This window comes from Lithobates pipiens, unplaced genomic scaffold, assembly GCF_037356315.1.
Source record: "Lithobates pipiens isolate NorthernLeopardFrog02 unplaced genomic scaffold, aLitPip1_a1.2 Scaffold_8, whole genome shotgun sequence".
NCBI lineage: Eukaryota > Metazoa > Chordata > Amphibia > Anura > Ranidae > Lithobates > Lithobates pipiens.
In genome coordinates, this window is record NW_027507903.1 from 505,015,550 (window position 1) to 505,159,728 (window position 144,179).

Genomic DNA, 144,179 nt, shown 5'->3' on the forward strand with positions numbered 1-144,179 from the left:
TGGCCTATCTCATTTCTTGCGACCCGAACAAGTCAGGAAAGTACAAATAACCCCCAAATGTCCCCTTTTTGAAAAGTAGACATTCCAAGGTATTTAGTAAGAGGCATGGTGAGCTTTTTGATGTTGTCATTTTTTTCCCACAATTCTTTGCAAAATTTAAATTTTTTTCCCACAAAATTGTCATTGTAATAGGTTATTTCTCTCACATGGCATGTGTATACCACAAATGACACCCCAAAATACACTCTGCTACTCCTCCTGAGTATTACGATATCACCAGTGGGACTTTTTCACAGCCTAACCACTTAGAGAGGCCCAACATGCAGGAAGCGCCATCACGTGTTCTAGTAGCATAAATTACACATCTAACTTGTTGATTACCTGTTACACTTTTGAAGGCCCTGGAGCACCAGGACAATGACACGTAACACTGACGTGGCACTGATGACAGATGGCACTGATGACATGTGACACTGACAGGTGACACTAATATGTGGCACTGATGACACGTGGCACTAATACGTGGCACTGATGACAGATGGCACTAATACGTGGCACTGAGACACCTGACACTGATGACAGATGGCACTGATACATGGAAACTGATGACACGAATTACAGCTTCCGAATTCTGAGCGATCTACATATATTCAAATAGAAAAGTGTCTGCTACACAATCCACAACTCAGAGCTTCAATCCCGGTTAAAATATGGTCTTTCCTCAATAACCATGCCACCTCACAGAAAGGAGTAGCTACAATATACCCAATTCTAGGGGAAAAAAACATACCCAGCAAACTACCTTCCTTCCTTAAATGGGAACAAGATTTGGGGCAAGACTTTTCAATTAAACAATGGATGGCTTCCCTACGAAGCATATATAGGGCCACTGCATGTGTTACACTATGGGAACTGGCACAAAAAATTGTTCAAAGACAATACCTGACTCCACATATCCTAGCAAAATTCAAGGGGAACTCGTCACCTAATTGCTGGAGAAATTGTACCCAATTGGGGACCCTATTTCATATTATGTGGGACTGCCCAAGCTTACATAACTACTGGCAGGCAATCTCCCATTTACTCACTTCCGTAACAGGTATTGTCCTTCAACTTTCACCAGAACTAGCCATTCTGAATATGAATTTACATACGATTCCCAAACAATATCGTAAAGTAGTAACACATATACTTTTAGCTGCGAGACTATCCATAACTAGAAAATGGAAAACTGACTCTCTTCCTACTATGACAGAAGTTATAGAATTAACCCAACTCCACCACTCCTATGAATTGTTATTTCCTAATGACAAATCCCTATATATTAAGGAACAACAACTATGGGAACCTTGGAGTACATGGTACAAAAATTATACTTCCACAATTTAGATAATGCTGATTCTTTAATCATATAGAAGAAAGAACTCCTGTGCGTTTTAATATTTTTTTTTTGGATGGCTTTAAAAATAATTTCATAGCAAAGTGACAAATATATCACATATTTGTTTATCTGAATTGAGCTGCGGAGTAAGAATAGATCTTTATTTTCCTTCATAAAAGATAACTACTGTGTTTGAATTTCCTTTAGGATGTTGGCCTAGGTACTCCAAGACACAGATAGATCCCTGTGAGGGGTGTCTTGGGGTCCAGAAGTGGCCATTATCCATATCGCTATTTATAAATCTTACAATAATTATATTACGGACTTTATTATACAAATTCTAAGAGACTTACTCTTGTTCGAGTCCCTTTATGACTATGAATATTAGATACTTAGGAATACTACTTTATTCTTTATTGTGGATTATTTGTTTCTATGCTATATTATGCTGAGAAAACCCTGTCACTACATTATACTGTGTTATGTTACTTTTATTACTATATATAATTTTTTTTTTGTTTTGTAACCCTTGTTGTAACTAACTCTAAAAATCTCAATAAAAACATTTGAAAAGAAAAGAAACTGATGACACGTGACACTGATAACAGATGGCACTGATGACACGTGACACTGATGACAGATGGCATTAATAGGTGGCACTGATGACACGTGACACTGATGTGGCACTGATGACAGATGGCACTAATAGGTGGCACTGTTGACATGTGACACTGATGTGGCACTGATGACAGATAGCACTTATACGTGGCACTGGGAACAGGTGGCACTGGGGACAGATGGCACTGGCAGGTACTGTGGGCACTTTATTTTCCCTTTTCTTTTTTTTTTCCTTACACGCTGCAGCCATTCGCTCTCTCTCCTCACATGCTGTCTCTGTGTGAGGAGGGAAAGCCAGCAATGAGAGATGATCTCATATGTTTACATATGAGATCATCTCTCATTGGACACTCAGATCGAGTGCTAAATGGCCGCTGTGATTGGCCATTTAGCATTATCTGTGATTGGCTGTGTCAAAGGGACACAGCCAACACAGAATTTCCCTGATGTACGCCCGCGGTGGCGTGCACAGGGGCAGAAAACGTCCAGGAACACCCTACCGGCAATTGGAGTACACGCTGTAGCTGTCTTTTGGGTATAGTGCGGATGCCTAGTGGCTAATGGAATCCGAGTCTTATGCCCCGTACACGCGGTCGGATTTTCCAACGGAAAATGTTCGATGGGAGCTTTTTGATGGAAATTCCGACTGTGTGTAGGCTGTCCACAAGGTTTAGAAGTGTCTATGGGAATGTTTGACCATTGTTCCAGAACCGCATTTGTGAGATCAGACACTGATGTTGGACAAGAAGGCCTGGCTGGCAGTCTCCGCTCTAATTCATCCCAAAGGTGCTCTATCGGATTATGGTCAGGACTCTGTGCAGGCCACCCCAAACTTGCTCATCCATGTCTTTATGGACCTTGCTTTGTGCACTGGTGTTTAGTCATGTTGGAACAGGAAGGGGCCATCCCCAAATTTGTTCCCACAAAGTTGAGAGGATGCAGTTGTCCAAAATGTCTTGGTATGCTGATGCCTTAAGATTTCTCTTAGCTGGAACAAAGGGGCCAAGAATAACCCCTGAAAAACAACTCCACACCATTACCCCCCCCCCCCCCCCTCCACCAAATGATTTGGACCAGTGCACAAAGCAAGGTCCATAAAGACATGGATAAGTAGGGATGAGCTCAGGCCTGCTCTCGCAGCGCTGCTCTAATCACAGGCAGTGAGACATTGCCTAATCTCTGCAGCCGCACATCGGGGCAATGTCTCACTGCTTGAACTTGACTGGCCTGCACAGAGCCCTTATCTCTACCCGATAGAACACCATTGGGATGAATTAGAGCAGAGACTGCGAGCCAGGCCTTCTTGTCCACATCAGTGCCTGACCTCACAAATGCGCTTCTGGAAGAATGGTCTAACATTCCTCTAGACACACTCCTAAACCTTGTGGACAGCCTTCCCAGAAGAGTTGAAGCTGTTATAGCGGTAAAGGGTGGGCCAACTCAATATTGAACCCTACAGACTTAAAGATTGGGATGCCATTAAAGTTCATGTGTGTGTAAAGGCAGGTGTCCCAATACTTTGCCAATATAATGTAGATAAATATATATTTATATATATATGTATACACAGGGATGCTGTTAGAAATCATGGGCCTTCATACTGCCTACCTGACTGGGCACAGTACAGTAGGTCTGGCTGTACTGCCTCAGGGGCCTTTTTTTTTTTTATATATATATATCTATATATATCTATAGATCTATCTATCTATATAGATATATATAGATAGAGATATATATATATAATCTGACACTGCTGACCACTCCAATACAAAATACTAGTTTCCTGGCTGTCACTCTCGGCTTCCACCCACCCAGCAGAATTATGGAGATCGGCAGCTGTAACTTCACTTCGTGCAGCTCACACACTGGCATTTCTGAAGCCATACAGGAAACCCCTAGGAATGCCACTCTCTCTGCAGCCTTAGCCAACTCTGCACAGCCTCAAAGGCCACGCCCACGCCGCTGCTCGCCACTGTTCCCGGCATGCCACGCTCGCCGTATCTCAGAGCGGTCATGTGATCCCGGAAGTAGTCTCAGCACTTTGGGCACCAGCTGGTCCAACACTGATGAGCCGGGTGAGAGGAGATCGGCCCGGGGAGACTCCGGTGAGAGAGGGGCTCTGCTAACCGGCACAGGGAGGACAGCCTGTATTCTGCTGTGCTGAGTGGGGTGGAGGGCTGGTCTGCTGTGGGCAGGGAATGAGATATGCTGCCATATGGAGGATGAATAGGGGTCTGCTATTAATCAGAAATACATATAGTTATCGTAAATGTTCCAGATTGAGAGACTTTATTGTATGCATGGAGAAGGTTTATGCTAGACGATAGAAGTTATATGCAACTGTATTAGAGGGATATGCTAGAAAAAAGAGGGTATATGCTAGAAAATTAAAGGGACGTGCCACTGTATTAGAGGGATATGATGTAACATAGAAGGGATATGCTACAAAAGTGAAGGCTATGCTGCCATATGGGAATTCAAAGAATAACTAAAGGCAAAACAGTTTATTTTATTTGAATAGAATACAGTTTTTGTCTTCTGTGTTCCATTGGGGAGATTTTCCTTCACTTCCTGTCCTATAGCCAAACAGGAAGTAAGAAACAATCCCTCCACAGTAATGGATTCCCAGGGTGTGCCTAGGGTCACCAGTAAGGATGAGCTCTGGCATGTTCCCATACTCCACGTGCAGAGCCCGTCAGGAAGTCTACGCAGCGCTGCACTAATCAAAAGGCAGTGAGACAGACATTGCCCCGATATGCAGCTGCAGAGATCGGGCAATGTCTCACTGCCTGTGATTAGCGCTGCGCCAACTTCCTGGCAGGCTCTGCGCATGGAGTATGCAAACACGGCGGAGCTCATCCCTAGTCACCAGAACTAGTGTGCCCAATGGAAGATTTCTACTTTATAGGGCTATGTTCACACTGTTGATTAGGGCCAATGTGAACTGTGGCGGCAAGAATTCTGTGGTGGCCCCCGAGCAATTAGGTGTGGCCTACGGCCCAGTTCATTATGATGACAGGTCGCTGGTGGCTGCAGCTCTTTGCAAAGCCAGAGATTACTTTTGGTGGCTGTGTATCCAGCTATGATCACCATAGGAGGTAATTGCTGGCTGTGCAGACAGCGACCTGTCATCATAGTGAACGGGGCCAGTGGCTGCACCTTACTGCTCAGAGCCACCGCAGGAATCTCTAAAACCTGCCAATACAGTTTGCGTGGGCCCAGATCACTGGTGTGTATGTAGCCTTATCGTTCTCATGTCAACCCAGAATTTTCTTGTACCTTCAGTTTCAACGATAATGGTAAACAGGACAAATAGAGGGTGAATCTCTCTAATAGGGGCACAGACGGCAATAAAAACTGACAGGGGTTCTCATCCATCTCCACTATCCAAAAAAAAAAAATGTTTTACCTTTGTTTACTTTAACAACCCTGTTGAGAGATAGAGGGAAGGGAAGCGCTGTCCTATACTGATGAAGCCTATGACAAACTGATTCTCCCTGCTCCTGGAAGGATATGTATAGGCTTATGGCTTTGCAAAGCTTCATGGTGTCTGTCTTTTGAAAGTGATGTGTACAGCCCTTGCCAATGGAAACACCAGCCATTCACAACAGCTGTGATGATGCCATAGCCATACATTTTGTATGCCTTGAGCCTCCAGAGGTTGGTGCCAGGAGGTCCGTATTCATGGGGTACCAGTAAAAGGTATATATGTAGCAGCCAATGTTGATGACTTGTGGTGCAGGTTCCAGCGCCTTTCTGGCTTTTTTTCTATCTAGCAAATCACTGACCTGAAGCATACACGCTTTCCAGGTCATTCTCATCCTTGGGTAAGGATTACAACCTTGAAATTTGCATCCTAAAAATACTATTGTGGGCTTGAACGTTTGCCCAGACCCCCTCAGTGACCCAACCCTTTTTTCGGGGATGGTTTGGCTGCAATATATTTAAACGCACCACTGTAGTGTATAATCATACACAGCTATTTTGTATAATGTACATTTCTCTTTCTTTTCTGCAGGCCTTTATAAAGGATATCCTTTCCTGTTTGGGGAGAAGTTCAGGCTGATGTGTACATCTGCTTGAGGACCTGCAGACATGGACTTCCCTGGGTCCCCACGCAGGGCACCTCCTCGTCTTAGATTCTTTGCCCAGTACACACACCATCACTTGGTGGTTTTCCTCCTGACATTTTTCAGGTAAGTGAGGGGCCCATTGTTGCAGACCCTCTGTCGTAGCAATTTGGCTGCTATGCTATGCACACAGCCCCACTACCTACTTTGTGCTTCCAATAAGCACCCATTTCCATCTTAATGATATAATGCTTTCAGGTTACCTTCCAACACATTCATCCCAATGAACAGACTCAACCATCCTTCTACGTTCTAAGTTCCATCGTCAGCCAGCCAGAGCGAGCCCTTGACCAAGCTTTTTATTTACTTTTTCCCACCGGAAGCCACGCCCTGGAGGGTTTGCCTCCAACAGCTGAACACCTCCCACAAAGGATGTGACCTCACAGCAGTAACAGGATGTTAATGCCCATATAAGGACAATACAATACAATACCATACAATACCATACCATACAAAACCAATGAACGATGATTATAATTCCGTTGATAGAAATCCTTAATATATACATTGTTCCAGAGAACAATGTATACTTGGATAGTTCTTCATCTCTTGTGAATGGAAAGCTATCTACAGATGTGCACCGCCTATCTCCATGTGCTGATCAGACACAGCCGAGACGATGTGCACACATCCGCACACAACCAATGCCCGCAGTGCAAGCATATGTCCCCAGACGATCGTCTGTACAATGTACAGGGGCCCTTTTGCTGGTGGACATACCCCCACTCCGCAAACACCTTTCTTTCCAACCCCAAGATATTATCCACTACCTAACGGATCTCAACCAGCGTCAGTCTGCCCCAGTCAGCTCTAAAAGAGCGGGCTGGGGGAGAATGAACACAGGAGGACTCTTATGACTATATATATAATAAATACATCTAAAATTTCCACAACACCTCCTTCTGTAGCTGTGCATGGAGTTTGTTCCACTGCATTATTCAGAGTGAAACTATCTTGAAATGCTGTAGCTCATGGCTTGACAAATTAGCTTTGAATCTAGGAGCCAGTTAAAAATGTTAAGAGACAGTTTTTTTTTTTTTGTTTTTTTTTTTTTGAGTGGTATGAATTGTCAGCTCCTGGGGTAAGGCCAGTATTTTTCGCCACCCTAACTCACAATGGAGCACCCAGTCAATAACTCCAATGTAACTCTGTTTACATCAGGGTTATGGGCTGGCCAGAAAGTGTAAGCCTGGCAACAGATGGCACTGGTTGGCTTAGGCAGGTTGCACTGATTGGCACTGGTTTGGAACTGACAGATGGCACTGGCAGGTGGCACTGGTTGGCATGTGGCACTGGTTTGGAACTGACAGTTGGCACTGGCAGGTGGCGCTGGAACGTGGCATTGACTTTCAGTGACAGGTGCCACTGATTGGCAGATGCCACTGGTTTGGCACTGGCAGGTGGCACTGATTGGCGGTGATACTAGCAGGTGGCACTAATTGGCGGCAGGTGGCACTGGTTGTCGCTGGCAGGTGGCACTGAGAGATGGCGCTGATTTGGCATTGGGGATGGCACTGGTAGGTTACACGTAGCGGCCCGCCCCAGATCCCATCCCATTGGCTGGAGTTTGATAGCTGCTGGGACCCGGCTGGGTCCCACCCATCCCCGACATCAAGCTTAATTCTGACAGATCCCTTCACCTCTCTGTTATGTGTCAGTTTCACACACTCAGCAGCTCTGGCAAGAGCCTTGCTGAGTGTGGAGAAAGGAGGAGGAGGAACGGTGGTCAGTGTTAAATATCATAGCACTGCATGTCTGGGGCATTGGGAGTTGCCGTGAGTGGGCTGGTGGCAGCCTAGGCTCCAGGGTGCGGTTTCTGGTCGCCATGGCGCCTGGGGTTTGTCGAGCCCTGCTGTAGCTGCCTGGGCATACTTCCTCTACAGAGACACATTGGGGTTTATTTACTAAAGGCAAATCCACTGTGCACTTGCTGAAAATCTGAGGGGGACATGCAAGGAAAATAGCATTTTTGTTTGTACATGATTAAATGATAGAAATCAGCAGAGCTTCCCCTCATTTTAGATCTTCCCCTCAGATCTACAGCGACTGCACTTCCAATTGCACTTGAATTGCACAGTGGATTTGCCTTTAGTAAATAAACGCCATTGCTTTTGAGGTGTATTTTAATTTTTGCTGCTAAATTTGGGAAACGCTTGCTATGTTTGTGTTCACATTAACACAGCATATATAAGTTAGCAAAAATAGTTAGGACTCTATAGGCCAGGGAAATGCAATTAGCGGACCTCTACCTGTTGCAAAACTACAAGTCCCATCATGCCTCTGGGTGTCATGCTTGTGGCTGTCAAGAGTTTTTCTATGCCTCATGGGACATATAAGAAATGACTTCCTCATCTGGCGGGTGCCATTATTGCAACATTTGTTGCAGAAGGTACAGTGACAGGAGTGGATTTCTCCTGTAGGACTCCACAGGTGCAGGCTAAGGATGGCATGAAGCCACACTTCTTTCATTCCTGGTGTTGCAGAGGGTGTGTTGGGTAGCGTACCACACTGTATGGCTGCTGGGAGCAGGAGAATCAGTTTTAACCCCTTAACGCCGACCATATGCAAATATGCATTCTTGGCTTGCAGCGGTTTATACCGGGGTGATGCCTGCAGCTGCACGCATCCCACCCCCAGTACCGTTTTTTTTTTTTTTTTTAAAGCAAGTGGTTAGCTTTTTAATGATATAACAGCTGATGCGACTAAGCCGCTAGACTGTTATCCTAAGGAGCGGAGGGGATGCTCCCCTCCTCCTGGGATGCGTGAGCGACCAGCTGACACGTCTGCCGGAGTCCTGTCAGAAAGCCACTACCCATCAAAAAATGCAACCTAAGTCACGCTGCGTCGCAGCCATCTTGGTACACCCGCACTCCTCTGCAGTAAGTCTACAGTTACCAAGCAGACATCTTTTTGCACCCACTGGAGTCTTGCATTTCACACTTATTTTTACCAGTAAACTCAGATTACAGTATATAGTGAAATACAGTATTTGGAAGTCTGTGACACTGTTTTGATGTTGAATTTTAAAAGCCTCAGCAAGCCTGGTGATCTCACAGGTTTGCTAATCTGACAAAACACCACTGCATTTAAAATTCAACATCAGAACAGTTTGACGGTTTTCAAAATACTATATTTCACTATATAAGCTGAGTTTACTGGTAAAAATTAGTATGAGATGTCCGCTTGCCGCGGATGAGTGCGGGTGTACCAAAATGACCGCAACGGAATGTCTCTTCAGTTGCGCTTTCTGATAGAACACCGGCTGGCCGAAGACCCAAATGAATCGTGTCTCCTATCTAGTAACCCGAAAGCAATGTCATGACATCACTTGCGGTTTACTCGGCTGCCAGTGGCGCAGATTTAAAAAAAAATAGCCTAGTATTTCAAAACACAGATTTTGGTGTTTTGAATACTTTTAAGTGCAAAGGAGGGATTTGGGGTCTTGTAGACCCCAGATCGCTCCATAAAGAGAACCTGTCACTCCCATATTGCTATCGCAGAGGATGTTTACATTGCTGACCGCCTCACGACGATATACATCGGCAGAAGGGCTTGTACAGGCAAACTAACATACCTGTAAGTTGCCCCTTAAGAGGCGGGCACGCACCGCCCGCGGCAATCGGCGCGAGTCGGGTCCCGCGGACTCGCTGTCCGCGGGGATACCCGCGATCGTCTCACGGGGAGATGCTAATGTAAACAAGCATCTCCCCGTTCTGCCTAGTGACAGTGTCATTGATCTGTGATCGGGAGCACAGATCAATGATGTGCCACACGTAGCCACGCCCCCCCCCCCACAGTTAGAATCACTCCCCAGGACATACTTAACCTCTTCACTGCCGGTATCATTTACATAGGAATCAGTGCATTTGTATAGCATTGATTGCTGTATAAATGACAATGGTCCCAAAAATATATAAAAAATGTCCGATGTGGCCGCCATAACGTCGTTGTCATGATAAAAATCGCTGATCGTCGCCATTACGAGTAAAAAAATAAATAAATATTAATAAAAATGCCATAAAACTATCCCCTATTTTGTTAACGCTATAACTTTTGCACAAAGCAATCAAACGCTTATTGCGTTTTTGGGAAAAAAATAAATATGTAGAAGAATACATATAGGCCTAAACTGAGGGAAAAAGTGTTTTTTATATATAGAAAATTGTAAAAAAAAAAATCTAAATTGTCGTTTATTTTTTTGTTTATAGCGCAAAAAATAAAAAACTTAGGGGTGATCAAATAGCAACAAAAGAAAGCTCTATTTGTGGAGAAAAAAGGATGTCAATTTTGTTTGGGAGCCACGTCGCATGACTGCGCAATTGTCAGTTAAAACGAAGCAGTGCTGAATCGCAAAAAGTGCGCTAGTAAATTCTTCTGGGGCTGAAGTGGTTAAAGACCGTGTGTAAAAAAATTAATAAATATAAATTAAAGCGCCCATTCTAAAGCTTATGCACAGAAGTGAACACGTACGTAAGTCGCATCTGCAAATGTAAACGGTATTCAAACCACATGTGAGGTATCGCCGTGCTCGTTAGAGCGAGTGCAGTGATTCTAGTACTAGATCCCCTCTGTAACTCTAAACTGGTAACCTGTGGAGATTAAGTATCCTAGTTTGTCGTTATTCCACGAATGTGCGCAATTTCAAAGCATGACATGTTTGCTATCATTTACTCGGTGTAACATCATCGTTTACATTATACAAAAAAATTGGGCTAACTTTTTACGTGTTGTGTTTGTTTTTTTTTTTTTAATTATTCATGAAAGTGTCTTTCATGAATACCTTGTGACATAAAATATTTGCAATGATTGGCATTTTATTCTCTAGGGTCTCTGCTAAAATATATAATGTTTGGGAGTTCTAAGTAACTTTATAGCAAAAAATACTGATTTTAACTTGCATGAAAGGGTTAATATACGATTTGCTTGAATTGCACAGGGCTATGTACTCTCCAATGTGACAGTGCGGGATACAATCCCAGTATTGTCACATACCCCTCCATCTCTGGAAGTACCAGGTAATTATTTTGCTCCTGGCAGCAAAACAGCAGCAGGGAAGGAATGATGAGTGTGTGCTTCTGGGAGGGGAATTAAAGTAAACTTGTTGCTTTACCTTTCATGTGCAAAGCACTGTACAGTGCTTTGCCCTGTTGATGTGCTCAGAGCTTACCAAGAGAACTTACCTCCCTGTTCCCATGTAGGAATGCTGGTGACTGGCAATTGATTCCTTCTTTGTTAACTCCATACCCAGAAGTACTGGGTATTTCTGTTCATACCAGACCGCCAAATGGAGCAGTAGGGGCGCTAAGGAAAGGTGGCTTTATATGAGGCATAGAGGGCATTTAAAGAATAAGTGGACTTAAAACAAAGTGCATTTATCTTTTTTTGCCCTTTCGTTCCTTTGACCTAAACCAACCCACCCCACCCTACCCCTCCACAGATGCATGCTAGCTTTGAGCCTATGGCAATAGTTCTGCTGTTCCTTTTTATCCAGAGGTAGGCTTTTTGCCCTGAGCCTCTAGACATTTGGACATGGTCTTTAGGGCTGCAATGCACAGGCATGGCCAGGACAGTGAAGACTTGCAGCCCTGTATGTAAATAAGAAATGAGATCCCGATCATCAGTTTGAAGAAAAGCCAGCCATACATGGATCAAAATTCTTCCGGTTCAACAGGGACGAATTTCAATCCGTGTATGAGCAGGCTGGTTGTATAGAAGTCAACCTCTGTACAAGCAGACCGTTGGAAAATTCCCACACAATCAATGCCGCTGGTTGAACAAAAAAAAAATGGCTGGGCTGCCTAAAGCTGGCCATACACTATACAATTTTTTTTTTTTTTTATTCAATTTCCTTTAGATTTACCTTCAACTGTGTGGTACAAGGGCCTGCCTGATTGCACACAAACTGAAAGTGTTCAGATTTGACCTCCTATTATATGGTTTTGGTAAATCTAAAGGAAATCTATAGAAGAAAATGATATAATGTATGGCCAGCCTAAGTTTCCATCTGTAGAGAGAGCGGGATTCGAAGTACACTCATCCTTTAAGTAAACCTGTAGCTTTGCCCTTCATGGGCAAATGCAGGTTTAAATCTTTATTTTTCTATGATACAAGATCACAGATTCAGGTTATTATAACTGATACAAAGATATAATAAATTAGAAAAGCTAGGCTTGCAACATAAAGCATCATTGAGTGTTCAATCCATAACATGTCCAAACTGGTGTCTTGTCAAATACTGTCCCCCGACACAGTATGGAGAACAATGGGAGGCTGAAAGTTTCCGAAGATGAACGGCGCCTGTGCACTTATAATAGTACCTTCTGCCCTCAGTCCAGGTTCAAGCCCCACCATCCAAGTGGACATAGAGTTAGAATAAAAATTTGCAGAGCGAAGCGAGGCCGTGCCCGAAGCGTGGCGAGCGGCACTGTTACTAAATGCTGTTTTATATCATCTATGTCCACTTGCATGGTGGGGCTTGAACCTGGCCTCAGGGCAGAAGGTACTATTAAGTGCACAGGCGCCGTTCATCTTCAGAGACTTTTGTCGTCTCTTTGTCCTCCGTACTGCGCAAGCGCTGCGCCTGCGCAGTACGTGGCGGACACTTTCCGATGGGGGGGGACACTTCTCGGCAGAACACCGGCATTGCAACAGCTTCTCCATAGAAAATTTTATTGTAGCATTACATCAGTAACATCATCCAAAATGCTGTGTTTCGGCCTAAGCCTTCATCAAAAGCATGAAACAATGACATAAAAAAAAACGTGTGTGTGTGTGTATAGAGAAAAAACCCTCCTGAAATGAGAGGTGCAGTATTAGCTTGATTAAAAAAAATGATCTCATTAATTGGTTACAGATGAGATGATCAAAACCTGGGTCAAACAATCACATGTAACATGGGGTTCAAACAGGAAGCACAACATGTTAACTATTAAAGTCCCACTGATGCAACAGTGGAAAAATTGAAATACAAAATAAATAATATATTTCAAAGACTCCATTTCAAACACAGGCTAACATCCATCCTATTGTTCATAGCCAGCGGCATTCTGGTATTTAACGTGTGTATCCACCACACCTCTCGTTGGAGCAGGGTGCGATGGGTGTCCCCCCCCTCTTGTAGATTGTTTGTTTGATTTGTTCTAGACCAAAGAAAGAAAAAAGGTGTCAAGCTTATCTCCATGCACTGTCTTAAAATATTTTGGTGTTTGGATTGGCAGTGTCATTGTAATGTTCTATAACCCTGACTCGTAAATGACGAATGGTACACCCCACATACTGTATCTGACAGGTACTACATTCCACTATATAGATCACCGATTTGGAACTACAGTTAATAAAATGTTTGAGTATATGTTTTGCCTGTAGAAAAAGAGGTGACAGTTTTAATCGGTGTCTTCTGCACTGTTTCCACATGCTAGTGCCACAAGGGAACCATCCCGTGGTACTTAGCCATGTGTGTGAAGGCTGATGTGAATGAAAAAGGCTAGGAGATGAGATGGATTCCAAGGTGGGGGCCCTTCTACTAGAAAAGCTATACCCCTGCTGCAAAATGTCTTTATAGTGTTTTGTCCACATATAAAATAGGAAGACATTGTTTAACAATTGATACAATTTTTGATTATACTGTCTCGAATAAGTGTTAACAAAGTGTATTTTATTCCTACTGCAGTGGGACTGTCTTTTACTAGGGCTCTGTGCATTTTTTTTAGTATGCTTTCTCTGCCTTGATCCTGCCATTATCGATCAAATGTTTCTTGTATCCTGGCCTCATTAATCTTTCTGAAACCACAGTGCATCCTTTTACAAAATCTTCATGATCAGAGCAATTCCTTTTTGGCTCGCACAAACTCCCCCAATGGTAATGCATGTAACGCATGCATACAAGTTGTAGCAAGCAAAATTGCCGGTGCATTGTTTTCTAAAGGTTTTGTAGTCACTCTGCCACTCTCAATGTGTCGTGTTAGTGTTCAATGCTATCAATGCTATCAGAGTGGAAATTGTGGCTGAACTCTAATTTTAAAATGGTTGTTATTTGAATACTGAATGAAAGAAAGAATCTACCATAGAGAGCGGGCCTGTCCACACCAGAGCCAGGTCATCTATGTAGTGATGGTACCAGTCAATATGCACTCTGAAAGGATTATTATGTGTGAAAAGAAAGACCTCCTCCCCACCACCCCATGTACAAGTTTGCCAATGAGGGAGAAAATGTAGCCCCCATTGAGGCACCTTGGCATTGTATATAATAGGATGAATCAAACATGAAGTAGTTATGTTTCAATAGCCAAAAGTAAAATAACAACTGTATGATGTAAGGTGATATTTGATAGCCTCCAAGGCTAAACAGTAAGTTATACAAGAATATAATGCCTTAAAATCCACAGTGATCCAAATATTGGCTGCTGACCATTTGATTTCATGCGTGTGGGCAAGAAGGTCACCTGTGTCCCTAAAGTATCCTGGTAAACGGGTGACGAGGGGTTGGAGATGTTCATCTACCTACTCGCCAGGCCTCTCCAATAGGGACCCTATGCCTGCAACAATGGGACAGCACTGAACAGGAGTGCGATGTTTTGTGGACTTTTGGAAGATGATGGAATAATGTCTTCTTATTTTATGTGAACACAACACTATACGACATTTTGCAGCAGGTTTATAGCTTTTCTAGTAGAAAGATCCCAAGGTGGGGGGGCCCATCTTGTCTCCTAGCCATTTTTCATTCCCATCAGCCTTCACACACATGGCTAAGTACCACGGGATCATTCCCTTGTGGCACTAGCATGTGTAGAAAATGCAGAAGACACAGACTAAAACTGTCACCTCTTTTTCTACAGGCAAAACATACTCTTAGGCCTCTTTTACACTACCGCTCCATTCAGGTCCGCCTGTCAGTTTTTCAGGCGGACCTGAACGGATGTTCCATAGAGGTCTATGGAGCGGCGGATGTCAGTGGTGACACGTCCGCTGACATCCGAGCCGCTCCGATCCGATAAAGTGTGACGGAGTCAAAAAACTACTTTTCCATCCATCATCGGATCGGGTGATGACGGACTGTGCGGTCCATCGTTATCGGATCCCACAAAGTGCAGAGACAGACCTATCATCTTCCTGCTCAGCGGGGATCGACGGAGCGATCCCCGCTGAGCAAGTGGATATCCACGGGGCGGATCATCACTGATCCGCTCCGTGTGAAAGAGGCCTTAAACGTTTTATTAACTGTCGTTCCAAATGTATGTAGTGGAATGTAATGTCTGTCAGATACAGTATGTGGGTGTACCAATCGTCATTTACGAGGCAGGGTTTCAGAACATTACAATGACACTGCCAATCCAAAAACATTTAAAAATGTATCAAAGCATTTTAAGACCGTTCATGGAGGTAACCTCGACACCTTTTTCTTTCTTGGGTCTAGAACAAATCGAACAGTCTACAGGGGGGGGGGGGGGGGGGGGGGGACGACACCCATCACACCCTGCTCTAATGAGAGGTGTGGTGGATACACATGTTCAATACCAGGATGCTGCTGGGTATGAACAATAGAATGGATGTTAGCAGGTTTTTGAAATAAATTATTTATTGTGTTTTGCAATTTTTCACTGTTGCATCAGTAGGACTTTAATGGTTAACATCTTGTGCTCCCTGTTTGAACCCCCTGTTACATGTCATTTTTTGACCCAGGTTTTGATCATCTCCATCTGTAACCAATTATTGGGATGTTTTTTTAATCAAGCTAATACTGCCCGTCTCATTTCAGGAGAGTTGTTTCTCTATATATATATACCATGTCATATTTTTATGCTTTTGATGAAGGCTTAGGCCGAAACGTGTCCGTATTTTGGATGATGTTACTGCTGTAATGCTACAATAACATTTTCTATGGAGAAGCTGTCGAGTTGCCTGTTTGTACATGTTATGGATTCTCTGTGAGCTCAATTAGCCAGAGCACCAATCACTCTGCACACTAACTACATCATACAGTGGTAGAGCTTGGGTGAGTTTTCGTTTGCATCATTGAGTGTTGTCTGACCCGAATTACAGCTTTCCAAGCCAGGACATCCAGGATGTAAAAGTCATGTGATTTGGAATGCTTTTCACCAGCTGTTATAGATCATGTAGTCAGGAGAGGCTGTGTGAATATTGACGGAACCTCCAGTAACAAGAGGTAATAGTGACGGAGGCAATGACCTTGCGAGATATTATCCTAAAACACTCAGTGCTAGTTCACAGCAGACACAGTTCCGTGCGCTTTTTTTCTGCACAAAATGCATGCACAGTGTTTTCCATGTATTTCAATGGCTCTAGTGCATACCATGCAGTCAGTTTCTGCACCGGAAACTGACTGCATGGTGTGAACTAGAATCATTGGAATACATGAAAAACACTGTGCATGCATTCTTAGTTGCAGACAAAAAGCACACGGAAATGCATCTAGTGTGAACTGGCCCTAACCCAACAATAACTTCTAAGCCTTTTTGTATTTGAAATGAGCAAGTAACCTTGTAATAGAAATGCACTTGTAACATGGGGGTTGATTTACTAAAAGTGGAGAGGGCAAAATCTGGTGCAGCTCTGCATGGCAACCAATCGGATTCCAGTATTTTTGTCAAAGCTAAATTGAACAAGCTGATTGGCTACTATGCAAAACTGCACCAGATTTTGCACTCTCCAGTTTTAGTAAATCGACCCCATTGTGTCCATGTATCTCTCGTTTTCGTGTACCAGGAGACATAAGAAGTTTCAATATTTGCTTCCACGTGTGGTCGCTGTGTCAGAACTGCACAGGCCTGAAACGGTGAAACTCCATTCCCATGATGTCAGACTGCAAGTTTTATCAGCATAAGTTAATGCAGTGGCAGGCAACATTGGTAGTTCAGCTGTGGTGAAACTACAGTACAAATCCCTTCATGCCTCTGGGAGTCATGCCTGTGGGTGTCAGTACTGCAGTGTCTTGTGGAACTACAAGTCCCATAACAGCTTGAGTGTCAAGGTGGCCTACTCCGACATACTGTTAATTATAAGCACAGAAAAAACCTTTTTGGGCTATCAATGAGTGAAACCGTTATTTTATGAAAACCAGTATCAAGAATTTGATACGAATTGCCTTAACATATTAATGGCATAGTCCACCTTTTTAAAAATAAAAAGTCAATGCATTAACATTTGATTTTATGGTCAATGTGCATTTAGTACTTTTGCAATGAGGCCTGCAGAGCATTGCACTTGTGATCAGTGCGTCATGAGTACAATGCACAGGGTCTTAATGTATTTGTATTTCCCCAACCTCAATTCCATATGGAGGAAAAAACGTAAAAAATGCAGCACAACTACAGAGTATAGTATAGTCCCTCTGCTGCAGGGGTAGATGGGACTTGTAGAAAATTCCATGGAGCATTCCTGGAACTTTGATAATGTGGCTGTGAGGGCAGAGCAATGCTAAATTTTTAAAGAATCACAGGATTTCCCTGGTTGATGCACCCAGTAACGCAGGTAAAGGAGTCAGTTGGGGTATAACATGAAACATTGTGGCATACCTCATCCCCAAACTATGAATATAGCATAAAACATGGTTAACATGGGCTTAACATTTAAATTGTATGTTTTGTATTAATTTATATTATGTGTATATTGTAATTAATTTTTATTTACTTATGTGTCTTTTATTCTGCTTCCCCAGTTATTCGCTGCTCCATGCCTCCAGGAAAGCGTTCAGCAATGTGAAAGTCAGTATAAACAACCAGTGGACTCCACCCAGCCTAAACGACTCTATGCCCATCGTTGACCCAAACTCGGTGAGGCTAATCTGTTAGCAGAGCAAAATCAGCAGTGGAAAAGATGTATTATAAGTTAGCACCAATATTGTGTTTTGCATAGTGCATAGAGCATACACAAGTCCTAGGCCTTCAAAGAGATTGCACTGTTATTTCCCCACCACCGGCATACCTATGATTGAGGCAGTTTAGGTGGTTGTCAATCTGCCAGTATTTTTTTGGACTGTAGGAAGAACTTGGATCAACTTTGCAATATAGCTGGAGTGTAGCTGGAAGTGCTCTGGGGTCTCGGCTCACAGTCTACAAAGATAACTATACATTAAAGGAACACAACAGGCAACCACACTAAGGCTTTCCATTAGTATGACTTGTCATGTGCCTTTGGACACAGTCGCATGACAAGTCACAGCCCATTGATTTTCAATGCCACTCATTCACATCTATGCGACTTTGAAAAGGTACCTGCACTACTTTGATGTGACTTTGATCCAGAGAGTGCAAAGTTGTAAAGTAAAGCTGCTCTCAAAGTCATACTCTAAATCGGGCAACTTTGGGGTCAGGATAGTGGAAATGCAACTTGTCATGCGACTGTGTTCAAAGTCACATGACAAGTCACAGCCCATTGATTTTATTGGTACCCATTCCCATCTATGCGACTTTGAAAATCAGCAACTTTGAAAAGCTACCTTTTTTATTTATTTGATTATTTTCATATTTCTTCCCCCATCCCTCCACCATTCACAGCAGCTGGGCATGTGCCACACCATGGACAAAGTGCCATGCAGAAACAACCACGTGGTTCTACACTGTAGAAAATCTGCATCATGTTGCATTGTAATCTATCTTGCAGTTTCTAACAAACATAACATACTTCCAAAGCTATCTATCCATTTGACCAGGATCTGCAAAGGGGGCTTAAAGCCTAGTCTGGGATGAGGGGAAAAGAGACTTTTCACATTACACACAACAATGCGGTGAAGGGACAGGCATCCAATCAGTCTCCAGGTGTCAGTTTATACCAGAAAATACAAAAAAAAGTTGCTATATATGGGCGACATTTCTTACAGTAAACTAACGCAATACAAGACAAAGATATTAGAGGTGCACTGAAAATTCAGGAGGCACTTGGCTGAAAACCAAAAATTACAGTTTTAAAAAAATATATATAATTGTATTTTATTCAACTTTTTAATATCATGAATATGAATTTATTGTCTGCCATTATTGGCATCTTTTTGGTGCAAGGAAAGCTCAAGAAAGTGTATCCCTTTTAAATTCTATGTATGTGTTCACACTAGTCTGTCGTGCTTCAGTTGTGGTGTTAAAATCCTGCTTGTTACCAACTACTGCTCTGTGAGCGCCCTGCTGACCCAGCCCATAACCCACTTCAGTCAGTCCTCAGAGCCCCACTGACAAGACGCCCCTCCCAACACAAAGCAGACCTGCTGACACACCACAGAAGGGTATGGCGGATGTCACTACAAAAACTCGGGATCCCACAGGTCCACTCTCACACCCCTCTCTGGTTCAACACAGACTTACCTGAATTGTTGTCCATTCCAGACCCGGTGGCGTGGATACGCCATGGTATTCTGTACATACACCAGATCATGACCCGTAGGACTTAAAACATTCCAAGCGCTGAACAGCAAATTTTCCCTCCCCATTTGCCTTCTCTTCAGGTAACTACAACTCCGCCACGCTATACAAACCCAGTTTACCGGCACCAACCCATCCCTGGCAGTCCCCTCTACTGTAGACACAGTCACAGGTACTGAACCACCCAAGCTAATTTCTACCCTATACTTCCTAGTACCACAGCAGTGGCCTATACTGCCAAGACTAGATGGGAGGGGGATGTTGGAGTAATTGAGAATGAGGATTGGGATGAAATTTTGGAGGATGTGAAGAGTTTCCCCCAAACTGTCAGACCGCCTCACACAGTTGTATATTATACATAGGATGTATCTGACTCCTCAGAGGATAGCACATTACAAATCCACATACAATCCAGCGACCACACCCCAGGCTCCCTCTATCACCTCATATGGTCCTGTCCAAGTGTACTAGATACAGAGGGTTCATTTCCTGCAGGACCAGATGGACTCTCCTGCTACCCTAGACCCAAAGATCTGCATGCTCGGTCTGCTGCCAGACTTAGTCTCAGATAAACCCCTCCGTACCTTATTACATGAGATGCTATTCATGGCGAGAAAAGTAATGGCTCACAATTGGATGCAGGCCCTGCCCCCTACAATCCAGTGCTGGAAAAAAAAGAAGAGATTAATGACACTCTTCCATATAAGAAGCTGATCTTTTCACAGAGGGTGCCCGCTTAAGTATGAGAAGGTCTGGAGCAGATGGTGAAACGTGTACATGATATGTTCGGCCCTCCTCCCCCTTTTCCTCCCCCCCCCCTTTTTTCCCCCCTCATCTCTCTCCCTTTCTAGAAGTACTGGTTCCACCCCCGATGGATATTTTCGCCTTATATCACACAGATATTTCAATGTGTTTATGTACTATTGTTTTGACCATACTGGCTTATACCGATTTATGTACCATGCATATATTTTTCAATAAAGTTGGTTTTCCAATAAAAAAACAAAAAAAAACAGCCTGCTTGCTGCATTTTTGGTCCGTTAACAAAAAAAAAAATACAACTATCAACAGAAAATGATGGTGTCTCCATTTTGCTGAAAAGAGAAAAAGGTGCCGATAATGACGCCAAAAGCGCACGCTCTTTTTGCTGTGATTTTATCACGATTTTACTGTGCTTATGGTTTTTCATAGGTCATGTGACTCAAAAATCACATCAGAAACAGAACACTGGTGCGTAGTTGTGGTTTTTGAGTCACATGACCTATGAAAAACCATAAGCACAGTAAAATCGTGGTACAATCACGGCAAAATAGTGTGCATTTTTGGCTTCATTATCGGCAAAATGCAGACAACACTGTTTTTCGGACAATATATTTCAGCTGTCAAACTTTCCGTGCATCTATAAAAGATATTCAGAGAGATAAAACAACGTTTATTTGTTGGGCAGGCAGTTATCAAATATTTTTATTACTGATCACCTTTTCACAAAAAAAGTCTAACAAGTTTCTGTTATTGTCATCAGACTTGGAATGGCAATCACCTCTTCCCCAATTCTAATTCTGCTACCATCTTTCTGGGCCTCCTGGACACCATTTTCCTCTTTTCCTATGCAGTGGTAAGTTATTGTAGTCATCAGCTACATTTTCATTTTTTAATTGTAACTACAGACTTTACTGTGTGAGTGCTAGTGAATCCTTATGTTTTGATGCATAGTGCATAGTTAGTAAAAATGGGCATTTAGTGAATGCAATTATTGGTTCAGGTGTTTCCAATGAAGAGAACTGTTAATGCTGCAGCATAGAAAGTCATTATGCCTAGGTTCACACTGGCAGTGGGATTGAAATTGTACTCGCACAATTTCATTCCCGCGTGTCAGCCTGACTTCGGGAGCACAGATGTTTATACAAATCGCACCCCGAAGTGGCCAGAAGTAGTACAGAAACTACTTTTAGGAATCTGCAACGTCGCATTGATTCGGACAGTGCCATTGCCGGCAAAAGATGATTTGGCATGCGATTAGATAGGTGATTGATGGGGAGGGGTATGCCTGTATATCAGGAATGATGTACAAGTGAATCTGAGGGACGATATCACTAATGGAGCAAGGGAGGAGGTGGAATCCTTATGGGTAGAGCTTCAAAGGGAGAAAACCAAGGGGAAAGTAATACTGGGAGAAGGGGGAGGCAGACCTCTCCTATCACAGTTTGGAATAGCTTGTAAGGATGGGAAGTATCATTATAATGGGGAATTTTAATTATCCAGACAGACTGGGCAGAAGGAACCATGCATTTTTCTAAGGCTCGCCATTACCTAAATGTCTTGCAGGACAATTTCATGGGTCAGATGGTAAATGCACCAACGAGAAACAAAGCGTTACTAGACCTACTGATTACTAACAATACAGACCTTTTCGCTGATGTGTAAATACGGGCAATTTAGGAAACCGCGACCAAGGGTCAATTAATTTTGGCATAAATCACAGAAATAGGAAACAAGGGTAATACAAAGACCCTGAAATTCAATAGAGCCATCTTCCCTAAACTTTATATTGGCCCCATAAAGGATGATGAAGGGAATTGTTACAAAAGACAGACAGAGAGATGACGAAGGTTTTGAATTTATTCTTCTCAGTCTTCACAAGGGAAATGGGGGGGATTCGTTAACCAAGACTGTATTGTTTTATCTTCATAAAATGTCACGGCTATGTCATGTGGCTAACAGAGAATAGAATTTGAAATGTACTTGAAACTTAAGGAACTCAGTCAAGTGATAGCCAGCCCATTTTCGATTTTTATGGACATTCTACTGACTGGAATGGTACCAGCTGATTGGAGAAAAGCCACTGTAGCACCAATATTTAAAAAAGGGCCAAGATACATCCCTGGGATCTACAGACCAGTTAGCCTAACATCAATAGCTTGCAAGCTTTTGGAGGGGATAAGGAACTATATACAAGATTTTCATATTTTAGTAATAAAAACGGTATTAACAGTAATCAGCATGGGTTCATGAAGAATCGTTTTTGCCAGACCAATCTATTAACCTTCTATGAGAAAGTGAGCTGCCATGGAGCTAAAGGAAGGCCTGTAGATGTGGTGTATGTGGATTTTGCAAAGGCATTCAAAACAGTTCCCCATATATGTTTACAGTACAAACTAAGGTCTGTTGGCATGGACCAAAGGGTGAGTAAATGGTTTGAAAATTGGCTGAGGGGGGATGTCCAGAGGATGGTGGTGAATGGGGAGTACTCGGAAATGGTCTGGTGTGCAAAGTGGGGGTCCTCCAGGGTTCTGTCCTGGGATCAATCCTATTTAAGCTATTGATAAACGAGCTGGAGGATGGGATAAACAGCCCAATCTCAGTATTTGCGGACGGCACTAAGCTAAGCGGGGCAATAACTTCTACGCAGAACGTAAAACCTTTGCAAGAAGTTCTAAACAAATGAGGGTGGCAACTACATGGCAAATTAGGTTTAACCACTTGTGGACTGCCCATCATTGTCAGCACTTTGAAGAGGAGTATTGTTGTAAATAGCTGCCATAACCCTGGTATCCACTTCAGCAGGCGGTGGATACGCCGCAAGATCACTTTTATCGGGGGGCGGGAGAGGGGCCCCCCCCCTCCTGCCGCTTACCAGAGCTGGCGGCGGAGACAATCGCATCCTCTCCCCTCACAGGCTGGCTGCTGAGTGACGGGAGGAACATGGTCCTCACTCGACCCCATAGCATTGCCTGGCAGAAGCGTTGTCAAGCGGCACTTTCTCCTTTAAGAGCAAAGGGCGGATTTCTTTTTTATTATTGCATTTTAGTGTAAATATGAGATTTTTGACCCCAGATCTCATATTTAGGAGGTCTTGTCATGCTTTTTTTCCTATTATAAAGGATGTTTACTTTCCTTGTAATGGGAATAAAAGTGACCCAAAACTTTTATATATTTTTTAAAAGGACGGTGTCAACATTTTATTTATTTTTTTTAAAGCGTCCCGTCCCGACGAGCTTGCGCGCAGAAGCAAGCGCGTAAGTGAGTAGTGCCCGCATATGAAAACGGTGTTCAAACCACACATGTGAGGTATTGCTGCAATAGAGTGAGATCAATAATTATAGCCCTAGACCTTATCTGTAACTCAAAACTGGTAACCTGTAGAAATTTTTAAACGTCGCCTATGGAGATTTTTAAGGATAAAATTTTGTCATCATTCCAAGAGCGGGCATGTGACATGTGTATCAATTTACTAGGCGTAACATTATCTTTTACAATATAAGAAAACTGAAAACTAATTTTACTGTTGTCTTATTTTTTTAATTCAAAAAAGTGTATTTTTTTCCAAAAAAAGTGCCCTTGTAAGACCGCTGCGCAAGTAGGGTGTGACAAAGTATTGCAACGACCGCCATTTTATTCTCTAGGATGTTAGAAAAAATATGTATATAATGTTTGAGGGTTCTAAGTAATTTTCTAGAAAAAAATACTGTTTTTAACTTGTAAACAACAAATCTCAGAGGCTCGTTCCTCTTAAGTGGTTAAAAGTGTTGAAGTGACACTTCTGTGGAGGAGTTTCATTTTCTGAATGAATATGGCCATGTTTGGTGGAAGAAGTGAAAATGCACATACACAAATGATATTTCCTGGGTTGCTTTTAAATGATTAAAAAATTGTATCTACATTGAAATATGTTTCTTTTGATAACAGGGTCTGTTTATCAGCGGGATTATAGGCGACCGGTTAAACATGCGTTATGTACTCACTTTTGGCATGTGTTCATCGGCTGTAACTGTGAGTACTGATGTTTCACCTAATCTTGTACCCCAGTATGAATTTTTGTGTGTTCAGTTCAAGCAACCTGTCAGATAAACTGGCAGGGCAGAGGTAATAATGTGTGCTATTGGTTGCATCATTTTTTGACTTGGTAATCTCTGACCAAAGAGCAAAGGATCCTTCATATCCCCTAGTCAAGATAACACATTGCTCTCTGCATGTGCACCTTTCTATAAAGTTAACAAATACTCCTTGAAGAAGATAGACTGTGGCCTCAATGGCGGTCATTCTTGAAGAGGAGATTTGCCTTGGGCTGGTGTACATGGAGATATACATTTCCTTAAACCTTTTCCTGCAAGCAAAGTGCCTTTTATCTTGTATAAAGGTGTTTGTGTAGCATCTGGTTATCACAGTTGATCCTCAGATCTGTTAATGCTGAACTTCAAGCAGATAGAAAAAAAGATACAAATTAAATAGCTCTGTAATCCTTAATTTGTGTGTTATAGCTGACTTACCCTGCAAAGCGCCCCATCCAGTGCTGTGACATGCTTAACCACTCCGTCACCGAAGCTGACATCATCTCCCTGTCCTCTACTGGGTACGGTATCTTCAGCCAGCTTGATTGCTGGGATGAATGAAGTTATGTCATCTAAGGCCAGCCAAACAACATGCATTTAGAAAGTAAAAAAAATCCATTGCTGATGAACATGTAAAACATAATAATAATAATAATAATAATAATATTATTTTTTTAAAGTAGGACTTTAGTTTTGCTTTAACCTCACAGTCAACTGTACAGCAGAGCTCAGACTGGGAGAGGGCGAGGCAGCACAAGGTGCCAGTTTGTTGTCCTGCAGTGCTCATGTGTTAACAAGGGACGTGCTAATTGAAGCGGTGTAACCGAATTGAGCTCCTCGGTGTGCTGCTGCTTCTTTCACTGTCCAGCCAGTCTGGGGAGGGATATGACCTGTTACCAAACTACAGCAGAGAACATTCGGGTCTCCTCTCCTGCCAGACAGGGCTGTGCAGTGTACAGTGGCGTCTCCAGTGTTCATATTTAGGGGGGGCACATGGGGGGACAGGGACAAAAGTAGGAGAGGCAACTATAAAAATGTATTATATATATATATATATATATATATATATATATATATATATATATATATATATATATATATATATATATATATATATATATATATATATATATATATATATATATATATATATATATATATATATATATAATCTCACACACACACAAAATGTTCCACATTATGTCATGTTACAATCAAAAATATAAATGTATTTTATTGGGATTTTATGTGATAGACCAACACAAAGTAGCAAATAAATGTGAAGTGGAAGGAAAATGATAAATGTTTTTCAAAACTGGCACCTGGGGCAGATCCTATATCTGGCATCCCTCCCCCCAGGCAGACAGGCAGCACACCGTACGTCAAGTGATGTTAGGGCAGTATACTGGCAGATTGGGGTGATATCGTGCCAGGTTAGGGTGATATACAGTAGTGCCAGGTAGGTGATATACAATAGTACCAGGTTAGATGGTGGTGGTGATAGTGCCAGGTTAGGGTGGTAGTGCCAGGTTGGGTAATAGTGGCAGGTTAGGGTGGTAGTGCCAGAGTAAATACATGACAACATGAATAGAGAAGAGTCCTGGTCCCCTCTTCCTCCATCACCTGCACTAAAAGCATGAATCTATGACTGTCCTTGCTGCTGCAGAACCACCTTCTCCCTCTCCCTGAAGTAAACATAAAGGAAAACAAAACTCACATGGGTGCTGGCAATTGGAGGATTGATTCTCGCTTCTTCTTGGAACTGTAATCAAAATGTGGCGGGCGGGAGGGGAAGAGGGAGGGGCTGCAGCACAGTTAAAGCATGGCCGCCTCACTGTGCCCATCTCGCTGCAGCCTCACTGTGCCCATCTCGCTGATAGCCTTACCATTGTTGCAGCCTTAGCGCTGTGTCACGGAGCTGAGTGTGAAATCATGTTCTGCCACGCTATGACAAAAGTCCCACCCTCCTCCTAGACCAGCTTGTGTGATAGATAGAACAATGCGTCTATCACACAAGCTGGTCTAGGAGGGGGGCGGGACTTTTGTCTTGGCTCGGCAGAACATTTCACAGCTCCGTGACACCGTGGTCTCCCGCTGTGCCTGTGCGTGAGAACGAGGCAGGAGAGCACTGCACTGCAGCCACGCACGGCATAGATCCAAGGCAGCCCTGCCGGGAAATGTCCCAGTATCCCGGTAGGCCAGTCCGGCCCTGTTGGGGGGGCCACATGAGGGGGCCCAGTATGATGTTGGGGGTGTCAGGGCCCCCTGGCTGGTGACGCCAATGGCAGTGTAGTGGAGCAATGGGAATCTCAGGACTGGTTGGAAAGAAATACAAATGCTAGGTGTTTGGCTTTAAATAACAAGTGACAAACCACAGTTGCTGGAGATCTGTCTTTATGTGGAATTACTCTCCAACAGTTAGCCTGAGGTTAACTGTTATCTTTGTGTATAGTTTGCCTAAGTTGTGTAAGATTCAGATAAATAATTGCAAGACTGAGCACTTCTGACCTTGTTGACAGGACTGATTTCTGAAAAGTCACAGCAAGCAGTCATTGCTTTCTATTTTCTCACTGAAAAAAAAAAAGGAACTTGACATCTGGAATCTGACTGCCTGTTATTAACAAGAAGTATAGATAGTTTAATATAAATGTACTGGGGAGGAGTGGGATCCAGTGGTCTCCTGCACAGAGCCTTAACCTCAATAATTTTGAACACCTTTTGGGATTAATTGGCATTCTGATGGTTAGCCACGTCTTCCCATCTCGTATCAGTACCTCACAAATGTGCACAAATTCACACAGATCCTCCAAAATTGTATGGAAAGCCTTCCCAGGAGAGCAAAGGCCTCTTTAGCCACAAAATGGTTCTTTTTCCATATTCATGTCCATGGTTTGGATTGAGATATAAACAAACCCATACATTTGATGGCCACAGACCCTTGGGCATATAGTGTATACCAGTTGCAGCTACTGAGTTCATATAACCATTAATATTGGCAGATATTATATTTTTGACTGTAAGCTTTAAAAAAAAAAACAGGTTAATGTTTACCTGCTCTGTGCAATAAAATTATACAGAGTGCCCCCAAACCTCCTCTTCTCTGGTCCCCTGTCAGCACTTCTGGCTCCTCCTCTCGAGTGCCACTTCCTATGAGGGTACTGGTGCGGGCTCGTCCCCAAGCTGTCTGACTGTGTGTATAGACATAGACATTGGGTCATAACTGGCTTTGATTGACTGCGGCAGAAGCTAATGGCTCCCGCTGTTTCACACAAAGTCTGTGAGAGCAGGAAGTGAGGGGAGAGATGCACTGCAGATGAGGACAATGCTGAATCAAATGACTGGCTCATGCAAGTATAAGGGGGGAGGAGGATGTTATTTACCTAAACATTTTTTACCTTAATGCAAAGAATGCATTAAGATCAAATATGTTTAAGATTTATAACAAAAACCTAAACCCTAATGCAAACTTTTTAATACTAACTTTTTTGTAGAGCTACAAACCTCAGCTGTCTACAGTTTTAGCAGAGGAGAAACTGAGATTTGTGGCTGCCATTCATAGGGTGATCTCTGACTAGAGAGGATTCTGAGGCCTGACTTCAGCTCTTCTATATGGTAAACTTAGTTTAATTTTCTTTAACCGCCTTCCTATATAGGGCCTCCATCCCATCCCAGGCCCCATAGCTATAGCTTTTGTTAGACCCCTGCCTAACCTCTGTCCTTCTAAAGCAGTTATTGGCTTCCCTCATAATGCTGAATCTTCTATTCCTTGCAGATGTTTGTGTTCGGCACGCTGACAGAGTGGCTTCACTTCTATAACAAGGTCTTCTACTGCTTAATCTGGGTGATCAATGGTCTGCTTCAGTCCACAGGCTGGCCCTGTGTGGTCGCTGTTATGGGGAACTGGTTTGGAAAATCTGGGTATGTATGTTTCAGTTACTATTGAAGCTTATTACTTGGTTGAAAACTAGTTTTAATAAATGTGTGTGTGTGTGTGTGTGTGTGTGTGTGTGTGTGTGTGTGTGTGTGTGTGTGTGTATGTATATATGTGTGTATATGTATATATGTATGTATACATACATACATACATACATACACACATACATACATACACTTTGGCTGCCTCTACAAGACAGCTTATTAAACAGTTCTGTATTGTGAGAATCATGGTCTCCTGTTTTGGCTGTGTCCATGAAGTATATTGAAGTATATATATATATATATATATATATATATATATATATATATATATATATATATATATATATATATATATATATATATATATATATATATTTTTTTTTCCTCTCACTTCCTGCCTAATGAAATTGTTATCAGCAGGCCAGGAAGTAAGGGTAAATGTCTCCCTTAATAGCAGTTAAAACAACAGGAATTTTAATCTTTCCCCACAAGATCCAAAACCAAAAAAATTAAAATTTTTAACTTGGTATGCATTTCAAGGAAGGACTGTAGATGGACTGATGATTTTGGAAATCTCTATGAAAATAATTTATCAAACAAAGCAATTGAACAGCAAGTTAAAGGCTCAGTTCACTTTTGAAAAAAAAATGCATGTTTTTGCAGGGGAAAAAAATCTTTTTTTTTTTTTTTTTTTTTTAATTTTTGTTTTACAGGAGCATCCAATGTCAGGCTTCTGCAAACCCTTCCTCCAGCTCTCTGCTCATACTTCTGTAAAGGCTGTTGGTTTGAGAGCTGAAACAAGATTCAATGGACTACAAATGTGCTGATTACCAAACTTGTAGTCTATTGAGAAATACAAGTCTGTCAGCAGAGCCCTGCACAGCTGTGTAGATTTTTATGCATTCTGTCTTAATGCTGTACAAAATGTTTACAAAGAGAATCAAATACAGTAAAACCTTGGCTTGAGAGCATTTTTTTAACTAAATTTTTAACTAAATTTTTACTTGATAAACAAGCGATGTCTTGATATTCAAGTAGCGTCATGTCACAACTGCGTATAAAAGAGAAGAGAGGCGCCTCTTAAGTGTAGCAATATGGTTACATTTAATGAAGGTACAACATTTAGCAACTCACATGGTTGTTGATTAAAAGAGGCACATCTAAGTATGCAGGCATCCGGGCTAAAGCTGTCCACATAGACAATCCCCCGCACTGCCATCAACGTCATCCCTTCCACTCTGCGCTCTACGAGGCTAGTCTTTTGTGGTCATGATTACACACTGACAGCGGTGAGAACTTGCAGTGTGGAGGATGGTCTATGTGGACAGCTTTACCCCGGATGCCTGCATACTTGCATGTGCCTGTTTTAATCATCAACCATGTGAGTTGCTAAATGTTGTATCTTTATTAAATGTACTGTAACCATCTTGCTACACTTTAGAGAAACCTCTCTTCTCTTTTATACCCTGTAGTTCCTGCTGGATTTTTCTTCTAATCCCCTCGTGGACGCTGCCATCACATTGCTATAATATTTTTGTGTGCACTATAAACTGAAAGACTAATGAATAAATGGTTGTGGAAGGAATCGTGTGAGTTTCCATTATTTCTTATGAGGAAATTTGCTTTGATATACACATGCTTTGGATTACAAGCATGTTTCCGTAACGAATTATACTCGCAATCCAAGGATTTACTGTACAATACAATATATGGTACAAAAAAAGCAATCACACTTCTAGTTAGGCATTCCAAGTAGACAGGAGATCAATGTGTGGGGTCCTTGGGGTAAAGGTGGGCATCCAAAGGTGTGTGTGTGTGTGTGTGTGTGTGTGTGTGTGTGTGTATGTGTGTATGAGTACAGTATGTGGAGAACATATTTAACCACTTGCTTACTGGGCACTTAAACCCCCCTCCTGCCCAGACCAATTTTCAGCTTTCAGCGCTGATGCACTTTGAATGACAATTGCGCGGTCATACAACACCGTATCCAAATGACATTTTTATAATTTTTTTCCCACAAATAGAGCTTTCTTTTGGTGGTATTTAATTACAGCTGGGAGTTTTTTATTTTTTGCTAAACAAACAAAAAAAGTTGAAAAAAAAAAATCATGTTTAATAGCTTGTTATAAAATTTTGCAAACAGGTCATTTTTCTCCTTCATTGAAATGCGCTGATGAGGCTGCACTGGTGGGCGCTGATGGGCTGCACTGATAGGCAAGGTTAAGGTGGCACCGATAGGCACAGATAAGGCGGCACTGATGGGCACGGATGGGCACGGATAGGTACCACTGATAGATGGGACTGATGGGCACTGATAGGTGGCACTGATGGGCGGCACTGCTGGGCACTGATGGGCACTGGTAGATGACACTGATGGGCACGGATATGTGGCATATGAGGTGCAGCACTGTTGTTGAGGCAGATTATGGGCACTGATGGGTGGCACTATGGGCACTGATGGGTGGCACTATGGGCACTGATGGGTGGCACATTTACTTTATTTAGGTGGCACTGGCAGGGGGCAGGTGAGCACTGATGACTTGGCCGTGATCGGGACTGAAGTCCCTCTCACGGCTGCCGGTGATCGGCTTTTTTTTTTTTTTTCTCCTCGCGCTGACAGCGCGAGGAGGAAAATAGCCGATTACCGGCTCTGTTGTGATCACATGATCAGCTGTCATTGGCTGACAGCTGATCACGTGGTAAGGGGTTGGGATCGACCCCTTGCTTCGATCCGTGATCAGGCGAGTCTCGTAGACTCGCTGATCACAGAGCGCGCGCAGGCCGCTCATGCACGGGACGACGTCAATAGACGTAGTCACGGCAAAGCAGGTCCACGCTGTAGCCGTCATTCGGCTATAGCGTGGATCCCTAGTGGTTAATTAATTGCATAAGACCATGTACAACATAGACTCCACTGTATTTGACCCGTGCCAGCGTCCCCAGAGCTCAGTTATTGCAGAAGGGCCTACTATGTTTTGAAGAGGAGAAAAAAAAGTGGGTAGGGGTGGAAAAAATAGGGGTAGAAAAAGATTAGAAGGGGGGGGGGGGCGTCCTGTTCTCTACCCTGGCAAGGACCGCGCCCGAGACTCCCCAGCCACATTTGTTTGAGTAATGGATATAACTAATCTGTATGGTGCAGAGCATATCGCTACAGCATAGGTGACAGTTGAGATCTTGAGCAGCTGTGCCAATTTAAATTTTGACAGCAGCTGTGGGGAAAATTAACTCCTGCTCACTGTCACAGAGGGGGCGATTTTAAGTGTGGAGGGGAGGCATTTTACCCTGTTTAAATGATGCATCCTAAATGCAGGTGTGAGATGATGCAAAAGGGGAAGTTAGCCTTTAAAATGTGGTACACGCTACTAGTTGTTGTGTTTTTTTTTTTTTTTTTATACTGCCATTGTATTAAAACATGACAGTGGTTCCAACCCTTCCCTACTTAAAGTAATAGAAACATTTTGGTGTCCCCTTTGGAGAGATTTGCTCTCACTTCTGTCTTAGGTTTCCAAATATATTATTGCAATAAACCTATTTTGCATTGTAAAAAGTTCTAATTTACTGTTTCTAACTTGTACAGACGTGGCCTTGTATTTGGTCTCTGGAGTGCCTGCGCATCTGTTGGGAATATTTTGGGAGCTTTCCTTGCATCATCTGTTCTAAAATATGGCTATGAGGTATGTGCTGACTTTAACAATGATGAGATTAGGACTGAGATGCAATTGAAAGGTGTTTAAATTTCTTCCAGCTTCTTTTCCTATTTTTCTGCGTTAAAACACACCAGGCCAATTTGGAGACAATTTGCACTGCAGACCTCATTATGCTGAAGGTTTGGTTACTTGCTGCCTGCACACACAAAAAAAGTTAACTGTTCACAAAAGACAGCAAAACCATAGTTACTGTGTTATTACACAAAAAGCTTTGTGCTTTTTTTTTTTTTTTTTTTTTTTTTTTTTTTTATAATGACAATTTTTATTGAGTTTTAGCGTTTTCAATACAAAAATATAAAACACAGTTGAGTGAAGAAAAAGAGAAGGGTAGTAGTAGACACAAACATCTCTGGTAGGGGCATACATTTTCTCAATACAACAATTCAAACACAATTTCCAGTGGCATAGTTAGCTAGATCATATCACTGCACAGCCCAAGCTCTGTACTTTTATTAGAGTGTGTGTTTGATTTTAGCAGTAAAACTGTTTGTAAATACAAAAACAAAATATTTAAAGTGGAAGTCCATGCAAAAAAACAAAATCCCTGCATCTTTAGAAACCACGGATCGAACACTAACCTCTCTATCCCTGTAAAGAAAAACTGAGTATACATACCTTTTTGGAAGCCGATCTGACCCGCTCTGACTGGATCCCACGCTGAGCTGTCAGCCGCTGCTTCAATGTAGAGGCGGGTGCAGAGCAGACGACCCAAACCCCATAGAAACTCTATGGGTGACGTCTCTTCCCATTCATTTCACAGCATTGGCAGCCGTGTCCTCCACAGAGCTGGAGATCAGGTTGGAGTGGGTCAGATCGGCTTCCAAAAAGGTATGTATGATCATTTTTTCTTTACAGGGATAGAGAGGTTAGTGTTATATCCGTGGTTTCTATAGAAGCAGATATTTTCGTTTTTGCATGGACTTCCACTTTAACATATTGCTGCTCACCAGCCCTCTAGATGGGTGGCTGTTTTCGTTTTTTCTTTTTTCCTGTTTTTTTTTTTTTTCGCAAGTGACATGCCTCCTGGCCTCGAATGAGGATGCTCCCTCACTGTACAGTATTTGGGGAGTATTGTATTGAATAAATATAAATAGATTTACACTCAGTAGTCTGCAGCAGTTTTTTTTTATTTTTATTTTTTTACATCATGCATTGATTTAACACTCATAATTTGTGTATTTGTTTTTATTACACGGACATAAAGCAATAAATGACAATATGAAAATCAAGTTTGTTACCTATGTGTATATGTTACATACCATATGGTGAAATTTATTTTCTCTTTGACTTTTATTTAATCCTGTTTTTATTTTTATTTTTATTTTTTTTAAGATGTCTTTTGCAGTATTTTGATATATCTGTATATATGCATATTTACATGATAGGAGATTGGAGTATATTTATTCTTTTTCATTTATAATCCTATCAGAGTGGCACAGAAGCACATTGAGAGACTGTCCTCTCAGCACGGATGTTTATTTGAACAGTCTTTGGATACCTAAATCCAATAGGTGACTGTGTTGAAGAATATTCTCTTACCTCTTAAGAAGAAGGCAAAGGTTACAGATCAGAAACCAGTACTGCCTTCAGAGTTCATGAGGAGTTCCTTTCTTAAACAACCAGCCTTGGACTCTAAATTAAAGCCCACATCCTAGTTTCCTGAGAACTGTAATCCCAAGCCCTTCAGTCCTGGAGGCAAATTCTCCTCTCAGTGAATGGATGCCCCAGGTTGCTTGGGTGGGGGGGACACCTAAGGGTTTTTATGACCACTTGGCGATCTCAAGACTGGATCCGCAGCATGGTTGTTCAGAGGATACAAGCTAAAATGTATCCCCCTGCATGCTTTATGCGCTCCTGCATACTTGCATACCTAAGGGGTTGCATAGAGGTAAACTAACATTGTTTAAGGCCTGCATCCTTGGAGCACTGTATATTAAATCTCTGCACGGGCGGGGGGGGGGTGGGGGAGGAAAGAACCTCTGGGGGAATCTAGGATGAAAAAGGACCTGGGGGTCCTAGTAGATGATGGGCTCAGCAATGGCATGCAATGCCAAGCTGCTGCCAACAAAGCAAACAGAATATTGGTATGCATTAAAAAGGGGATCAACTCCAAAGATAAAATGATAATTCTGGGGGCGTGGCCTGGACATGGCCGAGTGAAGCAGGTTTTTTGTAGAGCTCCTGGTCCCGGCCTCCCTCACCCAGCATCTCCGTGACTGTAAACCGGTATGCTACCTGCTAAGAAGCACGGGACGAGAGCAGCAACCCGGGGGACCCCTGTTGCTAGAAAATCGGGCGATATCCACCGCTTTTTCCAGCAACTACAGAGCCCCTCTGCAGGCGCTTCGCCCGCGGCGTCCAGAGGCCCTGCACGTGTCGCTCGTCTGACGCCAGGATCACAGAGTAGCAGTGCGGCCCCTCCTGACTCTCCAACCCTCAGCGATCTCCCTCGGAGTACCCAGGGAAGCACACGGAGAAACGATGGCCGTCAGCCCTCCACCCGACCTCCGTTCTGCGGACCATGACATTAGAACTCTCCTTCAGGCCCTCCCTACCAGGTCTGACATTGAAGCGCTGATTTTGCGCCTGGAGGAAACCCATCGCAGAGACATTCAGGAGGTGCGGGGGGAGGTCGCGACTCTTGCGGAGTGAGTGTCCTCGGGGGAAGCCTCGGCTTCCTCGTTGGAGCGCAGAGTGTCGTTACTGGAACGGACGAGTGAGCAGCATCGGGTTACTGCCATATCTCTCCAGCTCCACCTTGAAGACATGGAAGACCGGAGCCGCCAAAACAACCTGCGGCTCCGTGGGATCCCGGAAAGCTCGGCTCCGGAGGATCTGGGTGCCCTGGTGCTGAGGATCTTCCGTATGGTGACGGCGAACCCGGAGTTGGAGTGCGAGCTGGACAGGGTCCATAGAGCGCTAGGCCCGAAGCCGACCGACCCTGGCAGACCCCGAGATGTAGTCTGCAGAATCCATCGCTACTCTCAGAAGGAAACCATCCTGCGACGGGCGTGGGAGCACGGCGATGTGGCTATAGACGGCTCGCATGTGAAACTTCTCCCGGACCTATCGAGGGCGACCCTGAGGCGCAGGGCTTTACTCCGTCCCCTCCTGGACATTGCGAAGCGGAGAGGGTTTACCTACCGTTGGGGGTACCCTCTGTCTGTAACTTTCCGCAAAGATGCTGACGCCTACACACTGCAAACCCCCGCGGATCTACCAGCCCTCTTCCAGCTCTTGGGCGCCGACCCGGTTCCAGTCCCTGATTGGCTGCAGATCCTCCCTCGTCAGGCCGGCAGAGCGGGTGCTTTCTTGATCCGCGGCCCGCTACAGCACCAGCAGCGAAGAGCCGGGCGAAGACGTCGCTCGGCCTCCAGGGAGGGCCCACGTGAGTAGACTGGTTGCCCTCTGTTCCTGCATACAACCGCACACCCTATCATTGGCGGCTGCCACCCCCCCCCCCGCAGTGCCCCCTTTTTGGTTTGCAGCCTTTAGGGCCGTTCCCCCCCCCCTCTCCCCCCCTTATTGCTATGGGGAGAGACCGGATTATGCACCCTCTACCACTCAATGTTTCTCATAGACCGAGCTGACTCTGATGCCTTTGATCGACCCCCTCCCAGTCGTGGAGATTGGTTGAGTGCGTTCTCTCGGCCTGGGTGGGGGGGGGGTGGGGGTTGGCAACCTATCCACATGCCGGCTGGCATGATGCGCACTCCGGATCTGGTCCGCTATGGCGGGTGTTGTCGTTCCGGCGTTGGGCGGCCCGATGCCCCCCCGGCTAACATGAGGTGAGAACAGGCTGTGAATCCTATAACACTCGGAGTACCCCACTTATTGGTGCATTTGGTCGCTCCCCTCCTTGCCATGGAAACCGGGTGGGTGTTCTCTTGGCCCGGGTGGGGAGGGGGATGGGGGTTGGCTACCTGAATCCATCCCGGGTGGCGTGGTGAACCTTTCGGATATTTTTTTCTTTTTTTTTTTCTTTTGCTACAATCTACCAACATTTGACGTTTGTTGCTGCGGTGGAGTGGAACTGTTAACTTTGGCTTTGTTATGTAGGGTGGCGGGAGGTGCGGGGATCTGTGAGTCGGATAATGTTTCCTTATGTGTGCACCCCCCATGTTTGTTTCTGTGCCATTGGTTGCTTCAGATCGGGGGGAATTGTGGTGTTGGTTATACCTGATTATGTGATTCCTCCCTCAGATATGCACAATCACCTCCGATTGTCTTTGGGGACCTAGTATTTTTAGGTTGGTTGCTAGTTGCTTTTGTTTATATTATTGCATTTTTTGGTTTATCGGCAAATGATACGACATCCTTATATGCCTGGGGTGGGGGACGGGACTGGGGAGCTCGCTCTCCGGCTCTGTCTGTCCACCAACCCACATAGGTTAGCGCTCAATTTCCAGTAGTTTACTGGTGAGTGCATAAGCAGTTTTCTGCTGGTTTAGTATTCCCCTGTGCCGCACGCTCTAGTGCCGGCTCTTTGACCTCTCCCGCTTTTCCTCTTTTTTCTGGACTTATTACCCTTTGCTATATATTTCTCCCCTCCCCTTCCTACCTTTCCCCACCCTCTTTGCTTATACTGCCCTCCCTTACAACCCTTCCCGAGTTTGTAGACCTCCCCCCATCCCCGTGAGACGCGATGGCAGGCTCGATCACAGTGACCTCCTTTAATGCGCGGGGACTGAACACCCCAGAAAAGAGACGTATGCTCATGAGAGATCTTCGGAAGTCCCACGCCGACGTGGCCTTCTTACAAGAAACCCACTTTAAGGATGATAAACTTCCCCGTCTCCAGACCAGACTCTACCCCCAGGCTTATCATTCCACCAACCCCTCCTCTAAGACGAAGGGAGTGTCCATTCTGATCTCTAGCAGATTGCCGTGGCGCTTCCAAGACGTACTGGCTGACTCTAAGGGTCGATACATCTTCCTTAAGGGTCAGATTGGGGGTGCCCAGTTTACGCTGGCGACGCTGTATGCCCCCAATACCCACCAGGACAAATTTCTTAGGGTGACCCTGGACTCCCTGATGGGATTTAAGGAAGGTCAACTAATACTGGGGGGAGACTTTAACGTGCCTTTGACCCCCTCCACTGACTCCTCCACGGGTAGCTCTTCGGTCCCTGTGGCGACCAGGAAACGCATAACACAATCTTTATTTAGGGCTCAATTACTTGACATTTGGCGTTTACAACATACTGGGGAACGGGATTACACGTTATTCACCCCCACACAAGCTGTATTCCAGAATAGATCTTTTTATGATACCTCATGACCAACTCCACTTAGTGACCTCTTCCTCCATTGGACTGATTACGTGGTCTGACCACGCACCCATTTCTCTTGTCTACACTCTATCCGCTAGCCCTTCACCCAGGTCTCTGTTTTGGCGGTTAAATGAAAGCCTCCTCCAAACGCCAGATGTCCTGACAGAGGTGACTAGAGAGCTTGACAATTATTTCCGAGAAAACAACGTGCAAGGTGTTGACCCTGGGATGTTATGGGAGGCTCACAAGTGTGTCATCCGGGGAATTTTTGTTAAACATGGTGCGCGGATTAAAAAGGCAAGAAATGCACAACTCACGCCCCTACTTTCGCACCTAGCGGCTCTTGAAGCTCGACACAAACACGCCCCTTTACGCTCCCTAGACACGGAAATACAGACTCTACGCACACAGATTACGGATCTGCTACATTACAAAGCGAAAGCGGCCCTGCAATTTTCCCGTAGATTAACCTATGAGTCGGGGGATAAATGCAGGAGGAACCTAGCCAACTCAGTTAAAGACGTAAAATCTAGATCATATATACCTCAGATTGTGGACCGGAATGGGCTCAGGGCCTCGACCCCTACTCAGATAGCGGAGGGTTTCGGGGCATTTTATTCCAACCTCTACAACCTCCCTAACACAGAGGCCAGACAGGGAGACATAGACACCTATATCACAAACTCCCACATGCCATCTTTGCCCCCAGAGGTTAAAGAACTTCTTGATGAGCCGATTGCCCTGGAGGAAGTGCAGAGGGTGATAGGTTCTTTGAAACTGGGAAAGGCTCCGGGCCCTGATGGCTTTACGGCCCAATATTACAAGGTCCTCCTTCCTATTCTTGGACCACGCCTGGTGACGTTGTTTAATGCATTGGGCTCGGAGAGCAGGTTTCCCAGAGACACCCTTAGGGCCCATATTTCTTTGATCCATAAGGAAGGGAAAGACCCAGCCCTATGTGGGAGCTACAGACCCATATCCCTTCTCAATTTAGATCTGAAACTATTCTCTAAGATTTTGGCGACGAGACTTGCACGGCACCTTCAATCTCTAATCCATCTTGATCAAGTAGGCTTTATACCCACAAGGGAAGCAAGAGACAACACTGTTAAAGTGCTTAATCTCTTGCATGTAGCGCAGTCCACCCGAACTCCCTGTGTTTTTGTGAGCACGGACGCGGAAAAGGCCTTTGACCGGGTTAACTGGAACTTTATGTTCTCGGTTCTTCGCCACGTTGGCCTAGGCGACAGGATGATGGGGTGGGTGAGTAGTATCTACTCGTATCCATCGGCTCAAGTGAAAGCTAATGGGGTGCTTTCATCCCCCTTTGTTATTGGGAATAGAACCAGGCAGGGCTGCCCCTTATCCCCCCTGCTTTTTGCCCTCTCACTGGAACCGTTTCTTTCTACGGTAAGACGGAACCCTGATATCATAGGCCTCCAAGTGGGTGACATTTCCTGCAAAATTTCGGCTTATGCGGATGACATGATGTTCACTTTGTCGAATCCTAGACTCTCCCTCCCGAACCTTCTGGCGGAGTTTAAGACCTATGGCATTCTCTCCAACTTAAAGATACATTTTGCCAAATCTGAGGCCATGGGGGTGGCATTGCCCCCTCAAACATTGTTGGATATGAAATCTAATTTCCACCTTAAATGGACGACTTCGGCCCTGAAATACCTCGGCACGTACATCCCTGTGGACATCTCATGCACATTTGAGCTGAACTTCCCCCCTTTACTGATCACTATACGCAGCTTACTGGAGAAGTGGCATAATCATCTCCACTCTTGGTTTGGGAAGTGTAATCTCGTTAAGATGAGCATTCTCCCTAAATTCACTTATCTCATTCAGGCCCTCCCAGTGCATATCCCATCTTCCTTCTTTAAGCGAGTGCAGGCCCTGATTACCCGCTTTATCTGGGCCCATAAAAAACCCAGAATTAGACGTTCACAGTTGACCCTTTCCAAGCAGCACGGAGGACTCGCGTTACCAGATTTTCGACGCTATTTGTTGGCCTCCCACTTGGGTTGCATTCTCGATTGGAACCGCAATATACCTTTGAAGCTTTGGGTTCGGATTGAACAATCTCAGACTCGCATACCGCTGCATAGCGCCTTGTGGTGCTTTAAAGACTTACCCCGGACCATGAAATCTCACCCGATCATTGGGGTTACTTTGCGGCATGGTCACCGGGCGGCTATTCAAGCAGCCCTCACTTCCTCCTCCTCCCCTTTACTCCCCGTGCTCGGCCACCCGAAATTTGAACCGGGCTTACTACGCTCGGAATATGCCTTTCTCAGGAGTTCCGGGCCTATCTACGCGACGCGTTTTGTCACCGAAGGGAAGTGGCCGTCCATCTCAGCCTTGTCTGACTTATCGGGCACCTTCAGGGTGCCTTTCTGGAGGGCGGTACAATTGCACCATTTTCTACACTCCATCCCCGATCCCCATGCCTTCACACGACCACTGACGACGTTCGAGGACCTTTGTACGGGCACGGACCCGTTGCCACATACCCTCTCTCAAACCTATTACCTACTGAACACACCATCGGACCAGGCGCCACTACCTTGCTTATCCAAGTGGGAGAAAGACCTGAATTGCACATTTTCCTCTACTCAACACCAGCGTATCATTACACTGGCACTTAAATCCTCACTATGCACTAAAATCCAAGAAACAAACTTCAAGCTTCTCTCCCGCTGGTATCTGACACCTACTAGACTGCATAGGTGCTTCCCCTCTGCCTCTGACCGGTGCTGGCGCTGTGGGGAGGGGGAGGGCACTTTGTTACATATTTTCTGGTCCTGTCCAAGGGTGAAAGACTTCTGGAGAGAAGTCCGCTGCATCACGCAAAGATTTACGGAGCTCTCTATACATGACGAGCCCGAGTTCTTTCTCCTGCACCTCTCCGAGATCCCCATTAAAACATATAAAAAATCGATCCTGAGACACCTTTTGAATGTAGCTAAGTCTTGTATACCTCTTCTATGGAAACAATGCTCTCCCCCATCTATCGCATTATGGATTAGAAAAGTTGAGGAGATGAAGAAGATGGAGGATTTGATCCTCACATCACAAAATAAGCAAGAAGTGTTTAAACGAACTTGGGACAATTGGAACCTCTTTATCTTCTCACACGAGGGTAGATGTCTCTTACAGACTTAGTGTTTTTTACCAGCCCATTTCAGCCTCTGCGCTCTGGCTGCCATTGCGTCTCCTACCCACCCCCCCTTTTTTCTCTTTTTTTTTTTTTCTTTCTCTTTTCCTCCCTCTCGCTATCCCCTTCTCCTCCCTTTCTAACTGTCCTTTCCCCCTTGACCCCCCTGTAAAACGGAAAAGGATGGGAGTGAGGGCCCTTGCTCCCCCCGGCGGAGGTGTATTGATACCGCCCGGGGGGTCTTTTGGCTTTTTGGGCCTCTCGTTGTTGTCATGATGTATACTGATGGGGTTACCTTGCTGTTTATTGGGTTCTCATGAAAGTTGTGATCCCACACCGGAATGTGCTGTAACCCTGACGTGTAATGTGGGGACCCTTCCTCCCTTCTGTTGGTACTGAATAAAAACTATATTTGAAAAAAAAAAAAAAAAGATAATTCTCCCGCTCTACAAGACTCTGGTCCAGCCGCACCTGGAGTATGCTGTCCAGTTCTGGGCACCAGTCCTCAGGAAGGATGTACTGGAAATGGAGCGAGTACAAAGAAGGGCAACAAAGCTGATAAAGGGTCTGGAGGATATTGGTTATAGGGAAAGGTTGTGAGCACTGAACTTATTCTCTCTGGAGAAGAGACGCTTGAGAGGGGATATGATTTCAATATACAAATACCATACTGGTGACCCCACAATAGGGATAAAACTTTTTCCGAATGGAAGTTTAACAAGACTTGTGGCCACTCATTAAAATGAGAAGAAAAGAAGTTTAACCTTAAACTACGTAGAGGGTTCTTTACTGTAAAGCCCAGTACACACGAGCGGACTTTTCAACATCCAAAGTCCGACGGACTGATTCCGTCAGACTATTCGATCGTGTGTGGGCTGCAACGGACTTTTGACTCGCCAAAGTCCGAAGGACTTTAGAATATGGAACATGCTTCAAATTTTTCCGAAGGAACTCCGCTGGACCCGGTCCCTTCGAAAAATTCGCTCGTGTGTATGCTATTCCGACGGACTAAAACCGACGCTAGGGCAGCTATTGGCTATTGGCTACTGGCTATGAACTTCCTTATTCGAATCCAGTCGTACGTCATCACGTTCGAATCCGTCGGAGTTTAGTGTGATTGTGTGTGGCCAAGTCCGCTCAGCCGAAAAGTCCGTCAGAACTCCGTCGGAACTCCGGCAGAACTCCGACGGAACTCCTTCGGAAGTCTGTCGGACACAAGTCCTCTCGTGTGTACGGGGCTTAAGAGTGGCAAGGATCTGGAATTCCCTTCCACAAGTGGTGGTCTCAGCAAATGGCATTGATAGTTTCAAGAAGCTATTAGATAAGCACCTGAACAACAACAACATACAGGGATATACAATGTAATACTGACATATAATCACACACATAGGTTGGACTTGTGTGTTTTTTTTCAACCTCATCTACTATGTAAGTTGGATAATATAGTTGCTGCATTATTTACCTGTTGTTCCAGAAAAGAGAGGCAGCCAGGCTAAGCAGGGGCACCGCTCCCAGGTTCAGGGATCTGGCGGTGTCCACATCTCCCGATGGACAGTGGTTTCGGGTGCATCTGAGCCACTGTGGTGTTTGGCAATGCAGTGTTTCCTGGCACATTCATTTTTTGTCAGACTGCGGCTGCATCACCTTGATCATGCCTTATCTCGGTTGATTGAAGCCTAAGCAGGATCAAGCCTGGTTAGTATATAGATGGGAGACTGCCCAGGGATACCAGATGCTGTAAGCTTTCCCCACCTGGGTGAGGGAGGCATCTGAGACTGCTGGGTTTTGAGAGCATCTCAGGCCAGAAAATCTTAAGGCAGTCTCTGATGTCGTGTGTTCCATCTTTAGCCGGCAGAAACCTGGTAGGTTAAGTGCACCTCTTGGGACTGTCTGGGTCTGTCACAGAGTCATCAGTATTTTGCTATGCATTTTCTATTGGAGCAGAAGTTATGGGATCATTATTGTGGGACAATAGCAGTTCCAAAGCCAAATAGGGACATGGGGTCTATCTTAAGATCTCAAGCCTCTGAACATCCTTCTGTTTCCGATAGGCTAGACTGTTCAGTGATGACCTCTCTGCAAGAGGTAGATTTCGGTGTCCACAATCTGTAAACGGACATCTTCGTGTGGCAGTTTGTTTCCCAGGTCATCAAATATTTTTGTAATTGCAGTGGAAAGCGTTTTTTTTTATTTATTTATTTATTTATTTATTTATTTATTTTTTTGGGTGAATCTTGCCTTTTGGGTTGGCCACAGCTCCGGCTCTCAAAGCGTCTAGCCCCAGTGCTGGGCTTGCTGAAGATGCCTCAATACTCTTTACCTTAATAATCTTTGCTCAGGAAGCAGTCAATTCCAAGGGTTCTGTCGATATTTCTACAGGAGGAAGCTGTGTTTAGGTCAAAGCACATTCTCTACATACAGCCTTACTCCAGGTCTTGGTAGAGGTTCTTTCTCTGTCTGGAACTTGAAGATCCAGTCATTGCATTGCCGGAAGGCTCTGTTTCCAGGGTGTTGCAGAGCAAAAATTGGTGCTTGATATTCTTCCTTTACAGAAATTTGGAAAATAACCACTGATGCCAGTCTCTCTAAGTTGATTTGAGGCTGGCTACAGTTCAGTGGGCTTGGTCCCCACAGGAGAGAATGGCCTGGTGACATCTCCCAAGGAGCTAGATAAGATGAGGGGGGTGTTGAATAATGAGATTTCTGCATAGACAAGTTCCATTATATGGGCCAGCATCGATGGGCTTTTGTCACACCCCTTTAGAGTTCATGTGTTCTGTATATGTAAGATATTTGGATTTGACATCCATTTCTATTGCATAGTGCAAGTCGGTAACCACACCTGAGTTTGTAGCTCTCCTGAAACTGCCTGCCTAACACACATAATAGCACTATTTGGGTTATTTACTAAAATCGAGTGTGCAAAATCCCCGGTGCAGCTCTGCATAGAAACAAATCCGCTTCTAGGTTTTATTGTCAACAAGCTGAACTTGTAAGCTGATTGGCTACCATGCACAGCTGCACCAGATTATGAGTTCTCTAGTTTTAGTAAATCTCCCTCACATGTCCATTAAAGTAAAGTAAATATATGAGAAAGTAAGTTGTAGGAAAAATCCTATTTTATATACTTTTTTTTTCTCATAAATAGAGCTTTCTTTTGCTGGTATTTGATCACCTCTGCGGTCTTTATTTTTTGTGCTATAAATAAAAAAATGTGTCAATTTTGAAAAAACTATATTTTTAACTTTTTTGCTATAATAAATATAAAAAAAAAAAAAAAAAAAAATCTTCATCAGCTTAGGCCAATATGTATCCTTCTACATATTTTTGGTCAAACAATTCACAATAAGCGTATATTGATCGGTTTTTGCCAAAGTTATAATGCCTACAAAATTATATATTTATGGCATTTTTATTATGTGTTTTTATTTTTTTGTTTTTTTTTATTTTACTAGTAATGGCAGATATCCAGTGATTTTTAGTGGGACTATGAAATTTTGGCGGACAGATCGGACACTTTTATTTTTATTTTTTTTTATTTTTATTTTTTTGGGACCATGGACATTTTATACAGCGATCAGAGCTAAAAATAGCCACTGATTACTGTATAAATGTCACTGGCAGGGAAGGGGTTAACACTAAGGGGCGATCATGAGGTTAAGTGTTCCCTAAGGAGGTGTTTCTAACTGTGGGGGGAGTGTACTGATAGGGAGTAGAGCGAGATCGCTATTCCTGTTCCCCATGCTGGCATTCTGAGGAGCAATCTCGGGTTGCTGGTGGACATCGCGGCCATCGGTCACATGCATCGGCGCCGTGTGCGCCCCCCTAGAGCTCTTAAAGCGGCCGACGGACACCTACAGCGATTTGCGCAGCCGTGCCAAGGAAGCTCCAGAATGGATGTTTTTATTACAAATTATGTAAGCAGTTCCTCTTTAAGGTGGTGTTCTCTAGTCCACAGAGAGAACTTGGATGGAACAGTGTAACTGATAAACAGTACAGTACAACACAGGAAGAGAACATGGGAAGTTACCAGCTCACACGATTTTTGCTGATTAACACATATTCTTTTGCACTTGTCAAGCAAATGTAACAAAATGATTCACATGGTCTATTTAACAGACCATAAAGGAGAAGATAAGAGAAGTTAATTGTTGGGGTTTATAAACCCTTTATTAAAAATGTGTAGTTTGTTATTTCTAACAGATCTATGACCAAGTATTTTGTTCTTTTCCTCAGTATGCATTCCTCGTAACAGCATGTGTGCAGTTTGCTGGTGGTGTGATCATTTTCTTTGGCCTGGTGACCTCTCCCAAGGAGCTAGGTAAGATGAGGGGGGTGTTGAATAATGAGATTTCTGCATAGACCAGTTCCATTATATGGGCCAGCATCGATGGGCTTTTCACACCCCTTTAGGCTGCTTTCACACTGGGGCGGGAGCAGCGTCGGCGGTAAAGCGCCGCTATTTTTAGCGGCGCTTTACCGTCGTTTTAGCGGCGGTGTGCGGGCGCTAGCGGGGTGGTTTTAACCCCCGCTAGCGGCCGAAAAGGGGTTAAACCCGCCCGCAAAGCGCCGCTGCAGCGGCGCTTTGCCGGCGGTATTGCCGCGGTGTCCCATTGATTTCAATGGGTAGGAGCGGTATAGGAGCGGTGAATACACCGCTCCTTCACCGCTGCAAAGATGCGGCTAGCAGGACTTTTTTCACCGTCCTGCCAGCGCATCGCTCCAGTGTGAAAGCCCTCCGGCTTTCACACTGGAGTTAAAGGGGCCGTTTTTTTTCAGGCGTTACACAGGGGCTATTTTTAGCGCTGTAACGCCTGAATACCGCCCCAGTGTGAAAGCAGCCTTAGAGTTCATGTGTTCTGTATATGTAAGATATTTGGATTTGACATCCATTTCTATTGCATAGTGCAAGTTGGTAACCACACCTGAGTTTGTAGCTCTCCTGAAACTGTCTGCCTAAAACACATAATGGCACTATTTGGGTTATTTACTAAAACCGAGTGTGCAAAATCCCCGATGCAGCTCTGCATAGAAACAAATCCACTTCTAGGTTTTATTGTCAACAAGCTGAAGTTATAAGCTGATTGGCTTCCATGCACAGCTGCACCAGATTATGAGTTCTCTAGTTTTAGTAAATCTCCCTCACATGTCCATTAAAGTAAAGTAAAGATATGAGCAAGTTAAGCTTTTTTGTCCATCAAAGTCTGCCCGCACTTGCTCAATGGAATGTTTCTCTGCCACAGGTCTACCAGACGCCGGGGAACAGGAGGGTAAGAGCAGAGACCAGGAGGAAGAGGCTAATCGACCGCTTATTAGTGAGGATAATGAGGTGGACAGTGATGCCAGTTATTCTATCCAGGCTCCAGATACTGCAAGTACACCTAAAGCTATCAGCTTTACGCAAGCCTGCTGCTTACCAGGAGTGCTGCTGGTGAGAACTACTTTTATTTAAACCTAACTCTACACAATTTAAAGAACAGCGTTAAGGTGGTTGTAAAACTCAGACATGAAATATGAGCGTAGCATATTCTTCTACAGTGTGTACTAGTCTCAATCCAGAGAAAGTATCATTTCCATCTGCTGCCTGTTCCTCTATCTGCATGAATCTAGTTTACCTGAAACAAAGAGAAAAAAGGTGACGCAGAGGGATCTCCAGCACACAGTCTGTGATTGACAGCCAGTAAATGAGGGTGTTTCCCTTACCTTCAATCAGCTCTGAGCTGCTCTCACTAAGCTGTGCAGTGTGTAATGTCATCTCTCTGCCCCCTGTTTTCTGACAGCTTAGACAAGCTTTATAAATTCTGGACTTAGAATGGATGTAGAGAACAGAAGAATGCAGATAAACGGGTATGTAGTAGGCTTTGTTTGCCATGATGCCAGTCACTTCACTGGGTTTATGTAAGAGTTTACAACCACTTTAAGGAAAGAGAAAGCATTACAATTTCTGAGGTTCTTATGTTTGTTTTGTGACCCACTGGGGAGATTGTACCTCAGTTCCGGTCTATGAAACCCGTACAAGTAGCAGGGGATGCCGGTGTCACTGGAAAAGTCACCTAAAGCAATAAAAGCAATGTCATAAGTTTTAACCATTTCTCACTCTAAAAATGTGTTTGTCTCCTGTTCTTTTTCTTAACGCAACTGTCAGAAAGCTAAAAATCCAAAAAGAAGATGGTAAATACCTCCTGCACCACCAAATGCTACTCCAGTAAAAAGATGTCTGCTAAAGTTGCTTTAAGGACTGACTCTTGTGAAAGTGTGGATCGCATGGTTCCCCTCTGTCCTCGGCCAGTCATTCCACCAACCACTACAGAATAGTGGTGTAAGGGATGCCAGGAGGAACCACTGAGCACAGAGGGGAGATGAGAAGATTTGCACTCCCTGATGTGTCAGTTTCCAAAGAAACTTCAGCAGAGATGCCTTTGCGTTCGAGCAGCATGCAGCCGTGTGTGTAGCAGCAGAGGTACAGTACATATTTGCTCTCTTTGCAGGGAACTATTAGTGGAACTTCAGTAGCAAGAGTCACTTTATGGGGCAGATTTATAAAGCCGTGGATTTGACTTTCACCAAGCTTTCACTGATGGTGAATCAATCCATGCACCAGAAAGATTTCCATGCAATTAATGTTTGGTAAATGTCAGATTAACTGATTTATAAATTTTCCCTATGTTTGAGTCTCAATTCTGGCAACTTTAATTGGTGTAAATTCAACTAAATAAGTGTAACTAATGCAAAGCCATCTATGCTTGGTAAGTGTGGAAGTATTTAAAACTGACAGGTGCTTGCCAGATTTTTTGGTGAACTCTAACATCTGACAGATGCTCACCTGGTTGGACAAATAGGATTTGCCACGTCAGTATGAGAAGTACAACTGGGAAAGTCGATGGTCGAGTATCTGGGTGTTCCACTAAATTATAGACTTAACAGCATGCAATACCAAGATGCAGCTTCTGAAATATCTTCTGGGGATCATGAAGGAATCCAAGCTTTATTTTTTTCCCCCTGCTGGAGCAAATTGGACCATGTTGAGAGTTTTTTTTTTTTTTATTTATTATTATTTTTTTTTTTTTTTGCCTTCCTCTGGATCAACTGTGGGTGTAGATAGGATAGAAAATTTCCATATACAGAATCCTATTTTTTTTTCTATTGGTTGAACTTGATGGACTTGGATAGCATGAACGCAACTTGATTGGGAATCAACACACCAGTGCAATTTGAAACCAGAATCCTTAGAATATCAGAATTTGTGAACTTTTAATTTAGCTATACACAGCTTGATTTTCTCTTGTTCAGTATAGATGGAGGAATCTCCAATGTTGGCTATTGTGCTCAGGAAGCCACTGCACCCGTAGCTTTCGGAATATACAAATAGTGACTGACTGCATCTAATGCAGGGATCTGCAATTAGCAGACCTCCAGCTGTTACAGAACTACAACTCCCATGAGGCATAGCAAAACTCTGACAGCCACAAGCATGACACCCAGAGGCAGAGGCATGATGGGACTTGTAGTTTTGTTGGAGGTCCACTAATTGCATATCCCTGGGGATACAGTCACTGTAAGCCCTTGTACACACGGTCGGATATTTCCGACGGAAAATGTCCGATCGGACCGTGTTGTCGGATAATCCGACCGTGTGTGGGCTCCATCGGACTGTTTCCATCGGAATATCCGACTGACAAAGTTTGAGAGCTGGGCTATAAACTTTTCCGACAACATGATCCGATTGGACTTTCTCCGATCGTTTGTAGAGAATTCCGATCGGACAAAGTGCCACGCATGCTCAGATCAAATTACGACACCAAAGCTATTGGCTACTAGCCACAACGTAGTCCCGTCGCAAGACGCGAACGTCATCGCGTTCCGAATGATCGGATTTTCCAACAACTTTGTCCGGCAGTGTGTATGCAACATCACTTTCGGAAAAAATCCGTCGGACAAAATCCGACGGATTTTGTTATCGGAATGTGCGACCATGTGTGCAAGGGCTTTGGCTGTTAAATGTTCACTTGGCTCAGTCAATTTTTAAATGGTCTTTGGTGAGCTATTAGATGCTGACGGTCACCCACTGCTCGAGCAGCCTGTTGGGCTAAAGCCCAACAACACTGGTTTTTATATTCTGATGGCAGGGAAGGCTCCCCACTTTCAGAATACAATACCACAGTGGGAGGATTAGCCCATACACAGTTTGTGTGAATAGTGAAAACAAATGATGATTTCTACTTCCTTCCTTATTTTTATTTAATATATGGGCAGCCTTATTTGTGAAGATGCTAACCTATTCCACAGATGTTTCAGGACCCAGCAGGTGGCAGCATTGAGCTTTGTATCTGCTGTTCAGCTGCAGATGCTACGTTTAATCAAAGATGTACAGTAGTAACTGTATAACATTTCATAATCCTTTACATGAACACATATGTGTTTCTAATACATTTAGACTATAAATAAAATAAAACCGATTGATTTGGGTTGGATTAGGAAATTGACAGCTCTGGTTCGAGTGTTTACTCTCTCTTCCCCACTTTTCATAAAATATTTTTAAGACTGTTTTATAACCATAAAGTGCTCATCAATGCAAAATCTGTATAATTTAGATTTATTAAAGTGAGAGTCCAGCATAACTTTTTTTTTTTACCTATTGTTCCTGCCAGTAAAAATGTTGTTTTCCCACTTCCTTTACTGGGGATCAGGATTTTTTTTTTCATACTTTGATTATTGTAACAGCAATGTTTTGCACTGTCATGAATGGGTTACATTCATAACTGCTGTGATTACGAGTGATCTGTGATTGACTACAGCTAATCACTTGCTACAGCATGCTGTGATTGGCCCAGGTACGTACTATGTGATAGCTGTGGGCCAATCGCTGCATCACTATAGGGATCACAGCTGTTATGCGTGAAACTCATTTATAACTGCTTTGATGACATGGTTCTCATCACAGTGAAAGTGGGTAGGTACCGAGATCCACAATCCACTGTGTACAGTGGACACGGGAGCTGCGTGCCCCTAACCTGGAATAGGCTGGATGACGTACGTGTGCTCTCGCTCTCTTTCTCGCTCGCTCTCTGTCTCGCTCGCTCGCTCTCTGTCTCGCTCGCTCGCTCTCTGTCTCGCTCGCTCTCTCTCTGTCTCGCTCGCTCTCTCTCTGTCTCGCTCGCTCTCTCTGTCTCGCTCGCTCTCTCTGTCTCGCTCGCTCGCTCCCCCTCGTTCTCTCTGTAATGATGGTTGGAATATAGAATGGAAATTCTCAAAGATAGTTTTGTCTTTATGGGTGCTTGCACTTGGGCATTATTAGTTGCAGAGGATGACAAAAAAGTGTTTGTATTTACATGCATATGGACATGAAAACATCTGTAAAATTCTTCAAGTATTAATGCATATACACATCTTTACACCCTATATATGTGTACATGTGTAAATTACTGACCACTGATGTCAATGTCTCTATTTTTGATTTATGGTCCTGAACACAGTACAATTATACTGATCTAATAAAGAGTAACCCCATTTTCACCTCTGAGTGATCTATGTACTTTGCAAGGATTTTAACAAACTTTGTTGCAGAGTCCTTCCTGTTTCTGCTCTGGAGAAAAGCGGTTTGCACCCTGCCTGCGAGTACATGTGAGAACCCCAGCCTGGGTTCCCACAATTAGCTGCGAGTAGGCGGCCCTATTAAAAGCAATAGGAGCAAGCTCTTGCAGCTAATTATGCAGCTAATTGTTCTCACTCGCATATGTAATCTCTCATGCAGCAATTACATGTGAGCGATCAGTCCATGGCGCAGACTGCCTGTGTCCAGGGCAGATCACTTGCATGTAAGTACTATATGAGAAATTACATGCGAGTGAGCTTGTAACTCGATTAGCTGCAAGATCTGGCAGCCTCGATAGGGCTGCCTACTCGCAGCTAATCGTGGGAACTCCCGCTGAGGTTCTCGCATGTATTCGCAGGCAGGATACAGTTTCAGTGTGAATGCACTCTTGGAAGTGATTAACCCTTTGGGGGTATCTCACAAAAAGTGAAACTTTTGCTGCTGAGGATGCCTAAAATGTGACTTCTGTCTTTGTGCGTAGTTGTTGGAAAATCAGTGAGTCCGCCACACAAGTAGGAAATGACATTTCTGTGGGTGTTCCAGACACCATTTGTGTACGGAATGCCTCCGGGTTACCATGTTTGAATTTATACAGAAAATTACAGATTGAAAAGTAAAGGTCATTTTTTAATAATTGCAATATGGTTTGTGTACCACTTGTACATGTTATATTTTTTTATTTGTTATTTTTTTTCCACATAGCTAAGATTGTGTTTTGTGGCCGAAGGGACTGGCCTTTGTGTACTTTGTGCAGTATGTTCTAGATCACACTGTAACTCTTCCCTCATCTCCTTGCAGTATTCTCTGGCCTACGCATGTCTGAAGCTGGTGAATTACTCTTTCTTCTTTTGGCTTCCTTTCTATCTGAGCATAAACTTCCACTGGAAAGAGGCAGAGGCAGACCAGCTGTCTATCTGGTATGACATCGGAGGAATTATAGGTCAGTGAAATGTCCCTGTTTGAGATCTATTTGTAGGAACTGAAGGCTGGTATAAGGACAGATCACCCTGCAGGTGCAATAGAATACAAAGTGTATTTGGGAACGTTTAAAAACAAAACAAAAAAAAAACATCTTTGCAATACGTGCACATATTTTCCCATGTTTTATCCTTTTAAAACACAGATGCATGCAAGAACAGAAAAATACCTGCTGATATTGCTAAAAATTTATTTGAGCTTGGAGTGCTGCCTCTGCCACAATAAATCCCAAGCAGTGTTGTCAGCCCTGCACTGGTCTTCCCTGCAGGCTGCAGAATGCCTGCCAATGTTATAAAAGAAGAGGAAAAGATGTTCTAAAAACCAGCAGATGAGAACCAGGCAGGGCTGATTACTTGAGATTTCAGTGCAGCAGAGGCAGGGTTGTTTGCTCACTACAGGAACATAGGTGCCTACTGGATTTCTGTTAGGATCAACAGTTATTTTTCTGTACTTACACTGAGAGAGGAAGTCGCACCTTTTGCAGAAGTTTGGAAGCATATTCGCCCACTTCACAAGGAAGAATGCCTCAGGTCTTCCAGATCAGAGTAAATTAAGCAAGCATTCTGACACCGGCACAGTTAAAGTGTATGCAGAAGATCAGCTGTACCGCCTCAATTTTATTTTTTTCACATTGCTTGGTATTTAAAGCGGTTGTAACCCTAAAAAAATAAAACAAAAAGATACCGTTCCCTTAAAGCACGATATACACGATAGTGCTTGTGCAGAGTAATTTCTCCCTCTCTCTATGCTGTAAGATACCTGGTTTATCCTGCATGTTCCTGTGTCCACCTGTGTGTGCTGACCATGGTAATCATGACTGCTGATCCATGATACTGTGGTCCATTTACGTGCCTCTGTCAGCCTTCAGTCTCTCCCTTTCCCCCTCCCTGCCTGTCAGCTATTGGTGCAGTCCCGAGCTGCTCCCCGCGCCTCCCAGCCTGCTGCTATACAGTGTAAAATAAAGCCTGGTGCACACAATGAGATTATCGGATAAATGGTCTTCATTTTTTTTAGCATGCTAGTCACCATATCAAAAATGAAGAGGTTACTAAACTACGAAAATTCTTGTCCGACAGAATAAAAATTCGGAAGTAATGTATTGTATTGTATTTTTGACTGAATACTGTACATATTAAATTAAAATTGTATGATCTCGTATCGTACGAGGATAAATATCTAATAATGGTGCGTGCTAATCAATTTCCTACGGCACTAAAAATTGAATAAATACTACTCAGTGTAAATATAATCAAATCCGTGCATATATATATAAAAGTGCTGAGTGCAATAATATGTCCGCAGACAAACAAATAAAGTGCTAAATGCTGTGCAAAAATGCTTAAGTATACCATTCACAAGTGAAGAGAAAAATGCTGCATGTGATGACCACTGGTGCCTATAAAATAAAGTGCTAAATACTGTGCAACATAAATACACCTCCTCAAATGGAGGTAATTATATGACCATACAAAATAAAGTGCTGTATAATACCACCCGTTAAAATCCTGAAGTTGATGCAATAAATTACTAATAAAATAATGCAACATAAGTCAATGATATAAATAAGTCAGTGTAAACAGAAACTTTTTCCCCCCCCGCATGTGTAAATCCAGACTTCAAGCTAATTATATAAAGATCACACCACTATAGATGTTGATATTCAATCTTCTTAATAATCTCACTTATTTCCTCAAACACTCTGTTTCTCATTAGCATGAAAATAAAGCAGAAAGAGCCATCATTGCGCAGTGATCATATACCCTGAACAATCAACATAAGCCGCTCCACTTGCATAACCAGGGGTAGTGACAGCGCATACGAACAATCAGCTGATCAAAGCATTCCCAACACAGCCTTCACCGCCCACTGTGTTCACGGAGATACTTCTCAGAATGACGTCACTCTATGACGTATCGTACGAGGAACCTTTTCATGTTTATCCCTTTGCAAAATTTTAGGACGAAAGCTTAGGCAAATGACGGCTGCAAAGTGGTTTCAAAATCCTGACTGGGCGTCATATGATGTCCTCAGGATTTTGAGCCGCTGCGCACCCCCAGGGGCGTGCATCGTGGCGATCGTTGTTGCGGGCTGTCAGTGTGACACCCCGCAACTACGATCTCGGTAAAGTCTCCCCGACGGAGACTCTTTACCCCATGATCAGCCGTGTCCAATCACGGCTGATCACAGTGTAAACAGGAAGAGCCGTTGATCGGTTTTTCCTCACTCGCGTCTGTCAGACGCGAGTAGAGGAGAGCCGATCGGCTGCTCCTCTGATGGGGGTCTGTGCTGATTGATTATCAGCGCAGCCCCCCCGAGGATGCCCACACTGGACCACCAGGGATGCCCAGCACCAGGTATGCCACCAGGGATGCCAGTCAGTGCCCACAATGGATGCCAGTCAGTGCCCACAATGGATGCCAATCATTGCCCACAATGGGCATCACTGATTGGCATGCATTATTGTTTGGCACTGATTGGCATCCATCAGTACAAAACAATACAATGTCGCCTATCGGTGCCCATCTGTGCCGCCTATCGGTGCCCATCTGTGCCGCCTATCGGTGCCGCCTATCGGTGCCGCCTATCGGGGCCGCCTATCGGTGCCGCCTATCGGTGCCGCCTATCGGGGCCGCCTATCGGGGCCGCCTATCGGGGCCGCCTATCGGTGCCGCCTATCGGTGCCGCCTATCGGTGCCGCCTATCGGTGCCGCCTATCGGTGCCGCCTATCGGGGCCGCCTATCGGGGCCGCCTATCGGTGCCGCCTATCGGTGCCGCCTATCGGGGGGCCCATCTGTGCCGCCTATTGTGGGGCCCATCTGTGCCGCCTATTGTGGGGCCCATCTGTGCCGCCTATTGTGGGGCCCATCTGTGCCGCCTATTGTGGGGCCCATCTGTGCCGCCTATTGTGGGGCCCATCTGTGCCGCCTATTGTGGGGCCCATCTGTGCCGCCTATCGTGGGGCCCATCTTACATAGTTACATAGTTACATAGTTAGTCGGGTTGAAAAAAGACACAAGTCCATCCAGTTCAACCTTAAAAACAAATAAATAAAATAAAAAATAATCGTACAATCCAGATACCCAATTTTATGCCCACAATTGATCCAGAGGAAGGCGAAAAAAAAAACCCAGCAGAGCATACTCCAATTTGCTACAGCAGGGGAAAAAAATTCCTTCCTGATCCCCCCCCCAAGAGGCGATCGGATTTTCCCTGGATCAACTTTACCTATGTTAGTACCTAGTTATATTATGTACCATCAGGAAAGTATCCAGGCCTTTCTTAAAGCAATCTACTGAACTGGCCAGAACCACCTCTGGCGGGAGTCTATTCCACATTTTCACAGCTCTAACTGTGAAGAAACCTTTCCATACTTGAAGATGAAATCTCTTTTCCTCTAGACGTAAAGAGTGCCCCCGTGTCCTCTGGGTTGACCGTACAGAGAACAACTCAACACCAAGTTCACTATATGGACCCCTAATGTATTTGAACATGTTGATCATATCCCCCCTTAATCTCCTCTTCTCAAGAGTGAATAAATTTAGTTCCTCTAATCTCTCCTCATAGCTGAGTTCCTCCATGCCTCTTATCAGTTTGGTTGCCCTTCTCTGCACTTTCTCCAGTTCCCCAATATCCTTTTTGAGAACTGGTGCCCAAAACTGAACGGCATATTCCAGATGGATTGCCCCAGTTGTACTCCCCCTAGCATGTATGATGCATGCATATTCTTAGGCCCCAAGTGCATAACTTTACATTTATCAACATTAAACCTCATCTGCCACATAGTCGCCCAATTAGACAGTGTATTGAGGTCGGCTTGTAAATTGGAGACATCCTTTAAGGACGTTATTCCACTGCATATCTTGGTGTCATCTGCAAAGACAGAAATATTACTTTTGATCCCGGACCCAATATCATTTATAAAGATGTTAAAAAGTAAGGGTCCCAGCACTGAACCTTGGGGTACACCACTGATAACCTTAGACCATTCAGAGTAAGAGTCATTAACCACTACTCTCTGAATTCTGTCTTTTAGCCAATTTTCTATCCATTTACAAACTGATATTTCCAAACCTGTAGACTTTACCTTACACATGAGCCGTGTGTGGGGAACTGTATCGAATGCTTTTGCAAAATCCAAGTATACCACGTCCACCGCCACCCCTCTGTCCAAAGTTTTACTTACCACCTCATAAAAAGAAATCAGATTTGTCTGACAACTTCTGTCTTTCATGAATCCATGCTGTCTGTTGCTTAAAGTGTTTTTGTTCAGCAAGAACTCGTCGATGTGGTCTTTTATTAAACGCTCCAGTATCTTCCCAGCTATAGAAGTTAAGCTAACAGGTCTATAGTTACTTGGTAAAGACTTTGATCCCTTTTTAAATATAGGCACCACGTTCGCCCTGCACCAATCCAATGGGACAATTCCCGTCATTAATGAGTCCCTAAAAATTAGATACAATGGCTCTGAAATTACAGAGCTCAATTCTTTTAGGATCCGTGGGTGGATGCCATCAGGGCCAGGTGCTTTATCCACCTTTATTCTGTCTAAGTATTTCTGGACCATATCACTTTTGAGCCATTGTGGATCATTTGGGGCTGTGTCACTACCACCCCCATTATGGACATGCGCTCCCCCATGCTCTTTTGTGTACACAGAGCCTATCGTGGGGCCCATCTGTGCCGCCTATCGTGGGGCCCATCTGTGCCGCCTATCGTGGGGCCCATCTGTGCCGCCTATCGTGGGGCCCATCTGTGCCGCCTATCGTGGGGCCCATCTGTGCCGCCTATCGTGGGGCCCATCTGTGCCGCCTATCGTGGGGCCCATCTGTGCCGCCTATCGTGGGGCCCATCTGTGCCGCCTATCGTGGGGCCCATCTGTGCCGCCTATCGTGGGGCCCATCTGTGCCGCCTATCGTGGGGCCCATCTGTGCCGCCTATCGTGGGGCCCATCTGTGCCGCCTATCGTGGGGCCCATCTGTGCCGCCTATCGTGGTGCCCATCTGTGCCGCCTATCGTGGTGCCGCCTATCGTGGTGCCGCCCATCGGTGCCGCCTATCCGTGGCCATCGGTGCCGCCTATCAGTGCCACATATCAGTGCCGCCTATCAGTGCCACATATCAGTGCCCATCAATGCCACCTCATCAGTGCGACTTCATTGGTGCCACCTCATCAGTGCCCATCAGTGAAGGAGAAAACTTTATTTACAAAGTTTTGAAACTGAAACAAAAAAAAACATATTTTAAATAAATAAAAAAAATTATTTTCGGTCGTTTTCTGTTTAGCAAAAAAATAAAAACCGTAGAGGTGATCAAATACCAAAGAGAGCTCTATTTGTGGGAAAAAAATAACAATTTCATTTGGGTACAGTGTAGCATGACCGCGCAATTGTCATTCAAAGTGCAACAGCGCTGAAAGCTCAAAATTGGTCTGGGCAGGAAGGTGTTTACCTGGTATTGAGGTGGTTAACTGTGCCAAATAACTACAAACCCCAGTGTTTATATAAATCTATGTTGCACAGTGTCTTTGTTACATAAACATTATGCAGCTCAATACATATATATCTCAATATATATTTCAGAGCGCGGCTGAGCCCGTCGCTCTCCTCCTCTCGGCGGACGTCAGCAGGGAATCTCAGCCCCTCCCACTGTAGTCCTCAGATTAGAGAAGTAGAGCTGCTGCTAGATGTCATGTGACCCCAAAGCGGCACTGTGAAATAAGGTATTGCACTGCATACGTTTTATAAAAAGACACTGTAACATGGCTTTATATAACGGAGGGGATTCTAGTAATTTGGCACAGTGCGTTTACAACCACTTCAAAGTTAAAGTTTTATCTGCCTACGTTTTGCTTTTACTGGTAACCACCATGAAAGTTCTTAATGATACCCATCTCAGACATCACTCGATTTCTGTGATTTTCTATGCAATGTAGACAGATTATGACTGGTAGGAGGGGCTATACTGGAAGCTGTGGTAGCTCCCACATGTGGTGCTGAGCCTCCATGGTTGAAGGAACTGAAGTCCAATGAATGGAAGCTGCAGGCTGGGGAGGAAAGATTTATATGATGCTGGATGTCCTAGAGGCAGGTTCAAAGTGGCTTTCTGTAGGTTCTAATACACATTGTGAGAAGCTTGCAGTATGTAGTGAAATCCTAGTATGGAATTATAGTTCAGGAGAGAAGCCTGTACAACTGTGCAAAACTGAAGTGAAGGCTCAAGTTCACCTTTAATTTGTTTTATATAATTTCAATACTTTTTCCTTTTACTGGATTTAAGGAAAAAAACTGCAGAAGCTGGTGACAGATGATGGGTGAAGGGCCTTTAGGAGGTAGTCATAACATGATCACACGGGTGGGCCACATTGATTCCGTCTGTCATCAGACTAGATGGGAAGTTCCGCAGCCTAATTATACTGAATCAGTCGCCCTGCTGGCACTGCACGTCTGTTCATCCCATAAAAACTTTGACTCACTGAGCTGAGGTGGGCTGGCTGCTGGAATACAGCTGAATAACAGACGGGTGTTTTAGTCTGTATTATAGTGGTTAAGAGAATGTTCAGGTCTTTCAATTATGTTCTTTTCTACACTGAGCCAAACTTCAGACAAATGGCTAATGCATATTTTGGAATTATTTTACCTGCCAAAGAATTTGTACTTCTGTCCATTCTTTGCTGAGACATATACAGCTCTGTCACACAGCACAGCTAGTGAAGGACATCAGTTAATGACTACAATGGTGTCCCCTCTTCACTTCCAGCTAGCTGACAGCATAAAGAAATACAAACCTTAATCAAAGTCATCTCTCTGCTATCCTATCGCCATGTTCCTTGTGAACATATTTACATGGAGCACACCTAATTGGTTTCCAGTCCTGCCCCACCCTCTCCCATGATGAGTGCTGCTGAATGTGCTAGGCCATATTCAGCTACTTCCACTATCTGCACTTAAAATGCATGTATGTGTTAATGAATACAAAATTACATTTATTTATAAACTTTTTTTTTTTTTTTTTTTTATCAGTCTGAAGTTTAACTTCTATGTTTTTAGTGGCTGTTTTGATTTTTTTAAATGCTGTTAGAGTGTGTGTGTTTATAAAAATATAAAAAAAAACAAAAGTCTTTCAAACATTAGTAGCGCTTAACAAGTTCATATTTAAATAAAGATAAAAAGTTCCACTTGTGTTTTAATTATACAAAGCAGGGTGTGGGATAGAGGCCGATCCGTTCTTACAGAATGCTGAACACCAAATCATTGCAGATAAAAATTCCAGATAGATCCTTCACCACATTGCTTCTATGGGAATCCCCTGTAGGTAATTCACTTACCGGAAGGTAATGGGTTAACAGCGTACCTTTCACTGGTTTGGTATCAGCGGACTCTGTTTAATTCAATCAAATAGGGCTGGATCCGTGGATGGATGTTTGGATGGCTTTCGGCGCGCTCTGCATGCTTCCATCTAAAAGCCCCTGAATGGAGATGCCTTGCACTATCACGCTCGGTAAAGCGACATCAACGCTTACAGGGTTAAATATCCACCGATATCCAGATGCGATGTCTGATGTGGACTCTCCATATATAATGAAACAAAGTGCTCCAATAATGCAGTATTGTAAAAAGTTTATTCTATTAAAACGGCTTCAAACATTGCACTCACATAAGCTCAAATCAATGAAGCCTAGAGGTATCTGCTTGTAGCAGTAAGTGCTGATCTAATGTGGTCTCGGCGGACACAGCATAGATGAACTGAATTTCACCAGTGAATGATCGTGATCCTCTGAGCGTCACTTCCGGTATAGCGCCAAGCGCATAAAACTGATTGCCGTACAGCCACGTCCTGATGTTTCGTCATAACGACTTATTCATGGACAAATAAGTTATGACGAAACTTTGCTTCGCTACTAATGTTTGAAAGACTTTTGTGTGTTTAAACATTTTTTGATACAGTTCATATTTTTTATAGTAGCAGCTTTAATACTTTATCATTTTTTGCATGAGCGCTGAGGAAGAAATACTTTGTATCTGTTTGTTTCTCATTGTTTAAGCCTGATACATTTGTTTTTAAATTAATTTTTTCCCCTCAATCTACACTCAGTACCCCATAATGATAAAGTGAAAATAGAATTTTAGAAACGTCTGAATTTTTTTAAACATAAAAGAACTGAAATGTCACATTAAAGCGGGGCTACAACCAAAAGGGGAAGTTCCACTTTATAAGTACTCCTCCCCTCCTTCCCTGCCACATTTGGCATGTCATTTTTTTGAGGGATGAGCGGGTATCTCGTTTTGTAAGGTACCCCTGGTCCTACTTCCTCTTGGATTGCCTAGGCCAGTGATGGCGAACCTTGGCCTCCCAGATGTTTTGGAACTACATTTCCCATGATGCTCATGCACTCTGCAGTGTAGATGAGTATCCTGGGAATTGTAGTTCCAAAACATCTGGAGTGCCAAGGTTCGCCATCACTGGCCTAGGCAATCCCAACTGGAAGTTCTCCTCCCTTGTGGTCTTTTGGGACACATCCCAGGGGACTGTCAAACCATTCAAGAGGTGCAGCATGACTTATGCATGTGCAGTGGGCACCTGGCTGTCAAGCTGAAAGTTGTCATAGCCAGGTGCCCACAGCTGGGGAGAGAACACTGAGGGAAGGCACGGCTCAGTTTTTTTGCAGCTGCTGACTTGTAATTAACACAAAAACATCTATAGCTCCTTCTTAAGTACTCAGTACTTTGTTGAAGCACCTTTTTGGCAGCAATTACAGCCTCAAGTCTTTTTGGGTGTGATGCAACAAGCGTTGTACACATCGATTGGGGAATTTTCTGCCATTCTTTTTTGCAAATCCACTCAAGGTCAGTCAGGTTGAATGGGCATCCATTTTTAGGCCTCTCCAGAGATGTTTAAATCAGAGCTCTGTTTGGGATACTCTAGAACATTCACAGAGATATCCCTAATCCACTCCTGTATTGTCTTGGCTGTGTGCTTAGGATTGTTGTCTTGTTGGAAGGTGTCCAATCACAGCTGATCACATGTAAACAGACTAGCCAGTTATCAACAGTCCTTTTCTCACATGCCGATAACTGGCAAGGCTGTCAGTACTTTGTTTACACTGATAATCACAGCACTGATCATCAGTACCCTGATTATCGGTGCAGGCCCATCAGTGCAGCTTATCAGGATCCATTAGTGCAGCCTCCAAAGCGTATATCAGTGAAGAAAAATTGCTTATTTTCACATTTTATAACCGAAACAAACTTTTTTGGAGGGTTTTTTTTTTTTCTAAATTTTCATTTTTTTTTTCTTTAGCAAAAAATAAAAACCTCAGTGGTGACTAAATACCACCAGAAGAAAGCTCTAGTTGCCTTAACCACTTACCGACTGGCTCATGTACATTTGAAGATGGATATCTTGGTAACGGCAGCAGCTGCTGCCACAACCAAGGTATCCATCTTTAGAGACGGCGGTTCTGTTTCCGATAATGGCGGTCTCTGTGGTGGATTCGCCACAAGATCACTGGTATGGGGGGGGAAGGGGCCTCCCGCGCCCCTCCGCCACTTACCAGAGCCGTAGCGGCGAAGGCGATCGGGACCTTTCCCTGTCTGTGTATGGAGACGAGTGAGGGGAAGATGGCCCCCCACCCGTCTCCATATCAAAGGAGGGCGGAAGCGACGTCAAAACGTCACTTCCGCCCATACCTCTTAAAGGCACCTTTTTCTGTTGTCATTTTTTTTAATTACTTTTTTTTTTTTTTTGTATTTTAGTCCAAATATGAGATCTGAGGACTTTTTGACCCCAGATCTCATATTTAAGAGGACGCGTCATGCTTTTTTTTTCCTATTACAAGGGATGTTCACATTCCGTGTGCAATAGGAATAAGTGACCCAATTTTTTATTTTATTTTTTTAAACGGTGAAAAATAAATAAAATGAAGTAAAAGGAAATGAGAATTTTTTTTTTTATATAATGTTTGGGGGTTCTAAGTAATTTTCTAGCAAAAACACCTGTTTTAAACTTGTAAATGCCTAAATTCCAAAACGAGGCTGGTCCTTAAGTGGTTAAAAAAATTATAAAAAATTTAATATGGTTACAGTGTTGCATGACCACGCAATTATCATTCAAAGTGTGACAGCCCTGATAACTGAAAATTGGCCTGGTCAGGAAGGGGTGAAAGGTGCCCAGTATTGAAGTGGTTAAAGAACATCTGTTCAGAAAATAATATATGCAGGAAAGTCCTACCTTTCTGAAAATGCTAGTTTCCTGGCTATAATGTTGATCCAGTGGATTTATTGGATTTATTACTCCATGTCACTTACCCATTACAAGTATTCAAATGTTTACAAAGCATGATCTGTAAGTATATCTGTTGTATGTATCCTGATTGGTGTCTTGTGTCTCGTCACAGGAGGAACAGTCCAGGGCCTTATCTCAGACATCATGCAAAAAAGATCGCCTGTCTTGGCTATTAGTCTGGTGTGTGCAGTGGGATCCCTGTTTGGATACAGCCGTAAGTCACATATCCTCCGATTATTCATAGATTTTCAGTGAAGGAATAAAAGTGTATAACTGTGCAAAACTAAAAAGAACATATTTTCTGTAATCTGTCAATATTAACACAGCAGCTTTGTCCCCCTGTAACTGTTTTATTACCCATTGATCCTGCTAGAACAGTGTTTCTCAAACTTTTTTCTCTTGTGGTGCACCAAAGAGATCTAAAAATTTTCACGCCACACCTGAAAAGATTTAACAATTTTTGTGGTGATCTTATTTAGTTTAACATTATATATATTTAATTTTAATGTGAAGGATGTGCCTGTTTTCGAGAGCAAATCAGATTGAAACGATTTGTAATCATCATTATACTTTTGCTCTTCTCTTTGCTTTTCATTTAACCGTTACTTTTTCAGAGTTCCAGACTTGATTAAGTATTTCTCTATTGCTAAACAATGAACAAACTTTATTTATAAATCAAAAAGAGGGGGAAAACACTGCGCTCCCTATATAAGTGACAAAAAATTGTGATATAACACAAAACAGCAGCTAACATACATACATACATACATACATACATACATACAAACAAAGTCAAAATAACGAATGATAACAAACAATGTAGCGCTATACTGTCAAAAAATGTAAAAAAAACCTAGACATAAATCACCAATTGAGCTGGTAGTGAGATCAAACTTAAAAGGTCAGCACACATATCACATGTGTTGCAGACCAATAAGGAATACAGAAAATGTGCTACAGTGAACTAACAATATGAACTTTAAGTCCAGCTATGACAAAATAATGTGAAACGGAAGTCCAGATATTCAGTTGGTATGAACTATGTATAGCCTTCCGTTCACAGCCAGAAAATATTATAGAAAACGGTGGATACCCTTACCGAAAATGGTGGACACAAACTACTGTATAGTAAATGTGTCATGCAGGCTTATGTGCGTCACACACCATTCGTATACATCAGGTCATGGATCACCATCCGAATAGTCTCTGCCCACTTCAGGATCGGTACACCTCAGATTTCCCAGGGTTTTCAGCTCTCTCTCAAAGGTTCTGGTCAGCTAGGAGCTCAGAGCGGGTTCACCATAAACAAAAAGTACGGACACAATGCCTCTCATAGTGAAATTCCACCATTAAAGCTTTTATTTGAAAAAAAAATCCAAATGACATAAAAAATGACATCAAAAATATCCAAAAAGAATCACGTGATCCAATAAAAATGAACGATAAAAAGAGCAATATGGCGAGCAGGAAAAGCTAGCCCAAACTTTATAAGCATCAAAGGAACAGAATGGAACGGTCTCTAATTTTATAATATAATTTGAGCGATCGAGATCGTGCACAAGTCGCACGTTACGAAAGGAACCAATGAATGGTACCACAGCACACAGTTTGAGAATTTTTCTAGTAGATCTGTTATTTTTCATCTGCCTGTAACAGGGATGTACAAGCCCCATAAATTAAACAAAACCGCTTCCTTTACCTTCCCTCACTGAGCCCAATCCTCCATTTGTGTTTCGTTCTCTCGCCCCACCCCACCATAAAATGTAAAAACACCCACCGTGTCCCCTGCATACCTCTGCATCCTTCAATATTTTTTTGTCACTACTGTGTACCCCCCTCTCCACAACTGCACCTCTGGACCCCTTTAAATTACAAAGCACCCTGCACCTCTGGACCCCTTTACATTACACAGGACCTTGCACCTAAGGACCTCTTTACATTACACAGCCCCCTGCACCTCTGGACCCCTTTACATTACACAGCAGCCTGCACCTCTGGACCCCTTTACATTACACAGCTCTTGTAGCTCTGGACCCCTTTACATAACATGGCACCCTGAACCTCCTGACCCCTTTACATTACACAGCCCTTGTACCTATGGATCCCTTTACATTACACAGCACCCTGAACCTCTGGACCCCTTTACATTACACAGCACTCTGCACCCCTTTTACATTACACAGCCCCTCACATCTCTGGACCCTCTGCATGTTACACAGATCCCCTACAGTGCAGACCCCCCTCCCTACCATACAGACCCCCATCTACAGTGTAGACCCCCCTACAGTACAGAATCCTCCCCTACAGTGCAGACCCCCCTACAGTACAGACCCCCCCCCCCTACAGTGCAGACCCTCCTACAGTACAGACCCACCCCCCTACAGTACAGACTCCCCTACAGTACAGAATCCTCCTACAGTGCCGAATCTTCCCCTACAGTGCAGGACACCTTCTACAGTGCAGGACCCCCTACAATGCAGGACCTCCCTACGGTGCAGGACCCCTTCTACGGTGCAGGACCCCCCTACAGTGCAGGACCCACCACAGTAAAGAACCCCCCTACAGTGCAGGACCCCTTCTACAGTGCAGGACCCCCCCCTACAGTGCAGACCCCCTACAGTGCAGGACCCCCCACAGTAAAGAACCCCCCTACAGTGCACAGCCTCCCCTAAGGACCCATAGTGTACCTGGCTGGAGCCCAAGGCAGCGGCATTGCAGGGTGGAGGTGCGAGCAGCACCCGAGTGGAGTGTTACCTGTCGGCTCAATGATCCGGGACCCGGCGCAATAATCCCCTTCTCTCTGTGGTCATGTGACTCACGTCGCGCCGTTCTGATCAGTCTCGGGCAGCGGCTGTCACTCACAGCCGAGCAGAGTGAAGCCGCCTCCCCCTCCTTGTCTACACAGTGCTGTGCATAGAGGAGGGGGAGGCGGCTTCACTCTGCTCGGCTGTGAGTGACAGCCGCTGCCCGAGACTGATCAGAACGGCGCAACGTGACCACAGAGAGAAGGGGAGCCAGGTCCCGGATCACTGAGCCGGCAGATGTCACTCCATTCGGGTGCTGCACCCCCCCCCCCCCCCCCTGCAATGCCGCCCACTGCCAGTGCCTCGGGCTCTCTCTGTGTGGGCTGCGAACCCGAGGCACGGCTGTCTGACACTTCAGTTGCGGAGGGGGGGGGGGCGCTGGCCTGACACCCCCCCCAGTGTGTGGCACCCGGGGCGGCACACCCCCCCGCCCCCCCACTTAGTACGCCTCTGGCCACGTGACCAGCTACAGCTTGTCAATCAACAGTGACAATGCTGATACCCATGTCCCTGCAACAATTTTTCATCCCACTGTAGTGCAGTACATGAGTGACAGCTCTGCTCTGATGTCAGGAGAGGTGCAGCATTCTTTCTACATGATCGCATGTAGCTGCATTAGGCAATCTTTACTGATAGGAGCAGCAAGTATTTGTGGGACCTTGCAGCTGGGTTAGGAGGGAAACGGCCAGTGCAAATCCACTTGTGTTGAACCATTTTCCACCAAATCGCGTACCTGGTACATCATTTAACTTCAAGTGGTTGTACCGGGGTGATGCCTGGTACTGTTTTTTTTTTTTTTTTTTTTTTTTTTTTTTTAAGAGCAGACGGTCTGCTCTCTTCTAATAGCAATCAGAGACTCAATTGCTATTACAAGGGTCCCCTCCCGCTGCCTTCTGCATCTCTCTCGGGCTCTCCTGTCCCACCGGGAGACCCAAGCAACCAGCTGGTGCATCTGCTGGCTGGCCAGACATCCCAACAAACCTAAAATCGTCGTTAATGGGCTGTCCATAATGGTCACCCAGAAGCGATGACATCACTTCCAGGTTTACCCGGATGTTTTCGGTGCCATTTTCAAATAATGACATGCATTCAAAAATACCGATCTTGTTGTTTTTGAATGCTTTTAAGTGCAGAGGAGGGATTTGGGTTCCTACCCTGTTTCCCCAAAAATAAGACCTAGCATGATTGTCGTGATGGCTGCAATATAAGCCCTACCCCCCCAAATAAGCCCTTCCCTGTTTAAACAAAAATAAGCCCTACCCTGAAAATAAGACCTACAAGGACTTTAACTAGGGCTTATTTGGGGGGGTAGGGCTTATATTGCAGCCATCGCCGACAATCACGCTAGGTCTTATTTTTGGGGAAACAGGGTATTGACCCCAGATTCCTCCATAAGATTAACCTGTCACATGCATATTGCTGTCACAAGGGATGTTTACACTCCTTGTGACAGAAATAAAAGTGATCCAAAAAATTTTAAAGCAATGGTGTAAAATGGAAAAATAAAAATACCAAAAAAAATAAGTGTCCCTGTCCCCCAGTGCTAGCACCCAAAGGCAAACACGTGTGTCAGTCATGCATGCGAACAGCGATTCACATGTGAGGTATCACCGCAAACGTCAGATCATGGGCATTAATTCTAGCACCGGACCTCCTTTAAATCTAAAGTGGTAACCTGTAAAGGCTTTTAAAGTGTCGCCTATGGATAGTAAAACTTACGTCACTGTTGAGCCGGGGGTGTGCATTTTTAAAGTGTGACGTGTTTGGTATCTATGTACTCGGCGTAACATCGTCTTTTATATTTTACAAAAAAATGGGTTATGTATCTTTTTTTGCATTACAATTCAAAGTGTACTTTTTCACAAAAAAAATGTGTTTGAAAAACTGCTGCACAAATACCATGTGACATACAAAAATTGCAAACCCCACCAATTCATTCTCTAGGGCCTTTAAAAAAAAAAAAGAAAAAAAAATATGTAATGTTTGGAGATTCTAAGTAATTTTCTAGCAAAAAAAAAACGAGTGCTAGAAAGGTCCTGGTCTTCAAGTTTTTAAGGGGCGGCAGCACAGATTTCTGACTGGGAGGTCATAGTTCTACATTAAAGCAGCACACATTACTGCGTGTTTGTTAACGTCATACTGTAACAAAGTGGATATATATTTGAATGGTACCTAAAAGGGGCATGTTCTGCACCTGTGTTCCCAGCAGACTGATTACCACTAAAGTGACCCAGAAGTTATGTCGCAGTGCAATGTAAACATTTCAGTGTACACAGAGTTGATGGTTGGATAGCTTCTTAAACTGACAGGCCAAGTCTATGTGTGTTGAGTGAATAAAAAAGAATTGCATAGGGCATGTGTCCTCATGACTGTACACAGCAATAGAATAGTTTGATTTACTACACAGTTTTGACATCCTTAAAGTAAGTGCAGCCCTATCTGAATTATATGTAGTTTGTTAATGCACTGTGCAACATAACTTTTTTTTTTTTTTAGTTTCTTTTATCCATCGGGGACACAGGAAGTCTTAAAGTGATTTTAAAGTCTTTGTTTTTTTTTTTGTTTAAAAACAAACATTATTATACTTACCTGCTCTGTAAAATGGTTTTGCACAGAGCAGCCCAGATCCTCCTCTTCTTGGGTTCCTCACTGGCGCTCCTGGCCCGTCCCTCCTGCTATGGGGTCACCCATGCCAGGCTGCTGCTCTGAGTCCATTTAAACACGGAGCCACTGTTCGGCCCCGCCCCCTGCCTCTCCGCATTGGCTCACAGAGTTTGACAGGAGCGGGAGCCAATGGCTCCTGCTGCTGTCTCTGAGCCAGTCGGGATGGAGAGTCCCTGGCAGATGAGGTTCTTGTGCAATATTGCTGGATCGAGATGGGGCTCAGGTAAGTATTAGGGGGACTGATGGGAGAGGTGCACACTGAAGGTTTTTCATTTTAATGCATTAAGATGAAAAACCTTCTGCCTTTAGAACCACTTTAAGCCCTCTGGTTATACTTCAGTCTAAGGCTGAGTACACACTATACAGTTTTCTGTAGATTTTTTTTCCCCCTTCAGATTTACCAAAACCATATAATATGGGGTCAAACCTTAAGACTTTCATTTTGTATGCAATCAGGCAGGCCTTTGCACTACATGGTTTTGGTAAATCTAAAGGAAATCCAAAAACATAAGTTGTATAGTGTGTGTGTGTGTGTGTGTGTGTGTGTGTGTGTGTGTGTGTGTGTGTGTGTGGGGTCTAAGTCTACAGCAGTGTAACCCTGGAAAAAAATAATAATTCTAGGTTCTTACAGAGTAAGCCCTCCTACTATGAGGTATGCCTCAGTTTTTTGCTGGTGTCCTAGGAGAATAGACATCTTTTCTTCAGTTCTGCTGGGAAAAGGCTAACCTAATTTTACTAGCAGGATCTTTTTTTTTTCCCTCAACATTTTTCTCTTTAGTCAAAACACTCACATTGCATTGGTGCTAGTGCTGGTCTTTATGATTGAATCTGGAGTGGTTGTCCTCAACCTAGCTTTTGGAGTGTAAGGTAAACTTACACTGGACACCCTCCCAAACCCCCAGGTCCCCGTTGTATTTATCTCCAGCGTTGCTGAGCTGTTAGTACCCTGCAGTGGTTTCAGCTCTCATTTTTTCATCAAAAAATGTAAAGGTGTTGACCAATACGCTTGGCAACCCTGGAGGTAAGTACAGTGGGTACTGGGAGGATGGGGAGGGTGTTCTGTGTTCACCTTTTTTATGTATTTTTTTTCTGTAAGTGTGAACTAACACTTTAAGGCTTATATGAAATTTTAGTTACTGTGTTTATGTGTATTTTAAGTAATTGAACAATACAAATAAATTAACCTTTTCGTATGCAATGCAGCTGTTTTCAGCCCTGTAATAGCCATTCTAGACAATGGTGTGTCTTTCACACATTATCTAAACTATACTTAGTGTGTGTGTGTGTGTGTATATGAATTATATTTACATACTGTTTTAGAATAAATTATAATTGTTTTCCCTCTTTCTAGGCTCCCCAAATAACAAGGTCCTGAATGCTTTTTTAATGGCAATCACTGGTAAGTCCTAAAGTCCATCTCACCAAAAACTGAGATTTCAGTGTTACAGCTTGAATCACATGCGCTCTTCTTATATCTCAAGAACTCTGGTAGCAAATTATCCATACCAGCAATTACCAGATCTGCCCAACCATTACATCTATTACAAAGCTAAATGATGCTGTCTTTCCTGCTGATAGTTTATTAATAATGTAATATAATTCAGTATGGCGTTTAGCTGTGCTGGAACACCGTGTTATAGCATTGTGGGCAGGGCAGAGGCATAAGCTACCATTTACAAATCTTACTATTGTGACCTCTGAGAAATATAAGGGGCTGGTGAGTAATTCAGTCCTCAAAATGGCTTTTGCTGCAATGCTGACTACAATCGGGAGCTAGCTCCAGCACATTTCCACCACTAGATGTCCTCAGTCTTTCATGTTGCAGGATGGTCAGCATCATTCAACCCACTTTCCTTGAGCTCAGGCTGTCGGAGACCCCTGCCCCCAGGTTGTGATTGGAAAGTGAAAGAGTTACAGTAGACTGAACTCAGTAGTCTCACTGCTCTCAGTAGTCTCACTGCTCTCTTCTTCTATCAGAATGTCCCTTTTCCGCACATGAACTAATTGGCTCCTTGTACTGCCTCTTCCTGTCTGAGTTCTACTGTATAGGTACTTTTAATGCTTGCATTAAAAAAAGAATTACATTTAATGGTGTATTAGTGAATACAGAATTCTATTAGATTGCCTAGGCATCAATATGAATACTTTTTTGGTATCCTAATATGGAAAATATCATGATTGTGTTTTCACATAGAGATATAAAGTAACCCCTTTAATACCACAATTGCTGTAATAGTATGTATTACTTTTTATTCTTTCCTGTAACAATAATTAGTTGTGAATCTTTGTCCTGTAGGCTTTTTCATTGGTGGTCCCTCAAACATGATCAGCTCAGCAATCTCTGCAGACCTGGGCCGGCAGGAGATGGTGAGAGGCAGCAGTGAGGCCCTAGCCACGGTAACTGGCATTGTAGATGGAACTGGAAGCATGGGAGCTGCTGTAGGCCAAGTGAGTACAAACATACTGAGTAAAGGTTTGTGATCTTAAGAGGGTGCTAATTCATTGCAGAGGTGCTATATAGACACACATTTGGGTTTACCTGTCCTTTGTGCTTGTTGTAGAAATTAATCTGAATCTTGACGTATAATTGATCTGGTACCCCCCATGAAAAACCTTAGTTGTCAGCTGTAAATTATATTGAATGTGTAGATTGCCAAATTATTATAGTAACAGAGCTGACTTTTTTTTTTTTTTTTTGCATAAAGTGGAGCTGCACTCTTCTTAACTAAGAAAATTAAGCAGAACCTAAGCCCAATTTAAGAAAAGGGTGCAAGCCCTTTAGTTAGTGATCTGCTCCGTTTTACTATGTGTCTGTGCCAAACATAGCATATTGAGCAGAACAGCTTCAGCTGCTTCTCTTGATTCCTTTTAAATTGTGGCACACATCTCTTGCACCAGTTTTCTGGCACAACGAGCACTAATTTTTTTCATTCTTATGAAAGTATGACAACTGTCGCTATGCAAACTCACTGAGCTCCTGACAGTACATAACAGATACCTATAACAGAGCCTTTTAGTTTTCTCTTTCTCTTTACTACAGGCCTCTGTTATTGGACTAGGTACTCCGATGCTCGCAGGATACGATGTGAGGTCAAGCAGTTTTCATAACAGCTGTGAAACTTCACCTCAGTTCTCTGACCTTCTGGCCCTAAAGTGTAGCCTCAAAGTAAAGCTAAATAAGGCAGCATTTTTCATAGGTGTTACTGCAGAATTATTAAGATTTAGTATTTCATTAAAGAAGTATTGCTAAAGCTCCTTTGGCCATACTTCTCCTGTGGGTCATAGTAGTGCACATAGTTCTGCACTCCTGTGACTCAGACTCCACTTACAGCGGACTAAAGTCTATTGTTGTCAGACATCGCAAAGCCTGCCCAGGCTCTACAGAGATCCAGATGATAATGTTGGGATCCACCCTGACTCAGCTGCTCGGCATGCTTCTGAAAGCCTGAGTTAGCCTCTTCCGTTCCCTCTGCAGTCTAGTGAGCACTGGAGAGGCTGAGAAGAGATTGGTGACTGATGATCACCAGTCTTTGCTTGGAATGGACCTGATAACTGAGCGAGCAGCGGTCTTTGATTTCTCAGTTCTTGGTCGAGGACAGCTGCAGTTCTGATCAATGCTGCAGCCATCTAGGGGAGTATGCATATTTGTTATTTCTTTTATTCTTTCATGATCTTTCAATCTGTTTAAGACTGGGTCTCTTTAATGGAGACCAGAAAATTGTAAGGTAGGTTTGCACTTTGAATTTCTTTGGGAAGACAGATAAATACTCCCAGTGAGCAGTCTTGCAGTTCACACTGTCACTAGAACTGGAGAGAGGGGGAAATCTAAAATTTTGAGTTGTCACAGAAGCAAAAATAGAGAGAAAATCCTTCAATGGGGACATGTGGTGATAATCCTCTTGGATTTCTCTCACTTTGGATGGATTTTCCTGTTTCTGTTTAAGTTAAGAAAGATGGATTTGAGAGGAAGTTTCCCCAATGGGACACAGACAGCAAGAAGAACAAAATCTGATGGGTATTATCCCTTCTGTATGCTATTAAAACCAAACAAAAACATTTGAACTTTAGATATACTTAATTCTTCTGCCTGAGTATACCAGATTTGCCTAATCTGAAGGAACACAGGAGTGTTTTGTTATGTGTACACATTTTATCACGTACAGACACATGAACATCATAGAATATCAGTCTTTGTGGGTCTCATGATTTACTCTGCTCTAATTTCTAGGTTTTGGTGTCGGTGATCCAGGGAGGACTGGGCTGGATGTGGGTCTTTTATTTCTTCATTCTCATGGTAAGATTGCATTTCACCCATGTTTGCGGCACAGCAGAGCTGAATGACAAGTGGATTAAAATGGCTGGAGATGTTTTGTTTTGTGTGTGCTGTACATCCTCTCATGCTGTGAGACCTTAAGGGCCAGGGACAAAAAGTACCATTCAAGACCTGACTAATCTAAACTTCAGACCTGCTACTGTCCATTCTCTAGGGCATAATTTCATTGCAACAAATCTGTTTTACTTTTACTGATCACACATTAGCACATCTTACCTTTGCTGTGGCCTCCCTAGGTGTCATGCAGTGGCCTTATACAGGAGCTGATCTCTGGAAGCTGTTACAAAATAAAGCAGGCAGAGAGCAAAGGACTGATCACCATTATTACCTGTGGTTGACCTGTTCCCTGATACTGATTTTGACTTTGTCGAGGCGGCAGTCTTGGTAAAGGCAGGGCTTTACTTCATGTTGAGCCCCCAGCAAGGAAGACGGTGAACAGCACAGAAGTGAGATCACCAAATCACCTGGGAATAGTAGTCAAAGGCAGCAGTTCCTTAGATCTCACACTGCAGATACAGATATGAGGCTGTAGGCACAGGAGTGCCTAGGTACCCTCACATAACAGGGAGTGCGCTGCTATTTTTCAGGTAGAATTTCGGATAAAATATGTTTTTCAAAGTACTGCTTGGGCACAATTAACATTTTTAGATGTTTGCCGCAACATAGCAAATCTTCAGATTGCACGTTCAGATCCATTGTAAAATCCTCTTTTTACCATGCATATAGAAATATTGGACTGACATCAAAAGTATATAAAGGTTTCATAACAACTGTTTGAAGCTTGCTAAATGCCATTACAAATGCTTCGTAAAAGCTTACTGTACCTGTAATAGCCAGCCTGTTCACACTGACAAGAAATGTGTGTGTGTGTGTGTGTGTGTGTGTGTATGTGTATATATATATATATATATATATATATATATATATATATATATATATATAGTGTGTGTTTAAAATGGAAGTATGGCCGTACTACTTTTGTGGGTTACGGGAGTGCACTTATTGATGGATTCCTGTGATTCTGATCCAGCCGACAGTGTGCTAAAGTCCACTGTTTGCTGATATCACAGAGCCAATCCAGGCTCCGCAGGGATCCAGATACCTGACTGTCAGCTGGTGCAGCCTCTCTGCTGAGTCTGAGCCAGCTGCTCCCACTCCCTGCACAGCTCAGTGCTCCAATGAGTGCTGAAAGGGCAGAGCAGAGAGCTGGTGTCTGACAGTCACCGCTCTCTGCTCAGTGAAGACCAAGAACCGAGTGATCATCAGTCACGTGACCGCTCAGGTCTCAGTCTTAAAACCAGCGGGGGATGCTGCAGCCATCTAGGTGAGCATGTTGGTTTATTTTATTCCAATCCCGCACTTCTCCTTTAAAATCGTTTATTATTTAAACATTAGTACTCCTATGACAGGTGGATCTACCAGTTTGTTGTCTATTATTATTTTGTATCATATAACTTAATAAATAAATCAGGTTGCAGTTAAAAGAAAAGATTACTGTACACAGTGCACTTCAGGCTTGGCTTTATAAAGGGGAAAGCAGTGTTTACCAGCTGTTAATGGGAGGACCTGTACAGCGATCATATGGCCCATTCCATTTCTTGTTTTTGAGCCTGTTCCAGCTGCTGCAGCGTTACATCTGATGGTGACTCCTGATAAAGGATTAAAAGAGAGTAAAACGCACATTAAAAAAAAAAACTTTCACTCCCATATCCATAAACTTTTCTAGCTGTGAATGTCATTTGGGAGATTGTGAAGTTTAGCTGGGGCACACAGTAATCTTCTATTCTTTCTTAGAACACCATTGCTATGATCTTTTTTCCTGCAGTGCACTGTGTCTTGCTTTGCCTCTGGCATATATTGCTTTACCTGAGTCCCAAGATGCCATCTGAGTGACATAAGTGCTGTCATCTCCCACATATGTCATTTGGTGTCATTAAATGATCAAAAGCGTTCATCTAGAGAAGAAAAAGGTTAACTAACATTTTCAAAGGTGTACTTTAGTCAAACTTAAAAATGTAGAGCAAACCTATATACAAGGGTGACAGCCTGCCTTGGGCTGCCTCATCTGTCTGTAGCATTTACAGGTCACTGATAAAAGTGATGCTCTGAGAACACCGATTAGGAGTATTTGATTCTACAGATAAAGGTTCCCAGCTCTGCCTTTTAAGAGTCTAACTGCACTCCCATGGGACATGGCGATATCCAGAGGTTGTCTCATTAAGTTTATATCGAGCATGTTAAAATTAGCTATTTAGTATAGAGCATCATGGCTAAAGTATATTCCATCTGTACTGCTATACAATGCTAAAAAGCAGCAACAGACAGTTAAAGTAATTTTTTTTGGTGTATTGTTGTACTTAACTCCTCTGTGCAGTTGGTTTTGCACAGAGCAGCACGGATCCTCCTTTCAGGTCCCTCTTTGCTGTTCTTGGCTCCTCCTCCTATCAAGTGACCCTCAGCCAGCAGCTTACTACAGGGGACACCCGAGCTGAGTCAGAGCTCCGTGTATCCATTCGTACACGGAGCTCTGACCTGGTGCAACACCCCCCCCCCCCCCCCCCCATCCCCGATTGGCTGACTGATTTTGATTGACAGCCGCGGGAGCCAATGGCACTGCTGCTGTGTCTCAATCAATCAGGAGGAGTCTCTGGGACAGCTAAAACACTCGTGGACATCGCTGGAGAGAGAAGGGGCTCAGGTAAGGAATTAGGGGGTGCTGGGGACACTGCTACACACAGAAGGTTGACAAATTTTCTTGGAATCTAGGAGCCAGCTAAAAAAGTTAGGAGCCAGGTCCGTGACGGCGATCTGGTCCTGTCCCTGGCCTGACATGGAGAGGAGTGAGGGGAAGATAGTGCTGCCCCCCCCCCCCCCCCCCCCCCACCTGTCTCCAAGTCATTGCCCATAGCGCTTAGAGGGACATTTTATTTATTTTATTTTTTTCAAATGACAAATTTTTTTTAAATTGCATTTTAGTGTAAATATGAGATGGGAGGTCTCTAGGACTCCAGATCTCATATATAAGAGGACCTGTCATGCTTTTTTCTATTACAAGGGATTTTTACATTTCTTGTAATAGGAATAAAAGTGACACACATTTTTTTTTTTTTTTAAAGAACAGTGAAAAAAATAAAGGTTAAAATAAGAAAAAAATTTTTTTAAACGCGCCCTGTCCCGCCAAGCTTGCGTGCAGAAGGAAAGCTTCACATGTGCGGTATCGCTACGATCAGTAGATTGAGAGCAATAATTTTAGCCCTAGACCACCTCTGTAACTCAAAACGTGCAACCTGTAGAATTTATTAAACTTTGGAGATTTTAAAGGGTAAAAGTTTGTCGCCATTCCATGAGCGGGCGCAATTTTGAAGCGTGACATGTTGGGTATCGATTTACTTGGCATAACATTATCTTTCACAATATAAAAAAAAATTGTTAAACAAAAATCTGCGAGGTGAATGGATCAATCAATTCACCCGTAGAAAAAACAGCGCATAATACTTCATAAAACAAAGAAAAAATTATATGTGATTTGTGCTAATACGAACTATGGAGAAAACATTTATATCTTCCCAAATGCAGTCATACACACTAAGTATTGTCCATGAACACTGTCCATATATCCAAATTAAGCTGAGTAATTGGGATAGTTTCAGCAAACAAGTTAAAACGAGATATCTATTTCAGTCCATCAACAGACAATAGAATTAAAGATCAAAACTGAAACAAAGTGTCCTGGTACAAATCACAGGGAGTGTATGCTGCAATCCTTCCTTAACATGATTATACTTCCACTAGTATGATGCAGTAATCCCGAATTTACTGGGGTGCAGTCTCAAGGATGAGGTGACCCCCCTTAGTAATATTCTTACCAGATATGCCTGGTTACATAGGCTCTCAGAAATTACTCCTCATCGGTTCGATCTCATCAGCTTCATAAGCGCAGGTAATACACGATCGGATGTGCTTGGTTCCACGGGATCTCAGATGTTTACTCATCGGTTGGATCTCATCCACTGCATAAGTGTCGGGTAATTCAAGATCTCCGAAAGAAGCAATTACGGGAAAACAAACATAGCGTGATACTGTCTTATAAAAATACGATTTATTTAAGTAAAAAATGTTGCACTCACACAAAATTAATTCTTTAAGGCATTGATTCATTCAGCATGCATAGTTCTTAACCACAGCCCCGGGGGAAGTAATAGCATCAACCGCTGATGGCCGTCACCACTTAGTAGCTCACGGTTAAAGCTGTGCGTCTCTTCCTCCCTCCTGTCTGTTCCTCTATGCTGCAAACATGTGCTACCACCCTGACGCGTTTCGTCGTATTGACATCATCTGAGGGTGGAGGCAATCAGTTCTGACTACTCTTTAATACGTGCGGTATTAACCCTTCGTAAGCATGTATAGATGTATAGTGATTAATCCGACTATGTTATGTACGCTGCTCTCTTTACAGGATACCTGTCAGAGGCTTTCATAAATAATGTTTTTGAAAGAACCATTTCATTATACAGAAGGTGTAGAAATTGAAATATTGAGAATTAGGTGAATTCAAAGCATAAATTAAAAAATCAAAAAATTAGATTAAAACATCAGGAGAGTCAAAAGCAAAATTACAGATAAAAACCAAAAACGATCATATTCCCCTCACACACTATACCGATATGGCCATGTCGGATTTCTGATAATATGCTAATATGCTAACGATCGCAACGATTGCAGAATCCGGCGCATATATCCCAATGACTTTTATTTCTTTAAAACAGGGAATTTCCATCCCGTTGATCTAGATGCTCTAGGTTTGGACGATCGGTTTTGGACAGTGTTCATGGACAATACTTAGTGTGTATGACTGCATTTGGGAAGATATAAATGTTTTCTCCATAGTTCGTATTAGCACAAATCACATATAATTTTTTCTTTGTTTTATGAAGTATTATGCGCTGTTTTTTCTACGGGTGAATTGATTGATCCATTCACCTCGCAGATTTTTGTTTAATATTTTCTAGTGGTTTTATTGATTTAATACCTTTTAGAACAGCTGCTCAAATTCCACAGTTCCCAGGTAGAAAGCATATTCTTTGATGCTAAGCGCCTTTCATTTGCATGGTTAACGGGCGGAGGTTATCCTAAGCAAAGGTACACAGTTGTTCATAAAAAAAAATTGGGCTAACTTTACTGTTGTCTTTTTTTTTTTAATTATTAAATAAATAAATTTTCCCCAAAAAAGTGCGCTTGTAAGTCCGCTGTGAAAATACAGTGTGACAGACAGTATTGCAACGACCACCATTTTATTCTCTAGGGTGTTAGAATAAAAAAAAAAAAAATATATATATATATATATATAATATATATTTTTTTTTTTTTTTTTTAATAATATAATGTTCAGGGGTTCTGAGTAAAGGCTCCATTAACATTGCTGGTTGTCATTCCAACGGCCACCACCAGGGGGCGCCAGACTCCAGAAGGAACCATGGGATCACAGAAGGCGATCACGCCGGGGGGGTCCACGGAGATAGGATACCCCCAGCTGTGCTGCCCCAGGTCGCTAATTCTAGTCGCAAATGCGACCTGGCGCCTGGGTTTTGTCGAGCCCTGCATTAAGATGTAAAGGAAGAAGGTTTTTTTATCTTAACCACTTCCCGACCGGCGCACGCCGTTGTACGTCAACAGAATGGCACGGGCAGGCATATTGGCGTACAGGTACGTCCAATTTTAAATGGCACCCTGCCATTACTAGTGCGCTGGCGGCGGTGCACTCGCATGCCGGTCGGGCCCCCAGTGAGTCCGGTTGCAGGTCCCGTGAACTCGATCGCCACAGGCATACCCGCAATCGTCTCACGGGGCGGCTGAACTGGGAGATGTCATTGTAAACAGCATCTCCCTGTTCTGCCTAGCAACAAGTGACGCTGATCTCTGCTCCATGTGATTGGAGCAGAGATCAGTGTTCGCTAAAAGAAAGCCCAGCCCCCCACAGTTAGTAACACACCCCTAGGAACACTTAACCCCTACACTGCCACCCACTGGTTAACCCCTTCACTGCCAGTGTCATTTACACAGGAATCACTGCATTTGTATAGCACTGGTCCCAAAAATGTCCGATTTGTCCACTATAATGTCGCAGTCACAATAAAAATCGCTGATCGCCGCCATTACTAGTAAAAAAAAAATTAATAAAAATGTCATAAAACTATCCCCTATTTTGTAAACGCTAGAGCTTTTGCGCAAACCAATCAATCGCTTATTGCTGTTTTTTTTTTGTTTTTTTTTTATTACCAAAAATATGTAGAAGAATACGTATCGGCCTAAACTGAGGGAAAAACATGTTTTATATATTTTTGGGGGGATATTTATTATAACAAAAAGTAAAAAATAATGCGTTTTTTTCAAAATTGTCGCTTTATTTTTGTTTATAGCGCAAAAAATAAAAACCGCAGGGATGATCAAATACCACCAAAGGAAAGCTCTATTTGTGGGAAAAAAAGAACGTCAATTTTGTTTGGGAGCCACGTCGCATGACCGCGCAATTGTCAGTTAAATCGACACAGTGCCGAATCTCAAAAAGTGTCTTTGGCCAGCAAAATGGTCCGGGGCTGAAGTGGTTAATGCATAGAATGCATTAAGATAAAAAAAATAAAAAATAACTTCTTCCTTTACAACTCCTTTTAAAATTAAATGCCAATTAATGTAGCTTTGTAATTGGTAATAACACTTTTTTAGATGATTTTTTATTTTTCCCTAGAATTGCAACTAGGATAACTACCTTAATTTGACTTGGTACAAGCCTCTTGGAATCCCCTATACAGCTGAGCTCAGACTGGGAGAGGGTGGGGCAGTATTAGGTGTATTGCTTGCAGAAGTGCTAACAAGGAACATGCTGCAGACATGCAGAGACAGGAGTAGAGTAACTTCAACAATCTTCTTTTCACAATATACTCAGAAGTCTTATATGAAAACATCACTGTATTCCTTCTTCATTCTTTAAATGTAAGAGAGAAAGTGTCTTCAGCCTGGCTGATCTGAGTACTGGATGGATAGAAATACAAATAATGTGGCAGTTAAAACTACTCCGTTCTGTGTCTTTCTTCTGTGTCTTTAGCCTAGATTTTATTTTTAATGTGCATTTATTATATTATGTTTTGGGAGCCTGTAAAGCATTGTACCAGCGATCAGCAGATCGCCGATGCCATGCAGGGCTCCTGCAGATCTGTCAGTGTATTGGCTTGCCCGTACCTTGTACGAGGAATTCAATACGTAACAAATTATTATGTATTTACCACACAATTTATGGTTTGAGATAGGATCACTGAGGAGGTGAGGTTACGTTTACTGAAAGGTACACAGGTAATAGCCCCACGTGCAACCTATTAGTCATTTGGAATTTTAGTACTAGTTTTGTATGCACCTTTATATATTTGATAGTTTATGGTAAGTGGCAGCTAAGGTGTAGAATTTGGGTCATTTGTAGCGCTGTGACGATACACTAGGTAAAGGGTTTGAGGGGTGTGTATCTTTAAAAAAAAAAAAAAAAAAAGACTCCATGAACTACCACAGCGCTCACAACACCATGGTAGTTTATTGAAAACTACAAGCTGACAGCTGCAAAGACCGCCAGACCATGTAATTTTACATTCACAGAGGACTGTGAATGTGTGACGCGGCCGGGTGGGCGGAGCCCCGCAAACCATGTCTTTTTTTAATTGTGGCAGCAGATGCTGGGAGAAGATCCCCAGTCTGCTGTCACAGCGGGAATCGGGCGGGGGGGGGGGGGTGCATTCATAGCATGTTACATGTTACACTCTGAATATGAGTATAACATAAACATATTATGAAAGGTGGACTTATCCTTTAAGTCCTGTGGTCACTTTGTACTAATGAACAGATTCTCCCTAGTCCTGGCTATGACCTTCTGTCTGTGGATCTGAAATATCTCATTGTACCCTACTATCCTGAAGGGGTTTGTAGTGTTTTGTTCATTTGGCACTTTCAAGCTACCTTGGGTTTTGTGTATGAGGAGCAGAATGACAGTCATATGAAGCAGCCAAGTGATATGCAGATAACTGCACCAGAAAGTAAACATTTTGAGGACAGATTGTGATCACGATATACAAAGGTTTGTTTACTGTTCCACAACATTGGGTCATGGTGTCCCTGTTAAATTGAAAGCAGACGCCTTTTAGACTAAACAGTTCAAGTAATGCAGATCCCTATCAGTGTTTGGGATTGCAGCTTGTCAGCTGTGTCTGTATGGCCTGTCTAAAGTTAATGGATAGGCTGCGCTCTCGGTGATGTCACTGGTTTTTATTGAATGGATAGGCTGCAGTGATGACACTGGTCTCTTCAGTTAGTGGATAGGCTGCCTTTTTCGGTGATGAAATTGGTCATTCTAGTCAATGGATAGGCTGTATTCTTGGTGATGTTGCTGGTCTCTGAGTGGATAGGCTACATTCACAATGATAGTACCAGACTCTCGTGAAGGATAGTCTGTATTCCCAATGATGTCTGTTGTCTCTTGTGAATGGATAGGCTGCAATTTTAGTAAAGTAAACGATCTCTAGTCAAGGATGGGCTTTATTCTCAGTGATATCATTGGTCTCTAGTAAAGGATAGGCTCTATTCCCAGTGATGTCACTGGTGAGTGGATAGGCTACTTTCTAAGTGATGTCTGAGTGGATTAGCAGAGCCTAACTCCCAAGCAGAATTGCTGGAAATGTAAAAAAATAAAATAAAAAAAAATCTCAGCTTTTTCTTCTTTTTCTGCTCCTGCCGCTATTCCAGCCTAGACCAGAATGACACGTGCTTGATCCTACAGCCTCCTAGGATACTTGCATCACATAATCCGGGAGGCTGCAGGAATGCCACACAGTAGCTCGAAGTTGGGCCCGTGGGGCGCATGCAGCCGGCTGAAGGGGACCACAATGGCAGTGCGGGACTTGCAGTATGGCACCTGAATGGTGGCTTGCAGTGAGGCAGTGCTGGATTCTCTACATGGGTATGTGTTTTGAAGAGAATGCAGCACTACAGGCAACAGGGGGAAAAACATGGGTGGGGAGAGTTGGGTACCACTGTAATTATGTCACTGGTTTCTAACTGATGGGAGGTGAGTGCTGCCGGTAGGGAAAGGAGAGGAAGAGGAGAAGCAGCCGGATCATACAGAGAGGGAAACTCCTTCTGTGACTCAGCTTGGATCTGAAAGACCGGCCGTTGTCAAAGAAAGTCCCACCTCTTGGACCAGCTCCTATGATAGACAGCATGCTGGTCCAATGCTGGGAAATCAAAGTAATGTGACGTATATCATATGAGGTGTATCTTTGACAGCGGGCAGCGTTCCAGATCCACGCTGTGTCACAGCGGGAGATCCTCTCTGTGTGATCCGGCAGGCTCTCCCCCAGATTCCTCCCCATCAGTTGTGACTGGGGGAATCCCTGGGCACTGACGGGCACTGATAAAGTTGTTGATAATTATTTATTTTTGTAAATTCTGCATAAAACAGTTAACAGTTAACAGTGTAATTTCATGAGGTATGAGGGCGTGCATCCCATTGGCAATCTTCTTACTAAAGCTTATGCCTTTCTGTCCCCGCAGACTTCACTTACCCTTCTATTCATCATTCCACTCCTGGTGCGGGAGCTGAGACCAGCCTGGAGGAACAGACGCATGTCCCGACTAGCGGGGTGACAATTACATCCGCTGACACCTGTTCACATCCACATGAGACAATCAGAACTTGCTTTGGAAGTCAAGTAAAGACCAGGGATAAGAAGGACGAGAGTTCGTTGTGGATTACGTCTGTCAGTTTTAATAATCTATATTTTTGTAAAATGTGTTGCTTCACAGACATGCTACAACAATCTGCGATTGCATTTAACTGTTATTTCTCACACTGGATTTGAAGTGTTGTGGGAAAAAACCTTTGTTTTAAAAAAAAAAAGAAGAAAATTCCAGGTTTGACCTCTTAAAATGCCCTGCAATCCACATTATTTTCTGTGCTTGGTACTCATGTTTGTACTGTGAGGTCACACCCGCCGTACAGATGGCACCTGACAATGTAAGCCAAAAAAAAAGGGATTTAAAGCGAGAGACACTACAAACAGCACTTTATCTGTTATTTGTTAAATATTCTTTCACCTGAACTGATTTGTTACTACGATGACTCGCTGTGCCTAGAAGACTTACATTTATTCAGATGCAAAGCTAACTTTTTTTTTAAAACTTGCCTATTATAAGACTTGCTTATTTTTACCCACAACCCCCTGCCCGCTTTTAATCTTCGAGCTATTTGCCATGGGGTGGTTGCCTACCCCCTTTCCAAGCTATATTCATTTTTGTATCTCTGACAAATCGAATGGATGGGATGCGTTCAAATGGATTCTCTTTCGTGCTTTTTGAAGGCCTCCGCAAGACCAGCGCAGATATCTCATCACACTGATACTTTGGATCATGATTAAAGTTTTTTGGGTAACTTTTAGGTATCTAAGTGCTATGTATCGACGTATCTAGCTGTGTTTACACTGCCAGGCCGCAGACTGTGTTCAGTGGCTCTGTAGATTACTTCTGACCCATGAAAAGGGAATTTTTTTGAACAGGTCGGTTGTGCTAAGCATCTTGGATGCTATTTTTTTATTTTTTTTCAACTGTTAAAGCTGAACTCCAGGCAAATATACAGATGTCCTACTGGATAAAGCAGGCCACATATTTAAATTAGCTGATTATGTTCTACTTACAACCCAATACCAACTTTTATTTCCTTTTTAAAATTGCTCTGACAATGGCAGCTCCAGGCAATTGTTTTAATTTTACTGGTGCTGGGAGTAAAAGTGGGGGGAGCCAAGTCCCCAACCTAGAATCCTATGTTCTAATAAAAGCAATTGTACAATAATGAGAAATGCTGTGTCAGAAAATGTAAAGAGGTAATGTTATACAGAAACCACTCACAGGGTAATAGGAACACACTGCAGCTCCTTTACGCTTGGTTCACACCTATGCAGTTTGCTTTTGATCCATTTCTGCAGTGCAATTTTGCACACGCGATTTTACCATATTTTGTGTTCTTTATGCTTTTATTTTTTATTTTTTGCCCATTTTGTTGTTGACCAGATTAAAAAAACACAAACTAGAGCAAAAACATGGTAAAAAAAAACACACTACATGCTTTTCTGCAGCTTTTCCATAGAGGTCTGTTGAACAAAATAAGCACTGTTTTGCTTTAAAAAAATAAAAAAAGCCCCTGACCCTTTCCAAAAAAGCAGCGGCTGAAAAAAGCATTGATGTGAACGTGTCCCATAGGAAAACCCTGTTAAATGAACTGTAGTGCACTTTCTGCAAAAAGCACCAAAAAACGCATAGGTGTGATCCAGGCCTATAGAGAGAATGGGGTTGATTTACTAAGACCCCTTTCACACCGAGGCGTTTTTCAGGCGCCACAGCACTAAAAATAGCGCCTGTAAAAAGCCTCCGCTGCAAACCCAGTGTGAAAGCCTGAGTGCTTTCACACGGGTGCTGCGCTGGCAGGGTGTCACAAAAAGTCCTGCCAGCAGCTTCTTTGCAGCGGTGAATACACTGCTCCTCCACATTGAAAACAATGGGGCAGCGCTGCTATGCTGCTGGCAAAGCGCTTTACTGGTGACGTCCGGGGCGGCTCAGTGTGAAAGGGGTCTAAATGTGGAAAGTGCAAAATCTGGTGCAGCTGTGCATTGCAGCCAATCCGCTTCTAAGTTCAGCTTGTTCAGTTAAGCTTTGACAAAACCTGGAAGCTGATAAGTTTCTATGCACGGGTGCACCAAATTTTGCACTCTGCAATTTTTGTAAATCAAACTCAATGTCTTTAGAATGGGCATGTCTTAAGTATACTGGTGTGAAACGTATTGCATGAGCCTATTCTCTGCATATACATGCCATCTTTTCCGCAAACTTTCTAATCACATTTGCCTTAAATATTGTGCCACCAGTGAGAATCTCGCTGACACACATAAACCTCAGAAGGGGGGCGGTGAAATTCTGCCATTACGTATACTCTTCTGCAAACTGAATTTAGATTGTGAGCCACTACATTATACTGAGCCTACATTACAGGAAACCACCTTCACATTCGTGGTTGATCACTGGCAACCAATAACTGTATGTTGCTGCTGAACTATGATTCCACCACTCAGTAGATTTTGGTTCATTTAAAAACACCATAATGTTAAATACACACAATGGTGGCTGGTGATGATTTATAGGTGCTTCATGAAATTTTGGGGGTTGCCCCACAATATCATATGTTCGGTGCCAATACGATACCGATATTTCGGCCACCTCTACTGCCAATGGCCGTTATTTTTTGCTGATATTTTGTACATTTAAAAAAAAAATAATTTACTTTATTTTACTTTTTTTTTTTTTTTTTTTTTCACTGCTATTGCTGTCACAAGGAATGTAAACCTCCCTTGTCACAGTAATAGGCATGTTAAAGGTACTCTTTATGGAGAGCTCTGGGGTCTATAAGACCCTAAATCCCTCCTGCACCTCAAAGTATTCAAAACGTCAAGATCTGCTTTTTTGAATACTTTCTTTTTTAAAACTGGCGCCTTTAAGAGGCCAGTAATCCGGGAAGTGATGATCACTTCCGGATTACTAGATCCAAGACCCGAGCTAAGCATTGGCTTTTTTCTGGTCTTTGGCCAGCCGGCAGACATGCCAACTGGTTGCTTGGGCCTCCCGATGGGATGGGAGAGCCTGGGCAAGTGGCGGAAGGGGAACATCCCCTCCCAGCTGTTTGTAATAACAGCTGAGCTACTGCTGAGCCGCATCAGTTGTTATTACAATAAAGCAGACTGTCTGCTCTAAAGAACTGGACTGGGGTGGTGCATGCAGCTGCATGCATCACCCCGGTAAAACCCCTTGAAGCAATTTTGGTAATATCGGTCAGTTTTTTGACCGATACTTCTAAAAATGTGAATATCAGCCACACCAGTAATTGGTCAATCCCTAGTGTGTGTATGTTTGTGTGTGTGTGTGTGTGTATATATATATATATATATATATACATACACCGTGGACAAAAGTTTTGAGACTGACACAAATATTAATTTTCACAAAGTCTGCTGCTTCAGTGTTTTTTTTTTTTTTAGATCTTTTTGTCAGATGTTACTATAGCATAATTACAAGCATTTCATAAGTCTCAAAGGCTTTTATTGACAATTATATTACTTAAGTTATATATTACTTAAGTTTTCATGCAAAGAGCCAATATTTGTAGTGTTGACCCTTCTTTTTCAAGACCTCAGCAACTCGCCCTGGCATGCTGTCAACCAACATCTTGGCCACATCCTGACTGATGGCAGCCCATTCTTGTATAATGAATGCTTGGAGTTTTTCAGATTTTTTATTTTTTTTATTAAGGATTGAACACAAGTTCTCAATGGGATTAAGATCTTGGGAGTTTCTTACATAGTAGGTGAGGTTGAAAAAAAAGACACAGGTCCATCAAGTCCAACCTATGTGTTTGATTATATGTCCGTATTATATTGTATATCCCTGTATGTTGTGGTCGTTCAGGTGCTTGTCTAATAGTTTCTTGAAACTCAATGCCCCCCACTGAGACCACCACCATGAACACAACATTTTGTATTTTTTCCCCAAGCTACTTGGTTATCTCTTTGGCCTTATGGCAAGGTGCTCCATCATGCTGGAAAAGGCATCGTCCATCGCCAAACTGTTCTTGGATGGTTGAGAAAAGTTGCTCTTGGAGGATGTTGTTGTACCATTCTTTATTCATGGCTGTCTTCTTAGGGAGTGAGCCTACTCCCTTGATGATGCATGTTGGAAAGGGGATTCATCAGAGAAAATTTACTTTACTCCAGTCCTTAGCAGTCCAATCCTGTACCTTTTGCAGAATATCAGTCTGTCTCCATGTTTTTCCTGGGGAGAAGTGGCCCTTCTTGACACCAGGCCATCCTCCAAAAGTCTTCTCACTGTACATGCAGATGTACTCACACCTACCTGCTGCCATTCCTGAGTAAGCTCTGCACTGGTGGTGCCCCTATCCCGCAGCTGAATCAAGTGTAGGAGACTGTCCTGGCGCTTGCTGGATTTTCTTTAGCGCCCTATAGCCGCCTTTTTTATAGGATTAAGTTAATTTTCATGGCAAAGAGGAGACATTGCAATGCTGATCACTCTTCAGAACATTCTGGAGTACATACAAATTGCCATCATAAAAACTGAGGCAGGAGACTTTGTGAAAATGTAATATTTGTGTCCTTCTCGAGACTTTTGGCCTCCCATGGCTGTAGTTGGTGTAGTTCCTCATCCCGAATAGAAGAGAATGAATACTGCATTTTTGTCATCACTAAAGGATTACATTCGTGTCTGATTTTACAGTATATTTAAAACAGAAAAGTTCTTAAAATATTTATTAAATAAGATAATAGATGACTTGGCATTATGAAATCAATAAAGGAAACTTCTTTCTATGCTAGTTGCCTGGCAGCTGTTTGTATCCAATGGCTTTACTATGTAGAGTCTGGAGCTAGTATGCAGCCAATAAAGTCAAAATTCTAATTCATTTGTGTATGTTTTAGAATCAGTTACTCTAAATTCTGAAGCCTCTTGATCATTATGACACCTTTGTATGTTCAGGAAAGGCCTGCAATAGCAGCCAGCATGGTTCTCTCGGTTCACATTTGCTTCAAATTAATTTTTATATACTAGAATAAGGATCAGTAATTGTTTTTTTTTTTTTTTTTTGATTTGGGGTTTTTTATTTTATGTGAACATTTTAATAAAGTAATATCAAAAATACATTTCTCATCAGCGCACATCATTTTGGACACCTACAAAAATGTAAATGTTATTGGGAGGATGTTTTAATAAGGGGCCTCTTTCATTATGCGGTACATATAATGTAGCCTGATCTTCCCATGTCAGGAAATAAGTGTGTGCGCATTGAGTAAATACATCATGTATAAAACATTATACTGCAAGGTTCTAGGTCTCCTCAGAAAAAAGAGTTTGAAAAATAATCCTTTTCTTCCGCATTAAATGAGAAGAGTTTAGTAATCTGTCTTTATTTTAGCCCTTGTAATCTACACAGCAGGGCTGAGAGAGGGAAGAATAAGCATCTGCTAATCTGGCTCTACGGCATTGCACAAGTGTTGTCATCTTAACACTGGTAGCTTACTGACCAATAGAAAGCACCTTGAGGCCTTATCGGTTTGCTGCTGCCCTCTCATTGTCCAGTCACAGGACAGGAAACAGTGGAGAAAAAGCTGTATGCCTAAAGTGCAATGGAGAAAAGTGAGGTCACTATATGGAATTGGTCTTGGCTGTGCAGCACAGAAGAGAGGAATCAGAAAAATGACTGAATTGAAAGAATTAGTTTATATGTATTTCAGCTATGCATTTTGCCGTTCACCTGGAGCTCAGCTTTAATAAAACAATATAGAAATGGGTGCTGTACTTACAGATTATGTGCATATTCTTTTTCATGATTTAATTACTTGAATTTTTATGCATCAAAAAGGTAACGAATAGCAGCACACCTAGAGATGAATCAAAGCAAGCAAACATTTTTGTGTATGGGATAATTGGTGAAATGGAAATTGAAATACTGTATGCCATATGAAAAAAGGTATACAAGAACACTACAGAATGAGCAACGCCGTTGAATAAATGACCAGAATCGATACCTCTAGTAGTTTATGTATTAATGTATTGGTTCTCCATTGACAGCTGTGTATCCGTTTTTGTCACTGCCGACTCTGGGCAGAATCACATGTTCTCTTGTATATTTGTAAAGGAAATTTGTTTGTTTTTTTTACCAAACTTTTATATTGCATTCACTCAAATTGTAAACCATGAAATGTAAAGGGATATGGCTTTAGGTTCATTTTAAAGCATTCATGTCATGGATTTTTGTTTTTACTTAAGGGGAACGAGGTCTTCTTTTTGGACCACATATTAAAGTATTCTGTTAAGCAAAGTATTGCCAGTGTTGTGATTTCTATACGGTTTGGAAAAATTGCAGAATAGTCTTTGTATTTTTTTTTTTTTTTTTTTGTGTATGCAGAATAATGTACTACTATAGAGTTTCACTGTTGGAGATTTCCCCTTGCTGCCTATCCCTTTTTATCAGTGATTTTCAGGAGAAAAGATTGCAACCACCTCAAAACCGGGCCAATTCTGACATTTCTCATACATGTGGGGGAAAAAACAAATCAGTTTTTTTTTTTTTTTCTTGCTAGAATATTACCTAGAACCCCCAAACATTATATATTTTGATAATGTATTATTATGTATATTATATAAGTAGAGACCCTAGAGAATATAATGGTGGTAGTTGCAATTTGTTTACAGGATTTGTGCACAGCGGTTTATCAAATGCAAATTTTCATGAAAATATACACAGAATGAAGACAGACTATGGGACATCAAATTGTTCATAGGCAAATCTTTTAAAGCATTTACAGGTTACCAGTTTAGAGTTACACAGGTTCTGATGCTAGAATTATTGCTTTCGCTCTGACATTTGTGGCAATACCTCACATGAGAGCACTATTTATATATGTGTGCACATTCACATTTGTGTGTGAGCATTGGTGGGGGGGGAGATTATCTTCATCCGACTTCTGGTGCGACTTCTATTCAAACAATGGGCTCCCATTGGGAACCAATGATTTTGAATAGAGATGGAGAAGCCAGGCTGAAAGCTAGCGCGGCTAAACGTGCATTGACCCCAATGCAAAACTTGAAAAGAAATCGTGTTTTTAACGCTGCTTTTTTCCTGGTGCTGGTACTAGCTTTGCAGCTCGTTTTTTAAAACGTCCATGGGCATGAGGCCCAAAGATTTACTGCTGCTCAGGGGCTCTGGGCTTCAACAAAATGATAGCCTCCAACAAGAAGAAACAGAATAATGCTGGAGCCAGTTTACAGCACAAACAAATAGTAGAATTAGTAGAATAATGTGGAATCTGTTTCTTGCTAAAGAGTGTTATTTTTTATCAAGTTTTTATGGTTAAAGTTCCGCATTAAGCTGCCCATACACTAGTAGATTTTCAAACAAACATCCGTACCAAAATTCTTAGTACGTTTGATGAATATGATTCAAAAGTACTTCAAAAAACATTTGCCACTTCAACATTCGATTTTGGAGTGAATAGACTTTCCCGATCGAAAACCACATTCACTGTTTGAAATGTATTGGAGAAAACTGTTCTTGTCATTGCAAAAACAAATGTTGATTTGACTTGACTAAGAAATGGAAACTTAAATTAAAATTCTACTAGTGTATGGCCAGCTTTAGCTAGTTAGTAAAAACATGGGAATTGCAATACTTGGCTGCCAATAACGAGTAAATGGAACAACAAAATATGTGTTATGGAGTTTGTACATTGCCTATGCTATGTGACAGTGGCTGAATGGTTTCCTTCTGTACAATGTGATATGTGAAAACAGATTGTTTTCTTCCTCGCTATGAGCCCCTCTTATGTGCATTCTTTTTGTACCAAAATAGTTGGGAGATCCTGCTACGCTTCTTTACAGAATGATGCTGCTCTGTGTCTGCATTATACATTGCCAATTGCATTCTTATTTTATCCAGGAAGAACAAAGGACTTGTGTTCATTTACATGTCATTGCACAGTGTGACCAGCAGAGGGAAGATTACATAGTCATTATATTGTGGAGGAGTAAACAGTAGCCCATGAGTGCAAAAGGCATTTATTCTCTCATTACAGTCTAAACGGTAACCTAGAACGACAATTAGCTTCGTGCATTCAATATTAAGCTGTAAATGGTTACATGAAATAAATGTGCATAATTTTACTACTAAGAATGCATACTTCTCCACTGAAAGAAACAATAGCAATCAGCAGAACAGTGACTTAGGCCTGTTCATAGCGTTGTCGTGCTACCACAACACACGCTTTGGTGCGATGTAGAGATATTCATGCCAAATGGCAGCCCAACGCACCTTGTTGACAGATGTGCATTGCAGCACACAATAAATGGTAATGCACTACCATGCATTTAAAAATCTCCTCCCCGGAGACTTGGAGTGACATTTGGTGATGTCAGTACTGTGCTGCTCGGTGTTCTCCATGCTGGAGAAGAAACTGTCACTGAGGACCTGCAGTGGCATCTCACTGGTGTCATGCTATACCCCTGCTATGACATTGGTATCATTGTCTCACTCTGGTGTTATGATACTGTGCATCACTCTGGTGTCATGGTATCACACTGGTTTTTGCCATCACTCTGGTGACATAGCACCATGCTGGTGTCATGACATCACTCTGGTTTTGTAACGTGTCTCAATCTGGTATCATGGTGTTACTGTGCCAATGTGCCTTACTCTGGTGTCATGGCATTACTCTGAAATCCTGACATCACTCTGGTGACTGAGTCCCTCTGGTAACATCTCTTACTCTGGTGCCTTGGTGTTACTGTGGCAATATGTGTAACTCTAGTGTCATGGTGTGACTTTTCTATTACGCCATCACTCTGCTGTCATGGTGTCACTTTGGTTTTATGACATGTCTCTGATGTCATGCTGTCCCCCATGTTACCATGGCACTGTGCATTACTCTGGTGTCATGGCATCAGTCTGATGTCATCATGTCACTCTAGTGTTATGGCACAACTCTGATTTTATGGTATCACTCTGTAGTCAAGGTGTCACTAATTTTAGGGCATCACTCTGGTGTCATGGTTTTACCATTATAATATGCATCACTTTGGTGTCATAGTATCACTGGTTTTATGGCATCACTCTGGTAATGTCTCTTACTCCAGTATTATGGCAGAACTCTGGTGCCATGTTGTTACTGTAGAAATGTGTTCTCACGCTGGTGTCATGGCATTACTTTGGTTTTATGCCACCACTCTGGTATCATGGCTCTGGCAACATGGCATCAGTCGGCTGTCATGGTGTCACTCTGGTTTTATGGCATCTCTCTGGTGTCATGCGGTCCCCCTGGTATTGTGTTTTACTCTGGTGTCATGGGATCACTTTGGTAGCTTGTCTCACTCAGGTTTATGGTGTTGCCATGGTAATGTGCATAACTCAGGTCATTGTATCACACCGTTTTTTTTTTTTTTTTTAGCCTCACTGGTTTTCTGATATCACTTTGGTGCCATGGCATCACTCTACTGTCATGGATTTTACAGTATCATGCAAATCCTCTGGTATCATTGTCTCAATCTGGTGTCATGATGTTACCATGATAATGTGCATCACTCTGGTGTCATGGTATCACTGGTATTATGGCAGAACTCTGGTGCCATGGTTATACTGTGGAAATGTGTCTCATGCCGGTGTCATGGCATCATTCTGGTATCATTGGATCGCTTTGGCATCATGGCATTAGTCTGCTGTCCCCCTGGTGTCATGGTATTACCTTGGTTTTATGGCATCACTTTGGTGCTGTGGCAACACAATCTGGTATCATGGCATTATTCTGCTGGCATGAGGTCACTCTGATTTTACTGTATCTCTGGTGTCATGCCGTCCCTCTAATATCATTGTCTCTGATGTCATGACGTAGCTCTGGTAATGTGTCTCACTCTGCTGTCACAGCATGTCTTTAGTTTTATGACATCCCTTTGGCCTCATTGCGGCACTCTGGGGTTGTGGTAACACTTACAGTGCCTTGAAAGTATTCGTACCCCATAAAATTTTCCACATTTTGTCATGTTGCAACCAAAAACGTAAATGTATTTTATATGATAACCAGCACAAAGTGGCACACAATTGTGAATTGAAAGGAAAATTAGGTTTTCAATTTTTTTTTTTTTTACAATTATCTGAAAAGTGTGGCGTGTGTTTTTATTCAGCCCCCTTTACTCTAACACCCCTAACTAAAATCTAGTGGAACCAATTGCCTTCAGAAATCACCTAATTAGTAAATAGATCCACCTATGTGTAATTTAATCTCAATATAAACAGCTGTTCTGTGAAGCCCTCCAGAGGTTTGTTAGAGAACCTTAATGAACAAACAGCATTATGAAGGCCAAGGACCACACCAGACAGGTCAGGGATAAAGTTGTGGAGAAGTTTAAAGCAAGGTTAGGTTCTAAAAAAAAAAAAATATCCTAAGCTTTGAACATCTCACATAGTACTGTTCAATCCATCATCTGAAAATGGAAAGAGTATGGGTGCTAGTGGGGGTTAAAAGAACCCCGCAAGCGGCCCGAAAACCTCTGCAAAAACAACAGTAAATCACCGCTAAAAACAGTCGCTTTACTGCCCCCCAACGCCCCAGTGTGAAAGCAGCCTTACGCCTTGTACACACAATTGGATTTTCCACAGACAAAACCCCTTTTGTCCAAAAGCGTGTGCCTGGATTTTGTCTTGCGTACAAACGGCAAGGAATTGTTGTCCAAAAAACACGAATGTAGTAACATATTACGTGTTTTTTCAGCTCTTTAGCACCACCCTTTGGGCTCCTTCTGCTAATTTCATGTTAGTAAAAGTTTGGTGGGTGTTGATTTACATTTTCTCATTTAGCGCTTTTCAGTTCGCACTTTTCATTTTGTTTCTGAACGGCTGTTCATCAGTCAGACATGTTGCGGAATTGGAGGATATAACATGTTATTTCTTTGATCCAAGTCCAGTCCCGGAACAGAAGAAGAGGGATTTCTTGGACCAAAAATTGGTTGCTTTATTAATCGTGACCAATTATGTCATATGCCTTTGCTGCAGGAGCTCCAGGAGAATAATCCAAATGATTTTCGGAATTATCTCCGAATGACGGACTGCTTTCACCAACTCTTGCCATTGTTGACCCACTATATTAAGAAGCAGGACACATGCATGAGGCTTTTATTTTAGTTTTTGGTTGAATAATAATGATTTGATTTGTTATATTTTTGGATGCATAGAATGCACTTTTTGGTTAAGTTTTACTGGTAGATCGCATGTCTAGTTTTGTTTTCTTTTTTTAATGCACAATATTAAACGCTTCTGGCTTGTCCTTGTTTCCGAGCATGCGTGTTTGTACTTTGGACTTTTGGCCGATGGACTTGTGTACAAACGCTCAAAAAATCTGCCAACAGACATTTGTCTGTGGAAAATTTTAAATCCTGCCATCCATTTGTCCACGGAAAATCCGACAACAATTGTCTGATGGAGCGTACAAACGGTCGGATTTTCCACCAACAGCCTGTCATTACACATTTGCCATTGGAAAATCCGATTGTGTGTACGAGGCTTTAGAGTCTGCAAAAGACTTGAGACTGGGGCAGAGGTTGACGTTCTAGCAGCACAACGACCCTAAAACATACAGCCAGAGCTACAATGGAATGGTTTAGATCAAAGCATATTCATGTGTTGGAACGGACCAGTCAAAGTCCAGACCTAAATCCAATTGAGAATCTGGGGCAAGACTTGAAAATTGCTGTGTACAGACACTCTCCATCCAATCTGACAGAACTTGCACTATTTTGCATAAAAGAATGGGCAAAAATGTCACTCTCTACATGTGCAAAGCTGGTAGAGACATCCCCAAAAAGACTTGCAGCTGTGTAATTGCAGGGAAAGGGGGTTCTACAACTTATTAACTTAGGGGGCTGAATACAAATGCATGGCACACTTTTCACATATTTATTTGTAAAAAAAATTGAAAACCATTTATCGTTTTCCTTCCACTTCACAATTATGTGCCACTTTGTGTTGGTCTTTCACATAAAATCCCAATAAAATACATTTAGATTTTTGATTGTAACATGACAAAGTGTGGAAAATTTCAAGGGGTATGAATACTTTTGCAAGGCACTGTACCTCCTTTATGAAAGTAGCTTGTTTGTTTAATATAGAGCAGGGCTACACTAGTTTGTGATTTGGTCACTCTAGTAAGTGTCCTTATCTGTAAAACATGGGGGGTTATTTACTAAAGCAAAATCTACTTTGCACTGCAAGTGCACTTGAAAGTAAAGTCGCTGTAGATCCGAGGGGGATATGCAAGGAAAATAAAAAACAGTATTTTAGCTTGCACATGAGTGGATGATAAAATCAGCAGAGCTTCCCCTCATTTCAGATCTATGCCTTAGATTAAGAGCGACTGCACTTGCAGTGCAAAGTGGATTTGCCTTTCGTAAATAACCCCCATGGTGTCACTCTGCTGAAATGATTTACTATCATCACATGGGTAACTTTGATAGAATGGAATTGCTATAGCAATGAAATCAGCTTGGTACCCCTGTAGTACTCTAGTAACAAATCTTGCTATGCTACTTGTGTAACCTTCATGTTTATTATGCTGCATTTCAAGCACCTACCAGGCCTCACTGGAGGTCCAAATAAAACTTTGCCTAAGAGTCTGGAGTTTAGGTGACCTTTGTTGGCTGATAATTGGCTGGGGTAACGGCGTCTTTTCTCACACACCTTTTTATAAAAGGGGCCTACTGTCACAAATCTTCAGTATTGGCCTGAACTGCCTCCAGTGTAAACATCGGCCTACAGAGGCAGCCATTAGCAGAGCCACTTAGCCTGGAACGGCAGTTTCTGTGGTGCCCGCAATTAGCCTTCAACCTGAGTGAGACGTGGGTCCAAACAAGGAGCTCTTGACAGGCCTTGTTAAACCAACCTAAAAAAGTGCATTGTTTCAAGAGGACTGATTGCCCTGCTGACCTGAGCTTCCTAAAATAAATCCCTCTGACCTCTGGTCCAGACGGGATAATGGAGACACAGACAGGACACAGAGGCTCATGTACAGGGCCTGGTGATGGATGTCTTCCGGGCCTTGTGTTTGTTTATCGGGCTGTCCTGAGGGTTTGGGGAAGTGCTTTAGGAAATAGAAGTCTATTCGGCTGCACAAACATGGGACTTGCTGCTGCAGGTGTAAATGGGCCATCACATGTCAATGACTGGCTACAAACAGGCTACATTCTACAAATGTTTTATGTTCAGCCAAAGCTTAAATACATGATGAAATATATATAAGGAAGCTGCATTATATGCAAAGATTTGTACATCTGGTCATCCAGCCCTGAGATTTATACAGCTTTGCCACACAGCACAGTCCTGTCTGTCAGGAGACCTGATTTCTCTTTGTGGCAGTTCAGTAAGACCCCTTTCACACTGGGGCAGGGGACGGCGTCGGAGGTAAACTGCCGATATCTTTAGCGGCGCTTTACCGCCAATTTCGCGCCGCTATTTGGCTGCTAGCAGGGCACTTTTACCCCCCCGCTAGCGACCGAGAAAGGGTTAAAACCACCAGAAGCGATATGCCAGCAATATAGCCGATTGATTTCAATGGGCAGGAGCGGTGAAGGAGCTCCTTCACCACTCCAAAGATGCTGCTAGCAGGACTTTTTTTTTACTGCCCTGCCAGCGCACCGCTCCAGTGTGAAAGCCCTCGGGGCTTTCACACTGGAGACATAGCAGCGGCTCTTTCAGGGCGCTTTGCAGGCGCTATTTTTAGCGCTGTAGCGCCTGCAAAGCGCCCCAGTGTGAAATGGGGCTAACACTTACAGGTCTTGTCCCTCCCCTGCCCTGTGACCAGACAGTGAAAGGAGAATCGCTCTGCTCTCTCCTATCAGCATGTCCCTTGTTGACACATGAGCACTGCAGCATGCCTGATTAGCTACTATTGAAGCTTCTCTCTCTCTCCCAGTCTGAGCACTGCTGCAAGCACTGCAACAGCCCCATGCCAGGTCAAATTCAGTTACACACACTGCTTACAAAATAATTAAATTATTGATATATTAAAGAATACAGAGCTGCATTTACTACTTTTACATCTGCCTGTTGTTCAGATTTAAATTAGATGAAAACCCAAAATGAATAGTAGCAATATCATGTTCACTTCAGCAACTACCGCCTGGGCTGTGATCTAAAAAGTTACCCATTTTTGTCTGTATTAAAATGCATTTAAATAAAGAAGTTATAAAACAAAAAATAAATAAATAAATGGATTCAATTAATTTGCCAAAGCACTGCGTATCATAAATAACAGCATTTTTAATAAGATATGGTTTTCACCTTTTTTTTTAATTCATTTTTGGATTCCAGTGCTGCTAATCTCCGGCAGCTTGTTTCAGTCACTTCTTGTCAGCTGCCGGTCATTGCTCTAGACCAGATTCCTTATAATAACAGTGGATAAAGCCTGCATGGTGTTTCGGCATGGCTGCTTGTAGTCCTCACCATGGGCGCATGTGTCAAGGTGACAACGGAGGAGTACAACTGGGAGACAGTTGTTGCCCTATAACAGGAAGTGTCTGAACAAGAAAGTGGAACTTCCACTCATTGGAACCCTCCCCCCCTCCGGTGCCACAATTGGCACCTTTCAAGGGGGAGGTGGGGTGCAGGTACCTGTACAGTACAGGTATCTGCACCCACTTCCGGCGTAGATTCTGCAGAATCTACGCCCCTTTCCCAAGGTCCCCCGCTGTCTCCTGGGAAACACACGGATCCCAGAGACAGCGGGGACCATCCTTATTGCGCAGTAGGGAACCGGGAAATGAAGCCGCAAGGCTCCACTTCCTGATTCCCATACCCAAGATGGCGGCGGCAGCACCCGAGAGACGATCGAGAGATCGGCTTCGGGTGACGACATCGCGTGAGCGCTGGGCGGGTAAGTGTCATTATTTTAAAAGTCAGCAGCTGCAGTATTTGTAGCTGCTGGCTTTTGAAAAAAAAAAAAAAAACGGCGGACTCCCGCTTTAATGGGAGGATCTCCAAGTATTATTTTATAGTATTTTATACTGATTGAAAACAAGTTATAAAATGACATTAATACTTTTCATGTTGAATAGATTTAAACCACTTAAGGCCCGGAAGGATTTTCCCCCTTGATGACAGGACATTTTTTGCAAAACGGCACTGCGTCACTTTAACTGACAATTGCGTGGTCATGTGACGTTGTACCCAAACAAGATTGATGTCCTTTTTTTCCCCAGAATTAGAGCTTTCGTTTGGTGGTATTTGATCACCTTTGCATTTTTTATTTTTTGCGCTATAAACAAAAAAAAGATAATTTTGAAAAAAAACACAATATTTTTTACTATAATAAATATCCAAAAAATAAAAGTAAAAAAGCTAATTTCTTCATCAGTTTAGGCCAATATGTATTCTTCCCCTTTTTTTGGTAAAAAAAAAAAAAAAAAGAAAAAACAAACCACAATAAGCGTATATTGATTAGTTTGTGCAAAAGTTATAGCGTCTACAAAATAGGGTATAGATTTATGGCATTTTTATTATTTAAATAACATTTTCTATTACTAGTAATGTCGGCGATTCACATTTTTTAGCGGGACAGCAACATTGCAGCGGACAGATCAGATACTTTTGACACATTTTTGGGACCACTGACATCTATACAGCGATCAGTGCTATAAAAATGCACTGATTACTGTGTAAATGTCACTGGCAGGGAAGGGATTAACACTAGGGGGCAATCAAGGAATTAAGTGTGACCTAGGGAGGTGTTTCTAACTGTGTTGGGGGGGTGGGGGGTGGGACTGACTGGAGGAAGAGGAGATCGATCACTGTTCCTGATCACTAGGAACAGCAGATCTCTCTCTACTCCCCTGTCAGAACGGGGATAGTCTGTTTACATTGACAGATCCTTGTTCTGCCTCTCTGTGGAGCGATCGCGGGTGGCCGGCAGACATCATGGCCGCCACCCACACACATCAGCTCCGACGACGGAGCCAACGTCGGCCGCTTTAAGACCCCTAGAAGTCTTAAAGCAGCCGACGTACAAGGATGGCGTTTCACCTAGGAGAGCCAACCTGCCACAGTACAACTGCTCCGGGTGGTCCTTTTATCAGTTAAAAAAAGAACATTTCCCTTAACCTCAGTTTTCAGATTTTTAACAAACTCTGTTGCAGATATTTACGTTCTTCTGTTTTGTAAGTGTGGAGATGAGCTTTTGTAACCATTTCTTCAAGTTGACTGCTCAGTAAGAGATTCTTCCTGCTATGATCACATAACCAGTTTCACAACCATATTACCAAAAGCAGTGACTGGTCCTTAGGCCTCTTTCACACGGGGCAGATCAGTAATGATCCGCTCGCTCAGCGGGGATCGCTCCGTTGTCCCCGCTGAACCGGCTGCGGACAGGGCGGTCTCCGCACACTGTGCGGGGACCGCCCTGTCAGCTCTCCGCTCTCCTCTATGGGGATCGGATGAGCACGGACCGTGTGTCCGTGTTCATCCGATCCGCTCTGCAGACGGATAGAAAAATAGGATTTTCCTCCGTCTGCAGAATCGGACTGTTGCGGAGGCGGAGGAAATCGGGTGTCTGCGGATGTTCATCCGCAGACACCCGCTATCCCATAGGGATGAATGTATGCCCGTATTTCATCCGCAAACGGATGGATGAAATACGGACATATCATCCGCATGTGTGAAAGGGGCCTTATGCTAACATAATGGCATTTGCTAAAGCATGCACAGTGTTTCACAAACAGTTGCTCTATTTATAAAAATACTTGTTTAAACCTTATTGACAGAATCGTCTTTAATATTGATTGGGCCCTGGGCAAAACTTTTCTTGGGGCCCCCCACCCCAGTTTTGCTCTCCGTCTGCTCTGAGACATACAATAAATAGCAGCTAGGCTCAAAATCAGTTTACTGTATCAGATCAGGCAGCTATTGCGATTGGTTGCCAGAGGTTACAGTGTACCATTACCGTTCACTGACTGGTTGCTAGAGGTTACAGCACACATTACGGCTCACTGATTCGTTGCTAGAGGTTACAGCACATGATTTCTACTTGTTGTTTGGTTGCTAGAGATTACTGTGGATATGACCTCAGGGGGGCATGATATACATATCCATGCCGCCGGCCACCCCTATTTACATATAAATGCTGGTAATTTACATGTAAACACAGAGTCTGCCGGTGAGTCATCAATAGGGCAGAGCTGGGCAGAATTAGTAGCAGCACTTCACACTGAGATATCCGGACACAGCACAGGACTAAAACCTCAAGGGACAAGGGAATTTAAACCAGGAAAGTTGGCAAGTATGAGGCAGCTGATTTTGGGCCCCACAACAATGACAGGGCCCAGGGCAGCTGCCCCTTTTGCCCTGCCTTAAAAACGCCCCTGCTTATTGATTCTTTGTTGAATCTTGGTGTTGCTGATCTCCTGCATGCGTTTGCAGCCACTTCCTGTCCACATCCACTCTAGAAATGGCTGCATGGCATTTCTCAGGGCGGGTTTCCTGATGGTGACTACAGTGGACCACAGGGGCGGACTGACAACTCATGGGGCCCCTGGGCAATAGGAGATTATGGGGCCCCCAGGCAATCAGAGATTATGGGGCCACACAGTATACACAAACACACAGTATACACAGAGATGTTTCTGTTGGCTGAGAAGGTACTGGAGAGGTGGGGCAGCTACAATCTTGGGGTTTTTAGACCAAAAGGATGTCTGTAAGGGACATTACAGAGACAGATGTAAAAAAACTGATTTTTTTTACATACTGTCTCTGGTTTTACTAAGGCTGGCAACCCTGATGGGGCCCCGTAGTGGCCCAGGGCCCTCGGGCAATGCCAGAGTGGCCGAATGGTCAGTCCGCCCCTGGTGGACCATACCTGTGAAATGTGTGTTGAAGAAAACACTTGCAATCTTAATTGGAAGCCTTTGTGACAAGGTGACAACACAGGAGCACAATCGGGAGACAGGGACAGAGCATTGTCACTCTATAACAGGAAGTGCCTGTACAAGGACATTCATGGCAGGATCGCCAGAGATTATTTTCATTAAATCTGTAGATTCAATAACATTGAAAAGGTCATTAACAAGTAGAATTTAAGTTTATGACATTTGAATGAGTGTGTTTCCTTATAAAATAATTGAATGAATACACTGAGAACAACAGTACCGGCTGCAGACATAGAAAAAAGGGTGCCGAGATAAGTAGCCTGGGACATCAATCCCATCTGCAGCTCTGGAAGCAGCATATTGCATGCATCACTTGGGGTAGGTGTTTAGAAGCAGCACATCAAAAAGGTCAGGCAGAGTTTAGGCATATTTCAGCAGATGGAGCTGAGACTCCCTAGAGAAATAATCAGTCTGACAGCAATAAGGGAAACACTGGGAGAAAAGGAGATTTTACAGGAATGCCATACCCGGTATAACTACTGGAAATTAAATCTTGCATAGCAATCTATATTTTGTAACACCTGTATTAATATATTAAGGGCCATAAAGAGCCGTTACCCCTGAATGTATATAATGGATAATTGTCATGGGGGTTGTGTTTTGACACCTGCGAGCAATGTAAACCCCCCCGCCTGTGAGGTCACTTTTCTCCAAGCTCTGCTGTTTCTATAGGACTGTGTACATTGTTAGCTTTGGGTGGTGATCTAGGCGCACACAGGAAAAAAACAAAGCCTGGATAGGCGATGGGTGACCCACCCGCCACCTGCATCCTGCGCTGACCCACATAGGCCTAAGCCAACACATTCCTGCCCTCTCAGTGGCCTTTGTGCAGGTGTCTGACTCTGACCTGTAAAAGGAGCCGACAGGCACACCTGGGAGTAATCACACACCGAGGTCCCCGGGGGACGTGGGATGGTATGGAGAGAGGTGGTGGCTTCTATGACAGATCAGGGAATGGACAAAAATGAACAACTGCTGTGTAAACCGCAGAGCATTCAAATACACTCCACTCACCACCTGGGTCTTTGCTAACTGATAGAGCCCAATGTAATATCCACCAATGCCGCCATGTCTGAAGCTCCTAGAAAGCCATGAGCCAAAAGATTTGTAGATCAAGTAATCAGTGAATTGCAGATTTTTTTATGCTCCTAAACATAGCAAGCTATAATCAAAAAATATAGCTGCGCTAAAACTTATAAAATAAAATTATAAAGTGACATATATATTTGTCTAGCACTTTGTTTAGACCAGCGCTGTTTTTCGAAGGTTTTATAGCAAGCTATAAGCTATAAGTTATAGAGGGCCGCAATGACATGGGCCTGCACATTGAATTCAGTATATATATATGTGTGTGTGTGTAGAAGTTGAAAGATCGTGGGGGAAAGAACTGCGCTAATATAAAGTAAATAAAAATAATAAGCAGCTAACACTCAAGCATACAAAGCCCGACAGATAATTAGTGTAGCGCTAAGTGTAAAGTGAAAAATACATAAAAGTATGGTTGAACATACAATAAGACTAAAATCAAACAATGTGGCGCACAAAAACCAATTAGTGCAAAACCAAACAAAAAAAATGTGGTTCAGAATTATGGAACTCAGTCCAATGGGTCCCACAACTGTGAAAGTCCACAAAAGTGAATGATCCTATGAAATATTGGCAAAACACGGATTCAATCTGATTGTAGTACTGGAAACTTGAAACCGGTTGTCTGAAGACACATCTACACCGATCAAAAGATGAAAAAATGGGTACTCCAGTGAAGTTGGACACACATGTCATACGACAATGGGTCATATGGGCTTGGAATCAGTCTGGTGCTGTGTGTGGACGGTGATTTTGGATGGATCCTGATGGGGGGGGGGGGGGGGGGGGGGGGTTCTCACCTCTCTGTCTTGGGACTCCAAGGAAGCTGGCACTGGGATCGTCAGAGATCGCATACTTTAGGCATAGCTCCCAACTGTCCCTGATTTTGAGGGACTGTCCCAGATTTGTAACAAAGTCCCTCTGTTCCTCTTTCCTTTGTCCCTCATTTTGGTCTGATCTATATAATTGTATAAAAAAATGCACTATTTGTCTTTCAAAAAGTGTTTCCCCGTGTTAAACCTTTCATTCAATTTCTAAACTGCTACATTTGTAAATTTCAAAATGACAGTATAAATGAATAGTAGTGGTAAAAAAAAAAAAAAAGCGCTTGCAGGTTTAACAACATTTTTTTCTGTAGAGTTCTCCTTTAAAGGGGGGTGGGGGTGGCAGAGGGTGTATTCTGTGCCTACATACTTTTGCTAATGGGTGTCCTTTCCCATCTCAAAAAGTTGGAAGGTATGCTTTAGGAGATGGTCAGCAGCTGTAGATGAACTACTGGAGATTGTCCATAGGTGTAAACATACTCATGGAGATGGTCGGAGACTGCAGACATAGTATGGGAGACTTCAGAGGCTCCTACATATTGCAAGAAATGGCCAGATACTGGTGACATACTACAGAAGCTGGTCAAAGACTTCAGACATTCCACCCTAGATCAAACATTCTACAGGAGATGGTCAGAGAATGCAGATGTACTACAGGAGATGGTCAGGAATTGAGGAAATACTACAGGAGATGGTCAGGAATTGAGGAAATACTACAGGAGATGGTCAGGGATTGAGGAAATACTACAGGAGATGGTCAGGGATTGAGGAAATACTACAGGAGATGGCCAGGAATTGAGGAAATACTACAGGAGATGGCCAGGAATTGAGGAAATACTACAGGAGATGGCCAGGAATTGAGGAAATACTACAGGAGATGGCCAGGGATTGAGGAAATACTACAGGAGATGGCCAGGAATTGAGGAAATACTACAGGAGATGGTCAGGGATTGAGGAAATACTACAGGAGATGGTCAGGGATTGAGGAAATACTACAGGAGATGGTCAGGGATTGAGGAAATACTACAGGAGATGGTCAGGAATTGAGGGAATACTACAGGGGACTTCAGACATATTGCAAGAGATGATCAGAGACTGGTGACATACAGTCCCTTTAAAAAGTATTCATACCCCTTGAAATTTTCCACATTTTGACATGTTACAACTTAAAAACGTAAAATGTATTTTATTGGGATTTTATGTGATAGACCAACAAAGTGGCACATAATTATAAAAGTGTAACGAAGATGATAAATGGCTTTCAACATTTTTTACAAATAAATATCTGAAAAGTGTGGCGTGCATTTGTATTCAGCCCCCCGGAGTCAATACTTTGTAGAACCACCTTTCGCTGCAATTACAGGTGTAAGTCTTTTTGGGGATGTCTCTACCAGCTTTGCACATCTAGAGAGTGACATTTTTTTACTCTCAAGCTGACAGAGCTCAAGCTCTGCCAGATTCAATAGAGAGCGTCTGTGGACAGCAATGTTTAGGGTTGTTGTCCTGCTAGAAGGTGAACCTCCGCCCCAGTATCAAGTCTTTTGCAGACTCTTAACAGGTTTTCTTCTAAGGCCGCGTACACACGCGCGGACTGTTTGCCCAACCTTGTTCGTCAAACAGTTTCGGCAAACAGTCCGCTCAAAAATTTGCATGAGCGGACTTGCCCACACACGAGCGGACTGTTTCAACGAACTGTTTGCCAAACAGTCCGCTCAACTTTTGAAATGAACGGACTCGCCCACGTAAGGCGGAGGCAAATCCGCCCATTTCGAGCGCGTGTACAGGTAGGCGGGGCCCGCGAAGGAGACGTCGCGGGCTCCGCCGCCTGGAATGGGCTTAAAGGGGAACCCCAACGCCGAAAAAAATCGGCGTGGGGGTTCCCCCAAAGTCCACACCAGACCCTTGTCCGAGCACGCTACCCGGCCGGCCAGGAAAGGGGGGCGAGCGAGCGCGCCCCCCCTCCTGAGCCGTACCAGGCCGCGTGCCCTCAACATGGGGGGGTGCCTTGGGGAAGGGGGGGGCCGCGCGGCCCCCCCACCCCAAAGCACCTTGTCCCCATGTTGATGAGGACAAGGGCCTCTTCCCGACAACCCTGGCCGTTGGTTGTCGGGGTCTGCGGGCGGGGGGCTTATCGGAATCCGGGAGCCCCCTTTAAGAAGGGGGCCCCCGGATACCGGCCCCCCACCCTATGTGAATGAGTATGGGGTACAATGTACCCCTACCCATTCACCTGTGAAATAAAGTACAAAAAAAAACACAAGAAGGGGGCTCCCGGATTCCGATAAGTCCCCCGCCCGCAGACCCCGACAACCAACGGCCAGGGTTGTCGGGAAGAGGCCCTTGTCCTCATCAACATGGGGACAAGGTGCTTTGGGGTGGGGGGGCCGCGCGGCCCCCCCTTCCCCAAGGCACCCCCCCATGTTGAGGGCACGCGGCCTGGTACGGCTCAGGAGGGGGGGCGCGCTCGCTCGCCCCCCTTTCCTGGCCGGCCGGGTAGCGTGCTCGGACAAGGGTCTGGTGTGGACTTTGGGGGAACCCCCACGCCGATTTTTTTCGGCGTTGGGGTTCCCCTTTAAGCCCATTCCAGGCGGCGGAGCCCGCGACGTCTCCTTCGCGGGCCCCGCCTACCTGTACACGCGCTCGAAATGGGCGGACTTTCCGAGCGGGAACAGTCCGCTCATTTCGAAAGTACAGCGGACAGGCCCACACACGGGCGGACTGTTCGCTCAAACACGGTTTCAGCGGACAGTTTTTCGGAATTTCCGAAAGACTTTGTCCGTCCAACTGTCCGCTGAAACTGTCCGCTGAAAGCCCACACACGAGCGGACTGTCCGCCCAAACACTGTTCAGCGGACAAGGTTGGGCGAACAGTCCGCCCGTGTGTACGCGGCCTAAGTCTGCCCTGTATTTGGCTCCATCCATCTTCCCATCAATTCTGACCAGCTTCCCTGTCCCTGCTGAAGAAAAGCATTCCCACAACATGATTCTTCCATCATGGTGGGGGTGGTGTGTTCAGGGTGATGTGCAGTTTTAGTTTTCTGCCACACATAGTGTTTTGCTTTTAGGCCTCAACTGACCAGAGCAGTCTTCCACATGTTTGCTGTGTCCCCACATGGCTTCTCGCAAACTGCAAATGGGACTTCTTATGGCTTTCTTTCAACTATGGCTTTCTTCTTGCCACTTGAGATTTGTGGAGTGCACAACTAATGTGGCGTACACACGAGCGGAATTTCCGTCTGAAAAATCTTGGGTGGTTTTTCCGACAAAATTCCGCTCAAGCTTGTCTTGCATACACACGGTCACACAAAAGTTCTCTGAACTTTCGACCGTCAAGAAAGCGGTGATGTACAACACTACGACGAGCCGAGAAAATAAAGTTCAATGCTTCCTAGCATGCGCCGAATTGTTTCCAAGCATGTGTGATTTTTTGCGCGTCCGAATTGCATACAGATGATCGCATTTTCGGATTAGGAACTTTTCCCGACCGAAAAATAGAGAACCTGCTCTCAGTCTTTTGCTGGCTGGAATTCCACCAGCAAAAGACCAATGAAGCATACACACGGTCGCATTTTCAGACAAAAAGCTCTCATCAGAGTTTTGCTGGTGGCATTTCCGATCGTGTGTGCACAGCATAATAGTTGTTCTGCGGACAGATTCTCCCACCTGAGCTCTGCAGCTCCTCCAGAGCTACCACAGGCCTCTTGGCTGCTTCTCTGATTAATGCTCTCCTTACCCAGCCTGTCAGTTTAGGTGGACGGCCATGTCTTTGTAGAGTTGCAGTTGTGCAATATTCTTTCAATTTTCGGATAATGTATTGAACAGTGCTCCGTGAGATGATCAAAGCTTGGGATATTTTTTTTATAACCTAACTCTACTTTAAAATTCTCCACAACTGTATCCCTGCGATATCTGGTGTGTTCCTTGGCCTTTATGATGCTGTTTGTTCACCTATGTTCTCTAACAAACCTCTGAGGGCTTCACAGATCAGCTGTATTTATACCGAGATTAAATTACACACAGGTGACACATTAGGTGACTTCTGAAGGCAATTGGTTCAACTAAATTTTAGTTAGAGGTATCAGAGTAAAGGGGGCTGAACACAAATGCACGCCATACTTTTCACATAATTATTTCTAAAATATTTTGAAAACCATTTATCATTTTCCTTCCACTTCACAGTTATGTGCCACTTGTGTTGTTCTATCACATAAAATCCCAATAAAATACATATGATTGCATATGATCATCTTTTCAAGGCACTGTATTGAAAGAGATGGTCAGAGAGTAGTGTTAAACTTTTGTAGTATATCAGAGACTGCAAACATTCTCCAGTACATTGAATGTACAACAGTAGATGGTCAGAGACTGCTAGTGGCAGGACAGGGTCATCTAGAATCCAGGGCGAACATGCCAAACTGCGACCCCTCCCCCAAGATGTATGAGCATGTATGCGTCAGTGAAAATCCCCCCCAAAAACACTGAGTACAAATCTGCATGCGTACCCTCCAAGCATAAATTCGCCCTCCTCCCAGTACAAATCTGCCCCCTGCTGAAATCCTCCCACTCTGGTGGTATATATATAGGACTATTAATTCTCAGCACGGGCTGGCTGAGCGGCAGATGGACTGCGTGGGGAGAAGGGTGCGGACGTGTTTACCTGGATCTCCCGTCCACATCGGATATAATGCAAATTGCTTATAAATCACATCTCCTCATCTAGAGGGGAATACCGAGGGCTGTCTGTGTACAAAGCCCAGTCCCGGATAGCTATCCAAAAACATTTATCTGCCTCTGTAGTCCCTTCTACAGCCCTCATATTATCACATACAAGGAGCTTCCTGAACGTGAGTGTCTGCAATTTTTTTTTTATTTCCAGAACAATTCTTTACGTTAATCACTTCAGCCCCGGTACATTTTACCCCCTTCCTGACCAGCCATTTTTTGCGATACGGCACTGCGTCACTTTAACTGACAATTGCGCAGTCGTACCACACTGTACCCAAACTAAATTTGTGTCCTTTTTTTTCTCCACAAATAGAGATTTCTTTTGGTGGTATTTGATCATCTCTGCGTTTTTTATTTTTTGCGCCATAAAACAAAAAAAACTATAATAAATATCCCCAAAAATGTTTTTAAATGACAAATTTCATCAGTTTAGGCCAATATAGCTACATATTTCTGGTAAACAAAAATGCAATAAGTGTACATTGATTGGTTTGCGCAAAAGTTATAGCGCCTACAAACTATGGCAAAGATTTATGTGATTTTTATTATTTTTACTAGTAATGGCGATGTTCTGCGATTTTTAGCTGTATTGTGACGGACCGATCGGACACTTTTGACACATTTTGGGGACCATTGACATTTATACAGCGATCAGTGCTATAAATATGCACTAATTACTGTGTAAATGTCACTGGCAGGTAAGGGGTTAATACTAGGGGGCGACTGACTGGGAGGAGGAGACATCATTGTTCCTACTTAGTAAGAACAATGATATGTCTCCTCTCCCCTGACAACTCAGGGATTTGTGGGTTTACACCCACAGATCCCCGAGCCTGGCTCTTGTGCACATGATCGCATGCCCTCAGGCGGCTCTTAGAGGGAACCTTGTATATGTATGGGATTTTGCGCGGTGTGCAACAAACCCTAAGTCTGGAAATGAGTACTGGGGTTGTATGCACTGCCTGGCCACAGCAGTGGCTTGACAATTGTCATCTTTTTTTTATTTATTTTTTTTGGTCTAGGAGTGAGTGTACTACATACCCTAAGTCTGGAAAGGAGTACTGGGGTTGTACACATGGCCTGGCCACCACAGCAGCTTGACACTTGTCATCCTTTTTTATTTTTATTTTTTTGGGTCTAGAATTGAGTTTGCTACATACCCTAATGCCCCGTACACACGATCCGAAAATCATACGGAAAATACCGCTTTCGAAGCGATCGTACGATAATCGGATCGTTAGTACAGAGCTTTCGAGAGCCGATTAGGACAGTTCATCTGATATTATTCTATCGGACATGCACGGAAATTTTTTTTCGTACGATGCCAGATCGTACGATTTTCGTTTAATCAGTACAGCTATCGTTCGAAAATGCAATACAAATGCATTACAACACATGACATCACTTCAAAAATTTTTTTCTGTCGTGCGGGAATTTTCGTGACTTTAGTAAACTCATCAGATTCGATCTGAGATTAGCATGCAATAAAAAAGGGACGATCATTCGTCCGATAATCTCATTGTGTGTATGGGGCATAAGTCTGGAAAGGAGTACTGGGGTTGTACACACTTATATGCCCAGTGAATAATTTTTACTATCTAGGCAGAGATGGTTCTGGCTGAGGCCTCTTTGCCTTTAAATTTTCTGGTAAGTATAATGAAAAGTCTGTCAGAACGCCTGAATGTAGAAGTAGTCTGAAAACAGGCTTTGAGGACTTTTGGAATGTCCATTTTGTGCAGATCAGCCAGGATCTCCAGGCCGTTAAGCCAGTTGCTGATGTAGGATATCTCCTTGCGACTGGAGGTGGAGTCACTGGCAGAGTGATCGGTGGGCACACGCTGAGATCCATTGCCAGAGAGAACCATGGTCTGCAAGGTAAGTAAGGTAATACTGTGATGACTGTCAATTTCTCTGTCAACAATCTCCTCAGGAATTCCAGGATTAAAGAAATTGGAGGGAAGGCATAGGCCTGTTGTGCAACCCAAGGGTGGGTCAGGGCATCCGTCCTAATGGATGAGGGTGGCATGAGAGGAACCGGCTCACCTTGCAGTTGGTTGATGAGGCAAAAAGATCCAGTTGCAGGCACCCCCACTCATGGATGATCTGTTTAAACACTTCGGGGTGAAGGGACCATTCGTTGGAATCCTTGAATTTTCTGGATAGGCGATCCACTTCCAAATTCTGACAGCCTGGAAGATATATAGCCCTCAAATCTGGGAGATATTGTTGTGCCAATGTCATAGTTGGCTCCACCTCTCTCAGGAGGGATTGGCTATGTGTCCCGCCTTGTTGCTGTATATAGGACACTGCTGCCTTGTTGTCTAGATGGAGCAGGACTGGGCGACCCTGTATGTGAGGCAGCAAGGTGGCCAACGCCATGAATGCTTCTCAAAGTTCCAGAATATTGGAAACTAGGCCCCGAATGGGAAATTCCCCTCTGCCCTGGGTCTTGAATTGTTTGCAGGTGATGCCCCACCCTGCTGCGCTGGCATCTGTGTTAACAATGAACCCTGGCTGCAGCCCTAATGGACAATGGTGTTTAGCGTTTATTTCCTCGTCCACAAGAGACTCTGGCACATCCAGGTGGTGACCCTGATTGGCTGAGCTAGACGAATGCTCTTCCACTGCATCAGGAAACCTTGTTGGAAAACGCAAAGTTTCCAGTGAGCCCAGGGGATCATCGAGATACATAAAGCCATTGCCCCAAGAAGACACATGCACTGGGATGCTGACATCGCTGGTGCAGCCAATGCCTGTTGGAACTTCTTCCTGATATTGGGTAGAGTTTCTGGAGTGGCAAAGAAACTGAAGTACTGAATTGGGCTCCTAGGTAGACCATATCCTGTGTAGGCTCCAGCTGGCTCTGGTAATGCCTGTCCCCCAACGTAAATCTGAGGAAATGGTGGTATGACTGTAGGATCTGCTGGTAGGCATCCTACAAGTCCACTGAATTCCTCCAGTCTCCTGGTTGAATAACCTGGATTATGGTATGGAGAGACTCCATCTTGTGTCTACCTATCCGGATAAATTGATTCAGCCTCTTGAGGTTGTTCTGGAGGCAGTCGTTTGAATAGCCAATAATTGTATTGTGCCACTGTGTCCTGAATCTGCGATTTTGGCAGTGGTCTTGCCAGAACTGGGCCCTTTGCCTCCTGGGTGGGCCTGGTGTTAAATGGGCTTCTGGGTATCTGAGGGAGCCGCAGGGGGTCTTAGCTCTCTGTGATCTTACAAAGGTTGACTGTGTACCCCTCCAGGCCCTTCTGGAGTCCTAGGATGGGCAAAAGCCTCTAAAATCCGGGTACCTGTTTGCCCCTTCTCAGAATTGTTGCTCCATCTGGCGTCTGGACATTCGATCTTGGGGCAGAAGACCTGATTTTCCTCCCGTAACCCTGGAGATGGTAGTCTCCAGTCTTTTGGCTAAACAGCGCCTTCCCATCAAAAGGCAGTTTACCGCAATTCTGCTTTGAGGATGGGTCAGCCCCCCAGAGTTTTAGCCACAATGGTCTTTTGGCTGTGACTGAGCTGAGCATGACTCTGGAGGACCATCAAATGATGTCTATAGCTGCCTCCCCTGCAAAGTCTGCAGAGAGTTTTATCTCATCAAGAGCTTTGATTTTTTTTTTTTTCCTTTTGGCAGCTGGTTTTTGAACGCATACTCCAAGTTCTGCACCCACACTCGCATAGCACTTGCCACGGATGTTAAGCAACGGCGAGCTTACAAGCACCACCTACCGCAAGGTAAAACTTTAAGTTCATGTCAATACATCTATCAAGGATATTGCGAAAGGAGGAAGAGTCTTCTATTGGAAGTGTCACATTCTTGGCCAGTCTTTTTTTTTTTTAACTAACAAAGGTGGTTTATTGTTGTCATGTAGGGTGATTAACAGCATATCCATTGATACAGTACAGAGCATTGCATGAAAAGTACATATGTGCATATACAAATGTGCCTATATATGCTTTACATCTAGGGCACTCAGGGTTTCTCAGGGAAACATTTGATGAAGTTTTTGGGGTGTGTAATAGATTCTGTAAAAAAAATGTACTTGGATGAGCTTCTCCTTGGAGGAAATAACCAGTTTGGGGCCATATTCGAGACAGTTCTCCCAAGCCTGGAAACTGGGCCCTGGCTGCATGTTGTAGTTGCAAGTAATGGAACTGCATCCACTGGGTCAAGTTGTATTTGGCCTGTAGGTCTGAATTGTAGCAGGATACCCTGGGGCATAACTTGGCCCAAAGTTGTAATGGCATATCTGGTCCACACTTGGTCTGGAATGGTGTGGAGGTGTAGTAGGTTAGGATTTCCCCACAGAGGGTGTGCTGGCGACCACTGGTCCGGCCGTGTAAAATGCCCCTGAGCAGCAGTCCACACCCTCCATGTCGCCCTTATTGGCCCCGGAGTTGCCCCGTATGCCCCGGGTCCTCTGTAGGCAAAGTTGCGGAGCCTAGCTAGTGAGCCCAAGCAGCTAGTCTCCAGACAGACCGTGGCATTGGATTTAAATCCCTGAAACCACCACTGAACCATTACTAGCACTGCTGCCCAGTAATAGACCTGAAAGATAGGGAGGGCTAATCCCCCCAGATGAGCAGGTAGCCACAATGTGAAGCGAGCTAACCTGAGGACCTCTCCATTTCAGATAAAGGAGCCCACACATTTATCAATCTCCTTAAAGAACGCAACAGGGACCCACACCAGACAGTTCCTAAACAGGTAGTTGAATTTAGCATAACTATCTTTAGGAGATCGATACCACCCAATAGGTTAAAAGGGAGATTCGCCCATGCTTTACATTTTGTGCGCAGGGTAGACAGGGCAGGCAATAGATTTTTCCCTATATAATCTGAGGGGTGTTTGTTTACCAGGACCCCAAGGTAGCAGAACTCCTCAGCCCAACGGAGGGGAGAGGAGGCCACACCTCAGACTGCCACATCATCTAAGGGGAAAGTACCGACTTGGCCCAATTGATCCTGATACCCGAATACCCACCAAAGTTGTCAAAAATTTGCAAGGAACGAGGGGCCCACATCACTGAGGTACAATAATGCATTGTCCGCGTATAGGGACATCCGCTCTTCCAACTTACCCAGCCGCAGGCCCATGACATCCGGGGCACACCTGATTAAAATTTGATATCATGTAGATGATACAAGTGTTTCTGCTATGCGATTTTCAAAGAGCAATTTGCATGCAATGTTGCAACTCACATGCGGGCGGCCCATTCACTTGGCTGCCCTACGTGTGCAAAAAGAAGCCTCTACTCATATTTAGGGGTGACAAGCTTCGCACAATGTTTTTAAAGGCGCGTTCTCCCACGTGACAATCACATTGCATTTGGGGTGCCCTGAAAGGATAAAAGGCACCTAATGCTTGTTGTGCAGAGATTGCCACACAATTTAAAATCAGATTGTATGGTGTATGATAATAAGTTTTCTCCCTCTTTGGAGGAGGTTTCCGGATCCTCCCATTCCAGTGCAGAGTTTACTGCCTTAAAAAAAAATAAAAGGTATCATCTCAAAATCAAAGCCTGAACCTTCAGGATCTTCTGCCAGGGAGGAGGCGTTATCTTCTCCCTCTGCCTGGAAGGTTGGCTGTAATACTGGGTCTGGGAAATCAGCCCATCTAATCTGATGGGCTGGAGTCACCCCTGAAGTGCCCGGTACCCCTCTAGTTAGAGAGGGTTGAATGGCATCGTTTAGACCTGGTGCAGGGCCTACACTGTTTGCCCATTTCTGTCCCTGGTTGTCTGAGACGACTGGAAAATTCTGCCAGGGAGTCATCGACTACTTTCTTGAGCAAGGATGTCACCGGCTGACACTCGTACTCCTGGTCTCTGGCAAGCTGCTTGAAGCAGTTGTTGCAAAGTGGCTTTCTGACCAACATTTGCCTTTTGGGGCGCTGAGCCCTCAGTGGAGAAGCTGTGTGCTTTCTCTTAAGCGTACATTTGCGCCCTTTGTACTGGGGTCTGCCAGGACTGCAGGAGTCACTTTCTGCCCTGGAAAAATCCTGACGATCCAGAGGGCCTCTGGACCTCCTAAAGCGGGAGTGTGGGAGTGTGCGCGGCCAGGGTTGCAATAGACAAGAAGGCACTCTCCTCCAGGCATAGTGCACTCTTTTTCCCACATTGTCCTACTTACCCAAAGTTGGCCCTTACCTGGTATTGCAGTGGTCTGTGTTATGTGGTGTTAGGCTCTTGCAGACGGAAGAACCGAAAGGTGCAAGGGGGACTGCATGGCAACAGAGAGAAATAAGGGAAGCGAGAGAGAGGGGAAAAAATACATATACACCCCCTTTTTTTGGGGCGAAAAGAAACAGATTTAAATAAAATAAATCTAGGAACCCCCCATCCTCTAGTAATACATTCTTCCTCGCTCCCTCTCCCTTCTATCCCCATTACTAGAATAGCAAGACTTACCTGTCATTGATTGTTCCTCAGAATGAGATGCTGTCTCTCTTCATGCCCGAATCGCAAAGGTATCCATTACCTGCCCATTTGTGCCCTTTAAATAGAGCACTTGAGAGAGAAACTCAGTCCCCCACAGCCTCTGTTCTAATACAAAAAGGGTAGTGCAATTAGGAGGGAAGCCAACGCCCATTTACACAAAAGAACACTTTTAAGCTGGCTACACATCATACAATCCTCTGCAGATTTTTTCCCTCAGATTTCCCAAAACCACACAATACGAGTTCAAACCTTAGGTTACTTTCACACTGGGGCATTGGGGGCATCGGCTATTTTTAGCGGCGCTTTACCATCGTTTTTTGTCCGTTAGCGGGTGCTTTTAACCCGCGCTAACGGCCGAAAAAGGGTTAAAAGCCCCTCTGATTTCAATGGGCAGGGGCGCTGTAGGAGCGATGTATACATAAATGTATAAAGATGCTACTTGCAGGACTTTTTTTGGCATCCTGCCAGCGCACCGCTCCAGTGTGAAAGCACTTGGGCTTTCACACTGGAGAGGCAGGAGAGGCTCTTTACAGGTGCTATAGTGCTAAAAATAGTGCCTGTAAAGAACCTCCCCTCTCTCTCCAGTGTGAAAGCCTGAGTGCTTTCACACTGGAGTGGTGCGCTTGCAGGATGTTAAAAAAAGTCCTGCAACCAGCACCTTTGTAGCGCTGTAGGAGCAGTGTATACACCGCTTCTACAGCGCCCCTGCCTATTGAAATCAATGGGCAACGACGGCAAAGTGTCGCTAAAAATAGCGGCACTTTACTGCTAACGACTCCAACACCCAAGTGTGAAAGCAGCATTAGAGCCTCAATTTGTATGCAGTCAGGCAGGCAGACCCCTGCACCACATGGTCCCGGTAAATCCAAAGGAAATCAGACAACAAAAGCTGCACAATGTGTATGGGGTCTTTAGACACATGAGAGCGAGAAAAAGAAAAAAAAGTTTTATAGAAACTGACAGACCTGGAAAGAAGACATCATGCATTCCCAGTTGCTGGACCCAGACTCCAAAGCAGACATGCCACAAGAGGATTGTCAGCTCTGGTTAGAGAACACCTCGACCCCAAAAGACCGCTAGAAGGGGCTCCCCACCTTGTTGTGCGTTTAGCAGTCTAAGATGTGGGACTGCGTGCTGGGAGAGGCTTGAACCCAGATGGACAAAGACATAGTCGGCAGGTAAGAGCTCCTGAGTGTAACGGTCTGTAGGTGTTGATTTTTGAGGACAAAAAGGAGAATGGGGGAGGTAGCTCTCAGTCAGACTTTTATAGAGCTAAACAGGTTCTGTGGGTGGATATAGGGGCGAAGCTATATCATAGGTATGCTACCTTGTTGGCGTCAGGAAAACTTTTTTTTTGCATTGATACGTGTCCCCCAGGACAATATTCGGGTCCCCATACACTTTTTTTTTATGGCAAACAACTTGCATATATGCTTTTAAATTGAGGGCCTTTGATTCTTCATGTTCGTGTCCCATAGACTTTAATAGAGTTTGCATGTTCGGTAGAACTTTTTCCCTGTTGGAGATATTCTGGTGCAAACCGAACCGGGGGGGAGGGGTGTTCAGCCCATTCCATAACTACAACTAGGAAAATAAACTATACGGCTACGGCACACTGATACCGCTTGTCTAATGCATGTAAATTGACACTAGAACTAAAGCCAAAGCTGTTATTTTAGATTTGGAAAGACTGGAGAGGGATTAGAACACCTGTCGGTTTTTTTTGCTGTCTGAGTCTCCGCTAATGGAAAATCACCCTCTCTATTTATCCTGATGATCGAAATCACTGAGAGTGAAAGTGAAAAAAGAATCCCAAATATTGAATTGTCACCAGATCATGAGGGGGGAAATCTTACAATGGGGGTGCTAGTTCTGGTGACTATGGTGACAACTAGGGATTCCCTCACTAGTAGGGTTCCCACCTGTCCAGGATTCACCCGGACAGTTCGGGTTTGGAATCATGTGTCCAGGTTTCAGACTGGCTGAAACCCGGACACATTATTTAGACTGAACTATGGCTTCCAAGCAGGGCTGGCTGCAGTTGTCTAAACTTAGAGTGTCTGTTACACTCTTTCACACTGCCCAAAGCCAGCACTAAGAAATCCCCCCCCCCCAAACACACAGACAGGAGAGGAGAGAGGGCTCGATCTGGACCTCTTCCCCCCACCCCTACCCCTCTGTGTCTGCCCACACTCTAATCCCCGGCACCGTGCCTCAGAAAAGGAAATTTGAAGTCCAGCAGCCTCAGATACATCTGGCTGACAGGTGCTGACTTCCAAGGGGTGAGTGAGTTCACCATCCATCCCTGTCTGTGACTGAAGTCTCTCTCCTGTCTCTGAGCGAGGTAAGGTAAATCAGGGTTCTCAGAGCACCCCTTACATCAGAGTTCCCCTTTACAACAGAAGCCACAGTGTTCCCCCTTACATCAGTCTTCTCCGTACATCAGAGTTCTCAGTGTTCCCCCTTAAATCAGGATTCCCAGAGCATTCCTTATGTCAGAGTCCCCAGAGTTCTTCCTTAAATCAGAGTCTACAGATTCCCCCCTTACAGTGAAAGGGAGCTCTGCAAGTTCAGATGTAAAAGGGGAACTCTGTGGACTCTGATGTAAAGGGGGACTCTTGTTATTAACTTCGTATGATTAAAAATATTATTTAATAGCAAAATATATGTACAGTTTATAGTATAAAAAACATTGCTGTGCGCCGCTAAAGTGTTCGGGTTTGACTTGATGAAAAGGTGGCAACCCTACTCACTAGACTTCCTGTTGTGGCTATGGGAGAGGAAGTGACACAGATGGCAAAAAAAAATAAACTGACAGGAGTTATAACCCTCCCTTACTCTATTCAAAATAACAAAAATGTTTTGGTCTTAGCTCTACTTTAGTTTGGAAAAGGTTGCTGACCCCCGGCTCATGCTTTCAGCCTTATTCACTTGGTCTTATTTGTGAAGGAAACCTGTAATTAGAGAAGCAATGGAGCTGCTATTGCTGACCTACTTCTCAAAAATGCTAGTTACCTGGCTGACATGCTGATAACCTAACTTCAGTACTTGAGGAAAACAGCAGCTTAAAGCGGAGGTCCACCCTAAAAAAAAAAAAACAATTATGTAAAAATGCTCCTAAAAATCAAATAAAAAATGGCCCAATTCCCCGGGAGGGTACTAGTCGAGCCTCATGGGATAGAGAGGTTTCTCATGTCTCGTGGGGTAGACAGGTTTCTCTCTTCCATATATCTACGCCTCACCTGTGAAAAACCGGAGGGGGACTCACCCCTGTTCCTCGTGTGGAGGGGAGACATCCCTTCCCTCTCGGAGGAGGAGTGGGAATCGGCCCTTCAGAGTTACCTCCCTGGGGTGATCTCTGCGAGGGATAGGTTTATTCAATTAAAATTTTTGCATAGGGCCTACTACACCCCTCAACGCCTGGCCAGGATCTATCCCGCCCAGTCTGAACTTTGTCCTAAGTGCCAACGGGCAGTGGGTACATTCTATCATGTTACTTGGGAATGCTCAATCATCCAGGATTATTGGCAAGAAATACTGGTGGATATTAACGCAGTCACTGGCCTCGCAGTGTCCATGGATCCGAAGGTGCTTCTCCTTGGAGTCACGGATACTGTGGTACAGGCTACATATAAGAGGCTCCTACTCTTTTATTTATGTTTCTATGCTAGGAAAGTGCTTTTGCAGATGTGGCAGAATTCTTCTCCCCCTACGGTGTCCCAGTGGCGCTCGATGGTGGACTCGGTGCTGCCACTGTATAAGCTCACATATATGGGGCGGAAATGTCCCAAGAAGTTTGGCGGCATCTGGGATCCATGGTTGAGTGCTCGCTCTCTTACGGTTTAATTTGTATTACTTTTCCTGCCCCCTGCTTGTGATCACTGGGATTGGAGGTCTGAATTCTGTAACCGACTGTGCTTGTATTGAGATCTGTGCATAAGTTGTATTGATAACTTGTTATGATCAATAAAAACGTTTCTGTTAAAAAAAAAAAAAAAATCAAATAAAAAATAAATAAAAAATTGAAAAAAAAATGTTTTTACTTACCAGAAATAGCTGTTGCTAGGCAGATCATCCTAATCTGCCACTTCCTACTCCGCAGTGCTCTTCATTCTTATCTTCCTCGTGTTGTCTTCTGGGGAATCTGTGTTTTGGGAACTGTGTGTGTCCAAGAACACAGCCGGCCATTCACAAAAAGCCGCGCGACTCACGCATGCGCAGTAGGAAAGGGGCATTGAAGCGGCAATTCTCCCATGCCTGTTTCCCTTAGTTCGAATGGCGGCGCGGGACCCGATCTGATAGGCGGATCGGCCACGGGCAGCCGACATCCCGGGCACCCTGGACAAGTAAGTGTACTTATAAAAGTCAGCAGCTACAGTGTTTGTAGCTGCTGACTTAAAAAAAAAAAAAAGAAAATTTCAGCTGGACCTCCGCTTTAATGATTCTGTCTTAAAGCGGGAGTCCACCGGGACTCCGCGTTTTTTTTTTTTAAAGCCAGCAGCTACAAATACTGCAGCTGCTGACTTTTAAAATAGTGACACTTACCTGTCCAGCGCGCCCGCGATGTCGGCACCCGAAACCGATCTCTAGGTCGCCTGTCGGGTCCTGCCGCCGCCATCTTGGGTATGGGAATCAGGAAATGGAGCCTTTCGGCTTCATTTCCCGGTTCCCTACTGCGCATGCGCGAATCGCGCTGCGCAATAAGGACGCTCCCCGCTGCCTCTGGGATCTGTGTGTTTCCCAGCAGGCAGCGGGGCACTTGCGGGAAGGGGCGGGCACTTGCGGAAAGGGGCGTACGTTACGCCCCTTTCCGCAGAGAGCTATCCCGGAAGTGGGTGCAGTTACCTGGATTATCCAGGTAACTGCACCCCCCTCCCCCCTGAAAGGTGCCGATTGTGGCACCGGAGGGGGGGGAGGGTTCCGATGAGCGGAAGGTCCACTTTAGGGTGGACCTCCGCTTTAAGCCTAGTACACATGATCAGAATATCGTACAAAAAATACAGCGTATCGTATGAAACTCTGATCGTTAGCACACAGCTTTTGTCCGAAATTATCCAAAGGGACAAGCACAAACATTTGTCTCATACGATACCAGATTGTATCATTTAAGTTTAATCAGCATATTTTTTTTGCCTGAAAACTACAATATAAATACATTACATTACTTCTGAATTTTTATTACAAGAATTTTCGGACTTTAGTAACCTATTTGTTTTCAATATGAAGACTAGCATACAAAAAAAAAACAGACGATCATTCATACGATAATCTCATTTTGTGTACTAGGTTTAAGGCTTGCTTTACACCTATGCAGTTTGCGTTTGATCTGTTTTTGTGGTGCTTTTTGTGTTTTTGACACATTTTTTGTGGGGTTTTTTTATGTTTCGCGTTTTGCATTTTTTATGCTTTTTGCCCAATTTGTTAGGTGGATTAAGAAATGCAAAAACACACTAAATGCTTTTCTGCAGCTTCACCATTGAAGTATATTAAACCAAAGACACACCATTTCACATTTAAAAAAGTCCCTTATCCTTTCCAAAAGCGCAGCGACTGAAAAAAGCACAGATGTAAACGTGTCCCATAGGAAAGCACGTTAAATGGACTGTAGTACATTTCTGCAAAATGCATTATAAAACGCATAGGTGTGAACTGAGCCTTACAGCAATGGGGTCCTTGGGTTTAAATCCTCCCAGGATGTTACCTACATGGAGTTTGCATGTTCTCCTTGTGCTTTGTGTGTGTTTCCTCCCACACTCCAAAACATGCTGGTAGGTTGACTGGCCCTAGCATGTAAATGTATGTATGTGTGATAGGAACCTTAAATTGTAAGCTCCTTTATGGCAGGGAGTGATGTGAATGTACAATGTGTAAAGCACTGTAGTTGGTAATTGGTGCTATATACATGAATTCATAAAAATCAATAACATTACAATAGTGTTATTATCTTTATAGGCCAACAACAGCCAAAACATTTGTTTTCACCTAGATTAGGCAGGGAAGTGTTCGAATCTCTGTCAACCTTTTATTGCTGTCAGTGTCCCCGTTTGAGAGATTTCCTATGTAATTTCAGGAGAAATTTAACAACCCATTTAGGTTGTATCTAATCAGACAGGCCTTTGCACTACATAGTTATTGGCAAATCTAAGACCCCTTTCACACTGAGGCGTTTTTCAGGCGCTTTAGCGTTAAAAAAGCGCCTGTAAAGCGCTTGAAAGAAGCCTCATCTGTCCCAATGTGAAAGCCCAAGTGCTTTAAGGGTCCTTTCACAATGTCAGCGCCCGAAAAACGCTCGTAAAGCGCTGCTTAAACTAGCAGCGCTTTACCAGCGTTTGAGCGTTATTGGGGTGCTTTTAACCCCTGCTAGTGGCCAAATAAAGGGTTAAAAGCGCCCACAAAACGCTGCTGCCAATAGCGCTTTTCAGGCGCTTTTCAGGCGTCTTACAGGCGCTTCCCATTGATTTCAATGGAAAGGGGCGCTTTAGGAGCGTTGTATTCACCGCTCCAAAAGCGCTGCAAAGAAGCTGCTTGCAGGACTTTTTTTGATGCCCTGCCAGCGCAGCACCTCGGTGGGAAAGCACTCGGGCTTTTACATTGGGATTGCAGTTGCAGCTTCTTTCAGGCGCTTTACAGGCGCTTTTTTTAACGCTAAAGCGCCCCGAAAAACGCCCCAGTGTGAAAGGGATCTCAGTGTGAAAGCACTCAGGCTTTTACATTGGGATTGCAGTTGCAGCTTCTTTCAAGCACTTTACAGGTGCTTTTTTTAACGCTAAAGCGCACGAAAAACGCCCGAAAAACGCCCCAGTGTGAAAGGGGTCTAAAGGTGATTGTCCAATCATATTGTATAGTGTACTGCCAGCTTTAGACTGGACTTCCGCTATGGGAACACAAACCTTACAGGGGCTCTAACCCTATCTACCTCTATAAGATTTGGACTTTACCCTTTACCAGTAACTAGGCTAAGAGGTCTATTTATCAATGTTTTAACTCAAGATTCACCTTACTTTATCCAAGATTCACACATTTTTCATATATGATTTGATTATAACAGGGGTCTACAAACTTTCTAAACAAAGGGACAGTTTACTATCCTCCACACTTTACGGGGGCTGACTGTGGCCATTGGGAGTAGAAATTATCCTGGCATCAGTGGGAGTAAACAATGCATCTTTGGTATTAGGGGGAGGAATAGAGCACCATCATTGGTGTCAATGGGAGGAATAGTGCCCATCATCCGTATCAGTGGTAGGAATAGTGCCCCGTCATTGCTATCAGTGGGAGGAATAGTGCCCCATAATTGGTGTCAGTTGGAGGAATAGTGCCCCATTGTTGGTGTCAATGGGAATAATAGTGCCCCATTGTTGGTGTCAGTTTAGGGAATAGTGCCCTGTCATTGGTGTCAATGGGAGAAATAGTACCCCATTCTTATTGTGAGTAGCAGTGATATTGCTCCATTGTTGTTGTCAGTGGTAATAATAGAGCAATTAGGGGAACTTAGAAGAAGGGGAGGGCACAGGACATGCATTGATAACTCTAAGGCTATGTGTGAAATGCACAAAAAATGCATGCAGCCATTGGGGTGCCATTCATTGTTGATGGCACCCCAAATGCAGCAAGCAGATGTACTGTTTTTTCTTTTTGCAAAAAAATTTGAAACAAACGCAGCAAAACATGTCGCTCGTAGGGCAAACAAGTACGGGAGCTACTTTGCCTCATTCGTCGCATATAGGGCAACCTATTAAACAGCTGCCCAAAACAGGTAGTGCAACAATGTGCAAAAAATCATGCATGTACACGACACCTGTGTAAACGGGGCTTTGTAAACAGAACTTCATACTTTAGTGAGTAGGTTGAGGATGGCGAGGAGACACAAGAAGCTGCAGGCTGTGAAGGGTGGCCTCACTATCAGTATGGTCGTGTCAATAACAGGACTGGCTGAGCAGAACAACCGATATTTTGGCAAGCAAACTGAACACATCTATTTATTTCAAGTTGTTGTAGGCTGTTCAGTTCGGAGTCCTGCTTTAGGCTGGAAGACGATTGTGGGATTTTTGGCATTCCATATTTTGTGCCTCTTGCACATAATACATCACACGGAACGTAGCAGGCATCCATCACTGAGGGGGCTCATTTCAAAGCATGGCTGGCAGCCTGCTCTCACCGGGGCCTCCTCTCGCTCCCGTCAGATGTATGATTAATGAGACTACAGCACGGAACTGTCTCGCAGGCGACATGACATCTTTAATGTAGATGAGTCTCGAGGCTTCAATTGTCACTTGCATGTCTAAATGAGGCGAGAGTCAGCTCTGAACACATCACCTCCGTATTTTGTCAGCAATAATTATCTGTGGGGATAACTGGGACGCGGGAAAGTAAGCGCCATTCTTGATTTCAATTTGCTGGTTTGGAACGGTGCCCGAGCCCCATCAGTCCCCCCCACCTTCTTTGTCTCGCTGCCTTTGCAGGCAGGTGAGTCGGTCTTTGCACGCTTGTTAGACAGCTGCAGAATTGTTGGGGCAATAACATTATACCAAGCCTTGCTTGTCACCGGGCCTGGCTGGTTATCGAATTCTGTGCCTCCGGCATTTAACCCCTCGCTTACCCAAATGTCACAAGATGCCGAGGTTTCCAGTATCTGAGAACTGAGCGCTACCCAGTTCTAACCTAATGTCACATAAATACAGAAAAATAAATAAAAGGTTTCTGTTTCATGGCCCTGAGTTCAGTATCAGAAAGCTGAGGTTTAAAGCTGCTTATATTTTGAATTCCCTGTTCCCACCTTTCACCCCTCATCAACATGCTAATGACATTCTTAAATAATGTGCAACCTTTCTGTTTTCAGTGCATACCTTATTTTAGACCATCACTGGGTCTTTGTGCTTCTCTATGCAATGTAGGCTGATCATGACTGTGGTAGGGGCTGTACATAGCTTCCTGAAAACTGCAGACCATCCTAGACAACAAACATGTTGCCGGGCCCCCATGATCGAAAGAACGGAAATCCATTGAATTAAATTGCCAGGCCTGGGAGAGTCAGGCTGAGGAGGTAGGAATTAGATGATATTGGACAACCTCCAGACAGGAAATGAGGTGGGCTCTACTTGACATGCTGCAGCTTCTAATGGGAAGCTCACAGTGTGCAATGAAATCGAAGTAAGCAATTTCAGTACAGAAGAGGAGCCTGTACAACTGTGCAAGTCCAAAAGGAAAGTCAGAGTTAAACTTTAAAATTTATCACCAGACAAAACTTTTTTTGTTAATTTTGTATAGCGTGGGGACAGTTGAAAATCCTTCCCTTTTTTCCATGCTATGTGTATCCAATTGGGGGTGATTTCCTGTCACTTCCAATCCTGGTGACTATGTTAGGAAGTGAGAGAAAATCTGGACACTGGCAGTAAGAAAATTTTTAACAAAATATATATGTATATATGTGTGTGTGTATATATATATATGTATATATATATATGTATATATATATATATATATATATATATATATGTGTGTGTATATATATATGTGTGTGTATATATGTATATATATATATATATATATATATAGGAATGTAAGGGAGTCCTTCCTAAGTGAAGCAGAGGATAGTGATCTTGTCAATCTGACACAGAGACCCTGGCAGGGGATAAAGCCACAGGCATGATTAGATCCCTATAAACAAGAGATCTGAATAGCTGGTAAGCCGCAGTACTTTTGTTTGGTGGAGGATCCTTTCACTATACTAAGGCGCATCTTCTTGGGTGACGTGTGTAATATCACTTTGGAAGGTTCTGAGAGACTGATTTGGATTGTCTAAACCTCCTTTTGAATGCAGATTGTAGATTGCAATTTGGACATTGGTGTTTTTATGCACTTTTTTGGTTTATTATTGCACTGATTTGAATTGTTTGGAGCAGTTTCACTACCTAATTGTAGTAGCGTTTGCTTCTACTCATCTAAATAAATTTTGGCATATATTATATGGGTCAACTATATAAGCTTTTTCTTTATAGGAATTTATAGCGCAACTTTTCGTTTTAGTTTATGTTATTTTGTGTGTATCTCACATCAAGTTGCTGCTTTTTTCTTTTCACATATGGTTTCTTTTAAGATTTAATTTATTAGAGGAATAGATTGGACAGCGCTGTATTGCCATCTTTTTCCACTATCCTAGGCACAACTGGCTGCTAGGCTGTCTGAGGGCCTATTGAGAAGCAAGAGAGCAGCGCAGGGTTGGGATTGCGGCTTGCAGATCAACCAGAAGTGGCGGGTCCTGCCGGCCAGAGAACCTGTCATGGTCGAAGGTAGAGGGGAAGCTGTTGCCACTAAGGGACCAACCACCTTATTACCAAGGACCACAGTGAGTAGCTGAAGCAAGTACCGGAGCAGAATTCTTACCAACGGTAACGGGACGGTGAAGAATCTGGAAACTTCAGCAGGTGTCAAGCCAAGGACCCAGCCAGTGGAGGTGATGCTTGCAGAGCAGCCTTATGTGTCAAGCCAGGGACCGAGCAGGCCAGTGGGGTGAAGCTTGAGAAGTATCTGGAATGCCAAGCTAGGGACCCAGCAGAGAAGCGGGGGTGATGCTTGAGGAAGATACTACAGTGAAGATTGGAAGAGCTCAAGGGATTCAGTGGCAGTGCATCATATAGTCTAGTGAGAGAGACTGGGAGCTCAGTGGGCTGAAATGCTACAGGAAGTGATTGTAGTGGAAGTGAAGGAACTGTTATCCTTGTGTTAGAAACTGTTAAAGAGTGTTACCATAGGTGACAGCATTTCTACGCAGATGTGGTGTCTTGCTAGATGCCTATCCCTGCAAGGCTGTCTACCTGTAGAATTCTCAGAGTCTGCCAAATTAACATTGCAACCGCCTAAGGTTGTCCTGGCTCTTGGCTCTGGAGGTTCTTATTAGACTGAAGGAGGCCTGGGACCTTGCTACACATATATAGAAAATAGAATGGGACTGAGTGGCGCTCAGCCATTCATAGGCAGCTTTGTATTCTATCAACAAATGCAAAGCTTCCTCTGATTGGCTGAGGCAAATATTGTGACTTCATCTACCCTTTTCTCTGCCCCAGACAGTCAGGGGAAGCTTTGTATTCATTCAGAGAATACAAGGCTGACTATGAACTATGACTATTTTATTCCAGATTTGAGACTATATAACAGGTCATATTGTCATATTTACACAACTAAAGAATAAAATATATTTATTCTCCTCCATTAAGAGACACAGGAAGTCTTTCACCTTTGGGTTATACTGATGCCTACTGGAGGATTGGACACTGGTCAACGAAAAAACTTTAGGTTAGCCCAAGATAACCCATCCTACTACCAGCATGTCTCCGTTTTATGTTAGTGTTTTTTTTCTTTGTTTAAGATGCTCACTACATCGCTGATTAGAGCTGGTCTTTACATTGCATCTATGTGTCATGGTCATCCTCAGTCTGGCATTTGGAGTGCCATGTTTGGATCCCCACTTGTCCAGATATTGCAGGGCTAGCCTGGAAGTGACCTTTGGAGTCGCACATAGGGTTCTTTCCAGACCCCATTCTGGAAACAAGTGCACTGCAAAGCTCTTTTCAGGTCTAGAGCCATTGGTATGCCGTATTGCCCTTTCTACAGAGATTCACTGTATGAGTAGACTGATCGGGCTGAACACTGCTACCTCATTGCTAGGATCGCTGAGCACCTTTAACATTCCTTCTCCCTACGACTTCCTACTATTAGAGAAGTTAAGGCAGAGGGACTGAGAACTGACATCATCCATATAGGGAGTGTCTCATATGAGCACTCTGCACTCTCTTTCCTACCGTTCAGCATTAAGGAAGCATCTCTTAAATGCTTGTTCTGCATTGCAAAGAGCCACATGTAACTCTGATCCTCTGGCCATCTGACTCTCACTTGCAGCTGTTTCGTGAGTAACTGAGGTCTTGCCTTATACCCTGAGCTGAGGCACTGCGTGCTCCATGCTAACCCTCTACTTACAATTCTGGTGGAGCTGGCACCCACTGATGGAACCAATGCTAGCAACTTGGAACCATTTTGATGTCTTGTTTTAGATTACTTCCCATCTTTTGAGTCTTCAGGGCAGCTCCTGTACTATTCCACTGAGGTCTTTACTACAGTCATATACAACTTTATGGCCAAAATCTCACAGTTATTTTCTGACTCTGACCACAAACGCCACAAGTACTCTCTTATGCCTTCTACAGATTCCTTATCTGATCTGCATGCAGCCGCTGAGCCATCAGCCTCTGAAACTCCCTATTCCTTACTCAAAGAGCTTGTCTCTGATGAGTTGCAGTCATTACTCCAGAGAAAATTTTCTCTGTCACAATTGCACTAATACGGCTACAATCACATATTGTAGTCATTACTCCCAAATTTAAAGAGACAATTTCAGCTGTCAGGCATGTTGCTTCCACCAGTGCTGTTCCTTGTCTTACCTTGTCTGTTCCCTTCAGAACCCCTAAGGCCACATCCACTATTCAAAGTCTTCCTGTACAGAAACTGAAAAACACTCTGACGCAATCTTTGCTCCCCCAAGCCCTTATTAGCCTTATATCCCTTTGAAGAGGAATTTGTTAAGAAGTTGTTTGCCCCTTCTGGATCCAGGAGTCTCCTACCATAACAAAGTGTAGCGGCGACACTTTGGACAAGGTGTCTCCCATGTACAAATTTATTTCTTCAGAGCAGTAAAGGGGTTCCGAGGGTTGATTGTGTAGGTTTAACTTTGGCATCAGTTTGGCTGGACTGTGTTAGAGTTCTGCCTGGTCATGTGTACAGTTAGGTGCACATGACAGGCTCAGAACCAGGCCTCGTTGGACGTTTTGGGTATCAGCGTTCCTCTGAGCCAATCAGCGGGTGCGTCTGGCCCCGCTGAGGAGTCTGGAGAAGGGTACTTAAGATGTTGAAGTCACGTGTTCAGGGTTTCGGTTATGAGGCCATAGCTGCCTGTTCCTGGAGCTGGACCGGGGTAGCCCTGCGAGGGGTCCCGGTCATGTGAGCGTGTGCCGCCCCACAGCATGGCCGGTTGTAACCCTGTTAGACCTGCATGGTCTGGGGTAAGGATCCATCTGTTCCCGAGTCTCGGAACCGGCTGGTCCGAGGCACAGTAACTGAAGAAGGATTCAAGGCATCGGGGTGTGCTATCAACTTGGAGGTACACCGCAGCCCATGTAAGCAATCGGGGGAGGACTCTTCGGAGGAGGGCCAACAAGCTGGCATCCCAAGAAGTACCTGGTTGCTGGGTTGTTAAGGACACAAACGAATCCACGCTTTTACAGTACTGCCAAGGAGACAGAGAATGCTCCAGGTACTGAGGAAAGGGTTCCTGTTCATTTTCAGTTGAAATTTTTATTCAAGGTCAAAGACTTTGTAAAGTCTGGATCAAAGTGCTGACTGCCATAATCTCTGGCTAGAGATATGTTCAGCCTTGAAGTGCCCAGCTGCGAGTGGCTATTCTCTGGGTCGTATTAGAGACTTTCTGGTGATTAGCAGTTCAAGGTGCCTGAGTTTATTCACCCTTGCCCTCTGTTCCCATACGAGACTGATGTTACCCCTGCAAATAAAAACCTTTTCAAAGGACTTTTATGGTGTCAGTGTCCAAAGTTGTTGGGTACTAACCCTGGAAACCCCTAGACGTGGAAGAAGAAGCCAAGCGGAGGTAACCTGTAAGCCTGAAAGTTAAGGCCGCCCTATCGAGGGTTATGGCCGCTACAAAAACAACCATCATACTGGTGGAGTATGCATCTGTCTTTAATGCCCAAACAATAAGCATTTGGAAGGGGTCTCAAGAGCTTTTTTCATACTGGCAGGTTCTGCTCTTCATCCCTTCTTAGCTGTGGTTTTGCTTTGCCAAACGCTGCCTGACTGGCCTTTAGAAAGGATACGAAAACTGTTACTGCAGACTTCCTCAGCAGATAGCTTTTGGACCTGGGAGATTGGTCTCTATATCCAGAGGTGTGCCAGGACCTACAGTGCTTTGCGAAAGTATTCGGCCCCCTTGAACTTTTCAACCTTTTGCCACATTTCAGGCTTCAAACATAAAGATATAACATTTTTATTTTTTGTGAAGAATCACCAACAAGTGGGACACAATTGTGAAGTGGAACGAAATCTATTGGATTTTTGAAACTTTTTTAACTAATAAAACAATGAAAAGTGGGACATGCAAAATTATTCGGCCCCCTTGCGTTAATACTTTGTAGAGCCACCTTTTGCTGCGATTACAGCTGCAAGTCACTTGGGGTATGTCTCTATCAGTTTTGCACATCGAGAGACTGAAATTCTTGCCCATTCTTCCTTGCAAAACAGCTCGAGCTCAGTGAGGTTGGATGGAGAGCGTTTGTGAACAGCAGTTTTCAGCTCTTTGCACAGATTCTCGATTGGATTCAGGTCTGGACTTTGACTTGGCCATTCTAACACCTGGATACATTTATTTGTGAATAGGGATGAGCTTCGTGTTCGAGTCGAACATACGTTCGACTCGAACATTGGCTGTTCGTCCGTTCGGCGAAGTCCGAACATTTTGGTCCGTCCGCGCCAAATTCGAGTGGCGCTCACGGCCCACAATGCACTGCGATGGCGCAGTGCATTGCTGGCTCATGATTGGCCAAGCATGCACTGTGACCCCGCATGCTTGGCCAATCGCAGCGCCAGCAGCGAGGAGAGCTATGATTGGCCACAGGCAGGATGGCTGTGGCCAATCATAGCTCAGGCTGTGTAGTGCACGCCCCACACTATATAAGGCCGCCAGCGCAGCGGCCTTGTGTAGTGTGTTGGCGTCTGAAGCAGTGGGTGTTCTGTGTACCTTCAACACAGTACACACCGCCGATTTTCGATCTTGCTGTTGTGTAGTGGTTATTGTCTGCGTGCCCTGACCGCAGTATACACCGCTATATTCACCTCACCTATATAGCTAGTGATCTATCTTTTATAATAGAGCTTGCAGTCAGTAGTGTTAGGAGATAGTGCGTGCTGTCTGCGTGCTCTGTACCCAGTACATACCGCTATATCCACCTACATAGCTGTTATCTATTTGAGCCCACTTGCCATCTGCAGGAGTTATTGGAAGTTGTGTGTGCCTCCAGCACAGCATAGTATACATCTGTATATACCCCTTTATCTCTGGTGTTCTATAATAAAGGCATCTGCAGGAGTTAGTGGGTGTTGTGTGCCTCTAGCACAATATACACTACCCAACTGCTTTTTTACCCAACTCCCTTCAGGCCATTACCATGTCTGGAAGGCCAGCAAGGAGAGGCAGACAGGCGCGAGCCGATAAAAGAGGGCAAGCAGGCTCGGTGTCTAGAGACAACAGTGCTGGTCGTGGACGCGGTGCATTGTCATCAGCACGTGGCCATGGGACACGCTTGTCCTTCTTTTCGGCAGCTGGACATGTTGAACCGCAACATGCCAACGACTTGGTAGAGTGGATGACCAAGCCCTCTTCATCCTCCTCATCCTCTCTCACCCAGTCTCAGGGTACTAGCAAAGCAGCCGCCAACACATCGTCTTCCCTCCTCTCAATGTCATCATCAGTGACTCCTTCCCTAGACCCACCACGTCCTCCTGAGGAGTCTCCTGAACTCTTTGAGCACAGTGTTGGGTACATGCTCCAGGAGGATGCCCAGTGTTTTGTGGGCTCTGATGATGAAACTCAGCTAGAGGAAGGCAGTAGCGTGAGAGCAGAGAGAGGGGATGCTCAAGAAGGACAGCAATCTGGCAGTCATGTTCCACAAGCTGCAGCATACTGCCAGGTTTGCTACAGCGATGAAGAGGGAGGGGATGATGAGGGCACTGACTCCACGTGGGTGCCTGGAAGGAGAGAGGAGGAGGAGGAGGAGGCACATGTCCAACGAGGCAGGATGCCCTCCGGGGGCCAGCTTAGGGGCAGCACACCGACTGAATCACACCGCAGAGCTCCGCCTGTGCAGAGCGCTGCCTCTGCGCGTTATTCTAAAAGTTCTTTGGTGTGGGCCTTTTTTGAGACGAGTGCATCAGATCGCACCGCTGCTATTTGCAACATATGTCTCAAGCGTATCTCACGTGGCCAAAACATCAGCCGCTTGGGCACCACATGCTTGACCAGACATATGTTGACCTGGCATGCAGCTCGTTGGCAAGCATACCTCAAAGACCCACACCAAAGAACAAAGCGGACCTCTCCTTGCTCCTCATCAGCTGGCATCTCCAACCCCACTAGATCTTCAGTCCTCTCTGAAACCTGCTCTGAGAGGAATGAAGGTGTAGAATTAGGTGTGTCACAGCCAAGTGCTTCCGGGAACTCTGCTAGCGGTACACCCACGTCCGATTATAGCAGGCAAATGTCCCTGCCCCAGCTGCTGGACCGGCGAAAGAAGTTCACTCCCAGCCATCCACATGCCCAGCGGTTGAATGCTAGCTTGGCTAAATTGCTAGCACTTCAACTGCTGCCTTTTCAGTTGGTAGACTCGGCCCCCTTCCGTGAGTTTGTACAATGTGCGGTTCCTCAGTGGCAGGTCCCCAAACGCCACTTTTTCTCACGGAAGGCGATTCCGGCTCTCTACCGGCATGTGGAAGGCAATGTCCTTGCCTCGCTGGACAGGGCGGTCAGCGGTAAGGTGCATATTACCGCTGACTCATGGTCCAGCAGGCATGGACAGGGACGTTACCTGTCTTTCACGGCCCATTGGGTCACTCTTCTGGCAGCTGGGAAGGATGCAGGACAAGGTGCAGTACTGTTGGAGGTTGTTCCGCCACCACGCCTCCAAAATGCTACTATTGGTTGTGACACACCTCTCTCCTCCACCCCCTCATCTTCTTCTTCCTCCATGGCCTCTTCCAGTGCTCTGTCCTCAGAACCAGCGGTGCTTCGTAGGCGTTCCAGGGGCTACGCAAGTACGCAGGCAAAACGATGCCATGCCGTGCTTGCGCTGGTTTGTTTGGGGGACAGGAGCCACACTGGGGCGGATGTTTTGTCAGCTCTGCAGGGGCAGGCCGAGAGGTGGTTGATGCCACGCCAGCTTAAGCCAGGAATGGTGGTTTGTGACAATGGCACCAATCTCCTCTCCGCCCTCCGACAGGGACAACTGACCCATGTGCCCTGTGTAGCTCACGTCCTTAACCTGGTGGTGCAGCGGTTCTTTGGCAGGTACCCCGGCTTACAGGATGTCCTGAAGCAGGCCAGGAAAGTCTGTGTGCATTTCCGCCGATCATTTAATGCCTGTACTCGGCTGGCTGAGCTCTAAAAGGAGTTGAACCTGCCCAAGAACCGCCTTATATGTGACATGCCCACCAGATGGAACTCAACGTTGGCCATGCTGCAGCGGCTGCACACGCAGCAGAGGGCCATCAATGAGTACCTGTGCGACTACGGCACCAGGACAGGGTCAGGGGAGCTTGGTTTTTTCTCACCACGCCAGTGGGGCATGATCAGGGATGCATGCACTGTCCTGTCACCGTTTGAGGAGGCCACAAGGATGGTGAGCAGTGACAGTGCATGCATCAGTGACACTGTACCTCTTGTCCACCTCTTGGAGCATACGCTGCGTGGAATAATGGACAGGGCACTTGAGGCAGAACAGAGGCAGGAAGAGGAGGACTTCCTTGCCTCTCAAGGCCCCCTTTATCCAGACAGTGTTCCTGCTGTGCCACCCATCACACAGGAAGAGGCTGAGGAGGAGGAGGAGGAGGATGATTGTGTCAGCATGGAGGTGGAGGCTGGCACTCAGCATCAGCAGCAGCAGCAGCAGTCTTGTAGGGATGATTTACAGTCCCAAGAAACACGTGGACTTGTACGTGGCTGGGAGGAGGTAGCTGCGGATCATGTTGTCCTTAGTGACCCAGAGGACTCCGGACCGAATGCCTCAGCTAACCTACGCTGCATGGCCTCCCTGATCCTGCAAAGCCTGCGGAAGGATCCTCGTATTCTTCGGATCAAGGAGAGGGACCATTACTGGGTGGCCACTCTCCTTGATCCACGGTACAAGGGTAAGGTTGCCGACCTTATCTTGCCATCGCAGAGGGAGCAGAGGATGAGACATCTCCGGGAGGCCTTGCAGAAAGGTCTGTGCAACGCGTTCCCAGAGACTGGGAGGTTACAAACTCCTGGTCCTGGACAACGTGTTGCTGAGGCATCGGTCAGAAGGAGCGGTGGAGAAGGTGGCCGTCTGACTGATGCTTTCAGACAATTTTTTAGTCCGCAGTCCCAAGGTATGATCGGTTCCAGCACCCATCGCCAGCGTCTGATTTACATGGTGCAGGAATACCTAGGGGCAAGGTCAGATATGGACACCTTTCCCACCGAAAATCCTCTGGCTTACTGGGTCTTGAGGATAGATCACTGGCCAGAGCTTGCACAGTATGCAATTGAGCTACTGGCCTGTCCTGCATCCAGCGTTCTTTCGGAACGCACCTTCAGTGCTGCTGGTGGCTTTGTTACCGATCACAGGGTGCGCCTGTCCACAGAATCAGTTGATCGACTGACCTTCATCAAGATGAATCAGTCTTGGATCACCCACAGCTACCAAGCACCTGAAGCTGATGTAACAGAATAATTTTTTGGGAAATATCACATCCCTTCAAGACTGCCTATGCTGATGCTGAGTGACTGTCCTGTTATGTTGATTATCTATCCTCTTCCTCCTCCGCTGATATGTTGGAAGAACATTTCTGGTTCTGGTTTATGCCATCAGCCCAATTTTTCTGCCCCTGTTTAACAGGTGCGTTTAATTACAATTTTTGATGCAATGCTTTGCAGCAGGGCTAATTCCTGCAATAAAACTACAGTATATGGCAGAGGTTGCAGTGTGGTGGCACCAGCACCAGTGCCTAAGGCCCAATTTTTCTGCCCCTGTTTAACAGGGGCATTTAATTACAATTTTTGATGCAATGCTTTGCAGCAGGGCTAATTCCTGCAATAAAACTAGAGTATATGGCAGAGGTTGCAGTGTGGTGGCACCAGCACCAGTGCCTAAGGCCCAATTTTTCTGCCCCTGTTTAACAGGGACATGTAATTACAATTCTTGATATAATATTTCACAGGAGGGCCCCTTCCTGTGCCCACCCAGAGTAACTGTGAGGACTTATAGTGTTGTGGCACCAGCACCACAACCACCAAAGGTCAATTTTTCTACCACTGTTCAACAATGGCATGTAATTGCAATTCTTGATATAATCGTTCACAGCAGGGCGCTCCAGCGCCCACCAAGAGTCACTTTGAGGGCTTACAATGTTGTGGCAAAACCAACACTTTGTTCCGCCATTTCTGCAGAGCATATAGGGCAGGCCCCTACTTTCAAACATCCAATTTACAAACATCTCCTACTTGCAAACGGAAGGAGACAACAGCAAGTGAGATGAAAAAAGATGGACGACAAAACAAATTATACAGGGGTGATAACCCTTCCCTATGTTTTCCAAAAAGCTTAAAAATAGTTTTTTTGACTGGAGCTACACTTTAAAAATGTACCAGTTGAAAATTACAAACAGATTCAACTTAACACAACAAACCTACACAGTCCCTGTCTTGTTTGCACCGCCTGTATACTGCTGTTCTGAGTATATAGGGCCTGGGGGCCACACGCATTTCCTTTTTTTAATATGGGTACGGGGTTCCCCTTAATATGCGTACAAGACCTAAAGGGGCTGGTAATGGGCAGGGAGGGCTACCCATGCCATTTTTCTCAATGATTTTCAACCATATTGCAGGAACCAGATATAACATTAAAACCGCAAGCAGTTTTAAGGCTAGGTTCACACTATTGCGATGCGGGAACGCCGCGAATCCGCGGCGTTTTCCCGCATCGCATACTTCCCGCCGGCAGTTCACACTGCCCTATGCGGACGGCTGGGGGTGTCAATGTTATGTTAATGACACCCCCAGATCCGTCGGCATATCGCAGTGCGATCTGTCGACTCGCACAGGAATCGGATCGCATGGTGTGAACCCCCATGCGATCCGATTCCGTTGCGGACCCAAAAAAGGGTCCTGTGCGAGTTTGCTGCGGGACAGCTGCGAGTTCAGCCATACTATCTGTATGGCTGAACTCGCAGTGCTACGGAGATCGGATGTGATTTGCTGTGCGAATCACATCCGGATCTCCCCCCGCAGCAGTGTGAACCCAGCCTAAATGGTGTTATTTCAGTTTAATGTCATTTTGTGCAGGGACTGTTCTAAACACGGGAAACACGTGGCACTTCACAGGCATACTACAGACACCCCCCAGGCACCATATTTAAAGGAATATTTCACTTTTTTTTCACTTTAATCGTCATTAAAATCAGTGCTCCCGCCAAAACGGACATTTTTAAAAACATTTTAGGCATTGACCCATGTCCCCTGGGGCAGGAGCCAGGTCCCCAAACCCTTTTTAGGACAGTATCTTGCATATTAGCCTTTAAAATTAGCACTTTTCATTTTGAACGTTCGAGTCCCATAGACTTCAATGGGGTTCTAAAGTTCGTTCGAATTTGGGGTCCATTCGAAAGTTTTGGTGCGAACCGAACCGGGGGGTGTTTGGCTCATCCCTATTTGTGAACCATTCCTTTGTAGATTTTGCTTTATGTTTGGGATCATTGTCTTGTTGGAAGATAAATCTCCGTCCCAGTTTCAGGTCTTTTGCAGACTCCAACAGGTTTTCATCCAGAATGGTCCTGTATTTGGCTGCATCCATCTTCTCCTCAATTTTAACCATCTTCCCTGTCCCTGCTGAAGAAAAGCAGGCCCAAACCATGATGCTGCCACCACCATGTTTGACAGTGGGGATGGTGTGTTGAGGGTGATGAGCTGTGTTGCTTTTACGCCAAACATATCATTTTGCATTGTGGGCAAAAAGTTTGATTTTGGTTTCATCTGACCAGAGCACCTTCTTCCACATGTTTGGTGTGTCTCCCAGGTGGCTTGTGGCAAACTTTAGACAAGACTTTTTATGGATATCTTTGAGAAATGGCTTTCTTCTTGCCACTCTTCCATAAAGGCCAGATTTGTGCAGTGTAAGACTGATTGTTGTCCTATGGACAGACTCTCCCACCTCAGCTGTAGTTCTCTGCAGTTCATCCAGAGTGATCATGGGCCTCTTGGCTGCATCTCTGATCAGTCTTCTCCTTGTCTCTGAGCTGAAAGTTTAGAGGGACGGCCAGGTCTTGGTAGATTTGCAGTGGTCTGATACTCCTTCCATTTCAAAATGATCGCTTGCACAGTGCTCCTTGGGATGTTTAAAGCTTGGGAAATCTTTTTGTATCCAAATCCGGCTTTAAACTTCTCCACAACAGTATTACGGACCTGACTGGTGTGTTCCTTGGTCTTCATGATGCTCTCTGTGCTTTCAACAGAACCCTGAGACTATCACAGAGCAGGTGCATTTATACAGAGACTTGATTACACACAGGTGGATTCTATTTATCACCATCAGTCATTTAGGACAACATTGGATCATTCAGAGATCCTCGCTGAACTTCTGGAGTGAGTTTGCTGCACTGAAAGTAAAGGGGCCGAATAATTTTGCACGCACCACTTTTCAGTTTTTTATTTGCTAAAAAAGTTTAAATTATCCAATAGATTTCGTTCCACTTCACAATTGTGTCCCACTTGTTGGTGATTCTTCACAAAAAATTACAATTTTATATCTTTATATTTGAAGTCTGAAATGTGGCAAAATGTTGAAAAGTTCAAGGGGGCCGAATACTTTCGCAAGGCACTGTATGTCACAGGTGGATGATGTTGGATAGGGACCTCCTTACCTTCTGTTTCAACCATAAACTGGACAGGTTTGTCTCCAGGTTAAGGCCTCATGCACACGAGACGCAGATGAAACCTCTGTTAAAAAAAAGCTGAAACGCGCGTTTAGAAACGCGCGTTTTGCCACGTTTGCATGCCGAGTTTAGACGCGTTTAGACGCGTTTATAAAGATAACATCATGTAGACCCTCCCCAAGCTCTCAAAGCATTTTTTTTAACTATTTCTGCTATTTTGATCAGAGTGAGCAGCAGCAGCATAGAGAGCAGTTGTACACTTGCATTTGCCGTGTCACTTGCCACGGCACCTGCCACAAGTTGTGGATTGTCCACTTGCCACGTCACTTGCCACAAGTTGGGGATTGTCCACTTGCCACATCACCTGCCACGTCACCTGCCACAAATTGTGGATTGTCCACTTGCCACCTCACTTGCCACATCACCTGCCACGTCACTTGCCACGAGATGTGGATTGTCCACTTTCCACATCATCTGCCATGCCACCTGCCACAAGCTGTGGATTGTCCACTTGCCACGTCACCAGCCACATCACCTGCCACAAGTTGTGGATTGTCCACTTGCCACGTGACTTGCCACATCACCTGCCACGTCACTTGCCACATCACCTTCCACAAGTTGTGGATTGTCTACTTGCCGCGTCACTTGCCACATCACCTGCCACGTCATTTGCCACGTCACCTGCCACAAGTTGTGGATTGTTCACTTGCCACGTCACCTGCCACGTCACCTGCCACAAGTTGTGGATTGTCCACTTGCCACGTCACTTGCCACAAGCTGTGGATTGTCCACTTGCCACATCACTTGCCACGTCACCTGCCACGTCACTTGCCACGTCACCTGCCACAAGTTGTGGATTGTCCACTTGCCACGTCACTTGCCACAAGCTGTGGATTGTCCACTTGCCACGTCACCTGCCACGTCACTTGCCACGTCACCTGCCACAAGTTTTGGATTGTCCACTTGCCACGTCAGCTGCCACGTCACTTGCCACGAGATGTGGATTGTCCACTTTCCACGTCATCTGCCATGCCACCTGCCACAAGCTGTGGATTGTTCACTTGCCACGTCACCAGCCACATCACCTGCCACAAGTTGTGGATTGTCCACTTGCCACGTGACTTGCCACATCACCTGCCACGTCACTTGCCACATCACCTGCCACAAGTTGTGGATTGTCTACTTGCCGCGTCACTTGCCACTTCACCTGCCACGTCACTTGCCACGTCACCTGCCACAAGTTGTGGATTGTTCACTTGCCACGTCACCTGCCACGTCACCTGCCACGTCACCTGCCACAAGTTGTGGATTGTCCACTTGCCACGTCACTTGCCACAAGCTGTGGATTGTCCACTTGCCACATCACTTGCCACGTCACCTGCCACGTCATTTGCCACGTCACCTGCCACAAGTTTTGGATTGTCCACTTGCCACGTCACTTGCCACGTCAGCTGCCACGTCACTTGCCACATCACCTGCCACGTCACCTGCCACAAGTTGTGGATTGTCCACTTGCCACGTCACTTGCCACATCACCTGCCACGTCACTTGCCACGAGATGTGGATTGTCCACTTGCCATGTCACTTGCCACGTCACCTGCCACGTCACTTGCCACGTCAGCTGCCACGTCACTTGCCACAAGATGTGGATTGTCCACTTGTCACATCACCTGCCACATCACTTGCCACATCACCTGCCACGTCACCTGCCACAAGTTGTGGATTGTCCACTTGCCACGTCACTTGCCACATCACCTGCCACGTCACTTGCCACAAGATGTGGATTGTCCACTTTCCACGTCACCTGCCATGCCATCTGCCACAAGTTGTGGATTGTCCACTTACCACGTCACCAGCCACATCACCTGCCACAAGTTGTGGATTGTCCACTTGCCACACCACTTTCCACGTCACCTGCCACGTCACCTGCCACAAGATGTGGATTGTCCACTTGCCACGTCACCAGCCACATCACCTGCCACAAGTTGTGGATTGTCCACTTGCCACGTCCCTTGCCACGTCCCCTGCCACGTCACCTGCCACAAGATGTGGATTGTCCACTTACCACGTCACCAGCCACATCACCTGCCACAAGTTGTGGATTGTCCACTTGCCACACCACTTTCCACGTCACCTGCCACGTCACCTGCCACAAGATGTGGATTGTCCACTTGCCACGTCACCAGCCACATCACCTGCCACAAGTTGTGGATTGTCCACTTGCCACACCACTTTCCACGTCACCTGCCACGTCACCTGCCACGTCACCTGCCACAAGATGTGGATTGTCCACTTGCCACGTCACCAGCCACATCACCTGCCACAAGTTGTGGATTGTCCACTTGCCACGTCCCTTGCCACGTCCCCTGCCACGTCACCTGCCACAAGTGGATTGTCCACTTGCCACATCACTTGCCACATCGCCTGCCACAAGTTGTGGATTGTCCACTTGCCACGTCACCTGACACAAGTTGTGGATTGTCCACTCGCCACGTCACTTGCCACATCCCCTGCCACAAGTGGATTGTCCACTTGCCACATCACTTGCCCCATCACCTGCCACAAGTTGTGGATTGTCCACTTGCCACGTCACCTGACACAAGTTGTGGATTGTCCACTCGCCATGTCACTTGCCACATCACCTGCCACAAGTGGATTGTCCACTTGCCACGTCACTTGCCACGTCCCCTGCCACAAGTGGATTGTCCACTTGCCACGTCACTTGCCACGTCACCTGCCACAAGTTATGGATTGTCCACTTGCCACGTCACATGCCAGTCACCTGCCACAAGTTGTTGATTTTCCACTTGCCACGTCACCTGCCAAGTCACTTGCCGCGTCACCTGCCAGGTCACTTGCCACGTCACCTGCCACAAGTTGTGGATTGTCCACTTTCCACATCACTTGCCACTTCACCTGCCACGTCACTTGCCACAAGTTGTGGATTGTCCACTTGCCACATCACTTGCCACATGCCATGTCACTTGCCACAAGTTGTGGATTGTCCACTTGCCACGTCACTTGCCACAAGTTGTGGATTGTCCACTTGCAATTGCATTTGTTTAAAATATTTTTCTAATGGTTTTTCATCATTTGCAATCATTTTTGAGATTTTTAATGTAATAAAAAAGGTCACCTTTAAAAACGCATATAAACGCGGGTGCCGCGTTTAGCCGCGTTTAGCCGCGTTTTGCGTCTGAAACGCAGAAATTTTGGTTTCTGAACGCATTTTTTTGCTTCTGGAAAAACGAGATTAAACGCAACTGCATATAAACGGAAAAAAACGAGACTGTGTGCATGGACACATAGGATAACATTGAATGAGTTCAGGTGCAGTTGAAAAAACTGTCCAACTGCATCTGAACGCGCGTTTAACTGCGTCTCGTGTGCATGAGGCCTAAGGGATGCTCTGGTGAATCGGTGGAATCAGCACATCCTGATTTATGCCCTCCTCCCCTAAGTCTTGTTCTGCATCTATGGATTCTGTCAGATCATCCAGATATTCTGTCTTAAAGACAGATTTGCATTGTGCTTCACAATCACTGGCTCTAATCTCATTACTGTGACTGAGAGACAGAGAAATCACTGAATCAGTGCTCCCCACAATTTTAAAAAGCTAGATAGCCTACTTCCTGCAAGGATTAATGAACCTTTTTTGTTTTTTAGGGACAAGGTGATGTTGGGGCACAGGCCTTCCTTCTTAGGTAGTTTCTCCTTTCACCACAACCTGCACATTGTTTTTCACCCTGCTGTCTGGCTTCAGTTCGATCCAAGGAAATTTCACTTCACTGTCTGGATGTGGTTAGAGCTTTGAAAATGTATCTCTTAACCACTGTTTCTTTCAGGATGATTGATTCCCTTTTCTTAATTTCAGACGGCCCTCTTAAGGGTTTACTGGGTTCTTATTCCACTATTTCTCAGTGGCACATACAAACCTTCATCCAAGTGTATGGTTTCAGGGATTGGGTTCTCCTTTGTCACGGCAAGGTGCACTCTACTTAGTTGGTCGGTGATTCTTGAGTTTATGGCCATCAGGCTACTGTTTCTCAGATTTGCAAGGCTGCCATCTGGTCTTCTGTTCACAAGTTCTCTAAGTTCTACCAGGTGGATTATGAGACCTCATTTGATGCCAGCTTCAGGCATAAGGTCCATCTGGGGGACATTTGTTTGCCAAGTTGCCCACCCATCAGTTGAACTGCTTTTGGACGTCCCTAAGGTCAAACACTTCTTGTACTCACCATAAAATCTATCTGCACTGTATTTATGATAATTTCTTTGTATTCCTTTGCTACCAAAAGAAGGCAATCTGGTAGTGGGAAGGGTTATCCGGAGCTGGCTTTCATTGTTTAGTATTTGCCAAATAAAAAGGATTTTACACTGAATATAAAAATTCTACTTTTGTTTCAATCTTATTTTTATTCAATTTTAGAAAAGAAAGGGGCATACGGAGAGAACATTATTTGGTACAGGTCATATGATGAATGTTCAATAGCATATCTATAGTACAATTTATCATCATATCAGAACAAGGTTTTACAGTTAAATGTGGTCAAATGTCTCAGATAACAGGTGTATCAATGTTGAATTATACCCAATATAGTTTGTATAGGAATAGGGATTGAGGGATAAGATATCCCCTGACAATATTGACCATTCTATCCAGCAAAAAAGAAAAAGTCCCTTTGGGGTAAGGGTACCAAGAATAGCTGCTTGTACTGATCCTAAAGGTAACTCCCCCCCCAAAAAATATGAATTTTTGAAAATTGGACTATACCGGTACTATCAAAAAAGAACAAATAACATTTAAAATATCATCCTGTTTAATAAACATATAAAGAGTACAAAAGACAAACAACACCTATATTGAAATACAGATAATGCATATCACAGTAATAGCGTCTTTAATAACTTCTCCGAAAAGTGGGAAATTCAAAAGCGCATGGGGATCTCCTCTACTAGTTTTACGGTATAAAAAGCCGCTTCCTCAGGAGGATATCTATACAGAATATAATGAATTAGTATAAAACAACAACAGCAAAATGTAAATAAACATAGTAGTCAATAGTAGTCATTCCATAGAAAGGGAACAAAAGAATCAGCTCACACCTGACTTCAGGAGAATGGATAACACACAGCGGGATTCCCATATATATCTCCCCCTCGACGGACATGGGGGATTGGCCCAACGGCCCTAGTGGAGGAGAGGAAAACAGACTTCTTAAAAAAAATAAAAAAAATAAAAACACAACACCTTTTGGTGTTCAGACGGATTAACAGACTTTCTTACAAACTTTTGTGTTGGCAGTCCTCACTACCAGGTATACTATTTTCTATACGATTAACATTAGATGCTCTTGTTTTTACCTGGCTCATTATGGCATGTGCCTTATTTTATCTGCAGACCTATACTGGTGGTAATCCATTCATACTACCTGAATGCATGAATCTATCTATTGGTGATAGAGGGGGTGGGAGAAGAGAGGGGGCGGAGCCCGTGCGCCCTTAATGCGTGCCCTTATTAACAGTCCTGTTTAGGACCAGGGTGCTACAGATGCATTATGGAATCCAACGTTGTAACCCATTCTGTTAGATATAGTATATGTGGTATTCACCAGTGTCTAGGGATAACTGTTATTACAACAGTAAGGTAATGACGCAAGATATCCTTCTTAATAGCTTTAAATGTACCAGGAATGATTGACGAAGTAGTTGTTGGGGTATTTGGTATCTTAGTATCTGTCACCCTAACACAGATCTGTAGGAAGCCACCCCAAAATTGTTTAATAGGCGCACATTGCCACCAGATATGGGTAATTTTTTCAACTGCGGCATAGCATCACTAACATGTGTCTGGAAGAGGACAGCTGGGCATCTATACCAAATAGTAAGAATTTTAAAACTTTTCTCTTGCACCATGCATGCCATAGATAGTTCATGAGAAAGAATAAAGTCCTTTTCCCAGTCTTTTGAATCTATTGCAGTTCCTATCTCCCTTTTCCATGTCGTAGTGTATGTAGGGCAGGGTGAGCCTGCTGAATCAAAATATTATATGTTTGTGAGACTATGTGAATAGATAGAATTTTCAAGGGGGTAAGTGGTGACGTCGGTTTGGTCTTGTGTGAGGAGATTGTACAAAAGATGTAAACGAGATGATGTTGGTGGGCTAGCTAAATAGACCATCTATTAAAATCTGAGGGATATTAAAGAGGAGCTACAGTCACCTCTAAAAATATTGTAGCTTATTATTATTAATATAAGGACACTTACCTGTCCAGGGATCCAGTGTCATCCTCACCAGAGCCATCTTTTCAATTGGCTCCAGCATCGTAACTAAAGCTGGCTATACATTATTAAATTGTCTTGTACAGTTTTCCTTTAGATTTACCAACACCATATATTATGAAGTCAAACCTAAACACTTTAAATTTGTATGCAAACAGCCAGACCCTTGCACTACATAGTTGAAGCTAAAACTATAAGAAATTTCATAAAAATATTGTATAATGTATGGCCAGCTTAAGGGAAACCGGCTGTGAAGCCTTGCTTCTTTACAGCCAGCTTCCTAATGTGCATAGGCAAGCTGCTCTGTGCCTTATTAATGGTCCTGCAGTCTTTTGGGACCTGTGATGTGTCTCAGAAAGCTGCTGGCAAAAAGGGTGGGAGTAGGAGCGGGTACCTGTCAAAGCGAAATACCTGCCCCCCCTAAAAAAATGGCAAATACTAAAGACATGGGGGGAGGAGACAAACAAGCAGAACTTCCCCTTTTGGATGAAGTTCAGCTTTAACTGTCCTACTGGAGTGCTTGCTCCAACTGCCAATGGGATGTTTTAGTCACAGAAATGTAAATCTTTGCATTGAAAGGAATGTCAGATTGTCAAAGAATGGCATAATAGGGCCCATATAAGAAGAAGGCAGGCAGATGGAGGAGAGCACAGTTCCAGACTGTCAACAATTTTTATGTAAGCAATGGGAGATCTACCCACAGTAGAGCTCATATGCCAATGTAGTAAAAATGTTGTTCGATGGCCACCCAAAGCTTAGTACTTTGATTGTGCATCCAGTACTACTAGTGAGTACTGATGCTCTATAGTAGAGCAATGTTTGGGGTACCTGCTCCTTTAATTTTGGGGAAAAAGTATTTTATCATGTAGTCTTGGACAACTTTGCCCCCAGATAAAATTTGTATAAGGACATTGCAATCAAGACAACCTTTTACAATCAAAGGCTTGAAGATCTCTTACTGTTCTCTGAATTAATGGTTGGTAGCTTAACATGATCAGTTGAGACAAATCAGAAAGGTTTTGGATTCAAAGGTATTTTAGCGAATGAGTGCATTGGTTGCAGGTTAAATTGAATTGGATTGAATTGATTGCAATAGTTGGGGTGGGAGTGACACATTTAGGATTTCTGATTTTGAGTAGTTGACCTTAAAGGCACTAAAACGTTTAAATTCACTAACTATAGAAGGCATGGAAATATGAGGAATAGTGACATATATTAGCAAGACACCTGCTAATAATGACAATTTCACCTGCATAGGAGGCCTGCAATGTTTGGATTTTGAAATATCCCTTGCTGCTCAACCCAGGAAAAAAAACACTTGATCCATATAGATGAGTCGATGTAAGAGAGGCTGGATCTGGTTTGCAATCATTTTAGGGTATAATTTAAGATTGATCCCCATTAATGATATGGGCCAATAAATGGAACAGAGTGTATGATCTTTATGTGGTTTGGGTATAAAAACATACATATGAACTTCAAATGCTTGCAGAGAAAAAAAAACACTCTGGTCAAAAAAGATGCCAGTGCATCTCTATATGTATATCTCTATATGTTTTATAAAATTTGACAGTGAACCTATCTGTGCCAAGGTTTTTACCAGCATTACTTAATGTAGCTAAATTTGTTTTCTGTAAAAGGGGCCCCTAAAGAGGTTTTAGTATGACTATCAATAGTGGGAAAGGGGATCTGCGCAATATAGTCAATTATTTGTAATTTCAGTTCGTCATTAGTCTCCTAATAGTAGTAGTAGGAGTAGTAGGTACTAAAAGCCTCCTATATATCAGTTGGGGAGTGGGAAAGTCACTGGGATGTAGAATGAATCTGATGTAGATAAGTGTGGTTGGTCCTGGGGTGTAGAGCATATGCCAATGGTCTGCCACACTTGTTGCCAAATTTGTATTTACTTTGAGCTTCGGTACTTTGTCCGAGAATTTTTGTGCAGACGAAAAAAAACGGAAAAAAAACTCCTACTTTTTAACAATGTAGTATATACAAATCCAATTCACATTCCCTTTAACGTAGATTCACAGGCATTGTTCTTCCAGCAAAGGTATTGACAGTTGTATTCTCATTGGTTGCTTGATATTTAAAAAAAAAAAAAAAAAGCCTTTTTTCCCCTTTTTCTTCAGTCCTTATCTGCCCAGATTCACCATCACTAGATACCACCAGCTGTGTGACTGTTGAGTTAGCATCGTCTCGTTACTCTGAATTCCACATCACCTCAGACTTGACTTTAATTAGAAGGGAAATGTCAAAAAGGGACAATCGTTAAGCTCCGTATTACAATTCAGAAGGGAGCCAGCATCTGGCTGTCTGCAGAAATACAAAGCTCAAGAAGGTCTGGAGACAGAAGTATATTAGGAGGCAGTAGAGGGGACTGACTATCTGATCCTTCTTGACAGTGTTCTCACCCATGTGGAGTGTCAGAGTCCCTGTGCAATCTTTCCCAAAATGCTTTGCAAGTTTGACACAACTCCAAGACTCTCTATTGGCTCGTGAGTGATATGTCATGAATCCAGCATGTGTGCTGCCAGTTTCTGTGAAGTTCTGGGCTAATCCTGACATGTGAAAAGGTTATACAACTTTATCCTGTGTTGACATGTGCTCTGTAGAATGTAAAATGGGTCCCACGCTCCCATGGCTTGTTGGCAAAAAAAAGTTGTATTTATAGTTTTCGTTGCCCAAGGCTGCTGTAATTAAACATGTCATCATTTGCCAGTTGCTACCTGTGTTTGGTATGCTTTCTTTCATTTCCAAAAGCCTCTTCTATAAAGAGTGCATGAAATACCAAATTTTACAAATGAACTGACCAAGATTCCAAACAAAATTGCAGCATTCTGCTTACAAGATTGGCTACTACCAATGGCAAATTTTCGCAACTAACACATTACTGAATCTTGGGTGAAAGCACTAATAGGTTTATTAGTTTTTATCTCTGCATCAGGTAGACTACATACGTTGACTATTACTTTGAACCTCTCATACACTCATTGGTATGCTACCCTGTGCTCCTGTATTTATTATTATACAGGATTTATATAGCACCAACAGTTTGCGCAGCGCTTTACAATATAAAGGGAGACAATACAGCAACAATACAATTCAATGCAAGAGGGTTAGTAGGGCCCTGCTCCTGCAAGTAGTAACTGTGAGGGATGAACTGATGAGGGAAGTAGAAGCGTCAGGTGTTAGCTGAAAGCAGGATAGGCCTCCCTGAAGAGATTAGTTTTCAGGGATCGTCTAAAAGTGGATAGAGTAGGAGATAACTGGACAAATTGTGGTAGGGAGTTCTAGAGGTTGGAAGAGGCTCTGAAGAAATCCTGGAGACAAGCATGGGAGCAGGAGACAAGGGAGCTAGAGAGCAGGTGGTCATGGGAGGAGCGGAGAGAACAGTTTGTGTGATATTTGGAGATCAGATTGGTGATATACCTCGGGGCAGAGTTTTAAATGGCTTTGTATGTAATTGTTAGGGTTTTGAATTTTTTTTGTTGGGAAATGGGAAGCCAGTGTGGGGATTTGCAGAGAGGGGTGTCAGACACTGACTGTTTAGTAAGGTGAATGAGTCTGGCAGAGGCATTCATGATAGACTGGAGAGGGGATAGCTTGCGGAGAGGGAGGCCAATGAGGAGGGAGTTACAATAGTTAAGGCGAGAGATAACAAGGGAGTGAATAAGTTGCTTAGTGGTTTCAACAGTTAGATAAGGGCGTTCAGATTGGGGGCTGAAAGGATAGGTCAGAGTCCAGGATTACTCCTAGCACTCTGGCATGAGGGAAGGGATCAATTTGTATTATTGATCTTGATGGAGAAGTAAGAAAACCAACAACTGATCTAAATGAACATTGAAAGTTTCACATCAGATTTTCTTTCTCTGGGAAACGAATGTTGGGTTTACATCATTTTGCTTGTTTCTTTTTGTTGACCTACAGATAGTTGATTTTTAGTCTGCATTGCTACAGAAGTTCCTGGCATCCAGTTTCAGCTCCTCAAAGTGATTCCAGAAACTTTTCCAGAGAATCAGTTAGATCCATCACCTTTTTCAGGTTGAATAAAGACACCAGTCCATCCAGTTCAATCTGAGTGAGTGTCTACAATTGTCCCTATCCCTGTACATTACACACTCACATCAGTCCTTACCCTCAAGAAGCCCACAATCTAAGGTCCCCATTCATATACTAGAGCCATTTTTGGACAGCAGCCAATTAACCTACCTGCATGTCTTTGGAGTGTGGGAGGAAACCGGAATCCCCAGAGGAAACTCACGCAGGCACAGGGAGAACATGCAAACTCCAGGCAGGTACTGTCGTGGTTGAGATTCAAACCAACAACGCTTTTTACTGCTTTTAATGCCTTGGAAAGCTTTAATAGTACTGTTGAACTATACAAGAATTACGGTACTGTGCAAACGTTTTAGGCAGGTTTGAAGAAATGCTGTAAAGTAAGAATGATTTCAAAAATATATG

The 144,179-nt window shown here is 44.0% G+C and overlaps 1 protein-coding gene across 1 annotated transcript; it reads left to right on the plus strand.

Moving 5' to 3' along the window:
• The first annotated feature begins 4,011 nt into the window (after window positions 1-4,011).
• On the plus strand, window positions 4,012-86,999 carry SLC37A3 (solute carrier family 37 member 3). Its single transcript, XM_077469289.1, has 15 exons — window positions 4,012-4,104; window positions 6,018-6,195; window positions 17,804-17,918; window positions 21,019-21,111; window positions 24,183-24,266; window positions 28,098-28,243; window positions 31,821-31,917; window positions 44,623-44,707; window positions 45,630-45,817; window positions 50,777-50,918; window positions 61,350-61,451; window positions 68,057-68,104; window positions 69,002-69,153; window positions 70,934-70,999; window positions 80,624-86,999. Exons 2-15 carry the CDS (start codon window positions 6,095-6,097, stop codon window positions 80,714-80,716), a joined length of 1,512 nt encoding a protein of 503 aa, XP_077325415.1. The 5' UTR covers window positions 4,012-4,104; window positions 6,018-6,094; the 3' UTR covers window positions 80,717-86,999.
• The last annotated feature ends 57,180 nt before the right edge of the window (window positions 87,000-144,179 follow it).

Coding starts and splice junctions, on each gene's coding strand:
- SLC37A3 (XM_077469289.1), top strand. CDS start 6,095: ATGGACTTCCCTGGGTCCCCACGCAGGGCACCTCCTCGTCTTAGATTC. Junction 24,267..28,097: donor TGTGTTCATCGGCTGTAACT/GTGAGTACTGAT, acceptor TATTCCTTGCAG/ATGTTTGTGTTCGGCACGCT. Junction 71,000..80,623: donor TTTATTTCTTCATTCTCATG/GTAAGATTGCAT, acceptor CTGTCCCCGCAG/ACTTCACTTACCCTTCTATT.